This window comes from Desmodus rotundus, chromosome 7, assembly GCF_022682495.2.
Source record: "Desmodus rotundus isolate HL8 chromosome 7, HLdesRot8A.1, whole genome shotgun sequence".
Lineage (NCBI taxonomy): Eukaryota > Metazoa > Chordata > Mammalia > Chiroptera > Phyllostomidae > Desmodus > Desmodus rotundus.
This window is the reverse complement of record NC_071393.1, coordinates 2,240,124-2,348,268: the sequence shown is the minus strand read 5'-3', so window position 1 is coordinate 2,348,268 and position 108,145 is coordinate 2,240,124. Positions and strand designations below refer to the sequence as shown.

Genomic DNA, 108,145 nt, shown 5'->3' with positions numbered 1-108,145 from the left:
GCCTCGTCCCAGAAGGAAGGATCAGCCAGGCGCTCCTTCTGTGGGACTCCCGCCAGCAAATGCCTGGCAAGGTGCTGCTGCCACACCGTGATTCTGTCACTCAACAGACAGTTGCTGTGCACCTACTGTGTGCCAGATTCCGTTCTGGGCACCAGGGAGACAAAAGAGAGCTGACGATCTAGAAGGTGGGAGAGCTCATGTCTTTTTTCTGATTTTGTGTAAGAAGCTACCCAGGGCTTCATATGGCACACAGTAGGTGGTCAATGCTTTTCTTTTTCTACAGTGAATGGCACAGACCAACACCGGGAGGGAAGGGCCCTGCGGCTGTGTGTGGCGGGAGGGTAGGTGGCGGTTCGGGTTCTGGAGGTGTGGCCACGTCGGGTCCCCACTAAGCACCCCTCGACCCAGCCAAGGCGACCGTGTGCGCACACCACCCTGATGACAGCGAGCGAAAGCCTGACCTCTGCAGCCAGTGATGTGGAGGACACGGCCCGGCCACGTGGCAGGGCACCCAGCCTGCCACCACAAGTCCCCTGACCACGTCCCCTGACCACGTCGGAGGGTGCATGCCACGCTGGCAGGCGGGATGTGCCCATGCGAGTCTGGGTGTCTGGCTTCCCTGACATGTCAGAGGCTCCACCACCCTGGGCCTCTGCCCTCCCGCTCACCCCACCCTCTGGTGTGTGCCTGCACGGCCCCGTGAGCATCTGAGTGTCCACTCTGCCCTCTACACGAGCAAGTGCCCCAATGAGGACAGGGCGGCACTCTCAGTGAAAGGAAGCTTCCTCCAAGCCGGTGGGTGCAGGAGAGGGAGGGGGTGGAGGGAGCCCGGGTTTGCGAACCAGAGAATCGATGGTTCGAACCCTGACTCTGCCCCTCCTCAGCTGTGCGATCTGGACAAGGGTACTCAGCGCCTCTGAACCTCAGTTCCCTCATTTGAGAATGGAGAGATGTGTCCTGCCAGGCTGTCGCGAAGACTGACTGGATGGAAAGGGTCTCCTGTGCTCCAGGCATAGTCAGGGGCCAGGGACACAGAGGACTAGATGAGGGGTTAAAACTCCAAACCTGCAGAGATCAGACAGATGAGGAGCTATAGGGACCGGTGGGGAGTGGGGCAAAGTGAAGGAGCACGCACCCTCCCTGTTTAAAGGCCAAGTCCAGCCTATTTCCATCATGTAGAATGCAGGCACCAGATTGACCAAATCTTCTCACTTTTTTAACGGAGTCCAAAAATCTAGATTTTTAAATGTAAAATCTGTTAACTTTAAAATGATTCCAATTAATTCATTAAGAATGGTGAAGCTCTAGGCAAAGGCAACTAGACACGTCTGTGGACCACAGTGGGCAAGCCACGGGTTAGGGACATGGGGCTGCTGCTGTCACTGGGTTGCAGCCTGGTGGGGAGTTGGATGTGCAGGACCCCCACCCAGTTCTGGGGCCCCCACTCAGTCTGGGACTCCCCCTCAGTTGTGGAATCCCCACCCGGTTCTGGGACTCCCCCTCATGGTGCACCCTGAAGGGAAGCCCTGAGGGCTGGGCAGGCTGGGGGCAGAGTCCCTGGAGAAAGGGCTTCCTGGAGGAAGAGAGGGGTCAGCCGAGACCAGGGGCTGTGCTCCAGGGGTGAAGGGAGGGGGGCAGGGGGGAAGGGCAGGCCACGCAGAGGAATAGCCGGTGCACAGGCTCAGGGGCAGCGGGCTCCACTCTGCCCATCTGGGACCTGAGAGGCGTCTGCTGCGCGCAGATGCCCACACAAGGCCGTAGTCACAGCATGCGTTCCCGGGCCGGGGGAGGGAGGGGGCAGCCCTTCCGGAGAGGCCTTTGCCAGGCCTGGAATTCCTGACCAGAATGCTGCTGAGTGGAGGAAAAGCCAGGACACCCAGGAGATCCCTCCGCAAGGACCGGCTGGAAATCCGTCCTGGGGGTCCCTCGGCGGGGCCTCTCTGTGCCTGACATCGCCCACCCGAGGTCCTAGCTCCCAGCCCCTCCTGACCCAACGCTTCCTGAAGGAGGGTACCTGGAACCGCACTTGGGACCGTCTGCGGGCAGGTCAGTAACACACGGGGGAGCAGGCAGGCCTGCGCCTCAGCAGGGACCCACCTGCCTGGCGCTGCTGTCCTGTCTGCGGCACCTGCGCCTGGCTTTGACCTTCACCCTCCCCTCCTCTCATCTCAACCTGTTCCAGCTCACCATGGGGTCATGTGGAAGTGCGATTTGTCAGCAGGAAATTCTTCTGGGTCAAGCTCAAGGTCAAATAATTTGCATATAAAAACCTACTTGGGGCCAGCACTGGGTTCCGGTGAATAGGACAGCAAAGTCCCCATCACAGCCGGAGGTGGGGCCCTTAGGAGGCAATGTCGGGGGACCCCCAGTGTCCCCACATCCCCCACGGCTATTGCATAGAAGCCCAGAACCTCTTCTTGCAGACTCTCCATTGAGAGTGTTCATGTCCAGGGCTATGCATACAGTCAGTGCTCAATAAATGCACACCCAACAAACTACCTGGAAAGGGACAGAGCTTCCTGAGAACACACCTCACAGCACAGGGAACCCGCAGACTCCCAGCCAATCCCTCTCCAGAGACTACAGGGAGGGGAAAATATTAATATGTTCAACCCTAATCAAATCTGGGTAATTTCACCAGAAACCTTTCCATAATTTCATCAGCGTTAAAGATTACAATAGCAACAAATTAAACCAACAGGCATGAATTTAGTTGCTCAAGAGGAAAATGGAGCTTGATTTAGAAACGGATGTTACAGTTTATTAACCAATCTAAATTAATTCGATTTTAACCCACTGTTAAATATACATTAGGATGCATCACCCAAGAGCTCCGCTGGCAGGGGAAGAGAAGGGAGAGGAAGGGAAGCAGATGAGGCCCACGTGAACTTGGTGCCCACGCACAAGCTGGCAGGTTCATTCTGAGGTTTGGGGCTGGGTGTTCAAACCTGGGGAAGGGAGGACCAGCTGGGACTCCTAGCCGCAAGAATTCCACACTCAATTCAAGGTAGCGTAACCCAAAAGGGGGATGTATTATGTCAGTATCTAAAAACTTCAGGGCCTGTCTAGCTTCAGGTACAGCTTGATCCAGGTGCTCCGGATCAACAGGAATTAGCCTTTCTCTGTTTCTTAGTCTGTTTTCTTCGTGCAGACTTTATGCTCAAGCAGGGTCTTCCTATGTGGAGGCAGGAAAACCACAGTGGCCCCGGCTGTTCATTCTCCTGGCTTAGCCACTTTGCAGAAAAACAACCCACCCCTATTCCAGGGAAGCTCTCACTGGCCTGGCCAGGGTAATAGGCCCTTTGCCCAACCATGAGAGGAGGGGAGGGTGGCCAGATCCATGTGAGGAGAGGTCCCCCCAAAACACAGAGGAGCTGTTACCAGTTTTGAAGATAGAGAGAGGGGAGGGGAGCAGCCGGCTCTTCGCCTCTGGGGCAACCAGCCCTCTGACACCAGATTTCAGTCCCACACACTGACTCAGTGCGGACCTCTGACCTCCAGAACCACAAGAGAATAGATATGTATTGTTTTAAGCCACCAAGTGTTGGCAATCTGTCACAGCAGCGATAAGAAGCGATACATTTGTATAAGGCCAGGCACTCCCCTTGGGCCTGAGGGGGCGCGCCCCGGGGCGGCCATCAAAGACAGCCAGCAGGAAGTGGCTCTGGTGGCAGCGATGTCAGACCTGCAACATGTACCCAAAACACACACCATCAAAGTCGCCCTGGGCCCCACGCAGGCTGTTTCCCACCCTCCTCAGACTGACCCAGGAACGAACACGGCCCTAGGCGGCCTGACCATGGGTCTGAGGGGCCAGCAGGCTGACTGGCTGGCAGCCCCCTTTTGCTCCCCGCTGGTGAGCGAGCATGGACGGGACAAGGCAGGCCAAGATGTGGGACGCCTGCAGTGGGAGACCCTGGCCCCGGGGCTCCCCCTCCACCTGGACAAGGACTTTCTGCGTTAGGACTCCTACACCCCCGAGGCTCTTTGTCCCTGGCTCCCTCAGCACAGAGGCCAGCCCGGCACCAGGACGCCCCTCCCGTTCTCCCCTCAGAGCCGGCTCCCCCATCAGCCTCCTGCAGCTGAGGTCCCCTCGGCCTCCCCCTGCCCCGGGACCCAGTGGGAGCCGCACCCTGTGGGAGTTGGGAAAGGAGCCCCCGCACGGATGCGCTAATGACAGCCAGGTGCTCCCCCCGGGAGGAGGAGCCCGAGATCAGGCCCTACTGCCCGGGCGGCGCCCACCTCTGCCCTGTGCATGCTGGGCCGCAGACCCTGGCCATCGGGGGACTTGGGAGGGAACAGAAAGGTAGGCAGGCCAGGAAATTGCATCTCAACACCCAGGGGGCCGAGCAGAGCCCAGTGCCCACCATGCCAGGCCCTGCACGCCTCCCCAGCCACCCCTGGTGGGCACCCCAACAGCCAACACAGCCATTCCCACTTCGTGTGGCCCACACAGGGGCCCACAGAACTATGTTTACTCAGTGGTGGCCCTGACACACGGGGGGGGGGGGCGGGGTGAGCTTCTCTTGGAAACTCAGCTGACTGGGCCTCTTGGGGGCCATGTCCTCCACTCGGGCACAATCCAGTGGCGCTTCACAGCGAGCGCCCTGCCCAGCCAGGCCCTGACTGCGCCAGCATGCCCCAGGCCCCACCGGCCCGTTCCAAGCCCTCAGCTGCCAGGGTCCTGGGACTGCGGGGTTGGCTGGCTCCAGCCCCACCAGCCCACTGTGTTACCTTGGCCCACGCTGCCCCTCTCTGCGTCTTGCTCTTGACCTGAGGGGTAGGGACAGCCCCTCCCGTCTTCTGGGGCCCCCAGGCCCTGTGCTCTGACAGCCCATGGGGAGGATGGAGCAGGAGGTACAGAGGAAACAGTTCTGCTTAATTGCCTCGTTAAGCCCTCCTCGTGGGAAAGCCAGGGCTGGAGCAGCGTCCTAGTCCTCAGTTGTAAGGCTGCCTGCACCCTCTGCAGGGGAACTAGGCAGCTGAATTCGGAGGGGGAGGGCAGAGGTGGCGGTGGGAGTCAGGGGGCTGGAGAAGGAGGAGGCCCCCCAGGAAGGGGCAGGAGTCCCGCCAGGCTCAGGCATAGAAGTGCATGCACTTCCCGGTCAGGGTTTGCTCGGTCATGTGCACCGGAACCCCAAACAGTGGCGTAAACAAGAGTGGGAGCTTCCGTGTCTCCCGGGATAACGGCGGCAGCAAGTACTGCTGGGGGTACATGCCACACTCAGGCCCCCAGAGCTGTTCCAAGCAGTGCACACAGGTGAATTCACACAACCCCGTGTCCTGGGGTAGAAAGTGCCCCTCCAAAAAAACTCCTGTCGCCCCGGAACCTGGGCGTGTGGCCGTACTTGAACAGGTGTTTGTAGATGTAATCTGGTGAAGGCGAGGCCGTGCTGATGCAGGTGGGCGCTTAGCCCGGGACAGCATCCTTCCGAGAGGAGGGGAACCTGGCTCCAGGTACCCGCAGGGGAGGCGGTCATGTAACAACAGAGGCAGGGATGGCTGTGATGCATCTCCGAGCCAAGGAACACCGAGGCTGGCCCGTGGCCCCCGACGCTTGGAGTGGCCTGGGACAGATGCCCCCTCAGCGACCCCGGAAGGATCCCATGCTGCTGACACCTGATCTCATCTTCTTGCCTCTGGAACCGTGAGAGAATCGATGTCAGTAGTTTTAAGCCACTTAGTCCGTGGCACTCGGTTACAGTCACCCAGGCAACGAATACGCTCCCAGGGGTAGGCCCTGTCATTGTCCCCATCGCATAGAAGGGGACCTGAGGCACAGCAGGGCAAGTAACAAGGGCGGAGCTGGACCACCAGTAAGGGGCGGAGCCGGGATTGAAAGCCAGGCCCTGGGCTCCCCTCAAAGCCGTCCGCCAGAGAGGGAGGCACGTGTGTGCGTGAGCCCACGTCTGTGGATGTGGATGCGGCCAGGAACCCCAGGGAGCCACCTGGGGGGTGCCGTGGGGCGTGGAGAAGCCCCAGTGCTGGGACACAGGAAGCACCCATGAAGCTCAGACGATGAGCCATGGGACCCGAGTCTCCGCAGCTCGGGGGAGCGTGGGTGCTGGATGGGCTGCGGAGAAGCAGCCGTGGGTCCTGGCTGACGGAGTAACCGCCAGGTGACCTATGGAGAGGAGTCCCAGTGTCGGAGGTGCAGCCAGCCGGTCAGGGAGCGTCCAGGGCAGAGTTCACACAAAGAACGGGCTCCCCGAGAGCTGGGGCTTTCCTCACGTGACCCCTCCCTCAGCCACCGAGCCTCCTGTCTTCACCTGTGGGAAGGGACTCATGTGCTCCTCCTCTGTCCCCAACTCGCCGGGTGACGGAAGATGACAGACACTCCCTGGGCCGGTGTTAACACAGTTGTCTCTGGGTAAATGTTTCACATTTCCAGTTTTTAATTTTCCCTCTTTTCTATTTATGTATAGTGAGTGCCCATTATTTTTACGCATGAATAAAATGTTTTTTATTGTTTATGTTCGAAGATCCCTGCATTTGCTCCGTATGCCCTGGGGAGACGAGAAAAATCCCGGATTCACAGCAAGCCCCGCTTCGTTTAGCAACGGGCCAGCCCACGCTGAGCATACCTTCCCAATTCCGGAGACCTGTGGCTTGTGACTTGCCAGGGTGTGCCCTGAGGATGCACGTGGCCACGGGGGCACAGAGGGGACCGGGGTCTCAGTCTCAGGCTGGCCGAGCAAGCCCATGCTCCCGTGTTGAGGGCCGGCCCAGGGAGACTCAGCAGAAAGAGGTGATGCTCGTGCCTGCCCCAGGGTTCATTGAGCCTCAGGCATCTGGGCACGTCTCCCCCAAATTTACCAGGCACGCGCCCTACCCCTAGAGCCTGCGTTACTTCACTTTTCCCTAAACTGGCTCCACCAAAAGGCGTTTCGCGCTTACAGCAGCTTTGCCCCCAATCTCTAAAAACAGGAAACGACCCCAAGCCCCCAGCAGGTGGGTGCCTGAACACACTGGGGCCAGCGATGAAAAACGGGGAGCCATAGACACACCCATCATGAATGCACGGAGGAAGGGACACTCAGGAGAGCACATGCCACGGGACCCCCCATTCGTGTGGGATTTCAGGACACGTGTATGTGTGTGTAAGGAGGGAGAAAAAATATATATGGAAGGAAGGGAAGAAGGGAGGGGAGAAAGTTTTCAGTCACTAATGTGCTCAGTGTTGAATCATGAAATGGTAGGTTTGGGTCTGCACTTGTCCTGGGGGGACAGCAGCTCGAACCCCCAGTGGGCGTCCCGCATGCCTCCCTCCATGCTTGCTGAGGGCCGACTGTGTGCGGCACAGCCCTGACCTCTTGACGACCTCGGGAGCCCACGCGACTCAGCCCCGCTTTCCAAGGAGGCAGCAGCTCCAGCGGGTTCAGCGACCTGCCCGGGGTGCACGGGTGGAGCCCGGCAGCTGTGCGCCAAGCCTGCGCCGTCACTCCCCCTACTCCACGGCCTCCCCGAGTGCCATGTCCCTCTCCACCCCACAGACCCTTCGAAGCACTGCCCCAGTCCTTGCAAAGAGCCGAGTTGCTCTGATGAAACCTCACGGCCGAGGGCCTCAGATCCTCACTGAGCTCCGGGGACAGAGGACGTGGCGGTAGGGCAATGAGCCAGGACCCTTCCTCGGGAGGGGGTCTTCCCACCCACCGCAGCACAGTGGCAGAGACTGCTCTAATTGTTCCCCAATATCCTGCGACCCTTTCTTTCTTAGTAATAGAAATCCTGACTTTTCGCTGGGCACACAGCTAGCAGGAATAATGAGGACACTTTCCAGACTCCCTGGCAGCTAGGTGTGGCCAGACCTCTCAGTGCTGGCCACCGAGATGCACGTGCAAGTGACTCGTGCGATGTCTGCGAGGCATCTTTAAGGGGAGGAGGAGAGGTCACCTGCGTGTCTTCCTCCTTTCCGAGGGCTGGAGTTCAGGTGTGAGGCCGGCGGCTACAGCAGCCCTCTTAGACCGTGAGACGGAGGCCATGGCTGCCTCTGGACTCGGCTTTTCTCTGAGAAGGAACCTTCTACCTTGTTTAAGCCCACTCCTACCCCCACTACTGCGGTTCTCTGCAAATGTGTCTACCGCACAGAGTCAGTAAGCGTCTCAGCAGTCGCAGGGTTCCCAGGGGTGTACGCAGCCTCCAGGTGGCCTCGTTTTGGTCGAGAGGAGATCTTTTTTGAGAGTGTTCCCAAGGCCTTGGCTCTGATCGCAGAGGTGGCGCCTGGGTGACAGAGGGACCCCATCATGCCTGTATATTTTGAACAAAGTGATTCAAACCCCCTAACAGGTCAGTGGTCCCCACCTTGGGGAAAAACATTTCACGCTGCAAAGTAGACTCCAGCAGTTACAATACCTCATCCCCACCCCCAGCCCACGTTCCCAACATCTTTGAGAGCGCAGACTCTTTCAAACAGACAAAGGGCGAAGTTAGTAATGTAACAGGTTGCATACCTCCGACCACTCAGATTAAATAGATAGTAACACTTTGCCATATTCAAGGCAGGTCCCTCTTTGACAGAAATAACAGCCAGCAGGCCCAGCCCCGGGCACACAAAGCGCCTCCCGCCCTCCCGCCTCCGGCCTCCCACGGGGGGCTGGCGTGTGTCCTTGCCTGCTCTGATGCCTCTCCCACGCAGACCGCCTCCACCAGCAACAGGCAAGCGGTTGCAACGGCCAGTTTCTTATTCTAAGTAGTGAATTCAGTCCTCTGCGTATTTGCTCCTACGTAGCTGAAGTCGTCACTTCCCCCACTGGGAGCAGGGAAGTCTCCGGGGAGGCTCATTCCCACCAATATCGTCCAAAGACTATTTTTATTTTCCTCTAGTACACGTTACAATTCAATGTAATTCAATAGTGTAACTATTCAAACGAGAAGCGGAGCGGAGCTGTGCACCAGCTAAAATTATCCTCCGCCCCTCGGAGGGGATGCCACCAGCTGTGGGCAGGTTCAGGCCAGTCCCACGGGAGCTGGACTCTTTCTCCTGGGAGGGCAGCCAACCCTGAGTGTGATGGCCCCCGAGACTGTAAAAATACCTTTTGTCCCCCTCCCTGCCCCATGACACAACTATTTCCCAGCCTGTAAATCGCGCACGTGTCCTGCTGGACTGCTCAGCTGCGTCCTGCGGCTCACCTACACTTGTGTTTACCGGAATGATCTTCCACCTGCGCTTCTCCACCGGGAGGTCAAAAGCGTGTCCACTTTGGGAGGGTTACTTTAGGTCACACCAGCGATTGGACCCCTGCAGCCCCAGGTGCTGCTGGGAGGAAGACAGAAAAGCGTTGATGGAGTGCTTGCTGTCTGCAGGGGTCTCTCCTAAGCACTTCCCACCAACGATGAACTCACTTAACCCTCTCAGCCACCCAAGAGGGGCCGATACTGTCACTCCCACTTTATGACTGAAGCTCAGACCAGCCTTTCTCCAAACTGGAGTTGCTCTCGCAGGGTGTAACCCCACTCCCAGGGGCAGCCAATGGCTGACACCGCCTGTCCCCCCACCCCCCCCAGCAGGGGTGCAAACCGACACTTGCACACCCGTGTTCACAGCAGCCTCGCTCACAAGCGCCCACAGGTGGGAGCAGCCCGAGTGTCCCTCAGCAGATGAACGGATAATCGGAATGCGGTCTGTGATACAACAGAATACTGTTCGCCACCCGGGAGCACAGAGCTGCTGGGGGCCGGAACTGCTCTGAAAGTAAAGTCTATTTAATGCAGTCTATTCAAAACAAAGCATGTGTTTTGTTTGTGAAAAAAATAAAAAAGACACAGGACTGCAGTGCGGACACGTGCCCGGCGTGGACGGCCCTCGGAACCGTCCTGCTGAGTGAGCTGGCCGCCAAGGACAAAGGCGAGACTCCAGCGTGCAGCTCCGGCAGGAAGCAAGCAGTCTGTAGCAAGTACGTTTCACCACAACAAGAAAACAAAGCAGAAAGCCCCCACTAAGTCTACAGAGCATATGCACACACGCAAGCCCTGACCCACCGGGCAGAAGACGGGCGGCCCTGGTGCAATTTACGGCCCGGAGCCCAGGGCCCAGGGCCCTGCCGGGACCGGCTGAGGTCAGCCTGCAGCTGAGACCGCAGCTCTTGCTCAATTTTTCCTGCTCTGCATCCCGCCACCCCCTCCCCCGCTCCCCCATCAATCCCTCCCTCAGGCTCTGCTTCTGGGGCCTTGAAGCAGGTGGGGAAAATCAGGTGACCGGCCAGGCCTCCCAGACCGGTGAAACCTGCATGCGAGCCCAGGGCATCAGCAGCTTGGACGCCTGGCAGCTGGAGTCTCTTGCTCTTGTCTCAGAGGAAAGGGGCCTGAGGAGCAGAGAGATGCCAGCCTTGACCAAGGCCTTGCTGGGTGAGGGTGCACCCTGTCCCCCACCCCGCCCACAGGCCCAGCTCCGAAGCAAACCGTGCCTTATTAAACCCATTGATCACACACACCTGACTGGGGACTCCACCTGCTGGGCACAGACCGTGACCTCAGCCAGACACACTGGGGCACAGGCAAGGGGAGCCAAGGGCCCAGCTGGTATGGGAAGTCCCACATCTCGGTGACAGAGTGAGCAGACATGTCTCAAAGACACACAGCTGCTGGCTTAACTCTCTGCCCTCTTTGCTGAAATAACCCACATGGGCAGTACTGGGTCCCCGGACAGCACGAGGGTGTCTCCTGAAAGGACCGGCGACAGGGACGTGCATGGCTTCTGCTTGTGAAGGGGAGGGCGGGGAGGGAGGGCGAAGGTCTTATTTGATTATTTATAGTAAATAGCAGGAGCCGAGGAGGGTCAGGAGAGAGCTGGGTTTTTCACAGAGAGAAGGCCGGCCACCCTGGCTGGGCTGCAGGGGCGTGGCTATGGCTCCACTGGGACTTCTTCGCCAGAAGGACCAGGACACAGAAAGGTGGACAGGCCTGTTTGGCTGAGGCAGCTGTGGGTGCTGGCAAAGTCCGGGGTCCTGATGTGATTGTCCGGGGTGGACAGGGTCAGGTTGCCAGCATGTCCCAAACATGGGCCTCTGGGGCCCACTGCTGTCGAGAGGAAGGACAGGCGAGAAGGGAACGCCAGTGACCTGAGCCCCTGGTGTGTACCAGACATGGAGCGGGGGGCTTGCTTCGATGCCCCGGGGCTGCATGTTCAGTCAATGAGCATTTATTGAACACCTACTATATACTCTGCATAACAAACAGCCCCAGCAGCTCAGTGCACAAGCAACCTGCATGACTTAGGCCCTGTGTCCCCCCCCCCGGGGGGGGGGCTCCGCCACATCGCCTGGACCTGCTGGTGCGGCTGCAGTTGGCTGACGGGGTGACCAGCCCCACAGCTCACCCTCCCGCAGGGACGGCGGCCGCCACCAGCACACTCTCCTCCCTCGTGGGGATGGAGGAGGAGAAAAAGAGCAAGCAAAACCGAGCAAGGTCTCCGGGGCCACGCTCAGTCCTGGCACAGGGTCAAAGCTAAAGTCAAGGGGAAGGAAAGCAACCTCCACCCCCAGGCGGGAGGGGCTGGGAAAGTGTGACCACAGGGAGGGGAACACAGGGATTCTGCAACAGCTCACAGGCAGGTCCTGTGAGCCAGGCCTTGCGCTTGCTTGAAGGAGCCATTGTTTATCAGACCCCGAGTGTGGGCCACTTGGTCACACATTCCGCAAATATTTACTGAGCGCTTGCCTGCCAGCTCCAGGGGACCAGCCCCCGGGTGAGGGCTGGAGAAGCTGCAGTGAGATGTCACCTCCCTGGTGGTCCTCGAGGGCTGTGCATGATGACAGCTGGGACTGTGAGAAACAAGAGGCGCCTCTGAGAGGGGACCTGACATGGCCTTGGGGGACGGGGACCGTCTCACCGAGGAAGGGAGGGTGGAGCGGAAGGCTGAGAGACCCTGGCCAGGCCCTTGTGCAGAGGGCTCAGTGGGTGCCCAGCCCTGGAAGGGGAGGCTGGCCTGCACAGGTAGAGGAGGCTCCCCCGTGAGCTCTGCCCCACCCTGTCACTGCTGCTGGGCCTGTGGGCACGGCTCTCAGAGCCTGCCAGCCCTAAGGGGCTGGGACCATGTCTGAGAGCTCACCCTCCGAGGAGAAAACTTGCTGCCTCCAGAACAGAAAAGACGACGGCAAAATCCAAGGCGACAGCCACCTTTGGCAGGGATGGGGCCTACTGTTCTGTGAACCAGTCCGAGGCTCCCGGAAAGGTGTGCTCAGGCCCCTCGGCTCTGCCCACTGGTGCGCCGCAGAGCACAGGACTGGCTCCCACACGCTCGCTGTTCCCACCTGCAGGCTCTCTACACACAACCGCTCTGCTCACCTGCACAGCAGCCCCACGGGCGCGGGGAGGTGTACCATGGCACCCCCATTCCACAAGGCCAGGAGGCCGAGGCCGTGCTCTCTCAGGGCTACCACACGGGGGGCCTGCCCGCCCTCTCCCGATTCCATCACTGGACCACACACACACACCAGGCGTGCATCTGCTGTGATCTCAGAGACCCCGCAAAGGGGTCTGACTCATGTGGGAATGCATGCCCTCGAACCCATTGGGTGAGCACCTACCACGTGCCAGGCGCGGTGGTAGGGATCGGGGTCCAGCAGGGAGCGTGGTGGGAAGACCCTCCCTGCCCTTGGCATTCAGGCAGCAGGGGGGACAGACACACAACAAAACACACGTGCACACCCTCCCACAGATACTGGGGAGCACAGGGCAGAAAACAACGCAGGGAGAGGCGGGGGTGCCGGGAGGACGGTTCTACGCAGAGGAGCAGACGCCTCCCCCCCCAGGGAGGGGTCATTCCACCTGAAAGAGTGGCTGACCGCAGTCACGGACGGGGTCATACTGGAAAAGGAGGGCTGAAAGGGGCTGGGGGACCCAGAGCATGGGGGGCTTTTTCTCTGAGGGTGGTGGGGACCGGGGGAGGCTTCTGGGCAGAGGAGCAGCCCGCTGTGCAGGCCATATGGGGCCAGGTAGCAGCTGCAGGCCCTGAAAGGCAGCTCCTGCGGCCCTCTGAGTGCGTGGAACCGGGTGGGGGCACAGGGGGTGCTGGGAAGCAGTAAGACTCCGGATCTATTTTATAGACAGAAACAACTGTGTTTCCAAGTAAATCAGAATCAGGCATGAGAGCAAAAGAGGGCTCAGGGAGGGCCCCGAGGCTTCTGGCCCAGCACCCGGAGGAGGTGGTCAGTGCACTGGAGCGGGAGACGGCGGGACGCGAGGGTCTGAGGTCACGGCGGCGGGTCAAGTGCGAGACGTCCGTGAGCCATCTGCAGCCCAGCCAGGTTTTCCTCTGGGGAGAAGGGCACAGCGGCAGAAAATGAAACACACTGTCCAGGTGGAGCTTCGCAAGCCTCCGCTCCTCAGGTCCGTCCTCCTCCGGGGATAAAACAAACCCACCAGCTCTCTCCCGCCGCCTCTCCTGAGCTCTGCCAGCCGCCAGCCCCCAGCCGGGTCGGCCTCGCGTGGTGGGGACAATGGTGCCATAAATCACTGACTGCTGCTGCCGCGGCCTCGGAGGACGGCTCCCGGCGTGCGGCTCAGACAACGGGGGGGATTCGGATGAGCTCACGCGGCGGGCATATTGGATTTGCCATAAATTATCACAGAGTGCCAGGAAGTCACGGTGATGTCGGCGGAGCTGCAGAAGGAACAGGGCAGGGTGTGGGGCCCTCACAGCCCCGCGCACTCCAAACCGCCGGCCTGCTGTGGGGTTGGGCGTGCGTGTGCCCCAGACGAGGCCATGAACAGCCTGTCTGAAAGAAGGTCTTCTCGAGGACATCGGATGATCCCTTTGCTGTGCTCGTTAAAAGCTCTATGTTCTTGAGCAAGTTGCCTACGCTCTCTGAGCCCCAGCTTTCCGACCTGAGGAACGTGGGGAACGACCGTACCTCCTCCTAAGCATGGCCCGGCTGTTTCTCATTCAACTCTGAGAAGAACCCCGGGACGCAAGAGCCAGTAGTGATGCCCATTTTGCAGATGGGGACGCTGAGGCACTTAGAGGTCAAATACCTTGTTGGTTGCTGGGCAAGAAGCAAGAGGCAAACAGCCTTGAGATACATCACGGGTGGGGGGGTGGTTCTGTGAGATTTTATAGAGAATTGCTGAGAGGGTGGGAGGCCGTGAGCATCACCAGCCATTAACACTGCCTACGGGCTTCCGGTGAAAACGGCAGCTGTCCCTGCCACATGCCCAGTGCCGCTCGAAGGGCTTTGTCTACAGGTCATCGTTTGGTCCCCATGATACTCCTCCGAGGGGACCGACATGAGCATCATCCCCATTTCCCAGGCCAGGAAACGGAGGCACAGAGGGCGGAGGGGGCATGCCCGGGGCTCCACAGCTAAGAGGTGGAGAAGCTGGGACTCCAGCCCAGGGCCCCTCACCCGAGGCCCCTGTCCTGCACTACCCCTCCGGGCCTCACCTGCCTTCTCCCCACCACTGGCTTTCTGAAAAAGCAGAGGGTGGGGGGGGGGGGATGCTCAGGACCACACAGCTCATGAGAAGCAGACCTGGGCTCTGCCTGGCCCAAAGGCAGAGGGGGGGGTGCTCGGGACCACACAGCTCATGAGAAGCAGACCTGGGCTCTGCCTGGCCCAAAGGCAGAGGCGGGGGGGGGGGGGGGGTGCTCGGGACCACACAGCTCATGAGAAGCAGACCGGGGGTCTGCCTGGACCACAGCCAGTGGTGTGACCCCCGGGCCCCCCACCTCACCTGCTGGGCCCCCTCATGCCCCAGGCCAGAGGCAGATGGGTTTTGCCTTCCCTGGGCCACCTCTAGCTCAGCCGGACAGGCCCGGACGGACCCCACCCTTTCCCGGCCGGTCAGCGGCTCTGTGCCGAGATAATGCTGACCCGGAGGACCAGAGGCAGAAGATGCCTTGCTTCTCACCACATCTGTTGCCTACTCAGCATTCTTGCTGAACTTAAAGGGAAAAAAAAATCCCTGAAAAAATGACAGAATCGGAGCTGTAGCTTGCTTAGAATGAAAAAAAAAAGAGAAAAAACTGATAATGTAGGAATCTTTCCTGCAAGCCAGTGCAAATCCAAATGGCTTAAGCAAAAAGGGGATTTACCGGCTTGAGGAACTAAAATTTCGGGAATAGATTCAGCTTCAGACAGAGCTGGACCCGGGGGGCTTAGATGATGCCATTAAGCCTGCGTCTCTCCCTCTGTGGCATGTCCTCTCCTCCCTGCTGGCTTCATTCGCAGATGCCACCTGGTGGCAAGACGGCTGCCAGGGACTTGATGCCGCATCCCCAGGTCGGGCCCTGCAGCTCAGTCTCCAGGATAGGCCCTGGCTGGCCGCCCTGCACCAATCCCAGAGGCCAGGGAAATGCGGAGAGTGGACCGGCTTATACCCGGCTCACTGGGTCGCCATCCCTGCAGCTGGGGGAAGCATTTTTAGACTGAGGGCAGAAGGCTGGATCCCTGGTGAAAAGCCGGGGCTCTATCAAAGGAGGACCGGGTGCTGGGAAGACAGACACTGGCGTCCACTGCACTAAGAACCGACTCAAACCCTGCGTGCCGGCACCTTTGGGTGGCCCGCCCCACTCCTTCCCGGCCTGGCTCTCTGCCCGCTGCTCCCTGCCTTCTGGGTGGACCTGGCCGATGGGGAGGCCCCGTGGGACCCTGGGAATATCTGGCTGTCTCCCTCCGCGGAGGCCACCTCTCTTCTCAAGGTGGCGGTTGCCACATCCTCTTTCCTGGGCTTCTGGAACTCTCCCTCCGCTCCTCCCGCCCAGACCAGGCTGGTAACAGCTCCCTCAGTTCTAGCCCAGGATTCCGTGCCCCCCACCCACACCGCCTGCTCCTCTGCACACGCTCCCTTCACGAAGTTCTTGTGGAATCGCCCTTCATGACCGTGACTGCTCTTCCCCCGATGGAGACCCGGTTGGGGCTGGCACACCTGCCTTCTGCCATGATCCTCGGCACCGGCCCCTCCCTCAGCGCCCCCACCCCACCACAAGTTAGAAAGCCAGCGGCCCAGGAAGATGAAAAAGTTCTGGAGATGGTGGCACAACGGTGTGAATATACTTAATGCCACCGAACTGTACACGTAAAAACAGTGAAAACAGTACATTTTATGTTATGTATATTTTACCATAACTTTTAAAATGTTTTTTAAAAACAGAGAGAAGAAAAAGAGCCAGGACGCACAGACCCTCCCGCACCCAGTGACCCGTTTCTGACCCCTCTCCCCAGCTCTTTTCCGGGGAGTCCAGAAGGGAGGCGGAGGCGGCGCGGGGGCGGGCAGGCAGGCAGGCGCGTCTCTGGATCAATGCCGGATTGATTCCTGTTCTGTGGGGAGAACAAGGCACAGGCTGACTTCCTGCCAGCGAATCTGAACTTCAGATGCCCCCGGGCTGCGGGTACAAATGATGCAAACCATTTCCTCAGCCAGAAAGGGGCGGCGTCTCCACGACCAGGCAGGGCGGCAGGCAGAAGGGCCTTGGCGAAGACGCAAGGGCAGCAGCCACAAGAACGGGGTATCCCAGCAGACGCCCCAGCTCCCCTTTCCAGAGCAGGAACTGAGTCGCCCTGCCTGCACCCTCCCAGCAGCTGCTGGTCCTGGGGGACCCACACACCCTGGCTCTGAGCACAGCCACCCAAGGCCCACATGCCAAGGCCGACCCCTTGGGCTTGGATGCAGGGACCCCGCGCACACAGCGGACCGGTTCTAGAGGATTCGGAGGAAGACGAACCGGAGCCCACAGCAGCCTCACCCACAGGCCTCCCAGAGGGACCGCGGCCCGGCCCCATGCAGGATCTAAAGGTGTTCAGGAGCCAAGTCAAAATTGAAGGGACACACAGACAGATGAAATGAAGCTTAATGTTTTATTTAGCCTAACCGGTCCCAAACAGGGTCACATCAGCATCTAATCCACATGAGAAATTGCCGCCGAGAGGTCTGCATGCTTTTTTTTTTCCACGTGAACACTCTGAAAATCGCTGTGTATCCTAGACGTGCAGCCCACCCCAGTGTGGACGCTAATCCCCACGGGACGTGGTCCGAGCCTCGATTTCCCCAAGTCGACAGCTGGGAGGGTGGACCCACCCACCCAAGCTGTTCCACGGAGACTTAGGAGTCTTCCAAGCACTGAGTACCAGAAATCACTTGCCTTTAATATTTGCATCCACATCGTTAAAACCCCTTCTTTTTTTTATTTTAAATTTAAATTAATTAAAATAAGGTGCAATTTAAAATCCGCTTCCTCAGTCTCCGGAGCCACATCTCAAGTGCTCGCTCGATGGCCGGGCAGCCAGTGGCCACTGTTTCGGTCCAGGCGGTTCCAACGGAGGGGGGAGGGTTGAAGTGCTGGGAGTGGAACCAGGTCATGACAACGGAGCCAAAGCAGGTCCCCGTGGGACTTCGCTCGGCGTCCCGTTTGCGTGCCTGCGCTGCTGTCTGTGCGGGCGCCGTGTTCCCCGCGGAGCTAAGCACTGAGAGGGAAACAAAGCATCGGGCAAGAGGAGGAGGGGTCCCCAGTCCTGTGGAGGTGACACCCTGGTGGGGTGCAGGCAGTGGGGGCCTGAGCACCTGCATTGGGAGGAACAGGGCCCCCGGCAGAGGGCTGGCGGGCCTGGTGGGGCTGCAGTGGGTGCGGAAGGGGGAAAATAAAATCAAAGGGGTTCCGGGGCCAGATCCTGTGGACCATGGGGGACGCTGCCGGGACCTGGGCTTCTACCCTGAGCAGGATGGTCTCCTCGGGGGGCCTCCAGGGTCCACGGCCCCCCGCCCCCAGCCCAGCCGGCTCTCTTTTCCTGTCTGGCTTTGTTCATACAGCGCCGTTATGCTGAGAGCCATCCAAGGCATTGGGCGTATCCACCGTTCTGTCCTTATTCTTGCTGAATAGGACTCCACGGTGTGGACAGACCGCCGTGTGTCTGTCTGTTCTCCTGAGGGTGGGCCACGCGTGTGTCTCCAGTCTCTGGCTATGACCACGAAAGTGACGATGATCCCGAGCCATCTCTGTGTGACTCACGCTTTTATCTCTCTTGGGTAAATACCCAGGAGTTGGGACGGCTGGAGCATGTGGTCGGCGTACCATTAACCTCTTAACAAACTCCCTCACTCTTTTCCAAAGCAGGTGCACCGGTTTGCCTTCCTCCCAGCCACGTACGAGAGTTGGAGCGTTTCAGTGCCCCCCTGTCTTCGATGACCCCTGACACGGTCAGTCTCGCTAACGTCCGTCATTCTACTTAGCGGGAAGAGGTGCTCATCCCGATTCTGGCCTGTGAGATCTTCCAAGTCCAGAGCATTCGCTCATGCACTCGACAGATATTTGCCGCTCACAAAGCACTGGGCCCTGCGCCAGGCACAGAGGTGAGTGAAGACAAGCATAGCCTCATGGGGTGTTCCGTTCCGGGTGCGAGATGGACTCTTACCAACAGCTGGACAAAGGCACGCAATGCTAGAAGGCTGTGACACAGGGCAGTATGGTCTACTCTTTGGGGAGGACACCCAGGCAGGCCCCTCGGAGGAAGTGGCATTGGAGCTGAGCCCTGCGTGATGAATGAGAGCTGCCTCACTGGGGGGAGGAGGCCAGCAAAAGAAGTCCAGAGGGAAAAGAAGTCCACATGCAAAGGCCTATCAAGGAGTTGGGATGTTTTGGGCTGCAAGAAACAGTCATGAGGAAATTTAATTATCTCGTAAGAAGTCTGGAGAGTGTTGGTTTCAGGAGGGTTTTGGCTGCACCATCCAGAACCTAGCAGCCCACTGACCTTCTGCTCCGCCACCCTCAGTGGGTCTGCCACATGCACCTCACAGTCACAAAGCCGCTGCTGCGGCTCCATGCACCGCCCCCTTGCACGGCAGCGAGCCACGTGGGGAGGATAGGCAAAGTGGCAAAGCGAGCTGTCTTCTCACATGCTTCCCTCTGATCGGGGGGACTCTGCCCCCAGCAGAATCCCCCTAACTTCGCATTGGCACAGCTGGGCCCCAGGCCCACCTCAGCTGCACAAACCGAGACGTTCCTTAGACCCACCCAGCCAACCCCGCGGGACAGCGTGGCTCACCCCCACACACACTCCTTACGTAAAACCTGGGTTCTGTTGGGAAGGACGAGGAGGGAACAGTCGCTGGCGTGGTGACGGCTGGGGCCTGCCTGGCACACGGATTATTGTCTAACTGAATTGGCCGCCATCTCAGGAATGTCTCGGATGCAGGCCTGCGAGACCTCGCCCAGGTGACATGGCAAAAACTGAGCGACGGTCCAGGCGGCCTTGTCTCAAACACCAAGACTGAATTCTCAAATGTCCCTCACAGCCACCACAGCTTAGGGGCAGAGCTGGGAACAAGGCGTGTGTGACAGGGTCCTGTGCGTGACAGCGCGCTGAGCGAGGGTCCTGGGTGCCTGCATCTACACCCCAGGACGACAGCTGGAGTGGAGCTGGGGGCTGGGCTGGGTGACTGCGCAAATGATTCCTGGCACTGGCCCTGGCCCGGCCAGCCGCTGGCACCTGCCCAGTTCCCTCTTTCTCTCTTGCAAAGCTTTGTTTTTCCATTTCCCTGTGGGAAACATCTCAGCAATTCCAGAAAGCCGCTCTGAAGGGCAAGGTCAGCCTGGCACAGGAATGACGCCCCGCCTTCCCTGCTGGCTGGGGGGTGCGGCAGGCTCAGGGGTGGGGGTCTGTGGACACCCTGCCTGGGGAGGCGTACGCTCAGGGTGTGTGTTTGTGGGACGTGGATGGCTGGGAGAGGTGTATGCTGTGTGCCTGCCTTCCCTCACTCACTCGGCCGAGGTTGACTAAGCACCAGCTACGGGCCTGAAAAAAGCCCACAAACCAGAAAGCCAACTGAGAGTCACCCTAGATGTGCTGGGGCGGAAGCGCAGCCTGAAGTGGCCTTCGGTGCCCCGCCCGCTCGAGAGGTGAGAGCCCGCTGGCGCCTGAGGCCCTGCAAAGAGCCTGGGGAAGCTGGTTCCAGGCAGAACATGAGCGCAAAGCCCATGAGTGGGGGCACTGGCGGGTCCACAGACCCTGGCCTGGTCCCCAAGGAGCCCAGTCCCAAGAGGGCACAGGGTCCACCGGGGTGGTCTCTGCAGTCTGACCTGAATCCCCCCTGGCCAGTTTCCAGCACAGGCTGCTGGCTCCCGCCCTGCACGAAGAGGCTCTCCAGGGATCCAGGAGAGGGGAAGGGAAGCAAGGATGGGCCAGCAGAAGGCAGACTCAGGTGCGGAGCCTCAAGACGGTACGGGAGGCGGCCAGCAGGTGCCACTTGACAGACCCGGAGGACAAAGGGCCAGCGAGAGGAGAGGTTAGGAGTCAGGATTCGATCCGATTACACGTAATAGAAAGCCCATTCACTGCGCGGGGCAGGGCCCCCCAGGGAATGCTTAGTGGCTGCGGCGTGTAAATAGGAAACAAATCTAGCTGCCCACAGATCACCTCCACTTTACAGATTAAGAAGCTGACGTCAGAGAGGTTACGTGACTTACCCGGGGTCACGCGGCTAGGAAGCTGTGGCGCTGGGATTTCAGCCCATTTGATTAGACTTTTGAGATTTGCAGGCATTAAGTCCTGGGCGACAGGCCATGTGGCCCTCGCAACCTGATCTGAGTGGCGCCAGGAGGCGGCCGGCCCTGGAGCAGCCCCTTCCTCATCAACACACGGGCCAGCGCCTCCGCCCTCCTCTGACGGGGCTGGGGGGGTCCCCAGCAGCCGAAGACGATGGGCCCCCTCCAGTAAGGGGGCGCACGGAATGGGTTGGGGGCACAAGACCACAGACAGAAGGAGCTGCCAACAGACCGGGAATTTGCCTTTGGAGGCTGAGCCACCAAAGCAAGATCCCACGGAGCGCCCCTATAAAGCCAAACCCCCACAGCTAGAGCACGCACACCGTCCAGGAGCCTGACCCCGGGGAAGTCACATGCCCCCTTTGACAGGGGCGGAAACAAGGCCCTGAAAGCTGCACCGTCTACCCGAGGTCACACGGCTCAGGGGACAGGACACTGGGAACAAAACCCAGGTCCCCCAACGTCCCCCAGTGCTGTCTCCTCCTACCTTGGAGCTGGGTGACAATTCTCTGTCCTCTGCTACAGAGAACAGTTGCTATTTTAGCTACACTGTATCCATTCCCCTTTTTAATGGGGGCATAAGCCTGGATTACCTCCACCTGCCAAGACTCTCAGCTCAGGAGGTTCTGGTAGGGTTCCACCCCCTCAAAGGGTGGAGCCTGTAACTCCAGCCTGGCCAATGAGAGCACTGCTAGCCTGGTGATGGGCTGAGAGATGGGCATGTGACCCAAGGTAGTCCAATCAGAATGGACTTTTGCTGGAGTTACCAGAGAGAAAAGGTTCCATCTTTTCTGCTAGACTTGATACCAGGGGAGATATGAGTTAAAACGACACGAATTTGTTGTCTTACAAATCTGGAGGTCTGAAATCCACGTCACTAGGCTAAAATTGAGACATCATCAGGGCCGCCCTGGCCTCGTGGCTTAGTTGGTTGGAGCGTCATCCTGTAACCAAAAGGTTGCAGGTTCGATTCCTGGTCAGGGCACACACCTAGGTTGCGGGTTGGGTCCTGGTCCGGGCGTGTATGATTCCCAGACCAGGCCCTTGTGATCCTCAGTCTGGGCACATACGGAGGGCAACCAATCAACCCTTCTCTCGAGCATAGATGTTTCTCTCCCTTCCTTTCTCTCTATAACAAAAATGCAACGAAAAAAATATCCTCGGGTGAGGATTAAAAAAAAAAGAAATCGGCAGGCCGAGATGCTTCCTGGGGTCCCAGGGGAAAACCCACAGCCTGCCTCCCCCAGCCCCTTCTAGGAAGTGCCTCACTCCCTTCTCCACGTCTGCAGGCACCTCCCTCCGGCTGCGGCTCCCCTGATACACACCCCTGTGACCACGTAACCCTCACCACAGTCCAGGACAGCCTGTGCATCTCGAGACCCTGAACTGAACCACATCTGCAAAGCCCCCTTGGCCAGGTAAGGTCACCCACTCGCAGGCCCCTGGGATTAGGACATGGACATCTTTGGGGGAGGCCGTGGTTCAGAACTTGCGTACAGGGCGACAAGATGGAAGGAAAGCAAAACCTGGTAAATGTTTTGAGCCCCTGAGTCAAGCCCTACCTGAAGCTATATGCTTAACTTTTGCATTACAAGATGACTCTTAAATTAACCGAGGGCCGGGCCGGTCTGAGGTTTTTGTTTTGTTGTGCACCTGCAGCCTGGCTGCCGCGACTCCTCACCCACAAGGCTGTGGCAATGAGTCATCGCCAGCTTGCACGTCCCCCTTCTGCGAGGCTGAAATTCTTTGAGAGCAAGGGCAGTACCTTACTGAACTGTCACCAGACCTAGCACGGCGCTGGGCAGCGAGGAGGCCGCTGAGCAAACGTTTGTGGACAGAGTAACGATGTGCTGATTAAGCAACTGAGCGAGCGCCTGCTCCCACGCCGCCCTCTGCAGCCATTTGTGGGACAGGAGGGCAGACAGAAGCCTCAGCAGAATCTTCCGGGTGAAGTGCAGGCCAGTCCCTTCCTCCGTGGAGGTGGCAGCTTCTCAGGGACAGGTTGTGAGTGACCCAGTCGTGGGGCTCGGAGGAGGCCTGACCTTCACGGGCAGCCAGCAGCCTCGCCGTCCTGAGCCAGCACTTCCAAATTAATCCCAGGGTGGCAGCTGCCGCCCTCTGCCAACCAATTCATCTGAGTCACTTCTGGTCAGGAAGCGCCTCGCTCTTGAAGGAGAGGCACAGCGGGGCCCTTTGCACACCCAGAAGGAGGCTCATTTTCCGCAGCTGCGGGGCTGGGCAGCCGAGGACCCCCCTGAGGAGGGTTTCCACAGAGGGGGGGGAGGACCGGGGCGGGAAAACATCTCCCGGGAAGAGCCAGCCATCTTAGTCCCCAGAGCTGGGCTGTTGTTTGATCCACAAAGTTCCTGCAATATTTGTTCCCAAAACGTCTCTCGTCTCCAGCCCGCCCCAGACACACGGGCCTGTTCCTTGCCCACCTCGTGCTAAAGGGTCTGAGCGGACCTCTGTAAACCCCAAAGGGCGGGACTCGGGCTCTGCCACGTCTGTGCTGAGCCCTGCACTCATGTCTTTGCACATGCTGTTCCTTGCATCTGGAACACTGTTCCCACACCATCGATACCTCTACCTGGCTACTGTGTCCCGTACATGCTCAAAGACAGAGCGGAAGTGTTGCTTTTTGTCTGTTTAATCAGCTGGGAGCAATAAAAATAACGGACGACAAGTTCTCAGGAGGCGCCAGGCTCCTCCATGTATCAGAGACACACATCGCCTCACCTTCACAGAGAGCCCAGAGGTGGGGACCTAGCAGGTGGCTGACAGACAGACAGACAGACGCACAGAGCTGTCCCCAAGGCAGGCTGCTGAACCCCTGAGCTGTGCCAAGCTGGGGGCTTTCCCCTCCGGGCAGACTTCCTGGATCCCTGGATTTCAGCCAAATCCCCGGCTGCGCGCCCAGTGGCCCCATCAGACCCCAGTGCTTGTTGGGGGGGTTGCCCACTCACGCCGACCCCCGGCACCACCGCTGAAGGAGCGTGAACCCGTGAATAAGTGAGGGGGTGGCCAAGCCTTGGGAACTGGGCACTCGACCTTCTGTGCCTCCGTTTCTCTGTTGCAATATAGGGAAAATACCTGTCACCCCTACCTTGACAAGGGTGTTCCTGAGCCCCTCTTCTTGAGGGGCTCTAACAAAGAATTCAAATAAGGGATGCGGGGTCTCAAAGCCCATCCACATGGCAGCCACTGAGGTTGCGCTGCGGAAAGGCCCGAAGGGTTGACTTTGTGAACATTCAGCTCGACAGCCCGGGCGCCCATCCCTCCGTGTGGAAGCAGCCACAGACACAGCGGCAGCGGATCAACGTGGAGCCAGGCGAGGGCGCCCCCTGGGCCCCTGCGGGGGGTCAGGCCTGCCGGGCTGGGCACTCTGGACTCCAACCAGCCCACCCCTGCATGGCAACAAGCCAGGAGGACTTACAGGAGTGGGAAGGGTGCCCCAAGCAAAGAGAGTCACGGGGACCACATGCAGATTGTGGAGGTGGCAGCCAAGCCTGGAGAAAACTGGGGAGGCCAGTACCCTTGACCCACCCCCCGCCCAAGCCCCAGGCTCCCCAGAGGGTGGGGCTCAGAGGCCACTGCAGACCCACAAGTCTCTCTGACTCTGCGTGACAAGTGTAAGATCCCAGGGCGACCTCTGGCAGCTCCCTGATCCCAAAGAAGCCAAATCTGAGTCTCGGCAAATTATAGCCGGAGGCTCTCGAGCGAGCCAAGGAGTTGTCAGCGTCCTCTGGCAGAGAAGAAACCTGCCTGTGGGGTTGGGAATCACATGTGCCAGCTGGCCTCGGCAGGCAGCCAGCTTTCCACTTACACCCCTTCAGGGACAGGGAGCTCACTACTGTCTGAGCCCCTGATTCAGGATCACAGACTCAGCTTGCCTGTGTTGAGAGGACCCCAGCAGCCCCCCTCTCCCCCAGTGCGGCTCACTCAGCCGCCGGTCCAGCCTCTGCACTTTGTCAAATCTGTCACACACTGTGGCCCAGCCCTAAGCCACTGAGCTTGGCCCCAGACACCCCAGACCCCAGGCCTCGTGGGGCTTTCCCTCCTCGGGGGGCTTATATTCTAGATTGAGGAGATTCCCAACACAATCAGAGCAATAAGCCTGGAGTTACAAACTGGGACAAGTCCTGTGGAGACCAGGGACAGATGAAGGAGACAGGCTACTTGTAGGTATGAATTTTGACACCAAAATATGAGAACTTCCAGGATATTTCCTGGGCTTGGGGAATGAGGGTTTTGTCCCAAAAGAAAAGAAAGAAAAACGGGAGGGAGGGAGGGAAAGGAGAGAAAAGGGCCGCTCAGTCCCGTGACTATCACCTAACCCAGGAGCCAGCAAATCAGAGCCACAAGCCAAACCCAGCCTGTGGCCTGTTTCTGTTCAGCCTATAAACTAAGATATTTTTTTTTACATTTTTAAAGGGTCGTAGAAAACAAACAGAAAACAAAAAAAATACGCAAGAGACCTTATGGCCCACCAAGCCTAAAACATCTGCTACCCGGCCCTTCACAGAAAAAGTGAGCCACCTCCAAGTCCCTCCTGCCAGCCGCCGCTTGCCGACACCCCCCCCCCCCCCCCCGACCTGGGCCAGCGGGGAACGCAGAGCCAAGGCGCAGCCCAGACAGCCTAGGAATTTCCACTTCCTTGCATGAGGCGGAGCGCTATCCATCATAAACCTTTCAAAGCCAGGGCCCAGAAGGTTAAGTGATTTCTGTCCCAGCCCAGGGAGGCGAGGTCGACCCCATGGGAGAATGGATGTCCCTGCACACCCAAGAGAACGGAGTGGTCGGGCAGCCTCCCCCATCAGCCATTTCTCATCAGCTTTTTAGAAAACAAGGGGATTCATTTTCCCGCTCCACGGGTGGCATAGCGTGACTTCTGTTTTATGAAGCGAGGGGGAAGAAAGAGCCTATTTATGAGTCAGGGCTCTTGGTTCCAAGTGATAAGATCCCAATTCACACTGGCTGAGGCAGAAAGAGAATTTATCAGCCCATGTTAGTGAAACATCTGGAGTTGCCCAGGCTTCAGGCATAGCTGGATCCAGGGGCTCAAGATGGCACCATCAGGACGCATCTGGACCCTGTTCTTCCCGGCTGGTTTCACTCTCAGGGAGGTGCCCCCTCTGGAGGCACTACAGAGCCAGGCGCCCACATCTTGCCCACTCGCCCACCCCAGCAGGAAGAGCTTCTCTCCCCATTGCTCCAGAACTGAACCTCACTGAGCCCTGTCTGGATCATGTGATCCCCTGTCTAGCCAATGACTGTGGTCAGAGTGTGGGGTGATCTGATTGGTCAGGTTTGGTCAGGTGTTCCTCAGGTTGGGAGGGGTCTGCCCCACCGGAGTCGCAGTTGCTGAGAGGAAAGAAGGGCATCATTTCCCCCAACAAGATCAGGGGGCTGTTACCAGGAGGAGGAACAGATGCTGAGCCACCAAAAGCAACCTTGGCCCCCCACAGAAGCCCACTGGTGTTTCTCAGGCCCCTCTGCTAAGTCTCACTGCCACGGTTCTGCAGTTGAGGAAACCAAGATCCTCCAGGGGAAGCCTCTCAGTCCAACCCTGCCCTCTGAGAACCCCGCACACAGTCAGGCCGCCACACGGGACTACTGTTGTGTGTCTGCCCCACATTGAGCTGTAAGGGGCCTGTGAGCAGAGGCCGCCTCTGCCTTGCTCCTGCAGCTCAGGGCGTGCTCCCCAGGCACATCAACGCAGAGTCCCAGCATTTAGCGCATAGTAGGTGCTCCACAAACACCTGATAAACACATGTGTACACATGTGGATAAACACAGGACCACAGATACTTGGTAAATAAATGAAAGTCTCTCTAGTGCCTACACATAGTAGGCGCACCACAGGTAGCGGGCAAAATACCATCTCTCAGTGCCCAGCATAGTAGGCGCTTAACAAATAGTGAATAAGCAAATGAATCTCAACGGAAGCCAAGCTGCCCAGCTGCTCAAACCTTTCCAGATCATTAACGAGAGAGCTGGGGATGGAGAGCTGGGGGAGGGAGAACACGCATGAGTGAGTGGCGGAAGCCTTCTCTGGAGTCGGCAGTGCTCAGAGGAGGACCCCAGGCCCCTCCGGAAGGTCAGTGAGCCTCAAGGTTACATGCAGAGCAAAACCCAGCTTGGGAAAGGGACGCTGGGTCTTTGTGAGCCAGGAGAGGGGGTGGTGCGCCCGGCAGGAGGAAGCCAGGTCAGCGGGGACCCGGCCAGCCGGCTGTGCCAGGGACAGTGTGCCCCGTGGCCGGGCCCGCCCCTGACCTGGCCTGGTCCCACAACAGTGTGTGCATTGTACGTGGGTAGTTGGGCCTCGGCTCGTCCAGCCCTGCCGGGGGCGGCAGCTGAGGGAAACACAATCTGTTTTCTATCTGTCACCACTGCCAAGGCCCCGCCCGGCCCCTCTGAGCTGGAGGCGGGGACAGGCCTCGGCTGGGGCGGAGTGTGGGTCAGAGCTGCCTCAGGCTGGCTCACCGTGAGACACCACCGCAGACAGAAGCCTAGCAGCCGCCCCGCCCCGGAGGCCTCCTCACCTGTGTAGGGCCATAAACGGAGCCCCGATTGGAGTCTCTCCACCCAAAGGAGGGGCTCACACCCTGGCACCTGTTCTTCAGAGCTGTGTGACCCCGGGCCACCCTTTCTGCACCTCAGTCCCCTCGCCTGTAAAATGGGACTGACAGCAACATGGCACCAGGAGCCTGTCCTTGAGGCGGGGGCGGGGCCCGTGGAGTTGGTGGCTGCTGTCATTCCACGTGTCACTCAGGGGGCTGGCGCTTCCAGGGGCCAGCTCAGGGCCCAGGGGTCTCTGCCCGCACCACTCTGAGGTGGGGGAGGAAACGGCAGGAGCCCCGGGGCAGGGGCCCTCTGCTCTGCTGCACACATCTGTGAAAGCAGGTACCCAGTGCCCCCCCACAGCACCCAGTTCTGCAGGTCTGGAGTGGGTCCCAAGAATCTGCATTTTAAACACATGCCCAGGGGATGCCGCTGCGGCTGCTGCTAGTCTGGGAGCCACACTTTGAGAACCACAGCCCCACGCAACATGGAACAGAGTTGTCGTTGCTTTTATTTTTTAGAGAGAGAAGAAGGGAAAGAGAGGGAGAGAAACATCAATGTGTGGTTGCCTCTCTCATGCCCCCTGCTGGGGGCCTGGCCCACAACCCAGGCATGTGCCCTGACTGGGAATCGAACCTCGATCCTTTGGTTCGAAGGCCCGTGCTCAATCCACTGAGCCACACCAGCCAGGGTGAATCATTGCTTTAACACTTCACAGCTGGAGCGCTGTGGTTCGGGTGGTATTCTGTAGACATCGCCACTCTACGCTGGTGATGCTCGACCACGCACTTTTGCCTCCAGGGGACACTGGGCCACATCTGGGGATGTGCTTTGGTCACCACGTGGCCTCCAGTGGGTAGGCTCCGGGGACGCTGCAGAATGTCCCGCGATGCCCAGCACAGCCTCCCGAAATGAGGACCCTGCCCCGAATGTCAGCTGCCCCGGAGAAATGAAAGCGTATGTCCGCACGGAAATGTTCACAGCAGCTCTGTTCGCAGTAGCCAGAAAATGGAAACAACCCCAACATTCGTCCACCACCTGACGAATGACCAAAGAGCACGGGGCCACCTGCACGGCGGAATATTATGCAGCCGTGAAAAGGATGAAGTTCTCACAGGCCCTACAACATCGATGAACCGCGGGAATGTTACGCTAAGAGAAAGCGCCTGTGCACAGAAGGCTGCGTGTCGTAGAATTCTACGTACGTGGCGCGCCCAGAAAGGGCAAATCCACGGAGACCAAAACCGATTACTGGTTGCCAGGGGCTGGAGACCAGGGAAGAGCGCGTGACTGCTAATCGGTACGAGGTTTCCTTTCAGGGATAATGGGAATGTTCTGAAATTCCTTGTGGTGGTGGTTGCATAACTCTGCAAACAGACTAAAGTGTATCGCGTCATGTGGCTCCGTGGGTGAACTGTATCCTGTGTGAGTTACATCGCAGTATAAACAGTAAGAAAGCACTGTCGACGGTGTTGCCGCGGAGAAGCCGCTGAGCCCCCCGCCCCCCATGGCTGAGATCTGCCCCACTCTGGCCAAGAGCGGCTGCTCACTGCTTTTCACAGCCAGTGGTGCGTGTGTGTCTTTTCCCGCCGGAGGATCTGGGCGGCTCCAGGCTCTGCTGGGCACGGTCTTGCACACACAGCCCAGGGCACACGTGGCAGGTAGCAGAGAGAAAAACTCCACCAAGTCGCTGGAACGGGAAATTCGCTTTTGCAGGGAGATGCCAGCGTCATCATGAGCCCCTTCGACTCCACCTGTGCTCTCGCTGAATTGGCCCTGCGGTAGCTTCACTGCATCCACTCAGAGACGAGGGTGCTGGGGCTCGGGTGGGCCACCAAACGGCCTGGCCCAGCGGGGGCAGACCAGACTCAACCCCACAGCGAAGTCCCCAGCAAGCCCAAGAGCCGCCCAGGCAGCCAGCTCGGAGCAGTGAGGAGGGGCCCACCCAGGAGCAGCTCTGAGTAATTCACGAGCCACTTCCACCCGGCCTGGGGTGCCAAGGCGATGCTGAACTTTCTAGAATGTCCATCTCCTCAGGTTTCCAAAGTCCTCCGCCACCCCCACACCTCCTTCCCGCGCTGCTCCCAAGCCCTGCTCGCACACCCAGCGGGCAGGAGGGCACAGCAACGGTGTGTGTGCGGGCTGCAAACCTCAGGCCTCCTTCCAAACACCACCCTCGGCATGGACGGGCTGTGTGGCCAGGGGGCCACAGCTCGGTATCTCTGAGCTCACTTCCTCTCGTAATACAGACAGGGACAGCGACACCGCAGGCCGCAACCTGGGTCTGCGGCCGAGTTCTGATTTCATTTCTCTCCAGCAACTTGAACTTGAGGGTTCCACGCCCTCATCCCCCTGGGGTGGGAGAAAACTCCGTCTCCGTCTCAGGACCGGCTCCTCCATGCCGGGTAGCATCAGACACCAAATGTCACCGGTTTCCCTACTAAGGTCCCCCGATTTGCCTGGGAGCCAGGCCTGTGGGGTCCCTTCTGGTGTTGGGGGGGGGGAGGGGCTTGTCTGCGCCCGGCTGGGACCTCTTTGCTGAGGGCGCCCCCTTTCTGGCACATGGTGCAGCTTCTAGGCCCTGTCACTGCCCAGGAGTGAGGTCGCCAGGCCTGCCTCCCTCTTACTAACCCCAGCCTGTGAAAATCTCTCTCCCTCCTCCAGAGCCAGCAGCAGCACCTCTGCGAGCCTGGGGGTGCCTCCCGACCCCCTGGGAAGGAAACTTGAGCTGGAACAGGGTTGCTGAGCCACAGGTGCGGTCTCCCAGTCACCCTGCTCCCATGGGGGCGTGAGCGGAAGTGGTGGGTGCAACCCTCACACCCCCTGCTTTGCAGGAAGTTGCTTGCCCCCCCTCCCCCATCCCCCCTGTGCGGGAGCTGGAATGTGGATCTGGTTTTGACTCCACTTCGGCCACGCCGTGAAGGACCACGTTCTAGGGGTGTGCGCACGACCAGACAGGCCGACCGGGGCCCCACATGCCGCACTCCCTGCGCTCGGCACTTCTGCATCAGAGAAGAGCAGGGGTCTCTCTTGCTTTGACCAGCGTGTTGGTTGGGGGGGTTCTTTGTTACAGCACCTGAGCCTCTCCCTCCCTAATACGTGGGATTTTCACAAAAGGTATTGTGGTGGTTCTTTTGACAAGTCCTGACCGGGCCCCAGGCGCCCAGACACTGGATTTAACGTGACTCTGGGTGTGTCTGTGCCGGGGATTCTGGATGAGACTCACGTTTGGGTCAGTTGACTGGGTGAAGCAGACCGCTCTCCCCCGGACTCCTCCCACCCCCGCCCCCACCTGGGGCGGACCTCAGCCAATCAGTCCAAAGCCTAAATGGAACAGCAGGGTCAGTAAAGGAAAATGTACCCTCTCTGCCTGACCTCGAGCTGGGACTCGGCCTTCCCTGCCTGTGAACTCAGACGCAGACCGGAACTTACGCTACTGGCTTCGCTGGGCTTGCAAATGGCAGAGTGTGGGACCGTGTGAGCCAGCTCCCTATGACAAACCTCTTTCTCAGTACATGGAGGTGACACAGGCTTAGAAATAGGTTTCCTATCCATCCGTGTCTCTGGGGAGCCCAGATTAACACAAGGCAGAGAGATGAACTGTCTTCCAGAAGCTTCTACCCTCTACTTGGCAAAAACAAAAACCAAGCAAATGCAGAGAGGGCTGGACGCTGTCTTGGCCCCAGGGGAAGGGACAATGACAGGGTGAGCTGTCGTGAATGAGCGTATCAGCGAAGAACCCTGACTCAAGGAGCAAGACCGAACCACAGGTGCGAGAACTGCTAAGAGGGTAGATCTTAAAAGTTCTCATCAGCAAATACAGAAACTAGCTAAATAACCTGTAACTCGGTGAGGTGATGGGAGTTAACCGAACTTACTGTGGTCATCATTTCTCAATGATGTGCACAGGGAGGGGTGGGGGCCAAAAAGAGGTCTACAGTTGTGAGTGTGTGCAACCCAGCTCATTCTTGCATCGTTGTTTATTAATTACTGTGTCCGTGTCCAATGAACAACTGTAAGCCTACTTTTGCCCCACCCTGCCTATCAAACCAGCACCTGAAGTTAATACAAAGTTATACAATGTCTCAGGAGAACTGGGGGGCAGGGAAAGATCAGAAAGCGGAAACCCGCCACGGTGATGCCCAGCTCAGGGGTGTCTGAAGGATGAAGGGCTGATGCCCGCATTCGGGGCAGTGGGCGTGTGCGGCCCAGCACCCAGCAGTGATCTGCGGGGGCAGCCCTGGGCACTCAGGATCCTGCCTCTGGCGTTGTCCAGGGCATTCCGTAACCACAGCAAGGAACGGGTGGGCACTCTCTGCCTGCCAGGCACCGCTCTGGATGCTGGGCACACGGCGAGCGATAAGAGATGCCTGGGCCCCGCCTTCTGAGACCAGACCCGCTCCCTCGAGAGGTGCCAGCATGGGGGTGTGGGAGCCAGGCCGGACAGCTTTAAGGTGCAGCAGCAGGCGTGGAGCCCCCACGGGGGCGGTGACAGGGCTGAGGTGGGGGAGGGTGATGGACCCGGGAGACAGAGAGTGCGTGGGACTCGGTAATCTGCATCCCCAGGAGGGAGAAGAAAGACACTAACCCCCATGATATCTCAGCAGAACTGCTCTTGTGAGTAAATAGTAAGGGTCACATAGTGCGTTTTTTTCCTCTGCTCCCTCCCCACCAGAAGTTGGGCATGGCCATGTGACCTGCCTGGACCAATGAGAGGCGAGCAGCAGTGATAGAAGCTGCTTCTCAGGTCCAGCACAACCTGTCCCCCGCCCAGTGATGCCCACATTGGGGACAAGGCGCCCCTTTGTCTGGGTCCCGGAGGTGGGCCTGTGGGGCAGAGCACCCAGCCTGCCCACCTTGGACATGCAGTGCGAGTGAGACAGGAACTCGTTCCGGCTGCTGTAAGCCATGAGAGTTGGGGGTCATTTGTTACTGCAGCATAACCGAGCGGGCACTGACCAATGCACCTCCACTTCACAGCAGACGGAACAAGCCTGGACGGGTCACGCAGCGTACCCAGAGTCAAATGCAGAGGCACGGCCCGGGCCCAAAGCCAGGTCTGCCCATTGCTGCGACCTTCCTGGAGGCAGGGTGTCTCCATTCTGAGCAAACGCAGCCAAGCCCCTCGCTGCTGACCCCTTCAATTAAAGCCAATTTCAAGGTCTCCTGGTTTCTAAATGAACAGCCCTGATCGTGTTGGCTAAGGGCCCTGTCTGCTCCGGCTGCTCATTTCATCAGAAGCTGCCAACAAGACAAATGGCCCCGTGACTGATCTTCCACCACTGAGCACCTCGAAGCAAGCGGCAGGCAGCACAGATGCCGGGAGCAAATCACATCTGATCTTCCAAGAGTGGGTGGAGACCCCACGAGGAACGTCGGAGGTGGGGCAGGCTGAGGCCCCCAGCACTGCCTCGAGGCCCCCGAGGTCTGGGGGAGCACTGCTGGGGTGTTCTCTGCCCAGCACCCAGTTACCCTCTTAGGGTTTAACAACAGCACCCTTCCTTCGGGGAGCCACTCCTCCTTCACTCTCGGGTGGTTCAGGTGGGGTCATCACTTCCCCCCGGCCAGCTACAGGGAGTGGGCGTGTGACCTAGCCCAGCCAATCACGGCCCCATGTCCTATCACTGCCCGTGATTAATTCAGGCTGGGTAGTACCCCAGGGCGACAGGATCCACTTCTCAGCCTTGTGTTGAAACTCTGGGAAAACAGGTTGTTTACAGAAGCAATGTCTTTTTCATCCTGCTATCTCTAGCTTCTAGCACATTTACAGGCACATAGTAGGAGCTCGAAAAAATGGTGCTGAATGAATGAATAAGCAAGCCGGACTTGAGAGAGCAGGGTGCTTCTCTGGGCTCAGCCACATTAACTCTGCAACATCCAGAAGCTCCCTTCACGTCTCTGGGCCTCAGTCTCCTGCCTACAGAAGGGGAGTCATACCAGCTGCTTGTATCAGTCAGCTACTGCCGACAGCATGCTGCGTAAGAAATGGCCTCAGTGGCACAAGAGAGCAATCATGCATGAGCACGTCTACATCTGCCAGCTGGCCGATCCACCTGTCTCCCATCCTCCTTGGCTCAGCAGGCTCACCCGGGGCAAGTCCGTCTCTCTCAAACAGCAAAGGTGCAGAAAAGTACAAGGTCTCCCAAGGGCTACGGACAGAACGACGGACTGACCTCACTTGCACTTGATTCTTTTGACCAGAGCAAGTCCCCTGGCCATACCCTAAGTCACGGGAAGACGTGCCAAGTGCCAGCTGCAGGGAGGGTGAAGGCGGAGGCGATGGTGCCTGCTCCCACCAGGTGTGACTGTCTTCGTTTGCTTGAGTCCTCATTCAGTGTCTGCTTCGCCGCAGACCAGAGCCCCCCCAGCCCGTGGCCCCCTGTCTGCTCCACTGCCGACGGTGTCTCCAAGGCCTGTGACACAGCAAGTGCCCCACAGGTATGTCGAGAGACTGAGAAACTGCATCCAGCCTCCCTGCCCTGTCGTAAGGGTGAATCCCAGTCCCCTGGAGTGGTGGAAGCCCGAGAGCCACAGCCCTGACCCCACTCTGGCCCTGAGTCTCTTGGGGCTGGGGGGCCATCCCTTCTCTGTCCTGATAAACAGCAGAGCCAGAGGTCCAACGTGGGCGGGGGCATCACATCTAGGGACTGGTCTGCTGCCCTTGGCCAGCCTGGGCTTGGCTGCTTCTCCCAGACATCTGACCCAGTCGCCCGGGAGAGGTGCCACCACTGGGCTCCAACCCGACCCCTTGGATCAGGACGTTCGGGTTCAGCTCCGTGCCAAGCACAGAGATCTCTCTGGGGTAAGAAGAAAGGGGCCCAAAGGCCCCAGGGGAGAGGGACAGCCTGCTGAGGCCTGTGCCTGGCCCCGAGTCCCTCAGGCCTCAGCCCTGCCCCAGCCTGTCTGCCCCTCCTGGGGGGGCTGCCCCCCATACCACCCCCTGCCTTGTATTGTCTGGCCCTCAGCACAGCCATCCTTCTGGGTGGGCCGCCCCCACCCCCAGCCTGGCACACAGGAAACCGCTCCCAGCTGCTCCGTGCTGCACACTTCAGCACAAAACCTTCCCCTCTCCACGCCCGGCTGAAAGAACCAAATGTTCCCCTGTTATGCAAGCTCCCTGCTCTCTTCCTACAGTCTGCCCGGGTTGAGCAGCTCCTCTGGGAGGCCTTGGGGCCAGGGTGCGGGGTGTCTGTGCAGGAAGCCGCTCCCCCCGCCTGCCCTGCCCGCCACAGGGGTGGGGACGTGGGTCAGCACCTGTCCCTACACACCCACTCACCATCCCAGGGCCTGCCCAGGGCAGGTCAGCTCGGGTCCACTCAGGGGAGAGGAGCGATCACTCAGCCTTGAGTTGGCCACCAGGCTGCCACCCTAGTGGGACAGAGCAGGGGCCGGGGCCAGACCCTCAGACGGGGCCTCCGCTGGACACGGCAATTGGGTGCTCTGTGCCAGCACGGCCTAAACACCCTGTCACCCCTTCCTCACAGTCTGTGAAGAGATGCTGATATCACCCCCGATCACAGGGCATGGAGCCCAGGCTTGGAACGGGGACCCCACTGAGAGCTTTGAACAAGGAAGCCGCGGAGCGCAGACCCAGACCAGCCACGGCACCCCAGGGTGTGCTGCTCTGTCAAACCCGTGGGTCAGCGTCTGCGTTCCAGACGGCTTCCCCGCTCCGCCGGAGCCATGCCACCCACCACCCAGCAACCCTGCTTTCGGGTGGGAACCCAGAATGAAGGGATGGAGGCCCGGGACGAAGGAACCGAAAGCAGCATCGGAAGGGGCGTCTGCACCCCTGTGTTCGCAGCTGCACTCCTCACAGCGGCCGACAGGTGGGCCGGCCCCGTGTCCATCGACAGCTTGCGGTCCATCCGCATGATGAGCATCATCCAGCCTTGTGAAGGGAGGGGTTCCGACTCCTGCTGCAGCCCGGATGGGCCTGGAGGACGTTAGGCCGAGGACAGAAGCCGGATGCGAAAGGACAGAACCGCACGGTCCCACTGGCAGGAGACGCCCCACTCACAGGCGGGAAGTGGACGGCGGTGCCAGGGTGGGAGGAGGTGGGGCTGAGTGTCGGGGGGGAGGAGCTCCGGAGATGTGTTTCCCAGCTGCCTAAGCATACGGAGCACCAGGGACCTGCGCCGAAAGTGGGTAAGGGGGTGAATTTTGTGTTCCGTGTTTTCTGCCCCCCACCACACACATCACCTCCATCACCGTCAGAACTGCTGTATGTGGGTAGTACTGTCTACACGCCCCCTATACCGTTGTGAGAATATTAGACCCGCTCGCAGACTCGCCGGTGGCCCCAGCGCCCGGCACCCACGCCCTTCACTAGGTGGCTATGCAGCCCCCTCGCTGGCCTCGGGACTGGCTTCCAAAACAGATGACCAGCGCGCTGGTTCCACACGGGGCCTCGGGAGGCTGGCAGGTCTGCGCTGCCCCTCCTGCCCCGTCGCCACTGCCGGCCGGGGGACTGGCGTGTGGCACAGAGCAGAACTCCCCCAGCCACGCCAGCTGGGGGTGCCCTGGAGCAGCCAGCAGGCTGCACATGCGGGCCACCCTCTGGGACAGGAGAGCCCCAGGCAAGCCCGGCCTCAGTCGCCGGCTGGAGGACTCATGGGGCAAAGAAGGGCTCGCTGCTATAGGTCACCAACATTTGGAGCATCCGTGGGGCCGCGTTATTTTGCCGATAGATGAAAACTGACACAAACTCACTCATGTGCGTAGCTGCTCCAGTGCCTGCGTGCAAAGCGCTACTCTGTGTCCAGGGCCTTAGCTGCTGGCAGGACCCTCCTGGTGCCCACAGTTCGGGGAGGCACCAGACTAGGAGCCAGAGCTGATGACGCTGTGATCAAAGGCTGTAAAAGGCTTCATGCATGGGCTGGGGCAGAAGCCCAAGGGAAGGGCACATGTCCAAGGCGTGCCAAGTCAGGGAGGCTTCCTGGAGGAGGAGCTGCTGGACTGAAAGCCTGAAGGAGCACGAGGCAGCCCGGGAGGGGCGTGTGCAGCAGCAGGGGATGCATCTCAGGCGGAAGGAACTATGTAGAGGACCAGCTGTGGGGACGGGGCCAGGCTGCTTGAAGGACCACATGGACACTGGGAAGTTGCGCCAGCCCGTTTTGGAGTCGGGCCTTTTCCTGAGGGCCCACGGGATTGCAGGCACTGGATCAGACGTGTACTTGAGAAGGATCAGGCGAGGCAGTGGTGTGGAAGAGACGGCCGCCGAGTGTGCACATCTGCGCAGCCGTGAGGGCCGCCCGGAGAGTTGGCGGTCCCTGTGTCAAGGTGTACAGGGACGTCCCCAGACCATCAGGAGCCACAGTGGCCAGCCGTCTCAGCTGCCCTCCCCACACTGGCTCCTCTCTGGTAGTGAGGCAGAAACCGAGGTTGTCCTGGGGCCCACCGCTCCAACATCGTGCGGACGCCCCAGGGACCCGTGGGGTGGCAGAAAGGAGGACCTCTGCCAAATGTCTGCCTTCTCCCCACCCAGTCAGCTGGCCGGCACCAGCTGCGAAGCCACCCTGTCCAGCAGGAGCCGGGGCTTCCCCCAGGACGCCCTCCCCCTTGCACATCCATGGAGAGTGAGTGTGCGGACTAGGGGTGGGCGCTGACCGAGGGTCGCCGGAACCCCCCACCCACCCCACGCAAAGGTGGCCCCTGGCCCCGCAGCCGGCACCCCAGCACCCTGCCCTGTGGGCTCCCCGACACCGGCAAGACCCCACCCCCGTCCAACAGCACCACCCCCTGGCATCCATCACGCCAGCGAAGAGAAAGGCAGACACGACCGTATCACCGTCCCGGGATTAATGTCCCCGCTGTGAAAACAAACGTCACGTCTTCCCGCCAACATTTATTTTTGATAAATGCTGTGACTTTGCCTTGACATTTCGGAAGCAGCGGGAGGCCATTACCCGGTGACAATGTTCTATTCCACTGACATTATCTCTTAATTATAATATGCAAGTAATGCTGAAAAAAAGAGGCCCATAAATAGCTCATTTGGAGTTGCCGTGCTCGGCCCTCTCGGGACACGCTGAGCGGCTTCACTCAGCCCTGGCAAACGAGGGAAGACAAATGGGCATCTGCAGGCCCGCCCGCGTCCTGCCTCTCCGCTGGCACAGTGCACGGTGCAGGAGGTGGCAGGGAGGCGAGGGTCTCGGGGCGTCCCCCGGGCTCCCCAGGCCCCTCTCCTCCACCACCATCCCACGGAACAGAGGCCCCCCGCCCCCACTGCCGGTGAACAGCCGCCAGCCTCAGGCCTGTGCCGTGGTTTGCTGGGTCGCGCAGAGGGGACGGGGAGGGGTTTTTTTCCCAGGAAATTAATTCCATCCGGGGGCAGGGAGGTTGAGAGAAGAGCTCCTGGAGGAAATCCCACTCTGCCACTCCTCTGGGTCCTTAAGGGCGGAAGACGCATTCACCAAAGGTCAAAGGGAGGGGTGTCCTGGTTTCCGGGAGGGCGTCCTCAGGGACAGGGCAACAGCGGCTTTGGAACCAGGTTGGCGGGGGAAATGTGGACACTGCCTTAGACACGGGGGACAACGGAAGAGGTTTCAGAGACTCACAGAACAACCAACAGTCTCCCCCTCTCAACCTGCTTGGCTGCCCACTGCTCAGCATGGCTTCTGCTGGGCTGGGGACAATAGGGTGGGGCACACAGGGCCGGCAGGCCCCCAGGCTGTGCCCCACACCCTCCACCCAGCCCTGCACCAGCTTCGAGAAGTCCATTCCGAGAGGTCAGGCTCAGTGCGGGGTGGCGGGCTCCAGCCACCCCCGGACAGGGCGGCACTGAGGGAGCGAGGCTGGTCAGGAAGTGACAGAGTGTCTGCCCCTTCTCAGAGTGGCGACCGCCTCCGGGAGGACAGCTGCCAGCAGGTGTGAGGGGCCAGTTGTGGCCCTGATCTTTGGATTTTGAAAAAGTAGCTAAAATGCACATTTTTATGTGAAATCCCTTGATTTTTAAATATTGGCCACTAATTTGGGGCTTTTCCCCGGATTAAACGCTGGGTAAGCCAGAGTCAGCAGGCCTGCAGGTTGCACCCTCCGGTCTGGCCCAAGGCCACTGCTTTCCCCAGGAGATGACCCCACACAGACCTGGAGTTACCCCAGAACCTGCCCTGCCCTGGGAGCGTGGCCAGAGATAAGAAACCATGCTGGCTCCCTGACAGTGGGCCCCAGGGGACAGACACCTGAAGTTCACTGCCCCTTCACCTGCACCTGACCCCAGGAGCTCCATGCTAAATCAGTTCTGGGCAGCCAGCCGAGTCAGGTCACCCCACCGGTGCAGAGAGGGAAAGGACGGCAGCCCGCCCCTCTGAGGGTCACCGCACACACGGAAGGAGGGACGGTGGGGTGAGCCCTCAGCAGAACCCCGCACACACCAGGCTCACAGCCCAGAGGGTGGAAATAATCAGAACCAGAATGAACTAGAAGAGAGCGTGTGATGTACTTTCCAGAAAAAGGGCGGGCCTGCAGTAGCCACACCATCTCCTTGTTCCCAGGGAAAGCAAAAGGGACCAGCATCGGGGACACACACAGACTGGGGAGCAGAAGACCTGGGTTTGCACTCTGGCGGCCTAAATATGTCACTGGGCAGCTTTGAACAGCCCACCAAACCTCTCCGAGCCTCAGTTTCCCCATCGGTAACAGGGTGAACTCCTCCTTGTAGAATCTTTGTAGGGACTGGAAGGCATCGATGGTGTGAGCACTGGGCCATAAAAAGGCACCCGGGCCCTGGCTGGGAGCTCAGTGGGTTGGAGCGTTACCCGGTAACCAAAACGTTGCAGGTTGTGTGCCTGGTCAGGGCACAGGCCTGGGTTGCAGGTTCGATCCCCGATTGGGGTGCATATGGGAGGCAATCAAGCGATGTGTCTCTCTCTCATTGATGTTTCTCTCTCTCTCTCTTTAAAAAATCAATAAATATGTCCTCATGTGAGGATTTTTTAAAAGAGCCCCATGGAAAAGGGTGAGCCTGCTCAGAAGCTCCAAGCATCCTCTTTTTACTACAGTTCCTGCTTCCTGTGTCAAAGGGGCTGGCGCCTGCTCCGGAAGCCTCCCACCTTCGGGGTTTCAGAGGTGTGCAGAGCCCTCCTGCCCAGATCCGCGAAGAGGCGTCTCGTACTGGCTCCCGGGCCACATCCACACTGGGCGCCGCCTGAGGCCTGACTCTGAGACAGACATCACCAAGGCTGGCCTGGGACAGCCTGGCCAGAACCGTTCAGGACTCCCACATTCCGCCTGCTGCCTCCTCTGAAGGTGAAGGCTCCCAGACCCTGCCTGTCTACCACGACGGGGCCTGCACTCTCACCTCTGCCTCTACCACAGTCCCAGAACCAAGTCAACAGCTCTGTTTTCCTCTCGCACTGGCCGCGGGAGGAGACAGCCACCAGGTCTCTGGAATGGAAGCTCGGTGGGTCAGGGACCAGGGTCTGTTCTGCTCGCTAGTCTGTCTCATGCCTACAGCAGGGCCTGGCAAGGCCTGGGCACTCGACATTCGCTGAGTGAATGAAGGAGACTCTCGCTTACTGAGGGCTCATGCTGAGCGAGACGCTGTGCGAGCCCCTTCAGTGCGGTGTTTCCCCGAGTCCCCACTACATTCCAGGAGGTGAGCTGTATCGGTCAGGACGGTCCAGGTTATGCTGCAGCAACAAACAGCCCCCCCCCCCCCCCCAGGTCTCAGCCGCTTAAACTAGCAAAGGCTTATTTCTGGCTCGTGCTACAAAAGTTCATGTGAGCTGTACTCCGCACAGCCCTTCTCCCGGGACCCAGAGCTGCCTGTTACCAGGGAGAGGGAAAGGACTCCGGAAGGTTCTCACCCCAGCAATTCAATGGTGCAGCCCAAGGAGTCAGTCATATAAGTGATAGATCCTCTACTCTCAGCTCATTGGCCAGAATGAATCACATGATCCCACCCATCCACTAAGGGACCAGGAAGTGGCGTCCTCCCAGGTGCCCAGAAGCTGGAAGTTGGATTGGGTGTGCACACCACTAACAGCTCCCACTTTGGCATTTTTATTGTCCCCATTGTTACAGATGAGGATGTGGAGGCTCAGAGAGGTTAGGTGACTTGCCTAAGGTCACACAGCTAGCAAGTAGCGGATCTGGTATGGATCCCCATTCTGTCTGACTCTAGAAACTAGAGTCTCAGCTGTTACCATTGATAAGCCCCAGAGTATGGTGTTTAATCCTGTTTTTGCATAAGATAAGCACATTCCGTGAATGGCTGATGTAAAGCACCCACCTACACACTTCCAGCAGGGGGCGTGGTACCGCCGATCCGTACCCTTAATTCGCACAACTCCTCGGCAAAGGACTGCTCGAAAACCGACCAAGTCCTGTCCTAGACGCCTTTCAGCGGCCCGCATAGCACTTCATTTGACTGGAATTTGTTGCCAATAATTAAAGATCAGTAGATTTCGCACTTTTGAAAACCATCTCCCTTTGAAAGTCAAACAGAAACACTGGCGGACTTGGCAACCATAGCCCGCGCCCCGCCCAGCGGCCGTGGGCCGACCCATGGGAGGACAGAGAGGCAGCCGGGCAGAGCGCGAGGGACGGTGCCATTCGCCCGGAACCGACGCACAAAACGCTGCTGTCTTTAACCTCGGGCCTAACAGCCGCACTTTCACACTTCAACATGTTTTCATCGCAGTCTTAACGGGAACGGTGTCAACTGTGCGCCTTTGAAGTGTTGAAGTGTCGCATTAGGGGAGGCAAAGCATCAGCCACCCCCGCCCACACCCACCGGCTGTCCCGCCAAACTTGCGGCTGGGCACACCTCCTCCCTCCGGCCCGCACTCCAGCCACCCTACCACTCAGCGACCAAACACGTGGCCTTGCGGGCGCGTGTACACTGCTGCCTGGCTCTGGGGGCATCTGAGCGCGCCTCTGCTGATCACACACATCACTTGAAGAAGCTAGTTTTACACACATAGGATAGCAGCCCAAGGCTGACCTGAGCAAACATGCCCATGAACTGTCTGACAGCGACACCCCCTGGTGACAAACGGTATTACAGCTCAGCGCCAAAAAAACCTAGTCAATACAGCAGGTCCTCGTTACCAATAACGTCCTTTCGGTCAGGGTCATTTTGTTGTGATGCTGATGAGACGCAGCAGGAACGTCATTCTTGTTTGTATCAATTAGCTTGTGATACAGTTGGTTTCATGATACATTCTTTCCTTTAAAGGAGCAGAACCTACTCCTGATGTTCCTCGGGATTTTCTGTACTTACACTGTGTCCTGGGTGTTAGGGTTTGTTCCCGAACTTCTCTGTGACACATTTCAGTCTTCTCTATGACTTGCAGCCTGAAGTGCATAGACGCCCTTCTTTACAATCCTCACGAGGACCTGCGACACACATGAGGCAGGGTCAGAACTCTGCAGAGGGGTCCCAGTGACTTGCCTGAGGGGCGTGGTGTACCCAGCTCCCCCCCCCCCCCCCCCCCGGGCAAACAGCTCTAGCTTCCGAACCCCACCTCTTCCCTAACTGCTGGGGCTGCCAGCGTGGAAGGAGCCACGTCCCTCACTCACACAGCTGTCTCTGCCACAGCCAGAGACCACAGAGCCAAGCAGGACCAGCGACGTCCCCTAGGGGTGTGGGTCTCTGTCCCCTAAAATGGAAGAAATTCCTGCGGCCCAGAGAAAGGCCAGATGGGGCAGGTCACGGAAACAGACGGAGTACCACAGAGACCAAGGGATGTCCCACGGTTCTGAAAAACTGCCGCAGGGCTGGTCGCTGCTTCCTGCCTGCGCACGGCGCTGTTCCAACCCATCTGCTGAGATGAGCTCCTGGGGGAGTGGAAGTCCCGTTTCGTAATGGAAGCCGAGGAGGTAAATGAGATCTGGTTTGCAGAAATGCGCATCGTGGCCAATGTTGCTCAAACATCTGTTCCTTCAAGCAGAAAACGAACAGCTCCGTCTCGGAGGCCCCCCTTCGTCCCCCACCGAGACTTCCGGGTGTTGCCAGGTTTGCTGTGGCTAAGGCCGCGCCCTGAACTCTGGAAATGCTCACGACTCCAGACTCCAGGACATGGCCCTTTGGAAAGGCAGGCCAGGCCTGAGACCCTCAGGGGCCGTCCCCTGAGACTTCGGGACATCAGAAAGCACTCCTCCCCAAAGCAGTGAACCTTAATCGACAGTCCTGGGTGGCTTCCTCTCTCTCTTCCACACTCTCCTTGGAGTCCTGTTGCGGGTTTTGCAGAGCCAAGCGCTCCTTTCAGGAATGTTTACTCTCTCTCCTCTCCGTCGCCCTCACTCTCAGCCCTCAGGAGTGAGCCTGGACGTTCCTGTGCTGGCTGCTCTCCAGAGCGGCAGGGCGCGTGTGGCGTGCAGGGTCTTGTCCTCGAGTCAGGGTTGCGTTTGGGGGAAATGAGTCTTGCAGCCTCCTTGCATCTGCCAGACGCCTCCAATTCTCCAGCTTCAGGACCTGCCTGGACCCTTGGCCAGAAATGATGCTCCTTAAAGCCGGCTCCCCTCTTGTGGTTCCAGAAGGAATGAGAAGAGGTAGGAGTCTCTGGTTGCCAGCGATGGCCTGGCTTCCCGGCAGTAACATCCGTGTGGGGTGCTGGCTGAGATCACGTGCCTGGGACCGGCTGCCGGGGTTCAAATCTGGACTCTGACACTCACCAGCCATAAAACCTTGGGATCTTCACTTCACCTCCTTGTGCCTCAGTTTCCTCATCTGTAAAATGAGGGTGAGAATAATAACAGTCCTCACCTGGGTTACGAGGAAAACGAAAGGCACGCGTGGCAAGTAGAAGTGCGTGGTGTGCGTAAATGCTGGGTGGCCATTAGAGATGCTGATTCAGGAGAGAAAGCGGGCGTGTGAGGTCCCAGCTCTGGCCTGACTGGGCCGACTGTGGCCAGCATCTGGGATTTTATATCTGCGGGGCACCTGAAGTTTGGGGCAGGACTGGGCCGGTCCCCGAAGGACCAAAGGCAGCCATCTGGGCCCTGTGTTCAGGAGAGCCCCACAGTGAGACTGAGAGCCACTCTTGAGACAGGGGTGACCATCACCCAGATGAAAAGAGTTGGGACCACTTCCTGTTACCATATCCTGTCCAGGCCAGATGCTGTTCATTACCATTTTTACAAACCCCACAACTCACACAGGTATTGTACACTTCAGGGCACTTCGATGGGTGGAAGCTGTGACCTTGTCAGATGGAAACACACAAGGCAGCACCGTGTGTGTGACCCTGGTCCGTCAGGTTTTCGTTTCTACCGTGAATATACCCAGAGCCTCAGAATATAACCGCGGCTTAGCCTGCTAGTGGCTCCGGGTGAGCGCAGGCCTTTGCACCGTGGACCCCGGCCACCCTGCCTCCCTGGTGGCCATGCCTGCAGCCAGGCCTCTCGAGGGCCCTGGGCAAGACTGGGCTCCCCCCAATACAGAGTGGGGAGGGAGAGGGAGCTGCGGAGCAGACCGAGGAAGGGAGGTACACAGAGGGGCAGCTGCACCCAGGAGGGCTCTGCGCTCTCTCCTCCTGCAACTCACATCCCATAATCCAGTGCTCTCAGATCACTGTTTCAACAGAGACTTGTTCACACACATGGGAGGAGCCAGGCACCGTGCCAGGCGCTGGGGACGCAGCAGTGACCCCACAGACGGCGCCTGCCCTGAGGGGCTTAGTGTCTAAGGACTGAGGCAGAGCACAAGCAAACAGAGATCCACGCGCAGAAGGCAGGTCCTTACGGGGCCCTGCGAGGCAAAGGCAGGGAGAAGCACCCTCCCCTAGAAGAGCCTCTTAGGAAGCAAGAAGGAAGGAGGAGCAAGGAAGGCGCCTCAGTTTTCTTACCTCCTCCCCGGCCAGGCATCTCGTAGGTGCTCCGCAGGTTCCGAGGAAAAAGCAGGGGGCAAGAAGGGTTTTACAAACATAAGCGTCTTCCGCAGGATCCCTCTGCACCCACAGCTGCCCGCAATGAGATTCCCTCACAGCCAAAGAGCGACCCCGGCCCTCCCCAACATGAAACCCTCCGTGGGCTTCTTTCCCACCATGTTTAAGATCTGAACTACGGGGCTTGCGGGCTTGGCCCCTGCCTAACTTGCCAGCCTCACCCCCCTCTCCCGCTCACTACATTCCAGCCACACCCCACTGGTTCCTGGTCTGCAGGTTGCTGCCTCAGGGCCTTTGCACCTGCTGTTCCCAGTTCCGAAAGTGCTCTTCCCCTGATTCCTTCAAATCCTTCAGGATTCGGCATAAAAGGCACTTTTTCGAGGACACTGGGAAACAGTCACTTAAGTAGCACCCCCGCCCCCAAACTCCTCTCGCCCTTTCACCTTGCTTTTCTTTCTTCCCTAGCACCCACTGCTCTCTGCAGTTATCTTACTCATTCATTCACCTATCATTGTCACCCCACTAGAATGCAAGCCCATGAGGGCGGGGACCCCTCCCGCCTTGTCTGCCACGCTGTTTCCGAGCTGGGTGACGCTGGGGCCCTATCGGATGCAAGCAGATCCCTTCTGACTGTTTCCATGGACCCCGCCTTCCCGTGTTTTCACATCTGAACCCCAGCACCTGCTGGTCTTCCTTGGATACCTGCCCTCCTGCAACACCCCTGGGCCCAAGGATCTGCGTCTCAGCGCCCCCGACCCCACCCAGAACAAGTCCTGATGTGTACACGAGTGAGCGACACATGGCTGGCACCCAGCAAACACTCTCAAATAAACGAGCAAACGAAGGAACTAGCACGCCGACCCCGACTCTGACAGCTTGACCCCCCCAGTGCCGGGCAAGCACTCTGCACACAGTAGGGATCTAATCAGTGCTCGCTGGAGGCCCAGCCCTGAGATCTTTTGTATAGTCCTTGGCCCTGAGGAGAACGCTCACACATCCATTTCTGTTCCACCTGCACGGGGGTCCCCAGAGAATCACGGAGCAGTGGCCTTTGCTCCCATGGGTGGGACACCGAGGCTCGGAGAGGGGCCAGATCCCCCAGGCCACCTGGCGACAGCAGCGGAGCCGGGGTCAGTAGGCAGGTGCCTCCTCCAAAGCCAGAGCCCCCTCGGTGCTGTGGTGAGCAAGAGCCAACATCACACGGCGGCCCTGGCTCTTATTTTACAGGTCTTATTCTTGCCCACGAGATCCTTGGAGAGGGTGAAGACCGCTTTGAAAATCTGAAGAATATTAATAAAGCGGTTCCCAGAAACATGCATAAAATAAAGTGTCTTAAGGTTACAAGTTCCTGGAGCCAGGCTGCGACCTCAGGAGACGAGCAACCCCAATTTGAGGAACGCCCTAAGAGGTCACCCGCAGCACCTGTCAGAGGGCAGGCCTCTGAACAACCTGTGTGCACAGGTCGCCCCCAGGTGGCCGAGCCAGGAATTGCACAGAAGCCCGGTGCCCAGGCCGGTGGAGAGGGATTTTCCCAGCAGCCCCCGAGACAGGACTTGATAGTCAGGATGGGGAAACGCTACCCACGTACTTAAACATGGGATGAGCTTCGTGACAGCATACATTTTAAGAGACCTTCTCGGGTTACTGCATAGAGAATGGACCGCACAGGACACGTGAGAACCGGGGGCCCGTGGGCCAGGCTGGCAGAGCCTCGGGGGGAGGGGGTAAGACGCAGCAGCATTTACCGGGACAACCCCAGAAGTGTGGGCCAGGACCCAGAGTCCCCACCCCGGAACCCATCGCGAGGAACCGCCGACTTTGAACGCCCTGCCCTCCCTGTAGGCAGGTAGTGTGGTATGAGCTTATTCCCTCCTTTTCCCAGAGGAGGAAAGCCACCCTCGTGGCTTTATTCACGGCGCACAGCGTGCCCTCGGGAAATATTTGTGGAAGGGATGACTGACTACCTGGGGGAGCGAAGGCACGCGGAGCATTGTGAGCAGCCGTCTACGTGGAGCCTATTCCAGTTTCCTGCACAACTGCAGGTACCCGGGGTTTCGGCTACTGACCCCCGGGGTTTGGGTCTACAGCTTCTAGTATTCTAGAACATTCTAGCATCAACGTGGGTACAGACGTAGTGCCCCAGAAATTCTGAGTCGGAGAAGGCTGAGTGAGCAGAAGTGATCGGGGTGGCTTCCTGGAGGAGGGGCATGCTGGTGTCAAGCCTCTGATGGTGACCAGGATGGAGTCAGAGAGAGAGAAGGGGTACCTCCCACAAGGGGTGAGCTCCTCCTCCACAGGTAGGGTGGGGAGATGGGGGGTGCAGTCCTTGAAGAGGGTGGGTCGGGCAGTCCCTGAGGAAATCTTCACACTATCAGTCACATGTGTCTTTATTTTAATGGATCCTGGAACAAATACCTCTTGTCCTCTTGTCCTCTTGGACTCATATGGTCAGATACCGCTGCCTTTCTAAGAGAATTCTTAAAAATATATATTTTATTTAGTCATTTTTAGAGAGAGGGGAAGGGAAGGAGGAAGAGCGGGAGAGAAACATCAATGTGTGGTTGCCTCTCGAGCGCCCCCTACTGGGGACCTGGCCTGCAACCCAGGCAGGTGCCCTGACTGGGAATCGAACTGGTAACCTTTTAGTTTGTAACCCATGCTCAATCCACTGAGCCACACCAGTTAGGGCTAGGAAAATTCTTTTAAGTAAAAAAAGTGAGTCGAATGAAAGGCAAATACGAAGTTAGCAGTGTCACAGTAAGTGGGGGGCTGGGGTAGAAAGTGAAGGTGCAGGGAGAAAGACTCAGAGTCAAAGGCACTCCTGAGAATTCCTCAGAACAGGGTCCTGGCAGCCCAAGCTTCCAGCACGGAGTCAGCCAGCCTTTGCCTCTCTGAGGCCCAGAGGAAGCTGCCAGCTGGGTGGAGGAGCCAAGGCGGCTTCAAAGCACAAATCACTTTAAACCCAAAAGATGCTCCAAAGCAAGATTCACAAATGAGACTTGAGCAGGGCACGCCTACCTCTCCTGGGGACACACACGCACACACAGCAAGACGCTTTACGGAGAGGGTCTTTTCTCTTTTATGAGCGGGTCGGGCTGCAAGCACAAGTTCAAAGTTTCTGTGATGAAGCTCAGACCCAGAGACGGCCCCATCCTCCCCACGGTCACCTAACTGAACTTGGGAACACTGGGCTTAGCTTCCCAAGGGGCAAGAACTCAGGAGTTTTGAGGAAATCATCCTCTAACCTGGACTTCCTGTGAGCCTCGAGCTTGCAGGTGACCCCCAGGGCAGGCCCAGGTGATGCCCCAGCCCCTTCAGGAGCCCCCACCCACCCCGCAGCAGCCAGGCGTGGGACTCCCCAGTTCTCTAGGCTCCCAAATACTGGTGTTGAGAGCTGGTGTAAAGATTGGGTAATCCTTTTGCAACCAAGTCGGTGGTTTCCACTTTGTTGCTTTCTGTACACATGTGAACAAAGGTCAAATAGGTTTGTCAGCTGACAGAGCAGTAAAAATACTTCTTGATGACAGATCGCCATCTGATTTTTGCTCATTACTCAGGAGTATAACAAGAACCGAGTGACACGGGCATCAGGGACATCGCTTATACTCCCAGCTACTTAGCTAGGTAAACAAGGCTTCTCGAACTTCTATCTCCAAAGATAAGAGTGAAATGCACGACAAGATCAGTCTCCTCCCGGCCATGAGGAACACTCACGCACAGGTACCCGAACTGGTTGACAGGGAGAGGAAGTCTCGTCCATCTCATTACGAGATACATTTCCACACAAATAAAAACTGCAAGGAGATACGACAAGTGACTACAAGCTTTAAAAACAGAACACCAAGGCACCGGCGAGTATGGGGAGCAGATGAATGATCAGATCTTGCGGGTGGGAACGCAGAACGGCACAGCTGCTGTGAAAATTGTCTGGCAGAGCCTGGAGAGGTTGAGCACATTACCATGAGACCCAGCCGTCCTGTTCCCCGGTGTTTTACTTAAGACAAAGGAAACTATGTTTCCACCAAAACCAGTACAGTCGTGTTTAAACCAGCTTTTTTTTTTTTTTTTGTAATGAGCCAACACTGTAAACATTTTAAACTCCAACACATGAAGAGCTAAAAACCCGGAGTGTATACAGGCATTCAATGGAATTCTCCTCAGCAATAAAAAGAAACAAACTATTGATAATATGCGACAACATGGATGAATCTCAAGACATTCTGCCAGGGGAAGGAAGCCGGTCTCAGAGGCCGTGTACTGGATGATTCCATAAATGCAACATTCTGGAAAAAGCAAAGCTACCTGGGTGCCGAAGGTGGGGTCTTCCTGGGGGCTTTTCCTAGAAAAGCAAAGCGGAAGGAAGTTGGGGGGATGAGGCGGTTCTGGACCTCGAGTGTGGTAGAACTACTTGTTTCTGTACATGTCTTAAAACTCCTAGACCTGGACACACACACACAACTTCTACCTGGTAGTTTAAAAATGCATATAAAAAGAAGATGCAATCCCATGAAGTTTTGCTTCTTTTTTCAACATATAACAAAATGGGGAACATACCAACATTGTTCCCTCCAGTTGGGTGCCTACAGCTGAATGACAATCCGGACCAAAAATCCCCCAAAAAACCCTTTATGGTCACAAGAAAAACAATTAAATGTCCATTTCAATGTATACGGATATCTGTGTTGCAGAGAAGTTGCAGAAGGATTAATAAGACTTGAAGGCATACATTATATAACATTTGGTTAAAATTCTAGGGGTGAGAAGGAAATATAACATGTTCAAGGGGAGGCTGCGATTTCGGGCTACAAGAGCGTGTTCGTGTAGTGCGTAAACGGCATATACTCTCATCATGTTTAGATCTCTTTGGGCCCATGAAGCGTTTGATTTTAAAACATGGACAAAGGCAGACAATAAGCGGGGAAGTTTACCCTCTGTAACTGTCTACATTTAGGATGAAAACGTTCCCACATGAACTTCAGATGCGGAGTTTCCGGAAGGCATGGAGGGCACACAGGGCAGAGGGGCAGGAACCAGCAAATTCAGGAGCCGCGAGCCCACGTCCCCGGAGGTCCTGCGCCCAAACCCATTGCCCATCTTTCGGGTCTCCACGGTGCCTCTTATGTCACCACAGGGCTTCTGGCGTCATCACAGCATCTCCAAGTAATCACAGTTCTATGACGTCACCGCAGTGCCTCTTCCATCATCGTCACACGTGACTTGTCCTGGCCTCTCTGCCGTATTATGGGACAAGTTATGTCACCACAGCAAGGGCTATGTCATCAGTATGGCGACGCATACGGAGTCTTGGGCTGTGTTTACGTCATCAAGGCAACGCTGCGTCACCAGGGTGCCGCTACACCACTAGGGCTGGCGACATCTATGTCACCAGAGGGTCACCTTTGTCATCATGGCTGGCGACGCTACGTCGTCACACGCACACTTCCTCACATGGGGACCTACCTCACCAGGGCAACGCTCACGTCGTCGCAGCCGGCACCAGCCCCGGGCAGGGCTGCACAGCGACCTCCTCCCTTAGCAGTGTTAAAATTGCCCTCGACGGCAGCGCTGGTATGAGGACGAATGCATGGAGTTTTTAAACCTTTTTTCAACCTAAAAGTTCGGGGTCTGTCTTCTGTTTTTTAAACAAATGAAGCTATTTTTGTGGGCCCCTGAACGGCCCGTGGGCCCGCGCTCGGACGAGGGGCCGGGCTTCGGGCGCGGGGCCGCGTCGGCTGGCCACCAGGGGGAGCCCGTCCTGTCCGTGCAAGAAGCGAGCAAACGTTTGGAGAAGTTTGAGTTTGTTTGAGCCAAGCTGACAATTGCTGGAAGCAATCTCAAGGACTGGAGAAAATGCTCCGGAAAAGGGCCATTTTACAGCGTATTTTATGCATCAAATCCAGAGGGGAAGACGGAGGGGGACCACGTGAAATCCTTGGGTGGCAGATTAAGGGAGCCAGAGAAAGCAAAGGGGGAGGGGGTACATCTGGGGTTGGATAAAAAGGAAAACGGAGAGACAGACCCCCCTTTCCCGCGGGTGGGCGCTGGGCAGTGCATTAGCGCTCACAGCGCACGCAGATGGTATTTGGACCAGATAACCTTGAGGGGCTCCTGCGGCGGGAGACTGTGCCTGGGGCGGGGTGGGGCGCGTCTAGAAAAGATCACTCTGACATTTTTCAAAGGTACGTTATTTTAGATGCGAAAGCACAACAGTCTCCCTGCGGGTAAAGATTGACCTTTGTCAGGGAAGGTTCCCGCCCAGGACGCACCTGCCTGCCGTGACCTGCTTTCGGCCGGTGCGGGCCTGCCCTGAGCTTGCCCAAGTTGTCTGCGGCCCTCTTTCGTCCGCAGTCCCGACGCCAGCAGTGGTATCAGGAGGCCGCTGCCACAGGGTTGCTGGGCCGTGTTGGTGAGGCTCAAACGCCGCCTCCCCAGTGACCCCAAGTCCTGAGAGAAACTGGTCCAACTATGTCGGGGTCCCTGACACATCCCCACTCCTGGCACAGGGCCCAGCGTGGCGCAGGAAAGGAAGGAAGAAGAATGTGGCGTGCGTTTGCAATAGGGGAGAACTGGAGACCGAGGCCATTCCATGAGAGGGCGTGTGTGAGCGGCTGTGTCTCAGAGGCAGTGCAGCCAGTACCCAGAAAGAGGTGACTCGTGGAGGAGCCAGGAACAATGTCCAAGACAGGAACAGGCGAACAGTGTCCATGTGGATAGAAAAAGATGAGGGCGATTAATCATCATAGATCTTAACAGCGGTGGCCAGCTCGCATCGCCTCTCCCATGTACCAGCTCTGCTCTAGTCCCTGATGTACTTGTCCATGAACTCTGTCTCACTGTGCCACACTAGCAGGTGGGTGCTGTTACTTCCCCTTTCAGGTGGAGGAACCGAGGCACCGAGCAGTCAGGTGAGTTGCCTAAAATCACAGAACTAGTAAGAGGCAGAGGTTAGATTCAGGCCCACGCCCACAGGCTCCCATCCACTTTCTTAACCGCTTCTTTTCTGCCATTTATGTAACAAGAGAAGCAGGAGCCCAGAATGACACGGCACAGGCCCCTCGATTAGAATATAAACACACAGAAAACAGAGCCCAGCAGGTTCCACGCCAAAGTGTCGAAGTACCCGAGTTGTGGTCAGAATGCTCTTGGGTCGCACACTTTCTAAACCAGAACTGCGTGACACACACGCTAGGTTGAAACTGTGAAACAGAGAGGCCAGTCAGCTGCCCAGCCCGTGAGAGACTCGTGGCAGCTTCCAGAAAGAAGCTATTGACTCCAAAGAGCCCAACACAGGAAGCTGCCCCCCGCCCACCCCTACCACCAAATAGGCTGCCCCAGAATCGAGTGCTTGCTTTTTAAAAAGGTTTATTACTTCCATAGTGAATTATTTTTAAAAGATGATAAAACTCATTTTTCTTCCAGTAGAAAAGAGACAGAGGCTTGCCCCAGAGATGAGAAGCTGCAGGTGGACAGGTCTCCCACCTGACCAGACCTCTGGGCTGGTGGGGCCCAGACACCCCCGCCTCTGGCCCAGCACCTCAAAGAGGAGGGCCCTTGGTGGGGGCTGCTCGGGGCAGAGCCTCCCGCCACCCCAGCCAGGGAGTGGCCGGCTCAATATACAGGTCGATGTCAGTTTGGCTGCAGGGAAGGGGCCCCAGAGTCCTTCAAGGGTTGGGGAGACAGCCAGGGCAGCCTCACAGGCGTCTCTCCCTCACACTGGGGTCTGAGGCCCATTGAAAGGGCTGTGCCCCAGCCCGGGTGGCTGCAGAGAGGCCAAAGCTCTGGGTCCGGCTGGGCCCTGAGCCCACAGCCCCTGCCCACTGGCTTTGGCACAAGAAGCCGGAGCTCCCGGGCTGGCTTTCTGCCCCTCCCCATGAAGCTCTGTCCTGCTGGGCGAGCCCCCACACGGGGGCTGCAGTGTTTCCAGACTGATGGAGTGGCCAGCGGGGAGAGATGGCCCCGTGGCTGAACGGGCTCGCCCCAGAGAGCGGACCCGTGCTCACAGGCCTGTGGGTGCCTTGGAGAGAAGGTTCCGGAACAGTCCCTGTTGGTGAGCCTCTTTCCTTGATTCCCCTCGGCAGCATCTCCATCCCTGAGTGTTTGTATACACCTGCGCACGCATGTGCTTACACGTGCTGGGGGTGTGTGCAGTGTGCGGACGCGCGTGTAAGGCAACTGGGAGGCTCAGGCTCTGGTGGGACAGGCTGGCTGTCTGCTGAGGGAATCCTGCAGAAGCGGGGTGTAGGGGCTGGGGAGCCGGTCCGGCGGAGCGGCAGGGCTGGGCTGGCTCTTGGCATCCTCGGGACCCTGCGGAGAAAGGGGTGCTGGGTCACCACGCCGGCCTCCCCAACCCCAGCCCCGCCCTGCTTCCTGCTTCCTGCTCCCACGTCCTCCGGAAAGCCCCTGACTCTCCCCATCTCTCTAGCTCGAGAGGAGAAAAGCCAGAGTGACCTCCAGACCCCCGCAGGGCAGCTCCAGAGGGGCTCGCCTCTCACCGACGCCATCTCGCCCTGCCCTCATCTTATTTTAGAGATGGGGAAACTGAGGCCAAAGAGACCTGCCTAACCCCACAAGAAGGGCGGAGCAAGGCGCGGGGCTTAGGCGCAATGCTGCCAGCACAGCGCGACTGGGAACCCCCTGGACGCGCGTCAAGAGGAGAGAGCGTTTCTAAAATAGTCAGAAGACGGTCCTTGACCCAGCCAGCCATCCCAGACAGAACACCGTGGTGAGGGAGGCCAGCCGCAGAGTGACACCCATGCGGTGACACCAGCCACTGAGACAGGCTGGAACAGGACAAAAGACGGACCTTCCCGTCACCGTTAGAAGTGTTAGCAGTGCCCCCGAGCCAGGGTGAGAGGCGACTCAGGTGTTCTAATTTACCTAGTTTACATTTAGAAAAAAAATTTTTTCTCAACGTAAAAGAAATTAAAGATAAGAATTGGGGGCAACTCTTCATCCCCTAAGCCCACTGCCCTCCTTCCCCTGAAGAATGCAGAGGCCTCCTGGCCCACGGCTGTGCTCGGAAGCAAACCTCTAAATGCCCCGCCCCCCCGGTGCCTCTTCACAAGGGCCCCTGCACCCCGCCGTGGGCGGGACAGAGGGAGGTTAGGACCCAAGCCCACCTCTGGGATGGATCCCAGGCTTCCTGCATGGAAGCCACATTCAGCCGGGGCAGGGAGGGAGGGCGTGGCCACGTACCGCCCCGCAGAGGCAGCACGGGACACCCGGGGGGTGGCCAGCATCTCAGTCCCGTGGGCCCGAAGAGCCTCGACTTGAGAAAGCCTCTCTCAGAAGTAAAAAGGGGGCACTGTTTCCCCAAGCAGCCCACTCACAAACCCTCAGGGAGCACGACGTGAAGTGGGCTCTTCCTCCTGCCCCCTTCCGCTTGTGTTGCGGGGGGGAACCGGGCTGGGAACGGGACAGAGGCAAAGGGGCCGGTAAGCAAGGAGCAGGAGCCTGTGCCAAGGGCTGTCTGGGCTGCTGCGGCCCAAGGGTCCGCACCGGAGGGGTCGCAGGCAGGCTGGGCTGCGCTGTCTGCCCCCAGCCCCCCACCTGGAGCCGCTGCGTCCACCCAGACCCGCTGTCCTTTGCTCATTCGCGTAAAACGGCTCCTCTGGGCCAGTGAGGGCGCACTTCCTGGCTTCTCCCAAACAAGGCGGCCCGCACGGGCCACCCCCACACCCAGGTGCAGGGCCTCCCCAGCGACCAGCCAGTACTCAAAGCTGCCCTGCAGAGACTCTAGGTCTCCCAAAGCACTGGCCACTTCCAGGTGCCTGCCCCCCAAAACCAAAGCCCCAAGTGCACGTGACTGGGGGCACTGGGCATCATCTACAAGGAGGCTGAGCTGCCTTCCAGAAGCGGGGCAGTAAAGTCTCTGCAAGTCAAAAACTTCCCCCAGGAACTTGGAATTGGGTTCTGTGGGCCAAAGAAAGAGAAAGCCCCAGATGGGATTTACTGGGGGGGGCGGGGGGCTGGCAGATACCCTGGCTCTGTCCAGGGGGCGCAGCATGAGGCTCTGGCCTCACAGCCTCCAGCTCCACCTGCGGTAAAGTCAGCAGCCCCCCTACCTCAGCCTGATGCCGCCGCCCCTGCACCCCAAGAACACTAAGCAAGTTCCTGCAGGAGAGAATCGTGGCGGGAAGGGGTCAGGGGTGCCACTGAAGCCAAACTGCCCACAGCGAGGTGTCCCAGAGGACTCCTTGGGAGAGGAAGGATGAGGGTGGGGGTGTTGCGTCTCTGGCTAGGGTGTGGTTGAGCCCCGCCCTCTTATTCCCAGATTGCAAGAGGAGCCCCCAGCGGGGGGTTGGGGGGCACAGCCATCCCTCCTCCTTCCCCCTTGCCTCCCTTGGTCCCCTTGCTCCCCCGACCCCTTGCACGGTCTGCAGCCCCTGCCAACACAAACGCCCCGCGCCCGCCACTTGGCAGCTTCTATTTCATTTTTTCCTCCAGCCCTGGCAGACCAGCGCCCTGGAGGCAGCCAGCTGGCCCTGAAGACCAGGGTGTTGCCTCCCCCAGCTCCATGCTCCGCTCTCCTGAGACCTCAGACCCGGTGGCCCGCGGCCCAGGAAGAGGGCTCCCCATAGCGCTGGCCGCTGCTCCCCTGCCAGGGTGCCAGGTAAAACCGGGGCGCCCAGCTCGGTTTCATGTCCAGGTTCACACTGCAGAGCAGGCTCTCGGGGTGAGTGCGTCTGGTTAACTGCACGGGACACACTTGTCCTGAAAACCACCGTTGACCTGAAGTTCGGATTTAACTGGGCAACTGCTCGTGGCTGTTTCTTCATTTCTCTGTGTGTATTTCACTATTTGCTCAGTCTGGCGGTCCTACCCTCAGGCGAAGTCCTGGGCATTTGGCTGGTGCTCCGGTGAGGCCCAAAGTCCTTCTGCTTGGCCAGCGCCCCCAGCCTCATGCAGACAGTCCCCTCTGCATCAGCCTCACCTCAGGGGTCCCTGGAAACGCAGGCTCCCGGGACCCTTCTGGATTCTATTCCAGGAGGTCTAGATGGAGCTGCATGATTAGCAAACCTCCCCAGAGGAGGTGATACCTCCGGAGCCGGGAGAAGCAGCTGGCCTACACCCCCGACCCTGCAGCCTTGCAGGTCAGACACCAGCCCCCAAGGACACTGGGCGTCCTGGAAGGAAGAAGCTGCCTTGTGAACAAAAGCTACAAATAGGTGTTTCTCCGACCGTGGTCTGTCCGCAGGTCCAGGTGCCGCTCGGGCTGCAGAAGTGCGTGTATTTCAGGTGGCTGGGGCTCTACTTACTAGGGGAGGGGCAGGGGGAGGGGCGGCGTTACCTGGTACCCACCTACAGTCTTGCTTCTTGCAGCACTGTGCCCTTGGCGGCTGGTGTCATCAGGGATTCAGAAAAAGCCTGCATGGCCTCCTTATCCTTTGGGCCCTTTTTATTACTACTCCAAAATAAATAGCATCTCTCCTAGAAGACAACCAAGCTAATTTGTAGTTGACGTTGCAGCCACACAGAAAACGCTTTACACGGTTCTTGGATGTTCGAGAACACACGGGAGGATGCAGAATTCTAGAGTCCGACACCACTAACCACGGGAGGGGGCTAAAGCTGCCCGTCACCAGAGACAGAAGCACCAGCATCTTTGGGGCACGCGCCTGGCCAGATGCGCAGGCCGGGCCGAAGAGGGTTTGCCCACTTGAAAATTTAGGAATCGAGGTGGGCGGATGGGCAAGGAATCAGCAGGTCCAGCGAGGGGGCATTTTAAATCAACCAGAAACTGATTTTTTTCTGTTAAAAAAATACTATTGATTCTTTGCAAAGCATGACTTGAGAAGCAAAACTTCTCTGAACAGAAATTAAAATATGTTGAGTTCTCCAGCACAAACACGTGGAACCTGTAAGGCCTAACCCCAGGGAAGCCGAAACTTACAAAATGGGATACATTTCAATGAAGGAGCCTCCGCTGAAACCTGCAATGTGGGGGGGAGCCTCTGCTGGTTCATCATGGGAACAATAAATAGGAACAAGGTTTCTCAGTGGGCTGGGGGGCAAGACAGCAACCCAGGGGGTGGGGGTTAGGCAGGGGAGAGGCCCAAGCCAGCATTTCACAAGCTGTCCTCCCTCTCCTCCTGGCCCCCCCTTAGGATAGGCGGTTCGGAGAGAGACAGAGGGGCAGAGGGGACTGAAGGCAGAGGCTGCCTTGGCCTCCTCCCCCTGCCCAGCCGCTCAGCAGTCGGCCCCCGGGAGCCCCCGCGTGCGGCTGTGTGCGTCTTCACCACTGGAAACCCACCCAGGAGGCAACCTCTGGCTGGGAGCTCTGGCTTCTGGTCCCTCCCACCCTCTCAGCATAATTTAAGTCAAGAAACTGTAGGGAATTCCCTTCTGTTCACTGGAGTGACAGCCCGCTCAGCCTGGCTGTCACCGGGGCCTGTGACAGAGCCCAGGGGCCCCCGCAGTCTCATTACCAGAGGCTGCGAGGTGGCGAGAGCTGGCAGCCTTTTCCCCCAGAGAAGGGGAGTTTGCAGGCAATCGGCGAAGGGCCTGAGGACTCAGGTGAAGTGCCCGGGATGGCAGGGCTTCTCCCAGTGAGTATGAGAGCGTGCGAGCTGCTCCCAGAGCCAGGAGGAAGAAAGAGCTGTCGCAAAGCTTAGGCAGGAAGCAGGAGTGGCAGACGGCCCGGGGTGGAGGGGGGCAGGGAGGCGGAGCTGAGTGGGCAGCACCCCATCCCCAAGGCCTGGGCCTGGAGCCCAGGACAAGGTGGGGGCCACCAAGGTGGCTTCTGGTGCATGGATCCCAAATGGCTTCTCAAGACTCCCTGTGACTGAGCAGTGTCCCTGCGCCTCCCCGCCCCCCCTCCCGCCCCTCACCCCCGCTGCAATGTCCCTGGAGCCCCACGGTCACAGGCCTGTCCGCGTGTGACTACAGTATCTGCTTCCCATCGGCCTTGCCCCTGGCCTCCAGACTTACATTCTGGCCACTTCTGAGCTCCCAGACTGCATGGTGCCTCGGAAAAAAGTCAGCTGCTCAGCCCGGGCACTGTGGCTCAGTGGGTTGGGTGTCAACCCGTAAAGTGAAAGGTCGTGGGTTCAATTCCCAGTCAGGGCACAGGCCTGGGTTGCGGGTTTGGTCCCTGGTTGGTTCATGTTCAAGAGACAGCCAATCGGTGTTTCTCTCTCACGTTGATGTTTCTCTTCCTTTCTTTCTCCCTCCCTTCCCCTCTCTCCAAAAATAACATTTATGAATGGGAGGGTGCACAGCATCAAGCCAAGAACGGGTATTGTTGTCACTGCCTCTTCTTCCTGCCTCTAGGGGGTGGCTGCCTTCTTCTCCGGCTACGATTCCTTCCAAAAATCAGCGGACAAAGCCTCAGATAGCTTCCTGTACCCCAGGAATCGGTTCCAAGCTGCTCGCCCTGTGTGACGGGCCCAGTGTGGCCTGCCTCTGCCCCTGCCCCCTCTCAGATGCCACCTCACTCCCGTCCAGCCACCCTGGCCCTGCAGGGTCACTTCTGAGTGCCCCACTGTCCCTGCCTCAGGGCCCTGGCACTGGCCCTTCCTTCCCGTCGGGAATGCGTTCCGTGACCATGTGCCGAGCACCTCCTTGCCATCTGCGTTCAAGCTCAAATTCTACCTTTCCCCACACTCTCTCTGCAGTTGTCCCCAACCCCCTGGGACGCTGCGCTGTCCAGTCTGGAGGCCAGAGATGGCCGCAGGGGCCTTTGAAATGGAGCACGTCCAAATCTGGACCCACTATAAGAGTCAAATGATTTCAAAGACCGATTTTAAAGACTTGACAAGGGAAAAAAATCACAAAAACTAATAATGCTATTTTTATAGTAACTGCATGTTGGAATGGTCATATTTTGGGTATATTCAGATGAAATAAAATACAATTAAGATTAATTTTTTTACTTAACGTGGCTGTTAGAAAACTTAAATTTACAGTCGCACACGTGGCTCAGGCTGTGTTCCTGGTGGACAGCACCTCATGTTTTCTACTGTCTTTCTCGTCAATGACACTCTTTTTTGTGTATTTCCCTGGTCATTATCTGTCTCCCTGCCTGGAATGCAAGCCCCACCCCCTGCCACTGGGTGCCCTGCCCCTGACCGAGTCTAGCTCCCGCAGGTGCTGACTCGATGAACAAGCCACTCAAGTACCAGGTCTCATCACCTGAAGCCCACTGGCAGCCCCTCTGGGGGAGGGTCCCCAGGCCTCCCAGGACAGGCAGAGAAGTGGCCATGCAGGATGCAGGAGGAGCAAGGACCCAGTGACAGCTCCCTTGATCCGGCAGACACCCGGATGCTGCCCGAGGCAGGCTCCAGGCTGCAGGCATCTGCTGGGACCTGGGGAAGGGACAACTGGGCCATCCCACCCAAGCCCCTCTCTCCCCCAGCAGGAAAGCAGTGCGCCGCCCGGCCCGGGCCATACTCCGGCCACCACCTACTTGGCTCCGGATTTGGTAGATGACAGGGATGAGCAGCAGGACGCCGCCCAGGGCGAGAAGGACGTACTGGGCGTAGTGCAGCACCTTGGGCATCAGCACCAGCTGGGTGTAGAATGTCTGAAGCGTCTCGCCCTCCATGGCTCCTCTCTGGGGAGGGAGAATGACAGGCACATCAGCTGGGGCCACACACAGTTGCCCCTGCACTCCTCCCCCCCACCCCCCAAGCCTGTGGGTGGTCTCCATTTCCTCCAGGGCCACACCAAGAGTCTACATTTCCCAGACTCCCTTGCAGTTGGCATGGCCATGTGATCTCATTCTGGCCAATGGGACGCAGGCACAGTGATGCTACAACCTCCACCCCTGGCTGGTAAAAACCTGCCCCTAGGATTCTCTCCACTGCTTTCCCCACCCACCAAACAGGGGTGGGTTCTGAGGGTCTTGACAGCAGGCCCCCCGGGATGGAAGGAGCCAGGCCAACCCCAAGTGGCTCTGTGGAGCAGAGCCCTGCCTCCCACCAGCCCACACCAGACTGCCGAGCACTTGACATTGGGGGGCTGCCTGGTCCAGCCCCCCCCCCCCCGTTTAAAATGCAGAAGTAACCCTGTGAAGCTGGGAAAGAAATTTCACATGAAAAGCTGACACCCTGAAAATCGACTTCCCTTGTCTCAGGAGAAGTGGTCACACTACCATCAAAAAACTGCCCCCCAGGGCGGCGCTGTCCTCCCAGGTGGTCCTTTCTGCTCAAGGGGGTGGTTGACAACATGGTTGCAGAGCGGAAAGTTTCCCCTGGATTGTTCCAGGTCGCACGGGCCGCCTCCCCCACCCAGCCTCGGATGCCCCCATGGGCTCCCCGCTGAGGTACCGGAGGCCATGCCCAGGGGAGCCCAGTGCAGGGACAGCGAGGTGGCCTTACCTCCTCAAACCACATCAGTGGCAGGACCACCGGCACAATCTTCCCGGTTTGTCTGGAAATAAGGGAGACAAAGCCAGTGAGAAGTGGGGCCAGGGTGGCCTCCGGCAGGCAGGCTTGGCCGTGCCGTCCCCAGCTCCAGGGGCAGGCGGGCTCTGACAGCAACAGTGCCATCGGCGCAGGCTGGAGGGAAGGCATTTCCTGGCAAGGAGCAACCCGACAACCGGGCAAGACATTTTTCAGTTGAAAACTCCCCCCATAGAGGGTAGGGCCGCCTGTGACCTAGCCGACGGCAGCTCATTCCTGTTGGAAAAAGAGCCGCAGTTCACTCAGGAAGGCCACGCGCCCAGTTGACAAGCCACGTGGCTTAGGCTGACACCTGCTGTCCTTCGGGGGGGCTGGGATTTGGGGACCTACCGGGTAGAGGGGGCCTAGGTGACCAGCCCCCCATAAACACCCTGGGACTGAGTCTCTCATGAGCTTCCCTGGGGACAGCATTTCACATGCATTGTCTCAACACGCTGCTGTGGGTTTGCGTGGCAGCCCGTGCCCGGTTCTCCCAGCCTCCCCCCTGTGGGCCTCCACCTTTGCTGATGTTGCTTTGGATCCTCTCACTGGAATAAATCACAGCTGTGAGAACGGCCCCGTGCTGGGTCCTGTGACCTTCTCAGCCAATCCCCAAGCCTGAGCTTGGTTTCGGGGACCAGACATAGCCACTCACTAGCTCGCCGTGTGACCTCGGGCAGCTGCCTGCCCCCTCTGTGCCTCCTCCTCACGGGGCTCGAATGAGGGTTAGGGCTAGGGTCAACCGAGCTTCCTCACCCTGGACCTGCTGACAGGCACCACTGTCCAGAGAGGGGTGGAGCTCGCTCGGGGGCCAGGGGCCAGGCGCAGCGCAAGGGCCAAATCCTCGCCACGCCTCTCAAACAGGTCTCGGGCTGCCCATTAAGGAGAGGTTTGTGCAATGAACTCATGCAGCGCAGTGTCACCCATAGGGAGAGGCTCGGAGCACGCTCTGGAAACAGACTTTGGCCTCTTTTATCGGCATTTGTAAAAGTTGCTGTGCGTTCAATGCAAGTGGCATCTTATCACCAGATAGAGCTCTTGTGAGCAAACAGCACAGAAGTCCCTGACGACTCTGGACGGCCCTGCTTCTGGGCATGGGCCCCGGAGTTCACAGACCTTTCCCACGCCTGTTCCTCATCTGCCCTCCAGGTGGCGACAAGCGCTGCGCTGGAGGCCAGCTCCCTAGAGACCAGGGCTCCAGCCGGCAGGGATGGCCGACCAGGACACAGAAGCCCAGGAAGGTCCGGGGAGCAGCTCGAGGGCCCTAACAGGCTGAATCCGGCCCCCCAGGGGTTCTGATGTCCTGGGCAGCGTTTGTCAAGAATTTGAATTCACTCCTGGCGGGTGGAAATGGAGGGAGCTCATGTTAAAAATCCCGATTTTGAAAAATGCAGTTGAAAACGCACAGGATAAGACCCCACTGGGCCCCTAGCCCTGGTGCTGGGCAGGGCTGGCCCTCGGCCCAGTCCCCACTCAGGCTGCCCTCTAATCTGTCACCTGGCCGCCCAGGTGCATTTGAGCTACCAGACAGGGTGGCCGGCCGGGGGTGCCCTTCACAGCCCACACACCCTGCCAGAACTAACCCTCGGAAAGGCCTCCAGGGGCAAATGAAAAGCTGGGTGGGCTGAAGAGGGGGCTCGTTTTACTCCCCGCTGCTCTCGGGCCACGTGCTTTTCTCTCCAGCCGAGAGGCGGCTCACACAGCGGCCCGGAAGCCCACATCCCTGCAGCCCAGGAATCTTTCCAGAGGGTATTTTTCCAATGAGACTATTCCAAATATGCCAACAAGTACAGACATCGACATGGCAGTGAGCCCGTGTACTCCCGCACTCAGCTCGGTCACAACGTAGCCTTATGACAAACGGCGGCGAGGACGTGGAGCCGGAACCTCCTCCGTGCCCGAGGGGAATGGAAACGGTGCGGCCGCTCGGGGAAGAGCCTGGCAGGTGCCCGGCCGTCAGACACAGGGTGACCGTCTCACTCAGCACTTCTGCTCCCGAGGGACCGACCCGAGAAAAATGGGGACACGCGCCACAGAGAAACCGATCTGTGAACAGTCAGAGCAGCATGGGTCACGGTGGCCAAAAACCAGACACAACCCACATGTCCATTGGCTGGTAGACAAAATGCGGTCCCTCCAGACAACGGAATGTGGCTCAGCCAGGAGAAGGGACGGAGCTCTGGCACCGGCTGCAACGTGGATGGCCTTTGGGAACAGGACGCTGGGTGACAGACGCCACACGCCAAAGGCCACATGGTGTAGGATTCCATGTGTAGGAAATGGAAGAAGAGACAAATCCATGGAGACAGGAAGTAGATTGGCGGTCGCCTGGGGCTGAGGGAAATGGAGAGTGAGGGTTTTTTTGGGTGGGGGGAGGTTGATGAAGATGTTCTAAAATCATGATGGGACCTGGCTGGAGTGGCTCAGGGGACTGAGCGCCGGCCTGTGAACTGAAAGGCTACCAATTCGATTCCCAGTCAGGGCACCTGCCTGGGTTGTGGGCCAGGTCCCCAGCAGGGGGCACGTAAGAGGCAACCACACGTGGATGTTTCTCTCCCTCTCTTTCTCCTCCCTCTTCTCCTCCCTCTAAAGGTAAATAAATAGCATCTTAAAAATAAATAAATAAAATTGTGGCGATGGCTGCACAATTTTGAGAAAATACTACAATTACTGAATCATATACTCTTAAAGGGTGGGCTTTATGATACATGAATTAAAGCTTGATAGAGCTACTATTCAAAAAAAAATTTTTTTTAATCGGTGCTTAAAAAAATTCCTCCCGTCACGTGACTCATCATGGTGAAGGCCGCTGTCCGGTAAGTTCCCGCAGGCGAACGCTTGGTTTGCCGGGGTTTCATCCTTGCCGCTCTGTTGAGTGGCCAACAGCTTGGATGGGACGTTCTGCCTGAACTGGGGGACCGATGGCGAGAGACCAAGGGGTTTAGGGGGCAGGGATGTCGGGATGCAGGTGGTGCCGAGACCCCCATTAGGGGAGCGATGGCTGGGACCAGCTGGGCCGGCTGCCCGCCGCCCCCCCACCCCCGCCCTACTCACCCGATGCCTTTGACGGACTTGATGTAGAGACTGAGCTGCAGCTTCACGGAGCAGTTCATGGGGATTCCTGTGACCTACGGCAACACCTGCAGTGAGGGCCTGGCCTCCCTGGCCCCACCCCAGAGCGGGGCACGTCCCGGCTCCGACGCCTCTGCTCCGGGGGGGCCCCTTCTCCTCACTCGGAACCCTAAAAGGTAAATGCATGCTTCCCAACGGCCTCGAGGGGCCCCTCCAGGGAGCAAGCCTCTGCCCGGATGGAAAAACCCGAATCCCTCCGTCTGCCCTCTAGGGCGCTCCTTCCCCAAACTCAGAAAGACATTTGCACCACCGCCCCCGTTGAACAGAAAAGATCGCAGGTGGAGACAGCCCGTCTCCTCGCGATTCCACCATTTCCCAATCATCTGCGGCCCAGCGACACAGCTTCCTCGTGTTTATTTGTGTGGTGAGCCTTCTTGTTATGGGAAATTTTTAAATTTCTGATTGAGACAGTGATAGAGAGCTGCCTTTGTGCAGAATCTATTTTTCTTAACTGAGACGTGTTTTAAAAAGAAGTAAGTGATGGCCGTGGCATGCACGTAGGACCCAAGTCAGGAGAGACTTTTGAAACGACGCCAGGAAAGTACAGTGGGAACGAAGCCAGGTTTGGGTCCAGGGACCACGGCTCGGCTTCTCGGCTCAGACTGCTGGGTGGGGACACCCGGCCCACCTCCCGGGGGGTCTACAAGAGCCACCCCGGGGCCTAGAATGGCTGTGTTATTGTCACCTGTCCCGGGGGGGAAGCCCGGCGTTCTGACCACCGCCAGGGCCCGGGTGGCACAGAAGAGCAGGTCAAAGTTTGGGCTGCTGTGACCCCAGGAGAGTTTGAACTTATGAAACTGGAGGGATAGGAGGGAGACCACCCAGTGTGGAGGAGTCAGCTGGGCAGGCTGGTCTGCCCTACCTGCAGGGGGCGCTGGCACGCCAGCCCATAGAGGGCATCTGGCACCTGAATTTGGGGAGGGCTCTCACCACCCCCCCATCCCATCCCTGACGGATAAGAGGAACTGTCTGTGCAGGACCACTTGGGCTGACACCTGCTGTCCTTCAGTGGGGCTGGGGTTTGGGGATCTGCTAGGTGACCAGCCCCCCTAATAGCACCCTGCACGCTGAGTCTCTCATGGGCTTCCTGGGTAGATGGCACATCACACGTGTCCTCTCAGCTCATGGCTGGAGGAGCGAAGTGTGGCCTGGGTGGCTCCGCCAGGAACCTGTGTCCCCCGGGGCCTGTCCCTCTGCCACTGGGCTTGTGTCCTTCGCTGGACTCGAGCGCGACCCTGACTCCACCAACATGCCGAGTCTTGGGACCCCTCCCAGACCATTGCTGAAAGTGGGTGGCCTTGCGGGCCACCCTCCCGCGTCCACTGTCTACAACAGACTCTGCATCCTGGGTCTCCACTCAGGTCCCCCCTCCTGTCCTCAGTGGGGCCCTGCAGCTCCCACACCTCAGGGGAGAGAAACTTGGATTGGGAAGCCAGGTGCCCACCCCCGCCCCCACCCCGGACTGAGGAGAAGCTTCCAGAGACCTTGCGTTTGGGGGCTAATGCCTAACAGGCAGCACACTGACCCCACAATACCCTCCCAAATGTCCCCAACAACAGAAGGGGACAGGACACTTCCTTTCCCCACCTGCCTCTCGGACCTGCACAGAGAGGAGAGGGCAGCTGGGCGGCCGCTGCCAACAGCTGGGAGCCTCTCTCAGGCCACCCAGCTGCCCTCACTGCTGGCTTCCCAGCGTGGGGAAGCGGGGAGAAAAGCCATGCACTGAAGAAAAAGTCCCTGGTGAGGACGGACAAGACACCTGGCTCCCGCTGGAGCTCCCCAGGAGCAGTAGAGGCCAGCTGTGCTGCAAGGAGCTGAGAGAGAAGGTGGGCAGCCCCCCGTCAGCTCCTCAGAGCTCGTTACAATTTGGGGTGGGGGCTGGGTGGAGGAGGAAGGGATGGAGAAGTCCGAATGGCAGCTACAGAACAGTCCCCGGGACGTAGAGTCCGGCCCAGGCAACATAGTCGGTGCTGTTGTGCTAACCAACCATGTCAACTCAACTAACTAACAGCGACCGAGTCCACAGGAGCTGCAGAAGAGCGCAGGACCTCGTGATGGGGTGTTGGGAGAGCCGCGTTCGAATCAGCTCTGTCCCTCACTCTTCCCCATCAATACCAAAGCCACACTCGCTGAGGTCCCAGGGCCTCCTCTGTGATGACTGCAAGAGAAGGCTCTCTCCATGCACAGGAATCCCCTCTGGAGCCCACGACCCCGTCTGCTGGTTGTGCCACTCAGCCTACCTGGACGGCAGCTCCCCCCACCCGTCCCCCGGGACAGGGGAGCGGCTGTGCCTGCCTCCCACATCGCTAGCAAGCTCAACGAGCCGATGCACGTGGGAGGATCCAGCTAGTGCCTGGGTCACCGCAGGCCCGCAACACATATGTGCCCAATGAGAAGTGTCTGCGCCACAGCCAACTTCACGGGCCTGGGCTTTTGGAGAGAGAGAATCGAGAGACAGAGAGAGACAGAGAGAGAGAGGGAACGCCAGGGGCCAGCTGGACCAGGCAGCGGCTGCAAAGCACAGGAAAAGTGGTGGGAAGCAGCATCGGGCAGAAGAGCTTCAGAAAAGGCCTGTGGGGGTGACTGCAAGTCCACTCAGGAGGCAGAAAAACCCCGAATTTTTAAGCCCATGGTAGATGCCACCAAGTCCAAATGGGCACATTCTATAGGGAACAGATGCTGAGAGAAGAGGCAATAGCTAAGGACACAGCCATGGGAGGGCCACACTGCGCAGGTCTGACACCCTCCTGTCCCCTCATTTATCTGCAAGACATTCCAGAATCTTCTTGGTACTTCAAGATCTTTATGGTATGTTGGCATAACCAGAGGGCTGCTCTAGATAATTTGCAAGCTGATAATGACTAATTAATTTACTGTCTTACGGGCCCTTATAGACGTAAGTCCCCAGTAAGGAGACAATAAAGTTCTTGAACTATGGAATCAGAGCAAAGTATGGACCTTTGATGGTTTGATATTCTAGAAGCTCTCAAAGCCAAGGAGAGCCAGCCAGGCTTCCCACCACCCTGCCCCCACAGCTTGGTGCCTGGGGGAGAAGCAGGGGCAACTGTGCACCAGCCAGAACGCCACCCCCCGGGCTGACAGGCAGAGGCTCACCGGGTGGATGTCCAGGAACAGGGAATGTTCCTTCTCGTCAGGGTGCAGGCCGAGCACCGCGTCTGCCAGGACCGGGTCGGCGTTGTAGAAGTGAGGATGGGAGAGGAACAAGGGTGCATCTGGAAGGCAGAGGGCGGAGTCGGCATGTCAGGCAAGCAGGGCGCCTTGGCACGTCCAGAGGCTTCACGCCAGGCCCGGAGCCAGATGTAGGGATGGACGGACGATGAAACAGCCACCGCCTGCAGAGCACCCCCGGACGATGATGACAAGATGCAAGCAACAATGGCTAGACATGGAGAGTCCCTTCATTCCGTCTGAAAAGCACCCAAGAGGCCCTGGGCACTGGAACCCAGCGGGGGATAAGCTCGGTGCCACAGGGACGGCAAGGCAGGAGCTGCTGACTCTGGTGCAGGAAGGATGGAGGAAGGGAGAGGAGACGGCTGCAGGGTGCCAGGCCAAGGTCGGGGCGCAGCATTCCAGGAGGAAGGGGTGGCAGAAGCAAATGCGGGGGGTGGGAAGAGCCTGTGGAGCGGACGGTGTGGGGAGAGCAGTCGCAGGAGTTGAGGACACAAAGGCGAGTCAAGGCCAGGTTGGAACTCGGGTGGGAGAAGGAGAACTTGATCATCAAGCCAAGCAGCCCAGGCTGTCTTCCGCAGGCAACGCAGCAGCAGTCCGACAGGCCCAGGTGTGCACACCTGCGGCCAGGTCTCCCCGACGTGCACGGGAGGGGAGAAGACACACCTGCTTTGCTCTCACCTAGCAGCCGGTCTGCGGGATGGACACCAGCATGGGTGAACAGGGACGGACTCGGACCCCTGAGTGAGAAGTTCACACCCAGACACGTGAGGTCAAGCCTCTCCACCAACCCACTGAGGGGCCAACACTGGCGTGTCATCGTGAGCTCAGGACACAGACGACGGGCCGAGGGACAGCGAGCTGACGCGGGAAGGAAGGAGCCTCTCAGACTCCCCAGGGCCCGGAGCCGGCACATCGCAGACAGCGCACAGACGGGGGTGGCCAGGGGCCGGGCCGGGAGAGGGCGGTGACGGCTCCCGAGGGTGGGTTCTCAGTTTGGGGTGTTGAGAATGTTCTGGAACTAGACAGAGGTGGTGGCTGTACTAAATGCCAGTGAACTGTGCACTTCAACATGGTTAGTTGGAGGTTACGTGAACTTCACCTCGATAAGAAAAAAGAATGAAAAAAACAAACCCTCCCGAGGTCTCACTCCCGAACACCCAGCTGGTCAGCTGCCAGACCGACACCCGTGTTTGGTGGCCTCACAGGTCTGGACTCCCTTCTGCTTTTCTTGGCAGAGCCGAGCGCCGGCGGGAAATGAAAGCTGGGACTGTATCAACGTCTGACTTCACTGTTCCCAGGCCCTTCTGCATCCGTCACCTTAACATTTCTCAACGGTAATGCCTTCATTCCAGCACCCCTTCCACTTGGCCATCAACTCCAGATACCCCCCCACACACACACACTTATATAATTGGCTTCTTTGAACCAACAGCCAGTGCTTGACTTAAACAGCTGTATTTTAGGGGGGGGGCTTCATACATGAGCCGAAACTGGCCAACACACACCTGCCACAATCAGAAAGAAAACAGGAATAAGGACAACGGAAGCCTGTAGACGTCGGACGTGCTAACCAGACACTGTGACCCGCACAAGGCTTTGACCTCGGACCTGCTGTCTCTCTGTTAAAGAGACAGATGAGGGTCGGAGAAGCGTCCGAGCCCCCCCAGCCCCAACAGAGGCTCCCTCCGGGAGGTTGTCAGAAAGGCAGAAAGGGAACGGAAGACGGAAGTCCTTTTTCGCCATGGAGGTCACTGTCATTTAAAGCCAGCTCCTTGCACCTTTGACGTCATCTCCAGCACCCCGAGGGACGATGTCCCACACTTGGAAAGCCCCATTTCCCATCCCCCCATCTCCACGGTGAAAGGAGGCCATCAGAGCAAACACGAGAACCCCATCGCCCCAGGTGGCGAAACTCTGGGGCCCGCGGTTCCGGAGGGGGTCACCCAGCCAGGCCCTTGCAGGTGCCGAATCTCAACCAGGGCTCTCGGCCATGCCTCCAAGGCCAGGGTTGGGGAGACAGGAGGGGCTGGACCCATCTGCCGTCACCTGTCCTGCCTCCAGACATCACGTCCACTTGGCTTTTTAGGGCCATGCATGCATTTCTTTTTATCTGATTTCCAAACAGAACGAGGGAAACCTGCCCGGGTTAAAAGTGCTAATTAATTTACTGCTTTATGGCACAATTAACCAGCTCCGTATCGATCATGATTAAGAGGCTGTGTTGTGAAAGTCTCAGGCCCTTACACAGCAGGGAGCTTTGAGGACAGGGAGTTCTCTGTGTCCAAGACATTTTCAAGACCCAGAGAGGGAAATCTGTGGTCATTCCTTCAGATAAGCTGCCACAGACAAACGGAGCCAGGAGCGCCAGGAGACACACACACACAAGAGCATTCTGGTGGCACTATGATCACGTTCAAATAACTGGAAACGCAGACGCCAGGGAACAGCGAAGGGCGTAAGGAAACGGAGGTGTGTCTCCAGGGGGGGACACTACACGGCACCGAGGAGGCCGCCCACAGCACCCCCAACAGTGAGGGCGGACCGCACCCACGCGACCATGGGCAAAGGGGCCGGGACACCCGAGAAATGGAGGGTGTACTGTCTGGTTCCTTTCACACAAAGACCAAGTCAGGCCCGCGACTGGGAGGGGCCCGGGGCGGCTGGGGCTGCTCCTGTTCTGTGGGTGGGTCAAGACGCCGGCCGCTGCTTGGAACTCCAGACTGCACGTGCTGTTTGGGCACCTGTCTGTACAGGTGTTTATTTCAACGCGACAGGAAAAACTTCCCATGAAGGGCTTTAGATTCCCTCATGCTTTCCAAGTCCTTCTGGTAGACAGGCTCGGGTGGGGTGGTGCCGGCCGGAAGGACGGCCCGTGGCAGGGTACGGGAAGGGAGGGCCTGCACCGGAGGGAGGCTGGGCGCCTAGGTCTCCTACCCGTGCACAGGGCAGGGAGGCCTCTGGAGCAGGGGCCTGCATGGCGACCTTGAGTCTGGAAGGTCCCTTGGGCTGCTCCCGGGAACAGCCTCTGGCAGAGCTTCCCACGACGGTGAAACGCTAGCTTTCGGAGCCGCCTAGTTCGGCCAGTGTGGCCCAGGAACTACGGCCTTTGCGATTTTATGTCATCCAAGCCCATTCCCGTGTACGCAGCCACACGAGGCCAGTGGGGACCGCAATGGGCAGTCTGGACAGAGGGTCGTACGAGGGAAGCCACAGTAGAACAGGGCGGCCAACTGGAGAGGCCCGGACCAGGGCTCAGAGACCACGGTGACCCCCCCACGAGGGGGCGGGGGATGGGAGAGGAGGCAGGGCTGTCGGGGCTTGCTGGGACTGCCTGAGGATGAGGAGAGGAGAATGGAGCTGACAGCCAAGTGTCAAATCGAGTGACAGGTCGGGTGCCTTGGGGACTGGCACTGGAAAGCACCGAGGGCTCCGGGGACAGAGGTCTGCGGTCGTGGCGCTGATTCTGGTCCCCTAAGTTTGGGGGAATTTATCACTGACACGTGCCGCTTATTTTTTTCGCAAATTATCTTTCTGCTGCCCTCATTGTCGGAGGCCCGGTGGGGCTGCCCAGGATGAAGGTCGCAGCAGACACGGGGTCCCCGCATCCCCCCTCCTGCCCTCCCATCACCGGGGCCGGATGACACGTACTGAACCTGCAGGTGCTGACGTTTTGGATCCCGGACTGCAGGCACGGGCAGAAGCCCTCGTTGGGCGGGTAGACAGACCCGTTGGCAAATAAGGTGTCGGGGGCCTTGAACCGAAAGATGGGGATGCCTTCGAACACGCCCGCCTCCTGGTAGATGAGCTTCATGGACCTGCAGGGGGCAGACGAGGGGCAGGGTGACACCCAGGACACAGTGGCTGCCACCAGGTCCCGCTGAGGGCCACCTGCACCGCCACCCCTGGGGTCCCAGCGGCCGTCATGCTCCTGTTTAACTCGGCAGTCGCTTGCGTCCAATCAACAGAAGATCCAGTGTCCTCACTGTGGCCCACAACCCCCTACGGGGCCCAGCCCCCGCCTGTCCACTTCTGCGCCCTCGGCCTCCTAGAGCTTCCTCCAACATGCTCACTCCTGCCCCTGGGCCTTTGTACCTGCTGCTCCTGGAACTCCTTCCCTCGAACTCTCACACACCGGACGCCAGTTCCCTGGGTTCAGCCGCCACCCCGTCAGGTGGCAGCAACGTGCCCCATGCCCCGTCACCACCCACCTGTTCACCTGCTGCGGCTCTCAAACGCACACCCACACATGAACTTGGACTAGAACTGTGCTGCTCACACTGTGTGTCCAGGTGGCCACTCACCACACGTGGCTCTAGAGCCCCTGAAACCAGGGAGTCCCCACGGGAACACCCCATTAGGGGCAAAACACATTCCAGGGTTCTGGGGCTGGGTACCGAGAGAAATGTAAAATGTCTCTTCAATAGCATTGTACATGGTTTACACATCGAGATGACGGTATCTCGCACATACCAGGGACAAGCAAAACGTATCATTAAATTAACTTCCCTTATTTTGCGTCACCTGTTTTAATGCAGCCAGCAGTGAACTGGAAATCGAGCACAGGACTTCGGGTGACAGTTTTACTGGGTAGCGTGGGCCTAGCTGCCGGGGGCCTTACACCGATGCTCAGTGGCCTCATTTTGATGGCGATGTGGTTACAACAAAATTCCTCGTTTTTAGAAAACACCCAGTGATGGATGTTGGCACCCACTTACCCTCAAACGGCCCAGGAACAGTCCACCCCGAGAGGGAGACAGGGCAGGAGAGACTCAGCCGCGAAGCTGGGGGAGGAGGGGCATGGGGGCTAACTACACTTCCTTGCCGTCTTTCTCTAAGTCCCAATCCCTGCTTTTGAGCACACACAGACCAGCCCCCAGGGCATGTCTGCGGAGTCCCCCCCCCCCTCGCCCTCCCCACCCCCACCAGGGCACAGTTACTGAGGGTGAGGGACCTGGCCCATCTCGTCACTGCCGTGTCCCCAGCACCTCGCCCAGATAGGCTCCAGAAAGGTTCGCTGGGAAGGCAGAGGAGTCCAAGTTCACATGGAGAACTCCCTTGTGGAAGAACCCAAACCCCGGACCTGCTGGGACTGTTCAGCCCAAACTGACCTCCGGGGCTGCCACGCCAAAGACCGAGGGGCCGCCATGGAAGCGTCCAGGTGTCTTGGCACCCTGACGGAATTAGGGTGGCTAGCCAGCACCCCAGGGAGCGATCACGCCCTTATTTCACAGCCCCCTGTGACCTAGACGGTTTCCCGCCCACCACCAATGGCGACAACACCAGCAGCCCCTCTCTGAGCCCTGCAAAAGTGGCAATGGCGGGAGTCTAGCTCTTGGAGGTGCGACCAGAGAGCATTCAGTGGGGCGCGAGGGCTGGGGAGGACACGGGAAGCCGAAACTCCTTCCAAGGAAGGCAAGTTAGGCCTGGAAGCGGACCTCCGCGCCCTGGACGCCCTGGACGCCACTTACCGGCAGGCCTCCGGGCTGTAGAACTCCAGCGAATACTCGGGGGTCATGAAGGGTGCCCACATCTGCCCAGAAGTCCCGTTGATCATGTTGCACTGGTCCGAGTGCCAGAAGTCAATCTGCGGGAGGCGGGTAGACACCGAGCTGAGGGCAGCCCCGCCGCAGGAGCGGCGACGTCCAGAGCCGTGCGCCCTGGGGTACGCGGCACCCCTCAGTTCCCAGTACCATCCCTGGACAGAAGCCAGGCCCCTTGGAGAGATGGCCTGGCACAGCGGCAGGAGAGATGCTGGAAGGTTCGACTTGGCTGGGGCCTCAGTCACCTCGTCTGTAAAATGGGCCTATCACCTACACACCCAAGGATGCAGCAAGGGGGTGAGGTGGCACGTGGGACATCCACACGCCCGTCTCAGAGAGGAAGCCACCAGACACTCCCTGAAACCAGAGGAAGTAAGCAGGTGGCACACTAAGGGGATGTGTTTAAACTCATCGTGGCGGCCCCCCGGAGAGAGCCACAAACAGTGGCGGCCCCCAGCAGGGTGGCCTGCACGGGAGAAACCAGGCGTCTCCCTTCCTGCCCGTCTGTGCGGGCAGAACGTGTGTGTGATGCCGTGTGTGTGTGCGTTTCTATGTTGGGAAAACAGGCCAGAGGGAACTTCAACACTTCACTAACAGCCACCAGCTAGGAGGGGTCCTCTGGCTGCTGGGGCTCAGGCAGGGGCGGAGTTTGTACCCCCCAACCCCCCCACCCCCGCCCACAGGTCTTGGCCCCTACGACCAGGTGAGCATTTGGCAGGTGTGAGTGACAATCACATTTGTGCATAATGAGGAAAGGCCACCAAGGGGTACAAGGCCACACCGTGGATGTAGTATGATCTCACCGTGTATGTAGTATGATTTCGCCATGTTCACAGCCTACTGTACACACCGTGTATGTAGTATGATCTTACCATGTTCACACCATACTACATACACCGTGTGTGTAGTATGATTTCACCATGTTCACCGCACACTACATACACTATGTATGTAGTGTGATTTCACTGTGTATGTAGTATGATTTCGCCATGTTCACAGCTCGCCAAAGTTCCACGCGAACGGATACAAAGAGGCAGGAAGAGCATCCTCCGGCCAGTAACTGTGGGCTTCCTCTGTGGGTCGGGGTGAGGCGAAGCTGGGCGTGCGATAGAACGTGGGCTTTCTATCTGCCTCCATTATTCCATTTTTAATGTCTTCTTGTGTTTCCAATGTAATGGTACTTATTTTTCTACTCAAAACCTCTTCCGATGCAAAGGACAGTTATAGCATCAGTGTAGTATTTTCAAAATGTTTTTGTGAATTAAGAACCACAGGGAACAGAATGAAATCTTAACCATTTGCAACAACAGGGGTGGACCTAGAGGGTCTTGTGCTGAGTGAAGTAAGGCAGACGGAAGGACAAATACCCTATGATGTCACTTTTAGGTGCAATCTGAAGAACAAGACGAGCGAACGAACCAGACTCGTCGACACAGAGAACAGACGGGGGGCAGCCAGAGGGGCGGGGCTGGGGGCTGGGAGAGACAGGTGAAAGGAACGAGCTTCAAACTGACAGTCACAAAACAGTCTCGGGGACGCAAAGTCTGGCACAGGGAACAGTAGTCACATTGTCACAACTACGTGTGGTGCCAGGCGGGTACTAGAAACGTCACGGGGAGACGCTGTATAAACTATGTGAGTGGCTAAGCATTTTGAAACTAATACAAAATAATATCGAGTGGCAACTGTGGTTGAAAAAAAAACCCACAAGAAAGGACCTTGATCCCGAGTATACACTTGGTGCTAAATGTGTACAGTTGCTCTGCGGCACCCACCCGCCCACCAGAACCCAGAGCTCGGAGCCTTAAGCCCAGGTGTGTTCTCCCTCGTGGATGCGATCGCCCTCCCGGGGTTAGGAGGAAGGTGGTCAGCGGCGGTCCAGGCGTCCCCCACTGCTCCCTCCGGCCTCACCTTGCTGAGCCCGTTCCACTTATCCACGAGGTGGATCCGGCTGAAGTTTTTGATCCCCGTGAACACGGTGAAGAGCCCGGAATTGGAGTTGTTGAGCTGTGGGCGCGGCAGAGAACAGCGTCTTTAAGCCTCAGGATGGGGGCAAAGGGACCCTCAGGCCCGCCTGTTTAGTTGCAGGCTGTTCTTGCACCCCCAGCGCCTGGGGGTGAAGAGGAGGGGGACTTGGGGACGTTTTAGAAGGGACAGTCCTGATGACAGCGTCCCTCCTAGAAAGTGTCTGCCTTCCTTCCCTTCCCAACTCGAGGAGAGTCTGGTTCTCCCGCGAGGTGAGTGGTAGGGTCACCCCTCCCAACACGCCCTTAAAATAAAGCCGTCATGTCACCTCTGTCATCAATAAAGGAGAACCAGAAGTGGCATGTCACTTCCAGGGGGCAGCTTCGTGGGCCAGTGCGTGCGCATTTTACCTGCATTTCACCGTGGAAGTATCAAGCTGCAACCTCCCCGCCACCCCGGGTCCCGAGTGACTGCAGAGACCCCTGGCCACCCACACTGGACACAAACAAGAAGTGAATCTTCATGGTGTGAAGCCTGAGATTCTAGGGCTGCTTGTTACGCAGCACAACTGGATGACTGATACAGGACCCCAGGTTTGTCAGGCACTTTCTAGACGGCGAGCCCCAGGCTTTGGAACTCCGAGGGTATTTTCTAGAGTCAGACCTTCTACCTCAGAGCGAAGACATGCAGGGTGCAAAGAAAGGAGTGGCGGCTGGGTGAAACCTCGAAGCACCGCTTCACCCCTGAGGAGGCCACAGAGTGGGAGGTGTAGCACGTGCCAGGAACTCAGCAACGGTTGTTTGCTGGCCAAAGGGGCTACAGCGATCGCCGCCTGGCTCGGCAAACAGGCTCCACCCGGAGCAGGCTCTGCTCCAAGCCCTGCTCTGCACGTCACGTCGGCTGACCATTCAGAGCTTCCGGAGCTCATACTTCAGCCATTATGAGAGGAGGCTGAAGGAGACTCTACAAAGAGGCATTGGGACTAAAAACATACAGTTTTAAGCCTTGGCTGGTGTGGCTCGGTGGACTGAGCTTGGGCTGTGAACCAGAGTCGCCGGTTTGATTCCCAGTCAGGGCATGTACCCAGGTTGCGGGCCAGGTCCCTAGTGGGGGCCACGCGAGAGGCAACCACACATATATTTCTCTCCCTCTCTCTAAAAATAAAAAAATCTTTTTTAAAAATACAGTTTTAATGTATAAAAACTGCTGAGCACAGTCCTGGGACGTAGTAAGAACTCAAAATGCCAGCCCTTCCTTCATTACTATTGTTATTACATTAATAAATGCTCGTGCAAAAAGACGGTTAACCAGTAACTATAACAGACAAAGTGTATCAGAGACTGCTATCTACTGCCCAACGTCCACTCTCCTCTTTCTCCTTCATAACAAAACCCAACCCTTACTTAGCATCACCTCACCAGCTAAAAGGCTACATTTCCTAGCTTCCCTTGCAGCTAGGTTGGCCCTGTGACTAAGTTCTGGCCATAGAAAAGTAAGTGGAAATTGATTTTCTCCCTCCCAAAGAGGGAGACAGCTGGGACATGCTGTTCTGTCCTCAACTTCCCTACCGGCCTCCACTGCCCATGCTGCCTGGGATGTGGATGTGATGGCTGGTGATCTAGCAGCCTCATTGGACCATGTCATAACCTTTCGTATGGAAACCACGCCTGAGAATGGCAGAGCACAGTAGTAGGATCCTGGATCATTGAAGAGTCCAAAGCCACCACACCAACACTGAACTGGCTGTTATTTGGGGGTTTCCACTATATACGGTCAAATATAGATTAAGGTATGCTAGTGACTTCGTAACGACTTTTACTTGTTTACAAGTTTACAAGGTGCTTTCCTGGAGTCATGTCACCCCAAACCTGCCAACGCACCCACACACCCAGAACCAGTCAAACCCGTGGGGAGCACCTATCATGTGCCAGGGACAGAGTCACGATTTCTCCCTCCCTCTCTCCCCAACAATATAGCAGTAGAGAGCGAAGAGGAGGTCGAAGCTGGAGCAACCCCAGGGGCTCATTAAATCCTGTTGCTGAGGGAGCCAAGGTCAGGGTCAGAGGTCAGGAATCAGAGTCATGGCCCAGGAAATCAATCACTGACCCTTCCGGGTTACCAGCAGTCAAGATTAGGAAACAATCAGGAGAAATGCTGTAGTCGACATTTATGACCTGCCTCCTCAGTACCCACTCCCCCTTCTTCCAGCAAAGACGCCAATTGTCTAAATTCAGCCCAATCACATCATATGAGCCTGGATCAAACTGCACCTGAATTCATCCTTAGAGTTTTCTGTTATAGGAGCCAATACTTAAGCCAGTATGAGCTAGGTTTTCTGCCATTCACACCCACACCCCCCAGGGCTCCCCAGCCAGCTCCAAAAGCCAGCTGGTAGCTGGTGTCCAGGATGTGCTGATGGAGGACAAGACATAGGCCCTGGACTTCTCCCTGGGCCGTACTCACCTCAGCAAACAGCCCAAACTTGCCCTTCACAGGGAACGTGTCTGGTAAGTACTTATTGATGAAGTTCACAAGGGGGTCGTCATAGCCCCACATGATCTCGCCCACTGTGCGGTTCATGAAGGCACGCTGGCCAAGGGTCGAGAAGGCCAAGGTCATGAGCAGCTTCAGGCTTATAGGCTTATGTTCCAACATCATTGCTGCACTCTGCAGAGCAAGGGGACAGCATAGGTCACAGGCTGGACATAGCTAGTCCGCCCCCCTGGACCTGAAGCCAGGCCTCGAGGCAAACAGCCCATCCAGGGACTCAGCTGGGCCAGGGAAGGGCCCCTGCAGGGGACAGGTGGGTGTCTGGGGCACCCAGCGCCATTCCCTGATCCTCTGGCAGCAGGACCGCCTGTGCTCTTGGATTCGTGCACAGCCCCAGAGGCAGACACACGGCACAGGCCTAGCCAATGAGAAGCCTCCCTCCTTCCCGCAGTGATTGGTTCAGAAATGTGTATATGGCCCAATCAGAGCCAATGAGCCACAAGGAAACAATCTGCTCGGGCTGTGGGGTAGAGAAGGAAGGTCGCCCTACTGGCTTTGAACCTGGGATGTGCAAGGCTGTAGACACCCAGATGAGCCAATCTTCCAGAGCATAAAACCAACACTTCTGGGCAACACTGCTGCACCCTGGATCAAGCCATACCTGAACCCCCTGTCGTTTTTGCCCAGTAACAGGAGCCCAGAAATTCCCTTTCTGCTTATGTAAGTTTGAAGCACCTTTTACTGTCACCTTGTAAAAAAAATTCTTAATGAAGACTCTACTTCGCTCCCTTGTCATGTCTCTCCCAAGCAATGAGAGTCCCAAACGTCTGCTCTACCTAGTATCTAGGTGCTTAAAATACAGGTGATTTTCTAATTTTTGTTTTCCTCTGAAGATGCCATCTTGGCACTTGGTTTATTTTCTTATGGGGGACCCTATCCCAAAGCCAATCTCCCTGTAGAAAAGTGAGCAAAAGGCCCTGCCCACACCCTCCCTCCAAATGCCACTGACAGTGGCATGGCCTGGGGGTGCCCTATTCAGCCCCTGCCAGGACCTGCTTTTGGAGGTTTCGCATTTGCAGGTTGAAAAGGGAAGGACAGTGACTCTGGCCAGCACCCTCAAACCAGGACCGGCAGACACGCCCAGGGGATGCTCATGGGGTTAAGAGTGTGGCCCGTGAGCTGCCGGCTGCCGTGCCAAGGGGCTGCGGGGGCGGGGGGACAGGGACGAGGACGGGCGGCCTCACCAGGACCAGGATGTTGGGCATGACGATGTAGTCGCTCTCCAGGCCGCTGGACCTGTCGGGCTGGAACTTGAAGTTGCGGAACTCGAGGAAGGACACCGTGTCGTTGTCATTGAAGGTGATGTTGGTCTTGTGCCGGTACTCCCTGCAGAGAGGAGGCCTGCGGTCAGCGGCCCTGCTGGCAGGTGGGGTGACCCCAGGCTTCCCTGAGGCCCTCAGGTGTCTGTGTGCCTCTCCAACCTGCCAGCGCCACAGCTAAGCCCAGCCACCCCCCACGTCTGTCCTACTGCGGGCTGCCCACTGCAGGACACGATGCCAAAGCCTCTGAAAGGCTCACCAGCCACCCCAGGGAGCACCCCAGAGCCCGACACGTTCCCCCCCGCCTGGCCAGGCTGCCTCCATCAGACCTGTGCTCACGCGGCACCTTCTCAGAGAGCCCACCCTGGTCATCTCCAGACCTAAAATGCACACCCCTCCACACCCCTAGGTATCCCTCCTTGATGGTGCCCCCAAGTCGACTGCAGGCACCCCAGTGCTTTTTGTCCTTTCTGGGTCCCCTGTGCTGAGAACAGTCACCTACATCCATAGGTGCTCAATAGACATTTGTCCAATGAATGACTGAATGAATGAATGGGTATGTGAGTGAGTGAATGAAGGAGGGAATGAGTAAATAAATGGGTGAGTAGATGAATGAGTGGGTGAGTGAATGAATGATGAATGGGTGAGTGAATGAATGAATGGGTGAGTGAATGAATGAGTGAAGGAATGAGTGAGTGAGGGAATGAGTAAATGAATGGGTGATTGAACGAATGGGTGAGTGAGTGAATGAGTGAGCGAATGAGTGAGCAAATGAGTGAGTGAATGAATGGATGAGTTCATGAATGAGTGGTGAATGGGTGAGTGGATGAATGAATGAATGAGTAAATGCACTCAGCTGACTGACCAGACTTTCTGAGCCCCAAACCTCATGCAAGTGGCGGAGTTTTCGTCCCTGGTTGCCCAGAACCTGACTGCGCACCTTGCACAGCCTGCACACTCTGCCCACGCCGTCCCCGGAAAAGCCAGGGCGGGTGGCCACCCCTCAGAGGGATCCCCCCCGCTCCACCAGCCACAGTGAAAGGTCCAAGGCACAGGCCCGGCAGGCAGCCAGGCCCCGGGTCCCGTCACACCTCTACCGCCCCCCTGGTGTGACAGGGTCGAGCCAGTTCGCCCCCGGGAGTGATAGTGTGGGGGGCAGGGAGCCGTCACGCGGAGCCCACGGGCCAGAGCGGACTAACAGCCCACCTGGAGCACGCGATCTCCGTGTCCCAGGGGCACCCTCCGAACTACCTGGAACGTGCCCTCATCGTGTGCCTGTGTTCTGATAGCCTGATCGAGTCACTGTTCTGTTGTCCTTGTCCCCAGTCTGCAGGAGGGCAAGTCGGGGCTGCGGGTGCAGGGAGAGCCACGGCCAGGCACAAGGCGAGGCCCTCAGGCTACAGCCCGAGGCTGAGCCCCCGGTCAGCAAGTTCCACAAGCGGCCCTCCCTCCCTGTCCTCCATTCCAGTTCCTTCTTTCCAGTGCTCTGGGGACAAAGACTGAGCCCCCAGCAAGGCCTGCCAGGCCCCTCTGGCACAGGCTCTGACTCCATCCCCCCACCCCAAAATGGTGCCCTCCTCCCACCCGGCCCTGGCTCCCAATCCCAACCCCACCTCCCGTGAACACAGACATGTGTGTGTGGCCTGACCCTCCGTTCTCAGAAGACGCTCAACTTTTGTCTTTCTGCCACCGTGCCTCCACACTGAGCTCTGAAAACACCAGCTCTACAGAAAAATGGTCCTGCGGCTTTCACGGCCGCCACTGCCTCCACTGAGCCCCTCGCCTGCTCTCTGCCCTCTGAGCCCTGCCCTCGACCCCAGCCCCGCACAATGAGGCCGCTGCTCCAATCTCACCCCTACCCTCTCCCCCAGTGCATCCCAGCCGACCACGCCTTCCCACTGCCCCTCACACACGCCCCCCTCCCCCCCCCCCCCCCCGCCCCACTGCCTGGCCCCAGGGCCTCTGCACCTGCTGTCCCTGCAGCCAGCAGCATCTGTCTCCATGGGTCACTCCCGCCCTTGCAGAGAAGGCCAGAGGCCTCGCCAGGCCCCACCAAAGAGGCGCATGCGTGTGGACACACGCAGAGCACCCCCTCACCCTGCTGGACTCTCACAGCACTTCACACTCACTGCCTGCCATCGTGTGACACACTTCCGCCCTTCCACCCCAGGATGGCAGCTCTGAGGGGCAGGGGCCTTTGTGTGAGTCCCTGCTGTTTCCCTGATTGGTTGGCTTATAGTAGGTGTTCAATAAATGTGCTGAGTGACTGAGAGACTAGGGAAGAGCTGGGGGACCCCCCCACCCCGCCGCAAGAGCACAGGTTTGGGGAGTAGTCCCTGCTTGCTTGGAGACCAGCTGAGTGTACGCCCCTCCCCCGCCCCCTTCCCCCAGCACCGCTGCCTCACTGCTCCGTATACTCGCCCTCTTTCTTCCCCCTCCGAGCCCGGCCTGCTTCTGAAACCATCTCTGGGTCTCGGTACTGCAGCACCCACACCCCGCCTGCTCTGAGACGCCCTCCCTGCCAGGGCCACCTCCGTCCTTACCTGTACACGTAGGGCCCACGCTCCCGCACCTGCGGCTTCTGGCCCTGGAGGATCGCGCTGGGGTTGACGATGTCGAAGAAGTAGACGGAGAGGTAGAAGGGGACAGGGATGTCCTTCCACATGTTGAAGGACAGGCTACTGGGGTCGATGCGCACATTCTGGGGGGGTGAAACAGACACGCCCGTGAGGAAGGCAACCAGGGACCCCACGCCCGCCTGCCCACCACTCAGCTCCAGAACAGCTGCCCAGAGCCGGCCCTCATCCCTGGCACCCACATCCCACTGCACGTCATGAAGGCAGGTTTACACCATTAAAGTTAGTAGGTAATCTAGTCACGCTGGTTTCTCGTGTGTTTTAACAACCACAGCCTGAGCAGGGGACCCTGGCAAACAGGGGCCCTGTGCCCCATTGAAAGGCGGTGGCTGCCGCTCTACAAAACCTGCAGCCAAATGTATCATTCATTCATTCCTTCACTCAACAAACACGTACTGAGCGCCAGCCACCTGCCAGGCACTCGTCTGAGAGCTGGGGGGTAGGGGAGTGAGCCAGACAGGCCCCGAGCCCCAGCGCTGTGGGGCCTTTACTCCCCGGGGTGGGGAAAGCGGGGCTGAACGAAAGCGGCAAGCCTGCAGGTGTGAACAGAGCTGTGGGTGAGGGGCACACACCAACAGAACAGCACACTGGGCTGAGAGCCAGAGGCAGGGAGGGGCCCCCCGTGTGCGCAAAGGCCCCGAGGCGGGGAGGCGCTGAGCCAGAGCGTCTGGGGACAGCGAGGACGCCTGTGTGGCTGCAGCACAGCCCAGAAGGGGACAGCGAGGCTGGGTTCCTTGAAAAGCCAGAAATACAGAAATCTGTATGAAATTGACTGACAGATGGAGCTTGGCAAAAACTTGATTTTTCTTAAAAGGCCAAAGGAAACAGGCCTGAAACCCACCCAGTGAGTCCGACGGTCAGATTCACCAGCCTCTAGTCTCTGCTTCGCCCCTCAGCTCTGCGGTCCCCCATCCCAGTGTCCCAGGAAGGTCCACCCCCGCCCCCCGCAAGTGCCACCCCGCAGGCTCACGTCCCCTCAGAGCCAGAGCCAAGGGGAGTGACCAGCCCATCAGGTACACGGCAAAGCCAGGCATCCGGGGAGGCCAGTGTAGCACCTTCCAGCTTCTTCTGAATGTGGCCTTCCAGGATGAGGACGGCCGCCCCCACTGCGCCCACACAACCATTTCCAACAGGCAGAGGCTCTGGAGGAAGCAGACGGCTGAAGCTGGCCAAGCAGGCCCGGCCCCCTGTCCCCAACCGGCAAACTCTGGGAAGAAGCCAGAGCCCAGGGCCCTTCGGGCAGGAAGGTCACCTCTGAGCCTCAGTTTCCCCCTCTGTACCGCGGGCTGGTGACTCTGCAATCTCAGCTGTGACTCGTCTGGCCTACACGGCGTTTAAATGGAGAGAAGTTGAGGGCATGGCCAAGAATAAAAAACTGGGGGGGTTAATATAAAATAGAGCTTTCAGAGTCGTCTTGAAAATGTCAGGCTCGCCTTCAGGTGTGATAACTGTTGATCGACAAACACAAGTTCTGACCCACCGTGGGGGCGGGGAGGGGCGTTCTGACACCTCGGCATCCGGGAGGGACAAAGACAGTGACTAATAAACGTGATGCCACAAAGCCTCGGATCGAGCCAGGCCCGGGGCACCTGCGTGCCAGCTCTTCACCACACGTCCCCTCCCTGCCAGCGCCACTACCCTGACCCCGTGAGGGGCCACTACCAGTTATTGTGTTTGCTCCCTTGTCACTTTTAACGGAGACGCGAGTGAGTGGCCCCGCCCCCAGGAAGGTCCTGCTCGGTGGAGGAGGTGGGCGCCTGGGTCTCGGTGCCAGCTACCGCTGACCCCTTCAGTGTGAGGCCAAGGCCACAGGGTGTGGAGACAGAGGGGGGGGGTGGCCTCTGTGTGCCGCTGTGGGGAGCAGAGGGCCTGTCCCCAGCTCTGTTCTGAGTAAACGAGGCAGTATCTGGGGCTGAGAGGACAATTCGGGCACACACTGGGGACGCCTCCTGCCCTCGGCACCGTCCCCTTGCCCTCAGAAAAGACCTGCGCAAGGCTGGTGACCAGGGGCCCCGCCTGTCCTGGCCTCCCTGGGCCCTCTCTGCGGGGAGGGAGAAAGGAAGGGAGCAAGCCCAGGCTCCTTCCTCCTGTGTGCATGTGTGTGCGTGCGTGGGGGGGGGCGGGTAAGAACACACGTGTCAGATCTACTCTCTTAGGCAGTACCTGCAAGCACACCCGGGGCCGTTAACTACGGGCGCTCTGCTGCCCTGTGAGTCTGCAGGACCTACTCGCTGTGCGTGGCCAAAACAGCAACAGTGACGATCACAAGCAGAGAGTGTGAGCCGTGGCCGGCGTGGCTCAGCTGGCTGGAGTGTCGTCCTGTAAACCCCAAGGTCGTGGGTTCGGTTCCTGCTCAGGGCACGTGCCTGGGCTGCAGGTTTGGTCCATATAAGAGGCAATTGATCAGTGTTTCTCTCCCTCTTCCTCCCTTCCCCTCTAAGCATGTCCTCGGGTGAGGATTAAAAATAAATAAAAATACAGCTTGGCTGGTGTAGCTCAGTGGAGTGAGTGCCGGCCTGCGAATCAAAGGGTCGCTGGTTCAATTCCCAGTCAGGACACATGCCTGGGTTGCTGGCCAGGTCCCCAGTAGGGGGCGCTTGAGAGGCAACTACACATGGATGGTTTCTCTCCCTCTCTTTCTCCCACCCCTCCCCTCTCTCTAAAAATAAATAGGTAAAATCTTAATAAGTAAATGAATAAAATACAATGGGTGTTTTTAATGAGACTTAATTAGAAAATAAGGACTGTGAGGGAACATTTGTGGTGCTGGCGGGTAGGTTCCTCGTAGCCCCTGGCGATGGTTTCACGGCTGTACGCTTGCCTTCAAACGCATCAAGTTAATACAGTAAATAAACATCTACAGCTTCTCTTCAGGTCAAGATGTCACAATGAAATGGTTTTAAAAACATAGCTCCCTCTCCTGGACACATTTCTTGGCAAAGGGAGTTGGGCCCGGAGAAGCCTCTGGAATCCCAGAATCCTGTTGCTTTCCTCGCCCACTGGGACTTAGCGGATAAACTGGTCAAACCAGTAAATCGCCAGATAAAGCCCCAGGTCTCTCTCTCTCTCTCCAACAGAAGGGAATTCGGGGCTCTGGGGCCCCGCCCCCCGTGGCTCTCGCCCACGGGGAATGGTGGGCGACCTTCAAGCTGCGCGACGGCGAACAGCTCGCTGATCTTCTGTGCACCTCAGTTTTCTCATCCACGAAGTGGGCGCGGCAGCAGCGTCCGCCTCCTAGGGCCGAGCCGAGGTTTAAATGCCTTCACAAAGGTCAGGTGCTGAGAGCAGGGCCTGGCAGGACTTGGTACATAAGGTCAGCCGTGCCATCCCCATGCACCAAGTGACCGACCCCTCCTCCTCCTCCCCTGCTGCTGCCCCACCCCACCTCACACGGGGACTGGACTCAGCAATGCTTTTGATTTGCAGGCTGGCTTTCTTTCGGCCGCATGAGAGCGGAGGTGCCTGGACCGGGCAGCTGATCAGATCACGGTGATTAGAAATATGATCACCTGCTGGCCGGGATCATAGCCTTTGGCCAAAGTATCTGATTCTGTCCCCACCCCCTCCCCCAAGGTCAAAGATTCTCTCCCCACCCACTCCCACAAAGTTTGAGATTACAACCCCGAACACAAAGCCTGGGGGAGAGAGACAAAGTGATCCCTTGTTGGGTGCCCCTGCCTCTTATCCAACCCATTCCTAGAGAGTCAGGAGGGCTTCCTGGAAGAGGGGCCCTGGGAGCTGGGCACGGAACAAAGGAGCTGTGCTTTGCCAGGAAGAGACGGCAGGAAGGGCGTTCTTGGCCGGGGACACAGGCTGTGCAAAGGCTAGGAAGGAAGCTGGCAGGAGCACGACTAGATGTCTGCCAACGACAAATATGTTTAAAAAACATACCTTAAAATAACCTGAACATCCGTCAAGAGGCAAACGGCCACACCCCCCAACAATTGAACCTGACGCGCGAGGAGAAAGGCGCTGAGTGCTGACAGATGCCACGGCACACCGCACCTCGAAAGCATGCGGTAGAGGCGTTCGCAAAGCCAGAGAGCAAAACTGTGCGCTCCGTGATTTCGCTTATGTGACCTTCCGGAAAGGGGAAAACCACGGGAACAGACACCAGGCCCGTGGGTGGCAGGGGCTGCGGGCAGACGGAGGGGACCGAACGCCAAAGGGCGTCAGAAAGCCATTTGGGATGATTACGATGCCCCCCATACGTTGATTTTGGCGGCCACACAGGGGAGCCGTACACATCCGATAAAACGTACCTAACTGTACGTTTAATAAGGATGAATGTTAGGGGTGTATTTGGAAAATACTACGGTAACATTTTTTGACAGTGTCCCCGAGATGATTCAAACAAATACCACGCCGTCCGCCCATTTAAAGTGCACTGTTCCACGGTCCTCGCACACACAGCGTTGTGCGGCCGCCGCCACCGTCGAGTTCCAGAACAAGGTCATCGCCCAAAACAAAAGCCCGTCCCCGTTAGCAGGCACTGCCCTGCCCGCCGCGCCTGGCCGCCGAGGGTCTACTTTCCCTCCCTCCGGATTTGCGTTTTGTCAGATACACCGAATCACACAACTCTTCAGATGGGTCTGCAACACCGTCCTTCTCGAAAACAAGCTGGGATACCAAAGGGCCACACGTGGCTTCTTTCACTGAGCGTAAGGCTCTCAAGGTCAATGCCATTCCTCCATGCTACCTGCAGGGCGCAGTATATGAGCCTGAGAACCCAAGTCAACGGATACAGCGTTGTCCTCACACCCGTCAAAAGGGACATGCATGAGCCCACCCGTATTTACCGCAGCTCTGTCCACAGCAGCCCAGCGGGGAGGCGGCCCACATGTCCGTCAGCAGGTGAGTGATCTCACTCCGGCACGTGCATTCAATGCCGTTGGAGGCAGGTCTGGACCGGAGCAGACCCTGGCACAGGCTGCGATGTGGACCGGCCCTGAAACCATGTGGCCGCAGGAGCCAGACACCAGAGGACAAAGGCTGTGTGGCGCCACCTGGGTGAAGGGCCCGAGCGGGCAGGTCCAGAGAAGGCAAGCGGACAGGTGGTTGCCAGGGGAGGGTAGGAGCCGCTGGTGAGCGGGCCCCAGGCTTCCTCCTGGGGTGACGGAGACACTCGGTCACCAGGTGGGGATGACGGTCACCCAGCCTCGTCACGGTGCTAAATGCCACTGAACTGTACTCTTGTAAATGGTTTAAATGGATGGTTTTATGGCAAGTAAATCAGCCACAAGTTTAAAAAGAAGATTAACTGCAAATTAAAGTGAGATATTTCCCAAGAGATGGACACAAACTAAGTCACCCGGGAAAACCACAGGCGGGCAGAGTCGTGGGGACTGGACACTCCATTGGCGGCTGCAGTCAGCTCCCTGGAGAGCAGTGGGCGCGGCCGACAGGGTCCGGGCGGAGGTAACGCCGAGGTCCCCGCTCTCTGCACAGGGCACAGACGCTGCCCGCCACCCCGAGAACCACCATCTGCACACCTGGGGTGACTGACACAGGAGCTTCACAGAAGATGGTTCGCCTTTCCAGCATGACGTCACTTACACTCCGATGACACCAGTTACTCCCCTGACGTCCTATCCTGTCCCATCCTGGTTCTCAGGCGTGGGCGCCCACTCACCCCCGTCATTCACAGCCCACTGTGGGATGGCACCCCACAGCCCGAGAGCACCGCCTGGAGAAATCTCCAAGTGCAAGAGAAACATGCAGGTCCTGAGCAAAGAAAGCAGGGCTCCCGCACACGCCGCGGCGGCGGGAAGGTGGCCGGGCCGGGCCTGCCCGAGTGAGTCTCAAAGGCAGAATCGGCAGGGACAGAGGCAGGCTCAGAAAGTCGCCGCCGGCGCCGGCCGCTGGGCCTGAATTTTTCAAACACACACAGTAACAGGCCACTTTTTATCTCGTGAAAGCGAACATAAAAGCTGCCGTCTCAACACCAGCCTGCAAGCTCCCCGTCTGGCCTCTGCAGGCGCCACACCCTGTCACTGTCCCTGTCACTTGGCTGATGCAGGTGCGGGCGCACACATGCCCCAGGGCCTTTGCGCGGGCCGTTGCTCTTCCTGAGGTAGCCACGTGGTCAAATCCCTCACCCCTTCCAATCTTTGCTTACGTGCCCCCTGCTTGGGAAGGCCGACCCTGTCCACCCACAAATTCCTGGACTCCTGCAGCCAACTGTTCGTTCCATGGTCCTTATCACCTTCCAACATGTGTTGTAATTAATTATGTCTGTTGTCCTTCATCTGTCTTTCTTGCTAGATCATAACGCTGCAAGGACGGGATGCATATTCACCGATGGGATAGCTGAGGAATCACTTCTTCCCACTTCACCTCAGTAAATTCTCAAAGGCTCAATTCACAGACATGGCCCCTGAGGCTTCAAGTTCAAAGGTCTCCCCGAGGTCACAAGCGTAGGGAAGGACGCAGCCGTGGGCTCTGTGGCCACGCGCAGGCCTGCGACCTCACGCTTCTCTGCCAGGCCTTCCCACCAGGCCCCCAGCGCAGGGCGCCCATCAATCATTAACCTGACCTGGGTGTTGAACTGCAAACCTGATTCATCCTCCAGTGATAACAGAAAACAGGCTGGGGGTGGGGGGACGCATCTCTGACCAGAGGGACCGAGAGGTGGCTCGCCCCTCCGAGGCCCAGTTCTGGGACTGGATCAGGCCTTGCTGGCCCCAGACTGGACAGCAAGCACTCACCGCCCGCCCCAAACCCGAGGGTTCCAGAGGCATCCGCATCCCCTTGGGGCCCAGGAACCCTGGGAGGGTGCGGCCTGGGTGGATTCAGCCTGGGCCTAGGGCCACACCCTTGGCTAATGTGCCAACTCCTTTAGATTTAAAGGTGCCGAAAATAAGAAAAAAGTTTTTTGTAGGAATCCGAGCACCTTGCTAAGACAGCAGGGTGGGCTGCTTAAGCTATGGAGCTGAGCCATCCTCGCCTCCTCCATTTCCCTCCCCACCCCCACCCCCGCCGCGCTGACCGCTGGGCCCCTGAAACGTCCACTGCTCTCCAGCAGCCCCGGTCCCGCGTCGCTCCCTTGGACCAGCGCAGCCGCCTCCTCCCTGGTTTCCCGCTTCTGCTCCTGCCCCGGGCCGGTTCCCTCCCCAGGGATCGGGTCATTCCCCTGCTCCGACGCCTCCCATCGCTCCCTCTGTGTCTTGGGATAAAATTCAAATCTGGAACAACGGCCTGTGACGTCTCACACCTAAGACTGGGCACCTGCCTGCGTGGGGGCTCAATTTCAATTTTTAAAAAAGAAAAAAATTTAAGCAAAATGTCTTGGTGCTCTTAAAATGCTTAGCACACCCCCAAGGGGAGCCTCGGCCCATAAAGGCCCCACGGGGCGCCCCATCAATCCGACTTCTGAAGCTCTCGCCTGCCCCCCGGACACCAGCCAGCAGACTCCCGGGGGACCCAGGAGAGAGAGGAGAGGCCTGGGGCCCCTCCCTGCCGGCAAGGGGGCCCGGCCTACGGCCAGGATGCTGGGGCCACCCCACACCTTATTGGTGACCCTCTCACGTTTGCAGCCCTCAAAAGAGACACAGGGCAGGTAACACTCTGGGTGGCTTCCATCAAGCTGCACGGCGGGGCCTTTGTTCTCATGCTGGGACCCCTGCACAGCCAGCCCCTCCGAGGCCTCCTACCGACTTCTGAGACCAAAGGAGAGCCTGGCCCGGCCTCTCGGGGGGCGTGGGACACAGGCTGAGGCACACCCGGAAAGGAGCGCAGCCAGCCCGCCAGGGAGGCAGAGGGGCCCTGGCAGGCCGGCCTCCCCCCCCCACCCCTGCCCCCCGACACCGGGGAGGGCTCGCCAAGGCCAGAGGTCGCAGGGCTTCGGGAGTCCTAGGGGTCCCAGGAAGCTCTCCGGCTGGGCATTTAGGCACACTCCCTCAGCCCCTGGATGGGGCCAAAACCAGGGGCAGGGGCCCAGTGCTCTTCAAAACGTGGCCCCAGGACCAGCAGCCTCAGTGGCGCCTGGGAACTGGATATAATGCAGGTTCTCAGGCACTGCTTCAGACCCGCTGACTTGGAAACTCGGGGGATTGGGCCGTGCCCTCTGGGTTGGAACAAGCCCCCTGGGGAGCCTGCGCTCAGTCAAGTTAGAGACCCACTGCATTACTGACACAGATGGGCCCCTGTCACTTGGGACCCGGGGCGGATGGGCGTTGGTCCAGATGAAACCGGAAGGCACATGACCCCATGTCGGTGACAGCAGGTGAGGGGCACTTGTTACACTGTTCTCTCGCCTTTCGAGCACGTTTGAAATTCTTCATAACAGCTGTAATGTGTGGCCGGCCGAGCTGTCCACACTCACAGCCATGTGTCCCTGGTGGGGGAGGGAGAAAGGACGAGGCTGGGGCGGAGTCACGCTGAGATCTGAGGTGTCCTTTAGCTGCAGGGGAGGGGCCTCCTTCGAACCTTCTTGCTGGCCTTGGACTCCACTCCGCAGTGTCTCCCAGCACCTCTGGGCTCCCACAGCCTATGGTCTGGCCGAGCTGCAGCAGGGGAGGCCGGCAGGGTCCAAGTGTCTGCGCCCCGTGGACAGGGGCAGCTGCAGAGGGCCCCTCGCCCCCGGCGGGGAATGACTCATGGCAGTCCTCAGTGGCTTCCCCCACAGACACTGCCAAGGCCTGAGTGTCAGGACAGTCCCCATGCACGGCGGGGACCGACCCTGCCCGGTGGGGCACCAGTGAGTGGTGCCGTGAGAAGGCAGGGCCCTCAGGCCCCTCTGTGGTCGGGAGGTGGCTCATTCCTCCAGCACAGGTTTACCGAGCATGGACCGTGCTCCGGGCCTTGGGCCGGGCGTGGGGGCTGCCGTCATGGGCCCAGTGGCCTGGGTCCCTCTCTCAGTGAGGACCCCTGGCAGGAGGGATGGCCGTGGACAAGCAAGGAGGATGCACGAAAAGCTCAGCAGAGAGCCCTTCCTGCAGACACGCTCACTCACTCCGGTGGCACAAACCGGTGGTTTTCAGGCACTAAAACGTTCAGGGACCTACATCCTGGGGGCCGGGTCTAGCCTGGTGCCCACTCCTACTCGCCTCAGAAGCATTTGGACATTTGAAAAATAAACACAAGAAAACCATTCACGACAGGTGAAAGTCATGCAAAATTCACACGCCAGTGTCCCTCAAAGAGCGGCAGTGGACACAGCCACGCCCAGTCGGGGACCAACGGCCGGGGGCAGCTTCTCGCCCCAGCGGCGCAGCCGAGCACCTGCCACAGAACAGTCTGGCCCACAAAGCCCACAACATCAACCGGCCCTTTGCGGGCAAGGGCGCTGAGCCCTGTGCCTCCACCTCACCCCCGGATCGGCCACACAGAGACACAGCCCCCCCCATTCCATGGAGGCAGTGCAGAGAGAAGGAAGACACCCAGCCTGGCCCACGCTGAGGGGGCCGCCGGGTGTCCATGGCCACGAGGACAGTTGCTCAATGCGCTGCCCTCGGCTCTCCTCGGCCCTGGTCCGAGGACGGACACCCGGTGAAGCACCCCAAGGTCGTGTAAATGGGGCGGCCGTGGCTCAAGCCCGAGGGCGTCAGGAGCCCTGGGCCGCCTCCCCAGCGGCTTCATCCAGCCATTGCGACCTTCTCCCTCTCCCGGCGCACGGCAGCGAGTGCCTACCATTCTGCAGCACACCAACTAATATATTTTTCTGGCCGATCTGGCATAAAATAGTTCTAATTTGGTTCCTGCCCAGCAGACAACTCTGGTTGTGCTGGCTGTTGTCATTTTCTTAGTGGACACTCTAAGGGAAAAGAGGTCAGTGTCCTGGACTCGGCAGTCAGGTACATATGTTTTCAAAATTCCTGCAGCACACCGGTGAAAATCGCCAGCTCGAGCTTTTGCAAGAGGCTTGGCGTGTTGTAATTGCCCTGGGCCCGTGGGTCTGGCCGCCCCGGTCTCCCACCTGCAGATCCAATGCGGCCCTCATTAAACACTGGCTCGTCACCCCCTCCTCCAGCTCTCGGAAGCCACCATCGGCTTTCTGTCATGAGCCTGACCCCTCTCGGTACCTCACGGTAGAGGGGTCACGGCAGTGTCTGTCCCTCCATGGCTGGCCTCTCTCCCTCGGCAGAGTGGCCTCCAGGTTCGTTCACAGGGCAGCCTGTTTCAGAAGCTCCTTCCTTTCTAAGGCTGAATCACACTGCATTTTCTGGGCGGGCCACATTTGGTTTATCTGTTCATCCGTCAACAGACACTTGGGCGGCTCCCTCCCCTCGGCTGCTGTGACTACGGGGTGCGGATCTCCCTCTGAGACCCTGCTCTCAGTTCCCTTGGGTGTGGGCCTAGGCCCGGGGCGGCTGGGCCAACGGTGACTCTGTGTTCGGTTATTTGAGGAACTCCTGCACAGCCTCCCATGGCAGCCGCCCCCTTCGCTCCCCCTCCCACAGCGCCGGGCCCAGGGTCCAGTTCTCCCCCTCCTCACCAACCCCTGTTACTTCTTTGGTTTTGACAGCGACCGTCCTGGTGGGTGTGAGGTGGCATCTCATCGTGGTTTCGACAGGCATTTCCCTGATGACCAGTGACACTGAGCACCTTTTCATGTCTGTCTTCCTGGGAGCAATCTCCAATAAGTCCCTGGCCTATTTTTTAATCTTTTTTTTTTTTTTTTGACATAGACTTGTCCTACCAAGAATTTAAAACCAGGTTTAAGGCCCCCACTCTCCTGCTTTCACGGCCCCCGCCCCTACCCCCAGCTTTTTCCGTCTAAGGAAACAGCTCCACCATCCCCGTCTCTTCGCCCCAGCCCTGCCGGTCCGTCTCCTCTCCTCCCAGCGCACCAGCAGCCCCCGTCTCCGGGCCGGTGCCTGGCAGGCTGTTCCCAAGCCTGACTGTCCCTCGGCTCAAACGGCCCCTCTCGGAGAGGCCCCCGCGCCTGTCGGCCCTGATCCCTTCAGAACACTTCCAGTGAGCAAGCAGAAGCCTTCGGGGCCTTTCATGCAACCTCACTCGCTTGTCCACCGGGCAGGGTCGGTCCCCGCCGTGCATGGGGACTGTCCTGACACCCAGGCCTTGTCAGTGTCTGTGGGGGAAGCCACTGAGGACTGCCACAAGTCACTCCCCGCGGGGGGCGAGGGGCCCTCTGCTGCTGCCCCTGTCCGCGGGGTGCAGACACCTGGACCCTGCCAGCCTCCCCGGCTGCAGCTCGGCCAGACCACAGGCTGTGGGAGCCCAGAGGTGCTGCGGAGGCACAAGCCTGGCCCGTGTCATGTCCAAGGCCAGCAAGAGGGTTCGAAGGAGGCCCCTCCCCCGCAGCTAAAGGACATCTCAGATCTCAGCATGACTCCGCCCCAGCCTGGTCCTTTCTTCCTCCCCAACCAGGGACACGTGGCTGTGACTGCGGACAGCTTTGTGGTGGCACTTACCCAGGCTCCCTGGCCGCATCACAGCTGCGGGGCCTAAGGAAGTGTGAGGTCAGAGATGACAATCAGCCGTCCCGGCCACAGCCACCTCCACTCCCACCTCCCCGGGCCACGCTGGCTTTGCCACCACCCTGGCCTGTCCCCCATTTCCTGGACACACGCTGTGGCCACCCCTCACCCCCCCAGGCACAGGCAGTGCTCTGAGTACTTCGCTCGCGGAATCCTCTCGGTGTACATGCCACAGCGAAGCCCTCCCAGGTCCGTCCGAGGGGCCCTCCCCCGGTGGGGAGAGGCACAGGGAACACGGGCCATGTGTCCTGGGAGGGGGTGCCCTGGACCCTGTGGACACAAAGACACTGTGGACCACGTTACCCCTGGGACAAGGACCGGTTGTGGGGCGAGGAAGGGGTGGCTCTTCAGGTTGTGCCTTTTTTTTGAGGTTGTGCTTTTCTGTACACTCCCCTTTTTTCCATGGTACCCCTCTTTTACTTTCCTCATCTTCCTCCCTGCGGGTACCTCGGGCCCAGCTGTCACATTTGGGGCCAGTGGCCGTGTGAGGCCACGCTGACCTTCTGCTTGTGAGAATTCAGAGAACTGGCCGCATTTGCAGAGGGAAATCCAGTTCCCAGAGGACCCAAGGACTGGGGTCTGGGTGAGCACCTTGGGGCCCTGTGGGGTGAGGGTCGGGCCTCAGGCGGCAGGGGGCTGAACAGGCCCACCTGGAACCTCAGCGTGTGACCTTACTTGGGAGGAGTGTCTTTGTAGATGTGTCAGCGAAGGATCTCAAGATGAAGTCACGCAGGATTAGAGGGGGCCCTGTATCCGATGACAGACGTCCTTCTAAGAAGAGGACACAGACGCACAGAGGGGCTGGCCCTGTGGGGACAGGGCCCTAGCAGAGTACTGCACGCTCGCAGAGGTCCACACCAGGGCGGCCACACCGTCAGCAGGCGGGCGGCCCCCTTCTCGCCCCCTCCCAGTGAGCGTCGGCCTCTCGCTCTGCACCTTCTCGGCAGAAGGGAACCTCACATCTCCTGTTCTCTGACCCTGGTCGTGGGGCCAGAGGTTTCTGATTGGACCAAGCGCGAGGCCTGGGGTCTCGCCCTAGTTTGCCATGACCTAGTTTGCTGAGCCTCGGATGCCCACCCCCGCCCTTACCACTGACTTTCAAAAGGAAAAAGGCTCAAATTCACAACTCAGAACTGCAAGTCAGAGCACGCCCCGGACATGCACCCTTGACAACCACAGACGTTCTAGAAGGCCAGATGGTCTCGGGCCGGAGCAGATGCGGGAGGGGACGTCAGCAGCCCTCTGGAACGCCCTTTTGATGAGCTGGCCCCCTCCCGACCCCACCCTGGTGCTGTAAGACCCAGCAATTCCACCCCCAGCACATCCCAAGGAAAGCCTTGAGAACGCGCTCAGGTGGAAGGCTCCGGAATGTTTGCTGTTTATGGAGGTGGGCGGTCCCGGACACCCATCACGGATGGAATAAATAAAACACAAGGAATGTGAACTCGGATATCCAGGCAGCAGCAAGGAGCCAGGAGCCAGGTACACACACAAAGTTGGAGATGAGCCCACTGCAGGGCGGGAGTCAGGCCACGAGCGGAGGGAGCCCCCTCCCCAGGCCAGCCGGCCACTGAGGGCTGCCCGGCCACACCCAGGCCGCAGCACAGGCCACCTGCGTGCCCGCGCAATCCCCACCTCAGCCCTGTGGGAAGGTGTGGTTTACCCCATTTTGCAAGACCCGCAACAAAGCCCGGAGACTCGAGGAACTCGCCCGTGGTCACAGAGCAGGCAGGAGGCGGAGCCAGGGTGCGACCCCACGCTGGCCTGGCCCCCGTCCCCGGTGCAGCGGGCGGGCTCCCAGCACTGCACGCCCGCCCAGGGGACCAGCACCGGGGAAAGCGGGGTGAGGCCTGGGCGTGACACTGGGAAGAAGGGGAGGTAAATGGAGACAGAGGGGGCCACAGGTGCAGACAGCCCCGTGGGCACAGCAGCACCCTCCACAGTCACCAAAAGGGGCAAGCAGCCCGTGTCCCTCAAGTGACACACGGACAAACAGAATGCGGCAGTCCCTGCAGTGGACCAGGACGCAGGCATGAAAAGGAGCATCCCTCTGACGCGCGCTGCACAGTGGACGAACCTCGAAAACACGGGTGCCGAGGGAGCAAGCGAGCAGACGCAGAAGGCCACACAGGGAGCGATTCCACTGATACAAAGTAGCAGGGCCAGGGAGACAGAAGTAACAGGTGGCTGGGGGAGGGGGACGGAGTGACTGCGAAGGGGCGGGGTTTTGTGTTGGAGCCAGGGAACCGTCCTGGAGGTGGACGGGGTGGTGGGCACAGCACTGCAAATGGGCCGGACACCTCTGGGTTGACTGCTGTGAGATGGTTGATTTCCGGCTGCGTGAATTTCACCGCCAGGTCAGACCAACAGGTTGTTCACGGAAACGGCGTCTCGGCTGTCTAGCAAAGCCTTGGGTCTCGATGCTCCACCCGACCCCCCTTCAGGCCGACACCTGTGTGACCAGTCACGTGTCTCCCAGGCAACAAAAGGGATTCGGTTTTCAAACAAATCGCTTCTCAGTTTTCCGGAACGAATTAAGTTCGAGAACTGGGGTTCCACTGTGTAAGTTAGTAATGAGATAAAAAGGTAGTGACGGGCTGAAAACTGGGACCACTCGGGTGCACACGCCCGGCCCAGCACCGCTGCCCAGCTAACGGCCCCAAGGAAGCCAGCCGTGTGCCCGATGTCACAGAATTACGGGAAGACAGAAAAGAGCCGAATACATGGCTCAGCCCGTGCAGGCCGGGCCACCCTAACAGAGCCCCACACTGCGGGTTATCAACAACAGGCGTTTGCTTCTCGCAGTCACGGCGCCAGAAGTCGGGGATCAGGACGACGTGGTCGGGGTGGGGGGCCTCTGCATGGCCTCAGACTTCTCGATACATGCTCCAGGGCAGAAGGGGCGAGGGGGCTCTGGGGGTCCCTTTGCTCAGGGCACTAGCCTGTGCATGACACCGAACATCTCCCCCCTCACGACCACGTCACCGCCCGAAAGCCCCACCCCCTAACACCATCCCCTTGGAGATTAGGGTTTCGACACGTGTATCTGGGGGGCCTCACATGCAAACCACGCGTGGCAGGAAGACTCCACTCAGGTCAAGCCGAGAATCAGATGGAACTAATTCAGTGTTCAGGGGTGTCGATGGGCAGCGGGGACAGGAGGAGGTGACACCCCTGTCAAAGCAGGGCAGAGACCCAGTGTCCTTTCCTTTGCGGGGCTTCTGGGGGCAGATGAGGCTCTGCTTTTGGATCTGAGGGCGATCACACGGGTGTTTGTTTACCCAACCACATGTGTCTTGGGGACATCCCTGGAAGTGCCCTCCAGGAAACGTCCACGATTGTGAATATTTCACAGGAAAAAGAAATCAAAGACTCTGAGTGGAAACTGCAAGGCGGGGGCTGCAGTGGGTGTAATCCGGGGGGGCTGGGAACAGACAGCCCTGGAGGGAGAGGCCTTTCAATGGTGCCGAGGGATTCTGGTGGCAGTCAGCCAGGGCAGGAAAGCCGGCATGGCCTCCACCCCCAGGTGGGGCCAGGGTGGTGGGCACAGGAACTTCCACAGGGCTCAGAGGCATGGGTGTGGGGCAGCGAGAAGCCCCCCGTCCAGTCCACCACTCAGCAGACAGGCCCCCAGGGCCCGGCAGCTCTCCGGCTCTGAGGATGTGGTGGGCACCAGCTGGCCCATAGCCCGTCCAGCTTCCATGGCGCTGGGTCAGTCCCCAGACGGGAGGGCTGAACAGTGGGTCCGAGGGAAGCAGGCAGAACCCACAGGCCTTGGGGGAGCCAGGGGGGCAGGAATCCAAGTGTAAAGGGAGGAAGCAGGGGGAGAAACAGCTGAGGGAGGTGAGGCCAGAGGGGTCGCTGGCTTCTTCCAGCCTGGGGGGCAGTGGGGTGGTAGTTCAAACTGGCCCTGGGGTTCTGGCCCACTGTGCTGAGGGGCTGCCGGGGGGAGGGGGGGGCGAGTCCAGACACCCGCCCCACCTTAGCCGGGAGAGCTGTCTCTGGTCTGACTCGAACAAGGAGCCTTCTGGGCAGGAATGTGTCGTTAGAAAGCGTGCCCTCATGGGGAGACCACGAGCGAGACACACCCAAGGCGAGGGACATCTGCCCTGAACGTCGCCTGGCCCTTCACCAACGCCCACGTCAGGAGAGACCCCGGAAACAGAAGGGGCTGAGGAGGAGAGGGGACAAAGAGACAGGGCAGCCGGACACAGGGCAGGTCCTGGGTTTGAAAATGAACACGGCGAGAAAGGGTGCCGCTGGGACAGCAGGGGAACAGGAGCAGGGACCCAGTGTGGCACCGTCTGCACCTTCCAGAGTGTGGCCGTGGTCGGGGGCACGGAGACATCCCGCCTGTGAGACACACAGGCAGCAGGGTCTGGGCCGAGGTGTCACGGTGTCAGCACACAGCTCTCACATGGCTCGGCACTGAGAGAGACAGACGGGGGGCAGGGGGACAGACAGTGAGACAGACAGAGACAGAGAGACAGAGAGAGGAGAGAGAGAGAGACAGAGAGACAGAGAGGCAGAGACGGAGAGGAGACTGGGGGTCTGAGAGCTCAGCCCGACCTTGAGGATAACAGGCGGAGCCACCTCCCTGCCCCTCTTCCTGCTCCCGTGTCCCACTCGGCCACACAGCTCTCACCCAGGTGCCCCTGCTGGCACCCTGGGCACCCCCCACTCACACAAGGATGTTCCCAGGGGCCAGGCCGCCCAGGTGAACCCCTCCCTACCACGCTCCGCACTTTCTACGTAAACCAGGGTGTGCCCCAGGGCTTGGGGCCAGGGCCAGAGGCTGGCAGCCGTTCCATCAGGACTGTTGGTGACAGCTGTGCTGGGTCGCACTGCCAAGGGTACCTGCTGGCCATGATTCCAGGTCAGCTGCCCTGTGCCTACACCTGGGCAGGCTCTGGTACAGGCCGCCGAGTCTCGGGCTCCGGCAGGCACACGGGAGCCTCCTACCTGGGGCAGACAAAGCCCAAACTTTGGCACGCCCAGCCCTGACACCCCACCCCGTTTCTACAACACACCCCCTCCCGATCCTGCCCCAGCATGTGGGCGGCGGGGTGCCGCCGTGGGGCCCGCGGACTCGCTGCCCGAAGAACGCCGGTCACGACTTGCCTCTGCAAACTTGGCCTCTTCCAGGCCCTGCTCCCAGGCCCATCCGGCATGCGCACAGCGTACCACCTCCCTGCTCCACGGCAGCACCCGAGGTTAATGTGCTCTCTGGTCTTATGTAAATCCCAGCTCCCCCTGGGTTTGGGTTTCCCCACAGGGAAAATGAAAGATGGCACCCGAGTGAAACCTGAGCTGTAGATCTTATAAGCTGCCTGAGAGTTTATGAAAATGCCCCTGAGAAAACCATTAGCTGCCAAGCTACCGTCTCTTTAAGAGGTCTTGGGTAGAGACAAACAGAATGCTCTCTAAGGCTGTAGGAGCAGAAGTCCCCGAGGGGCCATGTGAGAACATGACCTGTGGACATGTGTGGGGGCAAAGAGCCCATCAACCACGCTTGCTGCCTGTCGCCCGTTCCTGCTTCCGCTGGCATGAAATAGGACCAAGCGTCGGAGCCGGGGGAAGCCTTCCAGGGGGAGGGGCAGCCTGTGCAAAGGCCCGAGGCCGGAAAGAGCCTGGTGTGTTGGAGGAAAAGGCCGTCAGGCAGGCAGGGGCCTGTGAAGAAGGCCGTCACAGGCCTGGGGACACACAGGTTTCACACCTCGTGCGAGGTCTTAACTGGGGCCCTGAGAGGCTCCCATCCACATCTGTCCAAGAGGTTCTGGCTGCAGCAGGGACAGCTGCTGGCCCAGAGGCTCAGCAGGCAGGAGGTAGGCACAGCTGGGGCTGGAGTGGGCCCATGCACAGGGAGACAGGCAGGCCCCGAGTCCCCGCACAGGACTGCAACCTGCTACTAGTCACCAGCCTCCCTGTCGGACTGGCCTTGTCTTCCAAACAGCCAGTCAATATTGGAGAGCCTCTGATTCTGTGTCAGGCACAGCACCAGGTGGCCTGGGACACAGCAACAAACAAAACCGAGGTCCCTGCCCTGGCTGGTGCGGCTCCGTGGATTGGGTGCCGGCCCGTGCACGGAAAGCTTGCTGGTTCGATTCCCGGTCAGGGCACAGGCCAGCGTAGTGGGCCAGGTCCCCGGCTGGAGGTGTGTAAGAGGCAGCCGATCGGTGTTTCTCTCCCCCTCTTTCTCCCTCCCTTCCCCTCTCTCTAAAAATAAATAAAAACTTAAAAAAGAAACAAACCGAAGTCCCTCATGGGGAGAAATGGACAATAAACATGAGACACACGTCCCGTAGGTGCTCTGTCCACTGTGACAAGGACACAGAAAAAACAGCAAGGCGGGGTCACAGGGGCACCGGGAGGACGTCGGGTGCGCTTTGGAGAGCAGGTGAGGCTTGAAGAAAGGCCTAAAGGAGGTGGGAGATCAGGGAGAGAGGGGCGGGCAGAGGGGCAGCGGCTCAGGTGGAGCGCACGCCGGTGTGTCTGAGGAATGACCAGTGAGCAAAGGGCAGAGGGTGTGGGCCTGCTGCGGAGCTTTGAACTGAGCGGGACAGCGAGCTGGCTGCAGTTGGCATAGGGTCCATTTGGCTGCTGGGCTGAGAAAACCTGACCAGGAGCAGAGGTGAGGGCAGGGAGCCGGCAGGAACCCAGGCAAGAGCTGGTGGCACTTTGGACCGCCGGTGGTGGCTGCTGTGGTAATGTGAGAAGCGGCTGGACTGTGGCTATGTTTTGAAGGTGACGCCTTAAAGCCTCCTGATGGTTTAGCGTGGGAGGCAAAGCAGAGAGTCCGGGCTGAGCCAGAGACGGTCGGCCCAGGCAACTGGAGGACATGGGAACCACGACGGAGGTGGGAAGGAGGCGGGAGTACAGCCGGAGGGATGGGGCCATGGGGATGGTGAGGAGTCGGGCGGTGGCCTTTGACCCCCAGCCTGAGATATGGAATTGGCTGTTGAAATTCAGGGGAAAGGTATGGGCCCAGGATGCCAACGTGGGAGTGGCTGGGACAAAGACGGCATTCACAGAAGGACACCCAGTGAGCCGCCCAGGGAGCGTGTGGGTGCACAGGGCATCCGAGCCCAGGGACATCCTGTGGGGGGAGGTCAGAGACACAGACCAGTGACTGAGAGCAGCCAGCTGACACCTCAAGTGTCTCAAGAGTCCTAGAAGCTTCAGAAAAGGTGGAAGGAACCTCACCCAGAATTCGAGGAAGCGAACAAGGGTCAGGCCACTCCTGTTCCTTCCCCCTCCCTCTCCCTCTCCCCAGGAGCAGCCTTTGGTGAGCAGGAAGACACCACAGGGCACAGGGAACAGGGTGAAGACAGCGGGCCTCTGGCCGCAGGGCTCTGGGCCTGGGTCAGGACGGCTCCAAGCACACAGCACACGGCCGCGCCATCCCAGCACCCAGTCCGGCACCAGCGCCTGGGCCCTTTCAGGCTCCAAAACCCCAAATGAACTTTTCCGTGCTGTTTTGTTTCTCTCTGCATTTCCGCTCCTGAAGGCCACTCCTGGGGCCAGTAGAGGCCAAGGCTGCCTTTGAACGAGGAGGAGGGAGATGAGCTACATAAAAGCTCTTGTCCTTTTGTCTCGGACTTGTTTGTTCTGTTTGCTTGCCAAGCCGAGCAGCTGAAGTCTCTACACAGTAAAGTGTGTGCGGGGCTGAAGCCACTCAATCCTCACAGTGCGGAAGGCTGGGGCTGGGCGCTCCTCACCGAATCCTCTGGTTCCAAGATTTGATCAAGAACAGTCTGTCAGCGTCAGCCTTGTGGCAGAAGCCAGCCTTGAGGGTTGGCTTATGACCCCTGGGGCCCCTCTTCACTGACCAAGGGCGTGGGAACACCTTCTAGGCACGAACATCCGCCAACAGGACCCCCAGACGTGGATGGGACGTGCCCGAGGGAAATCCCTCACTGAGCTGGTCCGCAGCAGCAGCTCACGCCCGCCTGGCCTGCTGGAAGCTGAGGCCCGAGCACAGCGGTTCCAGGCGATTGGGCTCAGCCAAGCTCCCAACGATCACAGCGAGTGCCTGGCAGAGGCGGCTTCTGCCGGGACTGCTCCTGGACTGAGCAGCGCCAGACCTGGGGAAGCGGGAGCACAGTGGGGCACACCCCCACGGGCGTGCACCCCTGACACACGCCAACACATGTGCACACCAATGTGGGCCCGTGTTTATGTGCGTGCATGTGAGTACTCACAGATGCAATGCAGCCACATGCATCGATGTATGGATACACGTGTGCCCACACCTGCAAACATGCATGGGTTCGTGTGTGCCGTATCACCACACAGGTGTACATGCCAACACATGTGTGCGTGCACATACTCTGCACAACCGCGGGTGTGTTCAGTGGCATGTGTGTCCCCTGCTTCAGCATGTGGCCACACCCAGACATGCATGTGCACATGCACCCACACAGGTTCCTGGGCCAGCGGCCATGCATGCAACTTGCTGTGCATGCATGGACACACGTGTGCACGCACACACACTCAGGAAGCCAAAGAAGAGCAAATCCACCAGGAGCAAAGCAGGAAACAAAAATAAACTAGACTCGGGGACACTAAAAATAGTCTCAGCTGTCGCCCAGGAGCAAGTTGAAGTGGCCCTCCCATGCCCTGGAAGAACAGGTAGGAAAGAAGAAGAAAAACCCAGCCTCACCAGGACGCACCTGTGAGCGCACATAACTGGGCCTCCCCCGAGAAGGGAGCTCCCCACCCACGGGCACAGATCAGCTCCAAGGCTCTGCCCGACATGGCCAGATGCGGGGCCTGCAGGAAGCGCCCTGCTCTCCAGGGTGCAAGAGCGCTTTCTGGGGCCCAGACGCACAGAGCTGGGGAGGCCGGGCCCGCAGGTCAGGGAAAGGCTGCCCTCCGCAGCTTCCCCTGGCATCTGTGAATCTAGAACACACCCCCGGAGGGAGCTGTGGGGAGGCCCCTGTTACCTGCAGTTTTGCAGACTATCAGGAGAAGCCTGGCGTGAACCCCACTGGCCATGCGCCAGGTAGGGAGAGGAAGCAGGGAGGTGGACCCAGGCAGAGAACACGGAGGGCCCTGCCCTGCCTCCAAACATCAAGTCGAGCTGCTGAGAAACACAGAGGAGGGAGGGCAGGGTGGACCCAGGCCCCAGGGATTGAAGTCCCGGCTCGGCCACTTCAGCTGTGTAGCCTGGGACAAGTGACTTTTGCTTTCCTTCCCCACAATTAAACGCAGGCAATGGTGGAGTGGCTGTTCGTATGCCGGAGAGAAATGAGCGAATTCATGTACAACACTCACACCTGAGCTAATCAGCACCCATCAGCGTTATCTGCCATCGGCCCGCACCCTATAACTGATGGGCACAGAGCTGCCAAAGGGCACAAAGCAACGGAGGCGGGCGTGGCCGGGTGGAGGCGGCAGAATAGAGACAGAGCTGGGCCAGGAGTGGGAGAAGGTAAGAAAACAACCTGGCCTCAAAGTGCTGACTGTCTGTCCACTCCGCCATCCTATCGGGAGCCCCCGCCTGGCCTTCGGGGGCCTCACAATGACGGCGACAGCACAGCCCCGCGCCAGCTCACGGGGGAGAAAGAACCCATAAATCAACACATAACATGACAGGGTTGACTTTTAGGGGAAGAAGGGGCAAGCTACACAGACATCTAGGGGATGAGCCTCCCAGCCAGAGGGGCAAGCAAGCCAGAGGCTCTGACGTGGGGCTTAAGGACCATCCAGGAGATGAGCACAGAGAGTGAGCAGGCAGGCTGACAGGGCACCAGATTGTGGGCACCTTCAGGCCACTGAAAGGACTTTGTTTTCACTCAGAGGGAGCCTATGAGCAGAGGGGTTAGGTGTGTGGGGAGACCCCGGGATAAGACCGTTGCCCTGTGCAGGCAGCAGCTGGGGAGCTGGGAGAGCTGGAGCTGTGGAGGAGGGGCCAGAGTCTGCGTTGGTCCTGAAGGTGAAGCCGATAGGATTTGCTGATGGCCCAGATACAAGGGGATCAGAACAAGGGGTTCAGTGCGGTTGACCCCAGGCCTTCGCCTCTGCACTCGGAGGAAAACAAGGAGGTGTCGCGCACGGAGACGGGGAACACAGGTGGGGGAGGCCCTCCGCAGCTGGAAAAAGCAGTGGACAAAGCACCCAAGGCTGGTTCCCCCCAGAACTCCAAGTTAAAGACAGCAGAGGGGACTCAGCTTCCCTCCTGGACATGGGACAAGGCCCTAAGGCCCGTCACTGGACGGGCCCCCTCCCCTGGGGCCCGGCTGCAGCAGGGCCTTCCCTGGTGGCCCAGAGACACACGGACTGTGCTTTCATCATCGTTCAAATACAGGGCGCGCTCAGCTCTAGGTGGTGGACACAAAGGGGCCTGTCCCCCCTGGTGTGCCCCCAGGATATTTTCTCTCCCCCGCACAGGCAGACGCACTCGGGCACGCACACGCCTGAGGCAAACGGCTACCTTAAGCTGTTTCCCAAATGTCGATGGTGGCAAGACATTTGCCCCAGAATTCTCCCAGGACTGAAGGAGACGGGAGCCATGGAGAGTCCCTGAACACCGCCTGGCACACAGAGGTACGGGAGTACGTTCCTTGGGCTGTTGGGTCTGAACACCTCTCGCCCAGTCCTGGGCACTGGGGGAAAGGAGAAACGAGTCTCACTTCTTTGCCTGGACACCTCAGGCCACGAGCTCCTGTTTTGGGGGCCAATCCATTTGGCCATTTGGGGGGGAAAGCTATGGATTCACTACACATTTTTAATTAAATGCATAACACGTGAAAGCAAGCCCTTTGTTTAAAAGGATAAAGCATTACTTGGGCCACGTCCCCGGCCCTCTCCTGAGAGTTGCCACTCGTGTCAGTCTGGTGTGCACCCTTCCACACCTTTTTCTGAGCTGTGACATGCACTAATATTAATCCAGTGAAAATGCAAAATACTGTTTTGTGGAGTTTTGGGTTTTTTTTTTTAAAGAACATAAATAGCACCGAGCTTTTCTCAGCACCGTTTTTGAGACCTGTCTGTGCTAAGACGGGTGTATCTCGTTCCTACTTTCTGCCTCTTGCTGAGAAATCCATGCGATGACGAGCTCCCACTCTATTTCCTCCGATCCGGGTTTGGTGGTCAGGGTTTCTGTCTAACACTTCCACAGCTGTGTCATGCCAGCAAGTCGCTGGCCTTTGCTCTGCCTCAGTGTCCTCATCGGCAAGGAGGAATAATCACACCACCACCTCCGCCTGTTTCACAAGGCTGTGGTCGGACTCCAGTGAGAAACCAGGCACATCCAGGGCATTTCAACACCTATGTATTTGCCTTTGTACTTAATCATCTCTCCAGGAGGCAAACTAGATCTGACCCCGTCTGACAAGCGAAGCCAGCAGCCTGAGGTCCCCCACCGGGAGCTCGGGCCAGCTAGGTGTGCAGCCCTGGGTTCCAGAAACTGCACAGGGTGGCAAAGCGAGACAGCCCTACTCAACCCCGTCCGCAACCTCAGAAACACACATCAAACCCACCCGAGTGACCAGAAAGACATATGACGATGACAAAGGGGCCCTCTCCGGCGACGTGGGGGAAGTGGCTACCTTCACACAGTGGGCGGAAGTGAACCGTGCTGGCTGTTTGCGACAAAGAAAACGATCAGCCAGTAGAGAAATCGGTAAATAATCAAGTCTGTGGCCCGTCCAACGAATACCGAGAAGCGGTGGAAAGAAACTGGGATGGATGGGTACGTTCGGACAGACAAAAAAAGCTTCAAGCTCTACCAGCGAATTAAAAATCCAGCTGCAGGATAGCTGTACACAGTATAGCTCAACGTCTGTAAAAAGCATGTATATCAATGTGTATAAATAAGTGCTCGTGATGTATCTGCGGCAAAGTTCTAGAAGGAGACATGCCAGAGACGGTGGTGCTGGCTGAGGGGTGGAGCAAAATGGGGGAAACTCTTTTTTTCTCCATCTGAATTTTCTTTTAAATTAGCCAAAAAACATAGAAACCTAGAAACCCAAGCACAGGCCTCCCATTCAAGTTGCAGAGGGGCACACGTAGCCAAAGAAAACACCAGTGGGCAGCCCCTCCCTCTGCTGGCGTCCCACCCGCGCAGTCCCCCAAACACTGGAGTCCTTCCTCCTCCGGAAGGCACTAGGCTGAGGCTCAGGGGGGCTGTCCGATGGGCCGGGCTTGCCTTCCTGCCTTCACGCCACTGGGCCCCAAACCAATCACCTTTGAGAGAGTCACGCAGGATGCTGGAGGCTCTCACTTGACGGTAAGCCCAGTAATCCTAGCTCCGGGACAGCTGAGGACGATGGCACTGTCCTCTTGAGAAGCCCAGAGCGGGAGTGGGCAGTTGGGGGGGTGTACACACGTGTACACACACACACACATACACACACACGAAACTGACATCCGTAACCTGCCCCGCAGCCATAGAAAGAAACCCTGAAATAAGGCCAGGAGTGGCAGAGCTGACAAGCACCTTCAGGGGCTGTCAGTCCCACCCACCCCACACCCCCCGCCACCAGAGGCGCCCTGGCCACGCCACCGCACCACCGCCTCTTGAGCGTCCACCATGGTGCTGGAACCACAGACCCGGCGGGCACTCACGGGCGGCTTTCACCAAGGCTAAGCCCTGACGGCTACTTTGAAAAGTGTAACAGACAGACATAGGCTTCCTTGGCCTCCGTGGGAGAGAAGGAAGCACTTCTGTGTTCTGAGGTTCCACCACACAAGTTTTCCCGCCATTCCCAGGAGCACACACACAAAAAACATACCCCAAGGAAGAACTCAGCGCTCACCAGAGGGCTGTCTATGCAGTCAGGTGACAGGACTTAACAGGACGAGATTCGAAAGCCAAATCAGTAAATAAGTAAAGACACCGCGGCCAAAATGACTCACGCAGACAGCTCTGCCGCCCAGAGACCTTGAGGAGTGCCTGCTCTCGCCCCATCTTCAAAGCCGGCTGCGTCCCAAGAAGGGTCAGCCAGGTCTAAGCAGATGGAGCCTCCACTCACTCACTCACTCACTCATTCATTCATTCAGTTCCCAAACCTCCTGCGCTGGGCATGGGGCGCAGACGGGCAAGGTGGGCAGTCTCCATTCTTCAGAAACTCACCTAACAAAGCAGGCTAAGGGGGGAAAGAGAGATCAGCCAGCAAGTGACAGCATCCACCTCTGTCACAGCTGTGTGTCCCGCCGGATCCTGGGCAAAGGTGAGCCTCGGTGTCCCCTCCCGCACTGCAGGAGCTGGCTCTGCCCTCAGAGCTCTGAAGTGCCTTTAGCACAAGTGCGGGCTGCGATCGCCCCCAACTTCTCGATTGCCCCTCCTGCAGTAACTCCAGACGTACTCAAACAGGTTGCCCAGACCCCCAGGGGCAGAATCAAACAGTCTGAAGGCCATGGCCGCCTTAACTTGTCCCTCTGGCTAAAAGGACGGTACTGTGCACGTAAGGTTAGGGTCAGAGGAGAGCTCTCAGGCTGTGGGCTCTCCAAGGACCCTACTTACTGAACCTTGGACTTGTGCCTGCCTCTGCGGGAATCTGGGGAGAAAAGCGGCTTATCCTTTCCAGCCCGCGTCAGGAAGCGGGTGGACCGGGAGAAAAGAGCAGCTCTGCCGACCACCTACTAGGCCTGGGCACCCATGGTAGTTCTCGGAAGCACACGAATGTCGGGTTTCTGCCCTCGCGGGCTCACAGGAAGCAGGCCAAGTGCGGCCCTAGTTCTAGCAGACCCTGCCACAGGCGTGTGGGCGTGCGCCTGGAGCCCTGGGGCAGCGCTGGAGGTGGCCACCCTCCAGCACGGGCTGGGAGGCAGACCCCTGCGGTCAGCGTCCGCCCCTTGAGGGTAAGTAAGGTCAGGGTCAGGGTCGTCTGTCATTCAGGCCTCCGCCCGCAACGCTAGCCTCCAGCAAAGCCCCTAGGGGCCGCCCTCGGCTTCCAACCTCAGCCGGGTTGGGGCGGGACCATGGAGGTGAGCAGCGGCCCCTCCCGCGCCCCCAGCGCCCAGGCCCTCCAGCCCCCGGCCTGGCCCTGCACCTACCTTGTGGACCTGCTGCTTGATGATGGAAGGCACCGCCACGATCATGACGGCGCCCAGCACGGCGCACAGCAGCCCTGTGCAGCCCAGCGCCGCGGCCGCCCAGCACGCTCTGGCGCGTCTGCCCATGTCTGAACACCCCGGTGCCCACGCGGCGCACCCGGGGCTCCGCGCCTGAACAGGACGGGGCTGGGGACAGAGGCGACAGAGGCGGCGGCGACTCCGGGAACGCGGGCTGCAGCGGCACGGCGGGCCTCGGACGGCGGCACAGGGCACACGGAGGAACGGCCCGGCAGGTGGCCAGTGGTTTTATGCGCCATCGAGGGGCCGCCGGACCGCCCCTGGGACACCCGGCACCAGGATTCGGGCGGGAGGGACGGGGCGGGACCTAACTGCCAGGGCGGGGCCAGGGGCGGGGCTCGGATGGTCCGAGGGGCGGCGCCGTCAGGCCCTCTCTTCCGTTTGTGCGGGTGGTGGGGGAGTCGCGGGGGGGGGGGGGGGGGGGGGTCCACGTGCCAGGCTATCAGCTGGGCTGGGTGCCCCGCTCCCTCCGATCCCTTCTGCCCTCCTCACTGCCACTTGCTTCCCGTTCACCCCTTCCCTCCCACCTTCCTCCATTGTGTCCTGTCGCCCCTCACCTCCTTCTTCCCGCTCCTGCGCCCCTGCCCCTCCTCCCCTCCCACTTCCCCTGCTGTGACGGGCATCACGGTTCACTCTTAGTAGAAGTTTCCCAACCTGGGCCCCGTCCAGGGCCTCTGCAACCTCCTCTCTCCACAACACGCCCCACTCCCCACACACACACACTGTCTACCGCAACCTCACTCTTCCTGGCACACGCCAGGGCTCCTGCCTCAGGGTCTGGTGCACCCTGGACTTGGAATCCTGATACCCCAGATATCTGCCTGGCTGCTTCCTTCAGGATGGCTGGGCCACCTTATCAGCAAGGCCTCCCTGCCGCCCTGCGTAAAGTCAAAGATCGCCAGCTGTTCCAGCCCACCCCTTGGCCTTATCGCCACTCCACATGGGCCCCCAGCTGGAATGCTGCGGGTAGCAGCTGGCCACACGCCCCGTCCTCCTCGCAGCTAGAGCTCGGCCTGGAAGGGGAGCTGGCCCACTGTGAACAGAACCAGCCAACCAGGAGCCTCCTGGGTGCAGGGCCCGGAGCGAAGTGCCTCGCACACAACCACCCCACATTGCAGATAAGGGAACGGGCAGAGAGAGCTGACGTCAACAAATCTATGTTTCTGTGTTCTCACAAAGAGGCCAAAGTGAGCGAATGAATGATTGCAGATAGTAAGCGCTCTCAGGAATGGAAGCAGGTGGGCACGCATTCCCCTGCCAACTTCCGCCCCGCCTGCTTCCTCCTCGCGCCTGCCGCCCCCACCCGCACAGAGTTCTGGTCCCCAGATGTAGGCCCATCCTCTCATTCTCTGGGTGCAGCTACTAGGGGAGCTAGGGACTCCCAGGTTACTGGGGGCTGGACAGGCGGTGTCCCTAACCCCGGGAAGGCAGGCCGGTCCCTGAGGGCTCAGAGCAAGGCCTTCTGAAACTCTTACTCAACCCTGGAAGGAAGCAGCTTTCTCCCGGGCCTATCCTGAACCGACATGTCCCGGCCTGAAACAGCATTAGGGCGCACCTGCTGTAGGTTGGCCAGTGACCCTTGCCTGGGACTGTCTTCCCCCCTGGAGCCCCAGCCTTGTCTAGGGCGCCAGGAGCAGGGCCCAAACCTGACCCAGATCGGGGTGGCAAGGCAAGCGCGGTGCCAGTTGGGGACACAGGCCAAGAAGCCCACACTCTAGCAGTTCCCACCCGGGGTGCACGACAAAGACGCCCTCGGAGGGCTTCTGTGAGGGTCGTCAGAGGGGACGGGAAACTGAGAGCGAGTACAGCGTGTCTGGTCACCACTCCATGCAGACTCGAGGTCATCAATTAGCTAATTGATTCAGTGATTAATCAAGTAACTCGTTGATTAACAATATCCTTCACTGAATTCCTTAAAGCTCTCAAGAGTCATCAGCTACAGGGACTGTTTCATTTATTTATTGGGTTTTTTTTTCTTTTTTACTTTTGTAATTCTTGGGAGTTAAGTAAAATCTGGGCGCTGCCCTAGCCCTGACACCCCCCCACTTCCTGGACACCCGGTCCTCCGTCAGCAAGAGCCCACTCGCCTTGACCGTCGCACCCAATCTGACTTTTGTTTATCACCGAGTCTTCAAGGTCCACAAGTGCGTGGTGCTTACCCAAAACAGTCGCAAGGCCACGGCAGGGGCGCCGTCATATCACGCCACGCTGTCACCCGACAAGGGGGAAAAGCAGAGAAGAAAAGATGCGGGGCACACATGACCACCCGTGACCTCCAAGAGAGCAGGCACATCCAATGGGGCGGGGGGGGGGGGGCAACCTCAGAAGGGGAAGACTTCGTCAGGTTTCTCAGAGAGCGGCCTTGCAGCGGGGAGGGAGGAGAGGATACAGAAGAGAAACAGAGATCAGCGACAGTAAAATACTCTCAGCGCTGAATTCAGAGGGACCCTGCGACAGCCAAGGCCGATGACATTCTTCCTCAGCTCAAAGCCCTCACGCAGCCAGACGGGAGAGTGAGTGCTGGCGATGGCGTGGCGGAGCTGGGGCCCTCCCACGCTGCTGGTGGGGTGCGAGGTGGGGACAGCCTGCAAAACAGCCCCTCAAAAGGCAAGGCCTGGAGGTCCCAGAGGACCTGCGGGTCCGCTCCTCGGTCAGTACAAGAGAGACAGAAACTATGTCCACACTAAAAGGGGCACACGCATGTCCACGGCGGTACTGTCCACAGTGGCCCGGGGGTGGCAACAACCCAAATGTCCATCCGCAGACGAACAGACAAGTAGAACAGGGAGCATCACACAATGGAAGGCTGTCTCCTCAGCCATGAGAAGAACGGACACGCTACGACACGGGTGGAACTTGACAACATGCTGCGGAGACACCAGACACAGGCCATTTACATGAAACGTCCAGAACAGGCAAAGCCACAGAGACAGAAAGCAGACCGGTGGTTGCCGGGGCTGGGGTGGGGTGGGGGTCGGGGTCAGGAGTGGGGTTAAGGGGCACAAGGCCTCTTTGGGGGGGTGATAAAAATGTTCTAAAATCGATCGTGGGGGTGGGGCACAACTCTGCATACACTAAGATCCACTAAACTGTACACTTTAA

The 108,145-nt window shown here is 58.7% G+C and overlaps 1 protein-coding gene across 2 annotated transcripts; it reads right to left on the bottom strand.

Moving 5' to 3' along the window:
• Positions 1 to 51,211: 51,211 nt before the first annotated feature.
• Positions 51,212 to 105,339, bottom strand: SCARB1 (scavenger receptor class B member 1). Of its 2 annotated transcripts, XM_053928246.1 has the most exons (13): positions 104,966 to 105,339; positions 79,431 to 79,588; positions 76,813 to 76,954; positions 75,542 to 75,745; positions 73,025 to 73,120; positions 71,042 to 71,157; positions 69,222 to 69,388; positions 65,496 to 65,614; positions 62,304 to 62,377; positions 59,187 to 59,238; positions 58,274 to 58,420; positions 55,168 to 55,296; positions 52,033 to 52,170 (listed from the first exon to the last, which is right to left on the bottom strand). In XM_053928246.1, exons 1-12 carry the CDS (start codon positions 105,089 to 105,091, stop codon positions 55,168 to 55,170), a joined length of 1,530 nt encoding a protein of 509 aa, XP_053784221.1. In that variant the 5' UTR covers positions 105,092 to 105,339; the 3' UTR covers positions 52,033 to 52,170. The 2 variants fall into 2 exon arrangements, with proteins under 2 accessions (XP_053784222.1, XP_053784221.1); XM_053928247.1 differs by lacking the exon at positions 55,168 to 55,296 and having other exon boundaries at positions 51,212 to 52,170.
• Between the last annotated feature and the right edge of the window lie 2,806 nt (positions 105,340 to 108,145).

Excerpts from the sequence above, each read along its gene's own strand:
- SCARB1 (XM_053928246.1), bottom strand. The coding sequence starts at position 105,091 with ATGGGCAGACGCGCCAGAGCGTGCTGGGCGGCCGCGGCGCTGGGCTGC. Across the intron at positions 76,955-79,430 it reads CGTGGGCCCTACGTGTACAG|GGAGTACCGGCACAAGACCA; the intron begins GTAAGGACGGAG and ends TCCTCTCTGCAG. Across the intron at positions 75,746-76,812 it reads TGCCCAACATCCTGGTCCTG|AGTGCAGCAATGATGTTGGA; the intron begins GTGAGGCCGCCC and ends CTTGCTCTGCAG.